The following is a 144179-nucleotide window of genomic DNA, read 5'->3' as shown; positions in this document are numbered from 1 at the left end:
TAACCCAGCGGAAGACTCTCGTTCTTTGAGGAAAACATGGACAGAAAAACAAAAACCTGCTTTTATCCCTGTATGCTTCCTCCTCTAATCCTGTAATTCTCCTCTCATCCCTTCTAAACATCCCCTAATAATGACCTCATTAAGGAGAGAAGAGGAGCGAGAAAAAAGTTGTTGCTCCAGATGTGACTGGGACCCTGAGAGAAATGTGTTTAGTGAGAGACCCTGAGGACCAGAGCATATGTGGAGGTCTTTATCTCTGTGTGTGTGTGTGTGTGTGTGTGTGTGTGTGTGTGTGTGTGTGTGTGTGTGTGTGTGTGTGTGTGTGTGTGTGTGTGTGTGTGTGTGTGTGTGTGTGTGTGTGTGTGTGTGTGTGTGTGTGTGTGTGTGTGTGTGCGCGTGGGCTTATGTGCATGTTTTTCTCCGTCTGTGACAACTACCCCACTTCTACAGCCCAACAACACATCATCAGAACCCACCACTGACTCTGCCCCAGTTCCTGAACTAATACATCATCAAAACGTGACTGAATAATTAACGCTCCATCTGCGGAGTGCGACGTCATCAAAGTGAATGGAACAGTTTAATGCCTGTCTCATATCTGACAGCTACAGGGAATAGGGCTGGCCCAGGAAATCAGTAATCCCCATAATGTCCTAACTACCGCCTTGGCAGGACAGAGCAAATGTCAAGCGCACAATGTGTGATACTGTGTATGTGAAATAGAGATGGAGGGAGAGAGAGAGAAATAAAGGGACAGAGACATCGAGCTTTGCCACATAACCTGTATAGCTCTTTTAGTCAATCATAAAGAAACAGCCTATGCTGCTCCTGCATCTCATAACAGTGTGACCCTGTTTTCTAAAACTGGGGCAAATCAACACACACTGATATCAATAATAAAATGATATCAAGATCCATTCATTTATACATGGCATACATATCACAGAGATGATAAAACAGCAGTGTTAGGTAAATTTCACTCTTTACACTGAGTACTTCTGTAATGAGATGAGCAGGGGGCTTGAGTCCCTCAGGATATACTGATATCTTCACCCGTGAGTGCACGTGTGTGTGTGTGCATTTGTGTGTGTGTGTGTGTGTGTGTGTGTGTGTGTGTGTGTAGGAGGGGCAGCTGCTCCTCCAGTGTGAATGTCAGGCTTTATCATGGAACTCACTTGAGAAACAAGTGGACTCAGCGAACACAGCCATCTCTGTCTTATCTCTCTATAGTCCTCTCATTATTCTGCTGCTCCTCTACACTGAGGGTTTGAACCAGACCAGACCAGACCAGGCCAGGCAGCACCTGTATGTGCTCTGCAGGTTCACCTCTCTTCTCCTAAAAAATAACCATCATCAGCAGCACTTGTGTGTTGTTTACAGTTCCCCCCCGTTGTCCTCGTCCTCGTCCTCGTCCTCTCCTTCACTGTCCTCCCCTCCCAGCTCTTCTCCTCTCCTGTCTACCTCACTCACCACTGTAAAAGCCTCTCAAGCACAGCTGTCAATGCTCTACAGAAATGGACACAATCCACACACCATCTCCAGAGTTGGGCCTGAAATCACAGGCCAGGACCATATAATACCTTCATTCGTGTCTACATCTGTGACAGAAGGACCGGCCATGTGAGAAACACAAGGTTAGGTATACTCAGGACCAGAGAGGAGTGGTGTGACCCACATAGATCCTATTGCAAAGCTCTATATGTAATTATATGGTGAGACACTGTCTGTGATCTGTAAACTATGTGCTGTCACCAGCAGGTGGCAGCAGATCACTCATTGACATCTTCCACTGACAGTTCCTCACGAAGGATCAAATACAGGGGCCCACTTCCAAACCAAACCCTGGCCCCTTCACACAGGTTCTTATTATAAGTAATATATCTAAAAGGAGTAGGTGTGTAGAAAAGTAATATATTTCTGATTCCTATTCAAAATATTTTGATATGGAATCGGGCATAGAGCAGGCTAGTCAGGTGAATGCAGTTACTGTGATACAGTTTGTTGGTTGCACTGGTTTAAGTATGAATATAACTATATAAGTAGACAATAATGTGGACATCAGTTGAGTTTTTGGGGAGCTTGTTGAACGACCCAGTAGTCTCTGTGTTAATGATAATAATGTGGACAACAGTTGTGTTTTTGGGGAGAAGCTGAAAGGCCCAGTAATCTCTGTGTTAGTGAGTCTAATAATGGTGAGGAGTCTCCCAGCACAGCAACTACAGCAGCCCCAGCAGAGGAAGAGCAAACAGAGACCGGGAAAGCTGTGTGTGTGTGGGGGGGGGGGGGGGGGGGCGTGTGTGTGTGTGTGATCATTCTATGTCAAGGCCCAATGAAGCTGTTCTGGCTGCTTGTGGTGGTCCAACACCCTATTAAGACACTTTATGTTGGTGTTTCCTTTATTTTGGCAGTTACCTGTGTCTGCCACATTCTCCCCTTTTTTGGTAATGTCAGAGCCTGCCGAGGGTACTGGAAAACTGGGCCACATGTTCGACAATAGTATGGAATTCCCCAAATAGACAGGCCACACCCAATGGGTTCAAATTGTAACATAAAATTAAACACAGTCCATGACACAATACTGGATATTTACATTCACTTATCTGTCGATGCTCACAATTTCAATTCACTGAAAGCCTCCCAATTCTACCTTCAAGAGGATGCCACACTCATACCTCACCTCTCTTCCTCCGAGCCGTGGGTATGGGCTCAGTGGGCGTGTACGCGCAGAGTCCCATCCCTCCTCTCCTCTCCTCTCCTCTCCATAGCACTGTTAAAACATTCCTCCAATCAGAGTCGCTTCTAAGAACTTTGCAAAGTGGAGTATGTCGGGTACCATATGTTCGCTTTCACTCGGGTTTGGTTCGGCTCAGTAGGAGGTGTTGGTCCTATTGGCTCGGCATTGTCTTTATGCAAACAGCTCCTTTCACCGACGCCATGTCTATTGTCACCGCCAAGGTTTATATGGAGGCAGCGGTGGACCTAAGGATTACACCCGTCTGAGGAGCGCTGATTCAGGCAGTTTCTCTTTGAGCCCCTGACAGCTTCGTCACAGTCATGAGTTGTCTGGATGTGATGTTTCACCAGAGTTATGGAGGCCACTACCTCCCCGCGTCTTCAGCAGCAGCAGCCTACAAAGCAGCATACTATCACCATCAGCACCAGCAACAGGTGGGTGTCCAGACTAGACGAAATAGTAATGGCGTAGTATTTGTTTGTTCTTTAATACTAGGCTATTTTTTGTGTTCTAATAATTGGCGCTTTTACGCACGAATACACTCCGTGAGCAATGTTTTGGGGCGTCGCAGATGTCAGTTCGCAGCGAAGAGTCCTGGGTGTCACAGAACTCGAAAAGTTGAAGTTGCTCGTGATGTGTTTAGTTAGAGCAGGTCATGCAGAATGACTCGGACTCCTCGTTCCATCAGAAGGGTGATGTAATGAGAGCTCGTCACTGTCACTCAGGAATGTTGATGATGATGGTTCATGTGATACGGCCACGAGCATCTGTATTGTCGTCATACTTTCACTAGAACACGCGCGCGGAAACGTCCTACAACTTCTTGGATAAACTTCGGTCTGTAAAGATGATTCGTTTTTCTTTATATAGAGGTCATAGAGAATTGAAGTAATTATACTGGCTAGTATGACTTTCAACGAGGGATGTATTTTGTTCAGTTGATGTATACACGTTGAATCATCTGGTTTGATCGATGTGGTGGTGACTAGACAGACAGGCTGGTGCTCTCATGGCTGAATCTGTGGCATACATTTTTCTCTTTCTCACTCTCCCTCTCTCTCCGTCTATTTCCCTCTCTGTAGAAGAAGCTGGGTGTTTACAGTAGGATGCAGCAGGACAGCACCGAGCAGCAGTTTCCAGGGGGGAGACAGCAACAGCAGCCTGGGGGTGGAGGGGGGAGGCTGGCTGGGGAGAAGGGGGTCCGACAGGGCCTGGAGGTTTCTGGGCTGGGGGGCTCTTGGAGGTCTGGGAAGGACAGCCAGCCGGCTGAGGCAGAGTACCTGAGCTCCAGGTGTGTCCTGTTCACCTATTTCCACGGCAACATCGAGGATGTGGTGGATGAGCATTTCTCCAGGGCTCTGAGCCAACCCAGCACCTTCCCTGGAGAGACCAGGAGCTCCAGGTGCACACCCATTCACACCTCTGCCTCGGCTGGACTGTGGAAAGGTAGGAACACACAGGGACACACCCATTCACACCTCTGCCTCGGCTGGACTGTGGAAAGGTAGGAACACACAGGGACACACCCATTCACACCTCTGCCTCGGCTGGACTGTGGAAAGGTAGGAACACACAGGGACACACCCATTCACACCTCTGCCTCGGCTGGACTGTGTAAAGGTAGGAACACACAGGGACACACCCATTCACACCTCTGCCTCGGCTGGACTGTGGAAAGGTAGGAACACACAGGGACACACCCATTCACACCTCTGCCTCGGCTGGACTGTGGAAAGGTAGGAACACAGGGACACACCCATTCACACCTCTGCCTCGGCTGGACTGTGGAAAGGTAGGAACACACAGGGACACACCCATTCACACCTCTGCCTCGGCTGGACTGTGGAAAGGTAGGAACACACAGGGACACACCCATTCACACCTCTGCCTCGGCTGGACTGTGGAAAGGTAGGAACACACAGGGACACACCCATTCACACCTCTGCCTCGGCTGGACTGTGGAAAGGTAGGAACACACAGGGACACACCCATTCACACCTCTGCCTCGGCTGGACTGTGGAAAGGTAGGAACACACAGGGACACTCGTACCATTACTCATCTAAAAACAGTGTTATTCAAATGGATTCATTATCTTTTACTGTTACTTTTTATTTAGAATGATAAACATGTTACTGTGGAAAAACCTAGTGTTCCCAAAAACCTTTTCCGATATAGATTCTTCACTTGTAATTAGTGTTGAGCGATTAACTGACTTTTTTGTTTGTTTGTTTTGTTAAACCAACATCGGTTCAATTATTAGAATTGCATTTCGTTCGGTCTTTTCTGAGCTCCATGCTCAGTTTCTTTAGAGATAAATCAGATCAAGCCCAAACGGTGAGATGTAAAGTTAGTTGGGGGTTGTAGTTTCCAACAGTCCAATATTCTACACAGCTAGTGCAGAACTGTTCATGACACAATCTGTTCACATGCCTCTTGTTGGCGGAGAAAACTTTTAACAGGTTTAAAGCTTATTTCCTGTTCTACACATTTTGTCATGGGGTGAAAAGAAAACTTTTCTCTTTTAAAGCTAATTTTCTTACAATTCTATACATTTTGCCATGTCTAATGTGCATTAATATGATATTTGAGTGACTCGAACATTACTTCCAAATCTATGGGCTAAAAACCTAGCTAAAAACCCTTTGCTGACATGGGCTAGTTGATCTGGGCATTTCTGACTAGTTATAAATAACTACGGTATGCAATGACTAACATGACAATAGGAAAACTGGTGATGCACTACCCAATTTTGAAATGGCACCTTGTGCATTCTACTATTATAACTTTCAACTTAGTAAGTTGAAAGCCAGACTGAGCCCCACAGTTTGGGAACCACTGATCTAAGTGATTGATAGTTTGGTATTCAGTAGTCATAAAATGTGCCTTCTTTAGTTTTAAGTACTAATAAAATAGTGATTTTGTCAGTCAGCATAGGCAGCAGCTCTATAGAGATGAGATGATGACATGGAAGGAAATAAAGTCATCAAATAAAACAAATGTAATATGCACAAAAACTGAACGCTTTTATTAAAGTACTATGAATAAATGATGTAACCTTTAGGCTGTTTGCATGAATGTCTGTCTATCTTTTACTGACTATATCCATTTCTCTCTTTCAGACAGTGTATCTATCTCAGAAGGCCAGTGTAGTTCTCTGTGGGGTGGAGGTTACCAGTCCCAGACCAGCCCCTGTCTGCCCATCCACCCAGACTTCTCCCCCATCCCTGTAGGCTTCCATGCCCCAGACAGAGCTCTGTGGACAGGTCATGCTCTGCCCCAGCCCAGCCTTCCTCCTCCAACCTCTATCCCTGACCCCTGGGCCTACAGCCTCAGCCCCCAGACCTCTGCCAGCTGCACACACGTCCACGACGTCTACCAACCCACACACCCTCACACACACATGCACCCCCGGCACACACACACAGTATTACATCCCCACCCGTCCCATGACCCAGGCCTAAACCCCAGGTTCAGCCCTCTGCTCCTGACTGGTGTGAAGACTCAAAGCCCCCTAGCCCACAGCCCTGCTGGACACAGCACACACAGTAACACACACAGTAACACACACAGCAGCCAGAGCCCAGGGATACACAGTGGTGTGAAGACAGAGGTGGAGCAGGCCAGCCCCCCAACCCTGACCCCCTCAGCCTGGCCCACAGCTCTACACACACCCATGGATATCTACGACTCAGGTAAGCCTCTGACCTGGATCACACACACACACACACACACTCACTCACTCACTCACTCACTCACTCACTCACTCACTCACTCACTCACTCACTCACTCACTCACTCACTCACTCACTCACTCACTCACTCACTCACTCACTCACTCACTCACTCTCCCATGTCTATGTTTCTGCTACGTTGTTGTTTTATCTAAAAGTTGATGATGTGCTGTTTCTCTCTCTCCAGGTCTGGATCAGGACAAAGTGAAGGCTGTTTGGTTCTGAGAGAGAGGATATGACATCACTGTGACGTCACCCTGCCACTGAGCTGTGATCAGCTCTAACAGAACCTCCTGGAACCACATTGTTTTGTGGACTCGTTCTCTAGATGACTCTCCACTCACTAGAAGAACTCAGAACTCCAGGGTGGTTTTAGGTTTCTCAGAAATCCTTCTGGAGAAATATAGACTACTCTCCATGCCTCACAATCCACCAGGGATACTTCAGATCACTCTTTGGCAAAATATTTGTTCCTAATTTGTACCAAAAGTATTAGCTGGTTGATTGGGAACTAGTATCCCACATGAGGGTTCTGTTTCAAGAACGTAGTTTGTGGGAACACCACTCAGCCAAGCCTCTTTCTGATATTTTAATATTGTGTTATGTGTGTAACTAGCTATATGTGTGTAATTGACTGAAATATATGTTGTATATACAGTAGTACTGTGATCTGAAGTGATTATCATTTCCGTAAAGTGTTTGATTGTTGCTAATTGTTTTTCACCAACACTGTGTTTTCATGTTGCCTAGTGTTCTGTATGTCTGGAGAAATGTCATTATTGATGTGTAATAAATTGCTAAGTTCTATTGGCAATCATGCCCTACATCTTTAAGAGCTGACTCAAAGTACACAGCTAAATGTATTTTTTTCTATCAAATCTGATCATTGAATATCAACCAGCATTGTTAAGGATTGATATGTAGGTCAGCCTTGAACTTTTACTCAGAAATCCATCTATATTGAACAAAAATATAAACGCAACATGCAACAATTTCAAAGATTTTACTGAGTTACAGTTCATATAAGGAAATCAGTCAATTGAAATAAATGCATTAGGCCCTAATCTATGCATTTCACATAACTGAAAATACAGATATGCATCTGTTGGTCACAGGCATGTGGATCTGAAAACCAGTCAATATCTTGTGTGACCACCATTTGTCTCATGCAACATGACAATCTTTGCAAAAGTTGATCAGGCTGTTGATTGTGGCCTATAGAATGTTTTCCCACTCCTCTTCAATGGTTGTGCGAAGTTGCTGGAAATTGGCGGGTACTGGAACACGCTGTTATACACATTGATCCAGAGCATCCCAAACATGCTCAATGGGCAACATGTCTGGTGAGTATGCAGGCCATGCAAGAACTGGGACAATTTCAGCTTCCAGGAATTGTGTACAGATTCTTGCGACATGGGGCCGTGCATTATCATGCTGAAACATTTTTCTTTGTATTTATTTCACCTTTATTTAACCAGGTAGGCCAGTTGAGAACAAGTTCTCATTTACAACTGTGACCTGGCCAAGATAAAGCAAAGCAATGCGACAAAAACAACAACACAGAGTTACACATAAACAAACATATAGTCAATAACACAAACATGAGGTGACGGCAGCGGATAAATGCCACGACAATGGGCCCCAGGATCTCATCATGATATCTGTGCATTCAAATTGCCATCGATAAAATGCAATTGTTTTCATCATATGTAGCATATGCCTGCCCATACCATAACCCCACCATCACCATGGGGCACTCTGTTCACAATGTTGACATCAGCAAACCACTCGCCAACACAACGCCATACATGTGGTCTGCGGTTGTGATGCCGGTACTGCCAAATTCTATAAAACGACGTTGGAGGTGGCTTATGGTAGAGAAATGAACATTCAATTTTCTGGCAACAGCTCTGCTGGACATCCTTCAATCAGCATGCCAATTTCAAATCCAGTTTTATTTGTCACATACTGTAACGGCTGTTGGTGAGGACCAAAGCGCAGCGTGGTACGTGTTCATGTTTGTTTATCGACACTGAACACTAAATACAAAAATAACAAAAGGGAATAACCAAAACAGTCCTGAAAGGTGAAAAACACTAAACAGAAATCAACTACCCACAAAACCCATGTGGGAAAAAGCTACCTAAGTATGGTTCTCAATCAGAGTCAACGATAGACAGCTATTCCTCTGATTGAGAACCACACCCGGCCAAACAACAAGGAAATACAAAACATAGAAAATGAACATAGAATGCCCACCCTAGTCACACCCTGGCCTAACCAAAATAGAGAATAAAAGCATCTCTATTGCCAGGGCGTGACACATACACATGGTTCGCAGATGTTAATGCAACTGTAGAGAATTGCTTGTGCTTCTAATCCCGACCATGCAGTAATATCTAACTAGTAAAATAACCTAACAATTTCACAACAACTACCTTATACACACAAGTGTAGAAAAATGAATAAAAATATGTACATACAATTATATGAATGAGCGATGGCCGAACGGCATAGGCAAGATGCACTAGATGGTATAGAGTACAGTATATATATATATGAGATGAGTAATGTAGGGTATGTAAACATTATATAAAGTGGCATTGTTTAAAGTGGCTCGTGATACATTTATTACATACATTTTTCATTATTAAAGTGGCTAGAGATGAATCAGTATGTTGGCAGCAGCCACTCAATGTTAGTGATTACTGTTTAACAGTCTGATAGCTGTTTTTCAGTCTCTCAGTCCCCTCTTTGATGCACATGTACTGACCTCACCTTCTGGATGATAGCGGAGTGAACAGGCAGTGGCTCGGGTGGTTGTTGTCCTTGATGATCTTTTTGGCCTTCCTGTGACATCGGGTGGAGTAGGTGTCCTGGAGGGCAGGTAGTTTGCCCCTGGTGATGCATTGTGCAGACCTCACTACCCTCTGGAGAGCCTTATGTCTATGGGCGGAACAGTTGCCGTACCAGGCGGTGATGCAGCCAGACAGGATGCTCTCGATTGTGCATCTGTAGTTTGTGAGTGTTTTTGGTGACGAGACGATTTTCTTCAGCCTGGTGAGGTTGAAGAGGCGCTGCTGCACCTTCTTCACCACGCTGTCTGTGTGGGTGGACTATTTCAGTTTGTCCGTGATGTGTACGCCGAGGAACTTAAAACTTTCTACCTTCTCCACTACTGTCCCGTCGATGTGATAGGGGGGTGCTCCCTCTGCTGTTTCCTGAAGACCACAATCATCTCCTTTGTTTTGTTGACATTGATTGTGAGGTTATTTTCCTGACACCACACTCCGAGGGCCCTCACCTCCTCCCTGTAGGCCTTCTCGTCGTTGTTGGTAATCAAGCCTACCACTGAAGTGTCATCTGCAAACTTGATGATTAAGTTGGAGGCGTGCATGGCCACGCAGTCATGGGTGAACGAGGGGTACAGGAGAGGGCTGAGAACGCACCCTTGTGGGGCCCCAGTGTTGAGGATTAGCGGGGTGGAGATGTTGTTACCTACCCTAACCACCTGGGGGTGGCCCGTCAGGAAGTCCAGGACCCAGTTGCACAGAGCGGGGTCGAGACCCAGGGTCTCGAGCTTAATGACGAGTTTGGAGAGTACTATGGTGATAAATGCTGAGCTGTAGTCGATGAACAGCATTCTTACACAGGTATTCCCATTGTCCAGATGGGTTAGTGCAGTGTGCAGTGTGATTGCGATTGCGTCTTCGGTGGACCTATTGGGGCGGTAAGCAAATTGGAGTGGGTCTAGGGTGTCAGGTAGGGTGGAGGTGATGTGGCCCTTGACTAGTCTCTCAAAGCACTTCATGATGACGGAAGTGAGTGCTACAGGGCGGTCGTCATTTAGCTCAGTTACCTTCGCATTCTTGGGAGGACTTTGAGGAATTTAGCATAACAATGATCCAGGGTTTTGCCAGCCCGGGTTGCACATTCGATATGCTGATAAAATTTAGGGAGCCTTGTTTTCAGATTAGCGTTGTTAAAATCCCCAGCTACAATAAATGCAGCCTCAGGATATGTCGTTTCCAGTTTACATAGAGTCAAATTAAGTTCTTTCAGGGCCGTCGATGTGTCTGATTTGGCGGGATATACACGGCTGTGATTATGATCGTAGAGAATTCTCCTGGAAGATAATGCGGTCGGCATTTGATTGTAAGGAATTCTAGGTCAGGTGAACAAAAGGACTTGAGTTCCTGTATGTTGTTATGATCACACCACGTCTCGTTAATCATAAGGCATACACCTCCGGCCTTCTTCGAGTGAACCATGTATCCATCTCTGATGTCTCTCTGGAAGGCAACCCTTGCTCGGATTTTGTCTACCTTGTTGTCAAGAGACTGGACATTGGCGAGTAGTATGCTCGGGAGTGGTGCTCGATGCGCCCGTCTACGGAGCCTGACCAGAAGACCGCTCAGTCTGCCCCTTCTGCGGCGCCGTTGTTTTGGGTCGCCGGCTGGGATCCGATCCATTGTCCTGGGTGGTGGACCAAACAGAGGATCCGCTTCGAGAAAGTCGTATTCCTGGTCGTAATGTTGGTGAGTTGACGTTGCTCTTATATCCAATAGTTCCTCCCGAATGTGTGTAATAAAACCTTAATATTTCCTGGGGTAAAGAAATAACACATAAAAAAACTAAATACTGCATAGTTTCCTAGGATAGCGATGCGAGGCGGCCATCTCTGTCGGCGCCTCTGCTGTTATCCCTCCCTCAAAACTTGAGACATCTGTGGCATTGTGTTGTGTCAAAACTGCACATTTTAGAGTGGCCTTTAATTGTCCCCAGCACAAGATGCACTTGTTTTATGATCATCCTGTTGAATCAGCTTCTTGATATGCCACACCTGTCAGGTGGATGGATTATCTTGGCAAAGAAGAAATGCTACCTAACAGGGATGTAAACACACAAAATTTGAGAGAAATAAGCTTTTTTTGTGCTTATGGAACATTTCTGGGATCTTTTATTTCAGCTCATGAAACATGGGACCTACACTTTACATGTTGTGTTTATATTTTTGTTTAGTGTACATTGAAAAGTCTACAAAATCCTAAGAGGTGATGGAAATGAACCTACATTATCCAAGGTTTCAGTGTCATAGTCCTGTATGTCTGTAACGTGGTACTAACATGAGACTGATGGGGGGTAAATTCCTCAGACAGTTGGTGTGGATACCATGCCATGTCTGTTGCCTGTCTGGTACTCTACGCCAGGAATGTATTTCCTGTTTCCTGTCTGGACAGGAAGTCCACCAGTGACAGGGGCAGAAAGTACACACACACGTTGCAGTGCAGAAATGTCTTCATGCAGACAGAGATAAACAGAATGTGGAGTATTGCCTCTTGGAGGTTGACCCTAATCTACTCCTTCTCTAGGAATGTGTGAAGCGCAAGCTATGTGCTCTGGTGTGAAATCAGCATTATTTTGGAGAAGAGCAGCTTTAAATATTTCAGGGTAACCCTGGTGCCAAGACTGGTATTATTGTTATCCATGACGGACAGCTGTGCAGTGTTTGTGTATGTGTGTGTTTGCACGTGTGTATGTTTGCATGTGTGTGTGTCTCAGGGGGTGTGTTAGTGTCTGTGAGTAAGCGATCTAACCAGGTGGTGTGTGTTCTCCTAACATTCCTGTCCCACCCTGAACTTAAAGATCCAGCTACCCCCTCAGCTACACCCTCATCGACCCCCTCACCTACACCCTCATCTAGGGCCCTGTGATGAGGCTTGAACATGTTGTTGTCTTTGATGCTTAATGTGCTGGCAAACAGAACTAAAACTGATGATCACGACAGTGAGGCTCTGAGTCCCTCTAGTCCCACTCTGCTTTAGAGGAGGAGGCCTCTCCTGGTGTAGTCAGGGGCTGCAGAGAGAGCACCAGTATTAATGCATATTGGACATGATTAGAGAGAGTCCTAGTGCACGTGCCCAAGGCCCATCCTGCGACCTAAAAGGTATGTATCAGATGCTCAACATGCTATGCTCACACCTACTGTGATGGTCCGGGCCTAAACCACACAAAAACAACACAAGACACTATGGTACACAAAGTTTTACTGTCTCATCCTGGAATATACAAGGTCTGAGATCATCTGCCTTTGGCCTAAAGGCAGATAAAGGAGACTTCATCAAAGATATTGGAAATACAGGCAATGTCATCCTAAGTGAAACATGGTGTAGAGGAGAGCTGGTAGTCCCATCCACCAAACTACCAGGTGTGAAATAGGGAAGAGACTCAGTGGGTATGCTAATTTCATATAGAGCAGACCTAACCCACTCTATTAAATTAGTCAAAACAGTAACATTTTACATTTGGCTAGAAATGAATAAGGAAATGATCTCAACAAAGAAACATTTCTGTGTGCTACCTATATCCCCCCAATAGAATCCTTTAACAATGACAGCTTCTCCATCCTAGAGGGGGAAATCAACCATTTTCAGGCCCAGGGACATGTACTAGTCTGTGGTGACGTAAATGCCAGAACTGGACAAGAACCTGACACTCTCAGCACACAGGGGGACAAACACCTATTTGGATGTGACAGTAATCCCTCCCAAATATGCCCCCCAAGACACAACTATGAGAAAAAAACGGGTCACAACTCCTGCAGCTCTGTCGCACGCTGGGTCTGTACATAGTCAATGGTAGGCTTCGAGGGGACTCCTATGGTAGGTACACACTGACCTCAACCCAGAGTCTCTCAGAGCGTTCACAGTCAGCCCACTGACACCCCTATCAGACCACAGCAAAATCACAGTCTACTTGAACAGAGCAATACTCAATCATTGTCACACCCTGACCATAGTTTATTTGTATGTTTCTATGTTTTGGTTGGTCAGGGTGTGATCTGAGTGGGCATTCTATGTTGGATGTCTTGTTTGTCTATTTCTATGTCTGGCCTGATATGGTTCTCAATCAGAGGCAGGTGTTAGTCATTGTCTCTGATTGGGAACCATATTTAGGTAGCCTGGGTTTCACTGTGTGTTTGTGGGTGATTGTTCCTGTCTTTGTGTTTGTGGCACTAGATAGGACTGTTTTGGTTTTTGCACATTTCTTGTTTTGTAGATTGTCGTACTTTCATCTTTATTAAAGATGCACAAAACTAACCACGCTGCATTTTGGTCCGCCTCTCTTTCCCCACAAGAAAATCATTACAGAATCACCCACCTTGACAGGACCAAGCGGCGTGGTAACAGGCAACAGCGGCAGCAGGAGCAACAAAGAGAGGAAAGGACATGGGAACAGAATCTGGACTACACTACGTGGGAAGAAATAGACAGGTGGGCGGCCGACCCAGGAGGAGTGCCCGAGCCCGCCTGGGATTCGCTGGAGCAGTGCAAAGAGGGGTATAGAAAAATGGAGTTGTTGAAGCAAGCACGGCGGCGCGATAGGAAGCCCGGGAGTCAGCCCCAAACATTTCTTGGGGGGGGGGCTCACAGGGAGTATGGCGATGCTAGGTAGGAGACCTACGCCAACTTCCTGTGGTTACCGGAGGGCTAGAGAGACCGGGCAGGCACCGTGTTATGTTGTGGTGCGCACGGTGTCTCCAGTGCGGGTGCATAGCCTGGTGCGTTCTATTCCAGCTCCGCGTATCGGCCGGGCTAGATTGAGCGTCGAGCCAAATGCCATGAAGCCGGCTCTACGCATCTGGTCCCCAGTGCGTCTCCTTGGGCCGGCTTACATGGCACCAGCCTTACGCTCGGTGTCCCCGGTTCGTCTGCATAGCACAGTGAGGGCTATTCCACCTTGCCGCACTGGCAGAGCGACTGGGAGTATTCAACCAGGTAAGGTTGGGCAGGCTCGGTGCTCAAGAGCTCCAGTGCGCCTGCACGGTCCAGTCTACCCAGGTCCACCTCCACACCCCAGCCCTCCGGTGGCAGCTCCCCGCACCACGCTTCCTGTGCGTGTCCTCGGCCCAGTACCACCAGTGCCAGCACCACGCATCAGGCCTACAGTGCGCCTCGCCTCTCCAGCGCTGCCGGAGCCTTCCTTCTCTCCTGCGCTGCCGGAGTCTCCCGCCTGTTTAGCGCTGCCAGAGCCTTCCGCCTCTACAGCGTTGCCGGAGTCTCCTGCCCGTTTAGCTCAGCCAGAGCTGCCAGTCTGCATGGAGCAGCCAGAGCTGTCAGTCTGCATAGAGCAGCCAGAGCTGTCAGTCTGCATGGAGCAGCCAGAGCTGCCAGTCTGCATGGAGCTGCCAGTCTGCATGGAGCTGCCAGTCTGCAAGGAGCTGCCAGTCTGCAAGGAGCTGCCAGTCTGCAATGAGATGCCAGTCTGCAAGGAGATGCCAGTCTGCAAGGAGTAGCCAGAGCTGCCAGTCTGCTTGGAGCAGCCAGAGCTGCCAGTCTGCAAGAAGCCGCCAGAGCTGCCAGTCTGCAAGAAGCAGCCAGAGCTGCCAGCCTGCATGGAGCAGCCAGAGCTGCCAGTCAGCATGGAGCAGCCAGAGCCGCCAGTCAGCATGAAGCAGCCAGAGCTGCCAGTCAGCGTGGAGCAGCCAGAGCCGTCAGTCTGCCAGGATCCGCCAGTCAGCCAGACTCTTCCAGATCTGCCAGTCAGCCAGACTCTTCCAGATCTGCCAGTCAGCCAGACTCTTCCAGATCTGCCAGTCAGCCAGACTCTTCCAGATCTGCCAGTCAGCCAGACTCTTCCAGATCTGCCAGTCAACCAGACTCTTCCAGATCTGCCAGTCAACCAGACTCTTCCAGATCTGCCAGTCAACCAGACTCTTCCAGATCTGCCAGTCAACCAGACTCTTCCAGATCTGCTAGTCAACCAGACTCTTCCAGATCTGCTAGTCAACCAGACTCTTCCAGATCTGTTGGTCAACCAGACTCTTCCAGATCTGTTGGTCAACCAGACTTGAAAATAAAAATAAAAGAGAGCCGCACACTCTTGGAGCTCAGATGCAAAAATTTAATACCAACGTTTCGACAGCCAAGCTGTCTTCATCAGGGTATAATCACAAACACTGCGGGATGACTCGTTTATATAGTGTCAAAGGACACAGGTGTCTGTAATCATGGCCAGGAGTGGCCTAATATCATTGGTTAATAATCAAATATTAAAATGTCATACAAAGAACAGCATACAAACAAATGGATAGCATACGATCATAGATTAATTTGACTATACAAGTTTACACACAATTACAATGGCAAAATCACAATAATCACAAGAATGGCTTCAGATCAAAGTCTACGTTGAGACCGAAGGGCGCAAGTGTCTTTAAATTAAAGATCCAGGCAGCCTCTCGTTTTAACAATAAATTATCAAGGTCACCCCCTCTCCTAGGGAGGGTGACATGTTCGATGCCAATATAACGCAGTGACGAAATCAAGTGGCCTGCCTCCAAGAAGTGGGCCGCAACTGGATAAGTCAAGTTTTTACACCTAATGGTGCTACGGTGCTCTGAGATACGTACTTTTAATTCGCGCTTTGTTTTACCTACATAATTCTTACCACAAGGACAAGTTATAAGATAAATAACTGCCTTAGTGGAGCACGTAATAACACCTTTTATTGGGATCGATTTCCCTGTTTGTGGGTGTTTGAAGGATCTACATTTATAAGTGCCATTGCATTGAGCACAGCCATTACATTTGTAATTTCCATCCAGTAGGGGCGCAAATAGACGTTGCTCAGGAATATCTTGGGGTGGTAAATCAGAGTTTACCAATTGGTCTCTGAGATTTCTGCCCCGCGAGAATACAACCAAGGGAAGGTCCGAAAACACATTACCAAGACTATCATCGGATTTTAGGATGTGCCAATGTTTGTGAACAATTCCCTTAATTTGTTCAGAGCACTTTGAATAACGGGTAGTTAGAATGCAAGAATGCGTCTTTTTGCGAGATTTACCTTGAAAAAGGTCATGTCTCGTTTTGTTTTGAATTTTCTCAATGGCAAAATTAATCTGATCATTCTTGTAGCCCCTCTCCTTGAACTTTCTTTGCGTCTCAGCCATATTTCTGTCGAAATCGGACTGTTTTTTGCAAATTCTTTTGATTCGACAGAATTGGCTGTAGGGCAAACTGTTTTTCAAGGGAAGTGGGTGACAACTATCAGCCCTCAGCAAACTATTACGATCAGTAGGTTTCCTGTAAAGATCTTCCAGATCTGCCAGTCAACCAGACTCTTCCAGATCTGCCAGTCAACCAGACTCTTCCAGATCTGCCAGTCAACCAGACACTTCCAGATCTGCTAGTCAACCAGACTCTTCCAGATCTGCTAGTCAACCAGACTCTTCCAGATCTGCTGGTCAACCAGACTCTTCCAGATCTGCTGGTCAACCAGACTCTTCCAGATCCGCCAGTCAGCCAGGATCTGCCAGAACTGCCAGCCAGACGGGATCTGCTGGATTCAACTGCCTGGTTGATCTTCCTCTCAGCCCCGAGCTTCCCCTCAGTGCTGAGCTGCCCCTCTGTCCCGAGCTGCCCCTCTGTCCCGAGCTGCCCCTCTGTCCCGAGCTGCCCCTCTGTCCCGAGCTGCCCCTCTGTCCTGAGCTGCCCCTCTGTCCCGTGTTATTTAGTTGGGTTGCCGTGGCTAGGAGGTCACAGAAGCGGACAAGGTGGGTGAGGACTACGGTGAAGTGGGGGCCACGTCCAGCACTGGAGCCGCCACCGCGGACAGATGCCCACCCAGACCCTCCCCGATAGGTTCAGGTTTTGCGGAGTCTGCACCTTGTGGGGGGGGGGGGGGTACTGTCACACCCTGACCATAGTTTATTTGTATGTCTCTATGTTTTGGTTGGTCAGGGTGTGATCTGAGTGGGCATTCTATGTTGGATGTCTTGTTTGTCTATTTCTATGTCTGGCCTGATATGGTTCTCAATCAGAGGCAGGTGTTAGTCATTGTCTCTGATTGGGAACCATATTTAGGTAGCCTGGGTTTCACTGTGTGTTTGTGGGTGATTGTTCCTGTCTTTGTGTTTGTGGCACCAGATAGGACTGTTTTGGTTTTTGCACGTTTCTTGTTTTGTAGATTGTCGTACTTTCATCTTTATTAAAGATGCACAAAACTAACAACGCTGCATTTTGGTCCGCCTCTCTTTCCCCACAAGAAAATCATTACAATCATGAGGCATCAAAGCCAAAGGAACTGAATAATATTAAGAAATGCTATAGAGGGAAGGAAAGCAGTGAGGAAACCTACCAAAAAACAATTGGCAACAACAAATTCAATCACTTTTAGACAACTTCCTGGATAAAACCTTTCACTGTAACAGTGGAGGTGTAAACTTGGCAGTAGAATGCCTAAATAGTAAATTTGATCTTTCAGCTTCCCTATCAAATCAAAAAATGTCAAGCAGACAACCTAAGAAAATTAAAAACAATGATAAATGGTTTGATGAAGAATGCAAAAACCTAAGAAAGAAATTGAGAAACCTGTCCAACTAAAAACATAGAGACCCAAAAAACCTGAGTCTACGCCTTCGCTATGGTGAATCACTAAAGCAATACAGAAATACACTACGTAAAAAGAAGGAACAGCACGTCAGAAATTAACTCAATGTAATTGAAGAATCCATAGAATCTAACCACTTCTGGGAAAATTGGAACACACTAAACAAACTTAAGCCCCCGTTCCCTTTAAAAGGCCTGTCCGCCTTTTCCCTCCTCCCCAGCCTGCAGTAGCAGAATCAAAGCATTGGGCATTTATCTACTCATTAGCATTAGCATGTAGCCTCTACAATGCTAACGGCCTGGCCCCTGCTGTTAGCCTCTGGAATCACCACAGGCACTTCCAACCCACACTGCCACAGTCTGCCAGGGGTGAAAAACAACTATGAGGAAATGTAAAACAGAGAGAAGAATAAGAGTGGAGGAGAAAGCACACATTTAGGAAATGTACAAAAATGGTACAACATGATATTGATCATTTTCAATAATTACTATTATGGTCCACACACACACGCACACACACACACACACACACACACACACACACACACACACACACACACACACACACACACACACACACACACACACACACACACACACACACACACACACACAGCTGTACAGACTCCAAAGCAACGTAATGGGAACAGGCTGAGCTGAACCCAAAGCCAATCTCCCTCACGCTACACACACTCAGAATGAAATGGTTACTGAACGGTCTTTGAACCTACTGACACAACCGGCCTTTAAAACTGGGATTTATTTTCCTTGGTGAAGCACAAATACATTAATTTTGACAATGAGTGGAAATGCGGTCTTTCATTGCTTATTTTCTTTTCATTCACGTACACTCCTCATGGAGAACGACATGTTCTCCAAGAATCTCTCAGGAGCAGAGCAAGCAGTATGTACTCCGAACAGACAGTTAGCCTGCCAATACCTGACCGAACCTTGGCCCTTTATAGGTTTTCCAGTAGTAACTGTTTTAAAAAATAAATGTTTAGAAAAGGAGAGGACAGGAGGTGACTAGCGGAGAGGAGACGAGAGGAGACGAGAGGAGAGGAGACGAGTGGAGAGGAGACTAGAGGAGAGGAGACGAGAGGAGAGGAGACGAGTGGAGAGGAGACGAGAGGAGAGGAGACGAGAGGAGAGGAGAGGAGAGGAGACGAGACGAGAGACTGCAGCTCTCTGTCACACGCATCCAACGGTGAAGTCGTGATTAAATTGAGTAGTTATGACTGCATGTGAAATACCATGAATATACTTGTTGTATTTCCTGCACATTTTGATCAAACACCCACTCACACAATCAGACACATTAATCCAATTACAATACGTGTCATTAATTAATAAATTATGAATGAATGAACGTTTGGTCTTCCTGTTCCTGTTCTGTAGTTGGAAAACTTGTCAGATGCAGAGGTTGACAGCATTGAAACTGTGATCTCAACGCTACAGGGATGAATTCACATCTAGATAAAGATCTAATCATACTGATTATCATGTGTGATTGTACCACCTGTAAAGTATTATCATTGTGATGTTCTATGGGCTATGTTCAATCAGAATCTGCAACCAGCGGTAGAGTTTGACTGAATTTGAGTCCTGCTCGAGGAGAGTAAGCTTCTACCTCTGGTTCCACTGGCGTGCTACTATGGCTACCTGGTCCCTGAGACATACACCAATAGGATAAACAATAGTTTCTCCTCTGTTGTCATCCAGAGTTAATCAGATTGTATTCCTCCAGTACAGAACAGCTGTGTGGTCTGATTGGGTTAATGACAGTGTGATGTGGGAATGTCTGTTAAATATACAACACTTTGCATTCACACAGCCAACAATAACCCCACTACTAAACACTGTGACATTTATTGATGGGATTTTAACAGCCTGTTAAATGGTTGTGGTAGATGGACAGCCGGAAATGGAGGCACACAGAATGAAGCTCTCTCTCTCCTCTGAGGGTCACTCTGGTAGCTCCTCACTGATCATAGGTGTGACTTCTCCTCCCTCTAGCCAACCAGAAAGACAGAGAGAGAAAGAAAGAAAGAAAGACAATAGGGGAGAGAGCGAGTAGGGGGTAGAGAGAGTGTAGGGAGAGAGAGAGGAGGGGAGAGAGAGAGAGAGCAGGGAGAGAGAGAGAGTAGGGGGAGAGAGAGTAGGGGAAAGAGAGAGTAGGTGGAGAGAGAGTGTAGGGAGAGAGGAGGGGAAGAGAGAAAGACTAGGGAGAGAGAGAGTAGGGGAAGAGAGAGTAGGGGGAGAGAGTGTAGGGAGAGAGAGAGGAGGGGAAGAGAGAAAGACTAGGGAGAGAGAGTAGGGGAAAGAGAGAGAGTAGGTGGAGAGAGAGTGTAGGGAGAGAGAGAGGAGGGGAAGAGAGAAAGACTAGGGAGAGAGAGAGTAGGGGAAGAGAGAGAGAGTAGGGGGAGAGAGTGTAGGGAGAGAGAGAGGAGGGGAAGAGAGAAAGACTAGGGAGAGAGAGAGTAGGGGGAGAGAGAGTAGGGGGAGAGAGTGTAGGGAGAGAGAGAGGAGGGGAAGAGAGAAAGACTAGGGAGAGAGAGTAGGGGAAGAGAGAGTAGGGGGAGAGAGTGCAGAGAGAGAGAGGAGGGGAAGAGAGAAAGACTAGGGAGAGAGAGAGTAGGGGAAAGAGAGTGTAGGGAAAGAGAGAGGAGGGGAAGAGACAAGGACTAGGGAGAGAGAGATTAGGGGGGAGAGAGTAGGGGAGAGAGAGAGTAGGGGAAAGAGAGAGTAGGGGAAAGAGAGAGAGTAAGGGGAGAGAGAGTGTAGGGAGAGAGAGAGTAGGGGAGAGAGAGAGTATGGGGGAGAGAAAGTAGGGGGTAGAGATAGTAGGGGGGAGAGAGTAGGACAAAGAGAGAGAGTAACTGAAGAAAGAAACTGAGAAACCTAGCCAACCAAAAACATAGAGACCCAGAAAACCTGAGTCTACGCCTTCACTATGGTGAATCACTAAAACAATACAGAAAAACACTACCGAAAAAGAAGGAACATCATGTCAAAAATCAGCTCAATGTAATTGAAGAATCCATAGAATTCAATAACTTCGGGAAAAAATTGGAAAACACCAAACAAACAACAATACGAAGAGTTATCTATCCAAAACGGAGTTGTATGGGCAAACAACTTCTTCACTCTTTTTGGCCATATAACAATGAACAAACAGCAAAAACATATACTGTGCATTATCAAATACAAATCTTAGAATCAACTATTAAAAACTATCAGAACCCACTGGATTCGCCAATTACAATGAATGAAATACACGACAACCCAAAAAGGCCTGTGGTGTTGATGGTATCGCCACGGCTCCTCCTCTGCAGTGCAGGGGTGGTTCCTCCTGCAGGCAGAGGAGGGTCGTTAGTGATTGGAGTCACCTGGGCTCAGGGCATTTAAGCGGCTTCACTCTCTCTCTCTCTCTCTCTCTCTCTCTCTCTCTCTCTCTCTCTCTCGTACATTTCCTCAGTGAAAACAATGTTCTGAGCAAATGTCAAATAGTCTTTTTACCAAATTACCGTACGACAGACCACATATTCACCCTGCATACCCTAATTGACAAACAAACAAACCAAAGTCTTCTCGTGCTTTGTTGATTTAAAAAAAAGCCTTTGACTCAATTTGGCATGAGGGTCTGCATACAAATTGATGGAAAGTGGTGTTGGAAGAAAAACATACGACATTATAAAGTCCATGTACGCAAACAACAAGCGTGATGATAAAATTGGCAAAAACACACACATTTCTTCCCACAGGGCCGTGGGGTGAGACAGGGATGCAGCTTAAGCCCTACCCTCTTCAACATATATATCAACAAATTGACGAGGGCACTAGAACATTCTGCAGCCCCCAGCAACACCCTACTAGAATCTGAAGTCAAAAGTCTACTGTTTGCTGATGATCTGGTGCTTCTGTCCCCAACCAAGGAGGGCCTACAGCAGCACCTAGATCTACTGTACATATTCTGTCAGACCTGGGCCCTGACAGTAAATCTCAAAAATACAAAAATAACGGTGTTCCAAAAAATATCCAGTTGCCAGGACCATAAATCCAAATTCCATCTAGACACCGTTGCCCTCTGGCACACAAAAAACTATACATACCTCGGCCTAAACATCAGCTCCACAGGTAACTTCCACAAAGCTGTGAACGAGCATCAAAAGGAACATAAAATTAGAAACATACCAATTAGGATCTGGCTAAAAATACTTGAATCAGATAGAATAGAATACATTGCCCTTTATGGTTGTGAGGTCTGGGGTCTGTTCACAATCCAAGAAATCACAAAATGGAAAAAACACCAAATTGAGACTGCATGTAGAATTCTACAAAAATATAATCTGTGTACAAAGTAAAACACAAAATAATGAATGCAGAGCAGAATTAGGTCGATACCCGCTAATCATCCAAATCCAGAAAAGAGCCGTTCAATTCTACAACCACCTAGAAGGAAGCAATTCCTAAACCTTCCATAACAAAGCCATCACCTACAGAGAGATGAACCTGGAGAAGAGTCCCCTAAACAAGCTGGTCCTGGGGCTCTGTTCACAAACACAAACAGACCCCACAGAGCCCCAGGACAGCAACACAATTAGACCCAACCAAATCATGAGAAAACAAAAATATAATTTCTTGACACATTGGAAAGAATTATCAAAAAAAGACAGCCAACTAGAATGCTATTTGGCCCTAAACAGAGAGTACCCAGTGGCAGAATGCCTGACCACTGTGACTGACCCAAACTTAAGGAAAGCTTTGACTATGTACAGACTCAGTGAGCATAGCCTTGCTATTGAGAAAGGCCACCGTAGGCAGACCTGGCTTTCAAGAGAAGACAGGCTATGTGCACGCTGCCCACATAATGAGGTGGAAACTGAGCTGCACTTCCTAACCTCCTACCAAATGTATGACCGTATTAGAGACACATATTTCCTTCAGATTAGACAGATCCACAAAGAACTCTAAAACAAACCCAATTTTGAAAAACTCCCATATCTACTGGGTGAAATACCACAGTGTGCCATCGCAGCAGCAATATTTGTGACCTGTTGCCACAAGAAAAGGACAAATAGTGAAGAACAACCATCATTGTAAATACAACCCATATTTATGTTTATGTATTTTCCCTTTAGTACATTAACTATTTGCACATCATTACAACACTGTATACAGACATAATTTGAAATGTCTTTATTTTTTTGATACTTCTGTGAGTGTAATGTTTACTGTTCATTTGATTGTTTATTTCACTTTTGTTTATTACCTATTTCACTTGCTTTCGCAATGTTAATATTTGTTTCCCATGCCAATAAAGTCCTTAAATTGAAATTGAATTGAATTGAGTAGGGGGAGGGAGAGAATAAGGGGGAGAGAGACACAGAGAGAGAGAAAGTAGGGGGTAGAGAGAGAGTAGGGGTAGAGAGAGAATAGGGGTAGAGAGAGAGAGTAGGGGTAGAGAGAGAGAGTAGGGGTAGAGAGAGAATAGGGGTAGAGAGAGAATAGGGGTAGAGAGAGAATAGGGGTAGAGAGAGAATAGGGGTAGAGAGAGAATAGGGGTAGAGAGAGAGAGTAGGGGTAGAGAGAGAATAGGGGTAGAGAGAGAATAGGGGTAGAGAGAGAATAGGGGTAGAGAGAGAGAGTAGGGGGAGAGAGAGAATAGGGGGAGAGACACAGAGAGAGAGAGTAGGGGTAGAGAGAGAATAGGGGTAGAGAGAGAGAGTAGGGGTAGAGAGAGAGAGTAGGGGTAGAGAGAGAATAGGGGTAGAGAGAGAATAGGGGTAGAGAGAGAATAGGGGTAGAGAGAGAGAGTAGGGGTAGAGAGAGAATAGGGGTAGAGAGAGAATAGGGGTAGAGAGAGAATAGGGGTAGAGAGAGAGAGTAGGGGGAGAGAGAGAATAGGGGGAGAGACACAGAGAGAGAGAGTAGGGGTAGAGAGAGAATAGGGGGAGACACACAGAGAGAGAGAGTAGGGGTAGAGAGAGAATAGGTGTAGAGAGAGAATAGGGGTAGAGAGAGAATAGGGGTAGAGAGAGAATAGGGGTAGAGAGAGAGAGTAGGGGAGAGAGAGAATAGGGGGGAGACACACAGAGAGAGAGAGTAGGGGGTAGAGAGAGAGAGTAGGGGTAGAGAGAGAATAGGGGTAGAGAGAGAATAGGGGTAGAGAGAGAATAGGGGTAGAGAGAGAATAGGGGTAGAGAGAGAGAGTAGGGGGAGAGAGAGAATAGGGGGAGACACAGAGAGAGAGAGAGAGTAGGGGGTAGAGAGAGAGAGTAGGGGTAGAGAGAGAATAGGGGTAGAGAGAGAGAATAGGGGTAGAGAGAGAATAGGGGTAGAGAGAGAGAGTAGGGGGAGAGAGAGAATAGGGGGGAGACACACAGAGAGAGAGAGTAGGGGGTAGAGAGAGAGAGTAGGGGTAGAGAGAGAATAGGGGTAGAGAGAGAGAGTAGGGGTAGAGAGAGAATAGGGGTAGAGAGAGAGAGTAGGGGGAGAGAGAGAATAGGGGTAGAGAGAGAGAGTAGGGGTAGAGAGAGAATAGGGGTAGAGAGAGAGAGTAGGGGGAGAGAGAGAATAGGGGGAGAGACACAGAGAGAGAGAGAGAGAGTAGGGGGTAGAGAGAGAGAAGAGGGAGAGGGGTCCGCTCACCAACAAAGACTTCACAAAATGGGACAAACACCAAATTGAGACTGCACGCAGAATTCTGCAAAAAATATCCTCCGTGTACAACGTAGAACACCAAATAATACATGCAGAGCAGAATTAGGCCGATACCCACTAATTAACAAATCCAGAAAAGAGCTGTTAAATTCTATAACCACTTAAAAGGAAGCGATTCCCAAACCTTCCACAACAAAGCCATCACCTACAGAGAGATGAACCTGGAGAAGAGTCCCCTAAGCAAGCTGGTCCTGGGGCTCTGTTCACAAACACAAACACACCCTACAGAGCCCCAGGACAGCAGCACAATTAGACCCAACCAAATCATGAGAAAACAAAAAGATAATTACTTGACACATTGGAAAGAATTAACAAAAAAAACAGAGCAAACTAGAATGCTATTTGGCCCTACACAGAGAGTACACAGCGGCAGAATACCTGACCACTGTGACTGACCCAAAATTAAGGAAAGCTTTGACTATGTACAGACTCAGTGAGCATAGCCTTGCTATTGAGAAAGGCCACCGTAGGCAGACATGGCTCTCAAGAGAAGACAGGCTATGTGCTCACTGCCCACAAAATGAGGTGGAAACTGAGCTGCACTTCCTAACCTCCTGCCCAATGTATGACCATATTAGAGAGACATATCCCTCAGATTACACAGATCCACAAAGAATTCAAAAACAAATCCAATTTTGAAAAACTCCCATATCTACTGGGTGAAATTCCACAGTGTGCCATCACAGCAGCAAGATTTGTGACCTGTTGCCATGAGAAAAGGGCAACCAGTGAAGAACACACACCATTGTAAATACAACCCATATTTATGCTTATTTATTTTATCTTGTGTCTTTTACCATTTGTACATTGTTAAAACACTGTATATATATATAATATGACATTTGTAATGTCTTTATTGTTTTGAAACTTCTGTATGTGTAATGTTTACTGTTAATTTTTATTGTTTATTTCACTTTATATATTATCTACCTCACTTGCTTTGGCAATGTTAACACATGTTTCCCATGCCAATAAAGCCCTTGAATTGAATTGAATTGAATTGAATAGGGGGAGAGAGACAGAGAGAGAGAGTAGGGGGTAGAGAGAGTAGGGGGAGAGAGCGAAAGGGGTAGTGAGAGAGGAGAGTGCTGATCTGTCAGAACACAACCCTTGTCCCTCCTTCACCCCTCCTTCATCCATCGCTCCACATTCCAGAGTAATAGAGCAGATGATTAGTCTAATAATCAGCAACACAATGCCAGCTGTCTGAACCTCAACCTGCATAAATACAGACAGCGAGCCAGGCTCAGGCTCATAGGGCTCTGCCTGCACTGGTATCACACTACCCTGGTTGGGTCCTGCAGGGGGAGGCTCTAGTCTAGGAGTACCCTATTACAACCATGATTTAGGTCCATATGGCAGTCATAACCTAAGCTCTATACCCCAAATCACCCCACTCTCTCCCTCTCATCCATACAGATCCTCTCTCCTCTAGTCATTGGAGCTAATTGTCTGTCCTCATGCCAGGCAGCAGAGATGAAATAGTGGTTGTGAGGGGGTGTTATGCTGGTATTAAGTGTGTGTTTGGGTATTGGGGGTGGTGTAAGGGGTGTGGTTGGTACTTGGTAAGGGCAGTACTTTCTCTGTCAACAGTCTCTAGTGAAGCATGCTGGAACCGGTAGAGATCACATGTCCCCTGATTAGTGTAATTGGTCGTTTTTCATGTTTAAAGTGTCACCTTATCCCTCATTAATGAGCGTTAGGAACACACAGGAACACACACAGTTTGGAATACACAGGCAGCTGTTATTAAAAGTAATCAACAAGCTCAGGTAAAAGAGAGTATTTAACTGATGTTGACTTTCTCTCAAATTTCTCTGAGCATATTATCACCTCAACCAGCCTGCTTGACAAATGAATTCATGTGGTCAGACTAATCACACAGTTGAGTGACATCTGACATATGGCTTTACAAATCTCAACCACTGACACTGTTCACTGTTCAAGTGTTTTAACGAGTGTTTAACTCTGCATTTCCTCACCGCAGTGGAATCTGCCCTCAGATAGATGTAGCACTTCAATATGTTTGATTATGTCCAATAAGAAGTGGTGGTATCTCTCTTTCCACCACAGGCTTGGTGTTTACAGTACACTAGCCATGGCGTGTGGCACAGACTGAGGAATAGTTGCAGAGAGCTGTGAAATGACTGTAGCATGCATGTGGTCTGTTGGAACTAGCAGCTGACAGACACTGATGTTAAATCAAAGTGAAATACACAGTGAGACTTCAGGCTCAGATCTACAGTGATGAGTGTTTATGGTCTGTAGTAAGACTATCTTCTAACACATGGCTAGGCTAGACCTACTCTACTCCACCTGACCACCCACTGTAGTTGGAGAACAAATACACTGTAAGAGAAAATCCTGTACATTTACAGCTGTAATATGTTTTTACAGTATTGTGTGTAGGGCTGTAATGTAAAAAAAGGGGGAAAAGTCAAGGGGTCTGAATACTTTCTGAATGCACAGTATTTACTAACACAGTGTCTCACTTGACAGCATGAGATTGGTGCCTGAAACTGATCAGTAGGCATAAGCTATTACTGAAAAGAAATACCTTCTGATTACAACCTTCTAATTACAATTAATAACATCCTTTTTCAGCATTTTATCAATAATGCAGTGCAATCTACAGAAAAGTCTTACAATGTACCTCTAACATGTACCTCTCTCCCGCTCTCTCTCTCTCTCTCTCTCTCTCTCTCTCTCTCTCTCTCTCTCTCTCTCTCTCTCTCTCTCTCTCTCTCTCTCTCTCTCTCTCTCTCTCTCTCTCTCTCTCTCTCTCTCTCTCTCGGGATATTGGGACTAATAGGAGCAGGGGATAGAGCATAAGAGAGATAAATGATAGAGGGATGAGGTAAATGATAGAGGGATGAGGTAAAGGGTGATGTCAAGCCAAACAGATGAGTTATCTACCCGTTTCTTCTCCTCATTTATCGATCTCCTTCAAATGGAGAAATTAGAAATACAGAATTATACATATTAAATTACAACTACTAACGCTGGCGTGCGTCACAATGTTGTTTCCCAATTTGTATGTCTTATAAAATTGAGAGGGACAAAATGGATGGGCTCATGTCAATGGTTCATATGGAGAGACTGACCAGGAACGCACCTGCTTCTTGAACACACACACCTGCTGCTTAGGGGTAGTATGTTAGGGGTAGAAGGTTTGTGACCGGCTTAGACATTTATTCATCATTATTTAAAATCATCAACAATAAGCACAACATCCTCTGACAAATGGGGATGCGCCAGGTAATTGCTTTGAGTGAAGTGTAACTTGACCAGTTCAGGGAGGGGTGAACGAGACTAAACCATGAGGAGGACCATCATTACTACCAGGCCTGGCCAGCTGAGACCCTGTTACCCTACTCTGAAGGACAGTAACAATCTGTTATTAGCCCCAAAACCTACAGAGTGAGCATACTGAAATGATGAATATATCACGAGACCTGTAGACAGACACTTGTTGTCAATGGACCAAAATATTGAAAACATGTTGAATACTTTATACATAAAATTAAAGAGCTACAGGTACCAGCAAAAATAAAGTAAGCACCAACATAAAGTGTCTTAATAGGGAGTTGGGCTGCATGGGTCACTTCCTCATTCCCTGGGGAAGTTGCTCCCAGCAGCCGAGAGGTGCTATTCATCCAAATCCAAAAAGTCTGGTGGTATTCACAACATATTTTCCATTCAGTGCATATGGCAGGGAATCTTTGAGTATATCCCTGTGAAAATGTATTGTTGTATAGAACTGTTTATGATTTCCATTCCAGAAGAAAGAGAGAGTTGTCTGTATTATGTTGAGAGTACTTCATTCACAAAACCCTAGAAAAACAGTTCTGTCTTTAAACTCTTTCCTAGAGCCAAAGCCAACAGCCCAGTAACAGTAACATAGCTGGATAACCACCCAGCAGTAACATAGCTAGCATACCTCTGCTCTGTAATAGCAGACTAGTGGGCAGACAACACCTGTTTCTCTGACTCAATCTCTGGCAGAGGACTGCTCTGTCCCACTACTCTACTGTTCCACAATTCAGCCCCATCCTGGACAGGTTATCAAAGGCTATTCTGTATGTGGAATCACAGTTGTATGTAATACTGTTTGTGTGTAAAATGTGTGTGTATGTGTTCCTCTTCCCATCCCACTGCCCTGCTGGTCTCTGACAGCCCCCTACTGTGGAGAATCCCCCTAAATACACACACCCCTCCCTTCACACACAAAGCCATTGTTAGTTAACTGAGTTAGAACAGTGCTGGGGGTTCATATAGGAAGTGATCTGTCACAATCCTGTCACGTTTCCAATCAGACTGTACTCCTAACTACAGCCTGGCGTATTATGTATTCATAATCTATTTAATCATGTATTATTCCTCATTAATTATTATACTGCCGGTTTGAACATTTAGCAGGTCCTACATGGACCAAACTAGTACTGAAAGCCAGACAGTTTCTCCACATCTGTACTGCACAGGGCAGATGGTGGGATATGTTTGCTGGAGTACATAACTGTTGCTTATGAAGGTGTGTCTGTGAGAGAGTGTTCGTAGCTTCTGTAGCTGTTTGAATTGCTTCAGGAAGAACCCTGCAAACAGTAATAAGTCACTAAGTCTTCAGGACATTGTGTCATGGTCCCCTGTAGGTTTAGTCTAGTTCCTGGTTGGTGCCCATGATGTCCCCGAGGTCGTTTTTAGGACATTCTTGGGACGTGTCATGGTTCCCTGGTTGTTTTGTGCAGTTGCCGGTTTGTCTTGAGGATGTCCCTGAGGAAGTTTTTAGGACTTTCTTGGGACGTCCACGGGACAAACTGGCAACTAGACAAAACTTCCAGGGGACCATGACACAACGTCCAAATAAAGTCACAAGTACATCCTTGGGGACGTCCTCGGGACAAAGCAGGAACTATGAAAATGTCCTCCAGAGTACTTCCCTTGGGACTGTCATGCTGCGTCCTAAAGACTAATAAAATAACAGTCCTGAGAATGTCCTAAAAAGGTCCTGACATGGTCTGACGTGGTCCTTAGTGACATCCGGGTATCTTACAGGGAACTAACTACACAAAGGACCACCAGTGATTGTTCCCCTTAGGACCATCTGCAATGTAAAACATAAAGACCTATTAAAAAAAGTCTTGGTAACATCTTAAAATAAGTTATGACATGGTCCACCAGAGAAAGTTCCCTTTGGACGATCATGCAATGTTCTTAGAACATCAGAGGGATAACATTGTGCCGAAACCCTCAAGGGACCTAATGGGAATGTCGCTGAATGTCCTCAGGACTTCCCCTGTTGCTGGGCTGGTCCTCCTAACACACTGACTTTACAGTGAGGAATCTCCCTCTGCCACCAACCATTCATTCTTGCTCTGCTCTCCGACCCTACACATGAAATGAAATGTGATTTAAAAGTACTTGCTGCTACTGTTCCTAACTGACCATACCATATATACCACAGGCCTATAATGACCTACCACAGGCAGCGAACCCTGTCCGCAACCTGTGTGTGTTTGTGTGTTTGTGTGTGTGTCGGCTAGCCGTGGTATCATACACTTCCCACACTGTGATCAGGCCAGCGGAGAGTGTAATCTCTCCGAGGAGAGAGAGGGATGAGAAAGGAAAGATAAAGGGATAACATCCTTTATCCCTCTCATCCCTCTCTCTCCTCTGAGTTCTTCTCAGGCCTGACAGAATGACAAGTGTATAACTGTAGCCTTAAAGAGGAAATCACACTAATTGGCAGCTAATTCCTTACTCCCCTGAGCTAGTCTTTGTCCTGCTGTCCAGTCCTGCTCCCTACAGCCCAGGGAAGTCCCTCTGAGAGCCCCAGCAGGGCAGCTTGTCTAGGCCGGGTTCTCTGAGGCCTTCCCACTGGGGCCTGTCACTGAAGCCTGGACCTGGAGTTTGGAGCCCCCCCTCACAGCAGGCACCCTGCTGGTCACATCTCTGCCAGATCGACAGGAGAGCCGGCCCCGAATCAGCCAGCCCGGCCCCCCTTGTCACATAACCTTTCACTCTATTCACACACACTCTACAAACATATAAATTCACACACTCATATTATCGCTGAACACACATGCACACTCTGTAAAAATGACCCTACACACATACTACAAATACACAAGGTCTCTATAAAAAGCAAATACAGCAACAAACTCTACAGACATACACACACTCTCTCCAGCTACTGTACTTCCACTCTGCAGGTGATTGACGGGTGTTTGCAGGGCTGCTGTCAGGAAGACATGTGACATATGTGAGTCCCGCCCCCCTGTCATGTCCGACTACCCATGAGGCCTTTGTGCTGCTGGCGCAGGTGGCAGGAGACGCCAGGACCCCGCCACAGAGAGACAGGAAGGGCTAGAATAACACACACACACACATCAGTTGTCAACCTCCCCCCTCAGGTGTCCATGGCTGGGGCTATACTCCGGGAACGCCTGCCTCCTCTAGATGTCTCTATCCTGCCTCTCAGCACCCACAGGGAGAAAGACAGAGAAAGAGGGAGAGACCTCCAGTAGATGACAGAAAGTGGGGGAAAGAGAGGAATCTGGAGAGACAGAATGGGGCAAGAAGAGTGGTTGAATGGGAGGAAGTGGTGTGTATTCTTTGTGAGGGGGCAGTGTGTGAGTGGAATGTGTGTGTGATAAAGGGCCTTGGCAGCTCTCCTCTGCTTGCCTACTGCTACAATGGTATCATTGACAGGCAGGAGAACGGGCTATTGAGGGATGCGGGTAGTGACACCACACAGTGTTGTGAATGTTTGGCATAGCTGGCATTGCATTCCCTCTCGTGCCCTCCACAGGGCTCCAGGCTTATCATACATTCTTCTCCACTTTCTCTGCCCCCTCAGCCTTTGTCTCGCTCTCTCTCTCTCTGTGTGTGTGTGTGTGTGTGTGTGTGTGTGTGTGTGTGTGTGTGTGTGTGTGTGTGTGTGTGTGTGTGTGTGTGTGTGTGTGTGTGTGTGTGTGTGTGTGTGTGTGTGTGTGTGTGTGTGTGTGTGTGTGTTGACATGACAAAATAACATAACATAACCAGTGGAAGACAAAACATAGTGGGAATTCAAGCAAGCAAAACACAAGTATAATGTCTCTCTGAGCTCTGAGGGTCATTTCTGAGATGATAGTATTAAATGCCTGCATGATAGATGATAGTACAACATGCCTGTATGAGAAACTAATAAGTGGAACCTGAGTCCATCTGAGCAGAACATCAATAGAAGACCTGATTGAAAATCCAGAATCATTTAAAATCCTGGTCTTTCCTAAATGATGCATCGTCATGCTGTGTCCTACTGAAGGACACTTGACCCTGCTTGAACAGAGACAGGTTCTGTTACCGAAGCGTTCTGAAGAAAGTTATAGTGTATTGTGTAGAGAGAGAAGATGAGGCTAGCAGAGCTGTTATGGTGGGCAACTGATCCAATCCAGGGGACAGGAAGAGATTTGGACTGGATCTGTGTCCTGCTCCTCCTACTTTCCCTCACCCTTTACACCCACTCAGCCTTCCTCACCATCTTACAAAAAACTACAGATTTTATAAAGAGAAGACAAACATTCCTGCCCCCAACCCCCAGATCCCCCTTCTCCCCCCATCTTCTCTTCTCTCATGCAAAGTTTCAAATTGTATGAGTCGTATGTACAGGATAGGATACACATGGTATACACCGTCAAATAAGAAGCTTACATGCAGGATCCTTCTCGACAACGCAACAACAATAAGAAATAATAAAGGATAAGAACACAAGCATGAAGTAAATAGCTCAGTAGAATAGAATAATCAATTTAGCATCAGTATAATACAGGAAGGCACAGTTTATAGTCCAACATACAGCATACATGTGTTGGGGGGGGAATGGGGGAACGTTTTTTAAGAGTCTGGTAGCTGCATATGTGATGTGTGTGTAACGTGAATGTGTGTGTGTGTGTGGATGAGTGTATATCTGTGTGGGTGTATGCGTGAGTGTATGTGTGCTAAGGTGCGGCGAGTGAGTGCAGGCGGTCAGTCCAGTTCAAGTGTTCAGCAGTCTTATGGCTTGTCGATAAAAATAGTCTCTAAGCCTTCTGGTATCAGACCTCATGCTCCAATACTGTCTGCCCCACGGTAAGAGCAGCCTGATGATGCTGTGGGCCTTCCTCAGGCACCGTTTCGAGTAGATGTCCTGGATGGGGGGGGGGGGGGGCACGTGAAAGGTTGTTAACGTTGAGGGAAAGGTTGTTGTCCTGGCACCACAATGCTAGTTCCCTTACCTCCTCCTTATAGGCTGACTCGTCAATGGTGGTTATCTGGCCAACAACCATAGTGTCGTCAGCAAACTTGATGATGGAGGTGATGTCGTGCAAAGCCACACAATAGTGGGTAAACAAGGAGTACAGCCGAGGGCTGAGGACACACCCCTGTGGGGGCCCTTTGTTAAGTCATTGTGGAGGAGGTGTTGTTTCCAATCCTCACAGCCTGTGGTCTGCCCGTCAGGAAGTCCAGGATCCAGTTGCAGAGGGTGGTGTCCAGACCCAGGGTTCTGAGCTTGGTGTCGAGCTTGGAGAGAACAATAGTTTTGAGCGGTAGGCAAATTGGAGTGGGCCCAGTGTGCCTGGCATGCTGGCCTTGATGTGGGCCATGACCAGCCTCTCCAAGCACTTCATGATGATCACCTTGAGTGCGACGGGGCACTCGTCATTTGGCCATGTCACCTTTTTTTGCTTGGGCACTAGTACGATGGTGGTCTTCTTAAAGCAGGTCGGAACCGGTGATTTTAATGCAGGAAAACTGGATTCTGTCTTACCTAATTTCGACCAGCATGTCACCTGTGCATCTAGATCATCTTTACTCCACACACGGAGAAACATACAAAGCTCTCCCTCTCCCTCCTGCTTACAAGCAAAAACTCAATCAATCAGTGATGCACTCAATACGGAAGAGGTCAAATTAAATGGATGGTAAGCTACAGGACTGTTTTGCTAGAATGGAATATGTTTGAATATTTATTTGAAGTCAATTGAGGAGTTTACCACATCAGTCACCAACTGGCATCAGAAGCCATGGATTACAGGCATCGTCAACAATGAGCTGAAAGCTACAGCTGTCGCTTTCAAGGAGCAGGACACTAATCTGGATTCTTAGAAGAAATCACACTACACCCTCCGACGAACCATCAAACAGGCAAAGCGTCAATACAGGGCTAAGATCGAATCTTACAACACCGGCTCTGATGCTTGTCGGATGCGGCAGGGCTTGCAAACCATCACGGATTACAAAGGGAAACCTAGCCGCGAGCTGCACAGTGATGCGAGCCTACCAGATAAGCTTAATGCCTTCTATGCTCGCTTCGAGGCAAGCAACACTGAACCATGCATGAGAGCATCAGCTGTAGCGGACGACTGTGTGATCACGCTCTCCATAACCGATGTGAGTAAGACCTTTAAACAGGTTAACATTCACAAGGCACCAGGGCCAGACAGATTACCAGGACATGTACTCTGAACATGCACTGACCAGCTGGCAAGTGTCTTCACTGACATTTTCAACCTTTCCCTGACCCAGTCTGTAATAGCTACATGCTTCAAGCAGACCACCATAGTCCCTGTGCACAAGTATGCAACGGTAACTTCTCTAAATGACTATCACCTTGTATCACTCTCATCTGTAGCCATTAAATTCTTTGAAAGGGTGGTCATGGCTCACATCAACACCATCCTCCCAGACACATTACATTTACATTTAAGTCATTTAGCAGACGCTCTTATCCAGAGCGACTTACAAATTGGGCACCCCGGACCCACTCCAATTTGCATAACCCCCCAAACAGATCCACAAATGACTCAATCTCTATTGCACTCCACACTGCCCTTTCCCACCTGGAAAAAAGGAACACCTACTTGAGAATTCTGTTTATTAACTACAACACAGAGTTCAACACCATAGTGCTCTCCAAGCTCATCACTAAGCTAAGGACCCTCGGATTAAATACCTCCCTCTGTAACTGGATCCTGGATTTACTGATGGGCTGCACCCAGGTGGTGAGCGTAGGCAATAACACATCCGCCACCCTCAACATGGGGGCCCCTCAGGGGTGCGTGCTTAGCCCCCTCCTGAACTCTCTTTCCACCCACGACTGTTTGGCAGCACACGACTCCAACACCATCATTAAGTTTTCCGATGACGAGACAGTGGTAGGCCTGATCACCAACAATGATGAGACAGCCTACAGGTAGTAGGTCAGAGACCTGGCAGTATGGTACCATTACAACAACCACTCCCTCAAGGTCAGCAAGATAAAGAAGCTGATTGTAGATTACAGGCAACTAAGAGTTGAGCACGGCCCCAACGGGACTGTAGTGGAGCGGGTCAAGAGCTTCAAGTTGCTCGGTGTCCAAATCACTAAGGTTCAAACACGCCTTGGCCCTCAGATCCTCAAAAAATTATACAGCTGCACCCAAGGGCATCGTTAGGGTGGGGAAAACATGAATGATTTATGCCCCTAAATATTTTGAGAATTATTTGTTTGTCATTTAAAAAATGCTAGATAAAAAAAATCTGGTGAAAATTAAAATAATCATAATCAGATCAGGCATCTCTACCTGACCATCCCGTTTGTACACCCCCCATAATGCGCATGGTTTGGTCCATTCTCCAGAAGGAGACAGTTGCTCCGGCATGTAGCCTAAGCATTCACGAGAGATAATCACTATGCCCCCCCAAAAAAACGAAATTGGGTTTACAGAAAAGGAAAGAAAGGAAACAGACAGATACAGCAAAATTCAGGAAAACAATGACTCAATACGTTTTTTCCCAGAAAAAAATGAGGAGAAGGATTTGAGTGGTAAGTCAGTGCAGACAGCCTGCCAAACTGAGTAGCCTAGCTAGCCAATATAGCTAGCTTGATAGCTTGCTAGCTACAGGTACAGCTACTGCCTAAATATTTCCGTGATATTTTTTAGCTAGCTAGACTAAAGTAAAAACCTAACATGTAGCCTATTGTAGATACTACTACTGCTGCTGTAGACTACTGATGTAGACAAACAGCAGACCTTGGAGGTGAGACAGTTGTTTTGTAGAAGCAGCATAACTAGACCATTTTTAAATTGTAAGGTTAGGCACATAATGACTTAGACACACTTAAATACATATTCAATTTGATATGTATACTGTTAAAATGTTTGCTTTCAGTGGTAGATTTTTAGTATGGTAACCTTTGTAGGAGCGAACATTAAACCTAAAATGCCCTTTGTTTACACACTTCCTAATGACGAGAGAGGCCCAGGTAGGCAGAATCTCAGCAGAAAGCTGTTTGACAGGCTCTGATGCAGAGGAGATAAAGAGTAGCAGCACCAGATTGTTAACTTGGCAAGTCAGTTTAGAACAAATTCTTATTTTCAATGACAGCCTAGTGGGTTAACTGCGTTGTTCAAGGGAAGAACTACAGATTTTTACCTTGTCAGCTCGAGGATTTGATCTTGCAACCTTTCGGTTACTAGTCCAACGCTCTTACCACTAGGCTACCTGCCACCCCAGTGAAGGAGTGACAGAAGAGATTTAACAAGCAAGTAATAAGGGAAAGGAGTTGCATCACATATAATCGAGTACTGTAAATAGTTGGGGAATGGCTTGCCTTCTGAGTCTGGGGGCATGATTTTATACAGTTCTGTCTCCTCACCACACCTGTTGGCTAGTCTGCGAACAATAACTTCTCTTTAATGGTCTTGTACTTTCTCTGGCCACAGTGCTGGATCTTCTAAAACCTCATCTTCCTCACTTTGAATCTGTCCATACTCTTCCAGACATTTCCCATACTGAGCAAAATGTATTATTGGTGAGATATGTACACAAAGATAAAGTTCAGGGAACAGGTGAAGACTTTGCTGGAAAGACAGACAGTGAATTTTCTGAAATGATTTTGAGTGCATTTGAAGGGTATTGACATAGCAGATTGCCCTGGTCAATGCTATGATAATGGTGCAAATATGTCAGGGAAAGTGAGGGAGTTCAAGCAGACATACTGTAAAAGAATCCACTGGCCACATACTCACCTTGTGCCTCCCATACTCTTAATCTTGTGGGTGTACATGTAGCTCAGTCGTGCCCAGAAGAATCAACTTTTTTTGGCTGTGTAAATCGTTTTTACAATCTGTTGAGTGCCAGCCCAGAGTGATGGGCCATTCTCAAGGAAAAGACTGGCTGCTGTCTCAACTGCCTTTTACCCCCTTTTTCTCCCCAATTTCATGGTAACCAACTGTTGGTAATTACAATCTTGTCTCATCGCTACAACTCCCGTACGGGCTCAGGAGAGACGAAGGTCGAAAGCCATGCATCCTCCAAAACACAACCAAGCCGCACTGCGCCTCCAACCCAGAAGCACCAATGTGTCGGAGGAAACACCGTGTACCTGGCTACCTTGGTTAGCGCGCACTGTGCCCGGCCCGCCACAGGAGTCGCTGGTGCGTGATGAGACAAGGATATCCCTACCGGCCTACCCCCCCTAACCCAGACGACGCTAGGCCAATTGTGCATCGCCCCACAGACCTCCCAGTCGCTGCCGGCTGCGACAGAGCCTGGGCACAAACCCAGAGTCTCTGGTGGCACAGCTAGCGCTGCGATGCAGTGCCCTAGACCACTGCGCCACCCGGGAGGCCTCAGACAGGAAATATTTATCTAGCTCACATTGAAAAGCTACAGGAAGAAATACAGGCTCTGCGTCATCAATGGGACGCTCTTCTGGCAGAATCCTCCATGGTGGCAAATGAAATGGGTGGAACTACTCAGTTTCACAGTGAACAGAGGAGCTGCCAGAAAAAGAAAATGTTTCCCTGATGAGACTGAAGATGACATAGCAAATGAACAGAAGTCAGACACTGGATTTCACAACACAGTGTTTTACGTTGCTCTGGATAGTATAATCAGTCATTTGGACATGCAGTTCCACACGATTCCACACGATTGCAGCTATATGCAAAGAGTTTTCACCAATACTTACATTTAGGAAAATGACTGAAAACCAAATTCATGAATCTTGCCACAAATTGAGAAACAAGTACTCCAAAGATCTCACAGATGGATTTGAAAATTAAGTGCGACATCTAAAAACGATATATGGTGCCCCTTTTTCAGATGGTCTTTCTCTTGTAGAGATCCTAAATGCCATCCACAAGGTGCAGCTGCAGAGCATTTTTGGAGAGGTGTGCACTGCACAGCAAATCTTCTGTACAATACCTGTAACAGTTACTGGAGGTGAACGTGCCTTCAGTAAGCTGAAACTTAAAAAGAACTATCTAAGATCTACAATGTGCCAAGACAGGTTGAACAGCCTTGCCATCCTTTCAATTGAAAACCAGTTAGCTAGAAAATGTTAATTTAGAGACATTATTTTTTTTTTTAAATCTAACTAGGCAAGTCAGTTAAGAACAAATTCTTATTTACAATGACGACATTCCAGGGAACAGTGGGTTAACTGCCTTGTTGAGGGGCAGAACAACAGATTTTGACCTTGTTAGCTCTGAGATTTGATCCAGCAACCTTTTGGTTACTGGCTCTCGGTGCAGTGGAACCTCTGAGTTTTGTTTACAGGGAACAAACACAAGGACAAATGCCTTAACCTGTCCTACCCAAGCCTGCCCAGGGATGGGCAAAATACTGTTTCAGAGTATTATCTGCCATGGTTTATCTCCTGTTGAACTCAGGAATGCCCACATAATGCCTTGACACTACAGTTGCAGTTTCACAGATGCTTGTTCTCTGTAGGTACCACATTTATGCCTGCAGTCCACATAGTTCAGGATTTTATTTTATTTTGGCTATGTTATTTAGGCATATCTTTAGGAATTATGATAGGGCAGAAGATTGTTAGCCTTGTTTATAAGAATTGGTAATACATTATTTCATCTGAAACCTGGATCATTGGTAATTTCTTCATTAAAACGGACTACAATACCATACATTTAAAAAGAAGTCACCAATTGTGTAGTTATTTATAAAAAAGTATCATAGAAATCTTATGACACAGACAGCTTTTGTTAACATTAGGATCCACAAATGTTTGCAATACTGTTAATATAGGCAAAGGATGAAGGTGGAAACTAGAATCTGCAAAATTATAGTATAGAGCAGAAGAAGCTTCTCGTTAGTATATTTAGTAACCCATATTGTTAGGCACGATATTTTAATCCCCTGGCTGCACCACAGAAAGCATCTTGATTAGCTGAATCACCACATGAGTGACCGCAAGGTGCTACAGATGGGAGTGTGTACAGCCCAGTACAGTGCCTTCAGAAAGTATTAATGACTTGTTCCACATCTTGTTGTGTTACAACCTGAATTCAAAGTGGATTAAATAGGATTTGTTTCTACACACAACAACACCCCATAATAACAAAGTGAAAATGTTTTGAAAAATTCAATACAGAAATATCGAATTCACATAAGTATTCACACCCCTGAGTCAATGCATGTTGAGTTGTCAAACATCAATTCAAGTTTGAGTCTGTATTGTCTTTTTGCGTCCCTAATGGGTTTGCAAAGCTCTTACCTGCTTGCCTTGTATGCCTCACGCATCACCGACAAAGTCATTGGGGTTCCTTCTGCTGATATTGAATGTTGCAGCGTAGGCTCTCAGCATGGTACAGATTTTTCCGTTCATTCAGGGTTTTTGGTTGGGGTATGTCCGGCTAGTTATAGTGGGTACAACATCATCAACACATTTCCTAATGAAGCCTGTGACTGATATGGTGCCCACATGTGAGCCATCACACACACAGAGCGCATGCACGCACGCACATACACACACACATACACACACACACAGCTTTTGCTGTACCAGTTCAGTGCCAGGGTGTTGTAAGTCAGTGTTTGATCTCCTGGCGTTGCAGCTGTAACATGACTCTGCTGTTGTTTAGCGTGTGTGTGCACACGTGCGTGTCTGCGTGTGTGTGAGAGAGAAAGAGAGTGTGTGCTTGGTGCAGCTGTAAAGTAAGTCTGCTCATGTTCAGTATGTGTATATCTGCTAAAGCTCTCTTTCTTTCACATGACACCTCACTACAAATATCTCAGACTGTGCTGTACATAGTACGACTTGGTGATTAGTTTCAGACTGCTGCATTAAAGATCTGCCCTACAGCAAGTCATCAGTATCTCTGCATCTATTACATAGCCTTCATTGGCATACAAATAAAACAGTGGTATTCACAGCAGACGCCTTAAACACACCAGATACTTCTAAATTGCTGTATTATGTCCTGAGCTCATAGTCTTCATGTCTTTCTGTAGTATGTTGCGTCTGATGTAGGCTATTGGCTAGTGCAATCAAACAACACACACACACACACACACACACACACACACACACACACACACACACACACACACACACACACACACACACACACACACACACACACGCACACACACACGCACACACACACACAAACACAGCCCATTAAATCCTACTGTCTCCTGGGATGTTCCTGGAGCAGAATCAGAGCCTCTTCAACACCGCCCTGGGAAAAACATTAACCCAAGGAATTATCCATCAACCATTCCTGACACACCTGGGAATACTGTATAATGGGTGCTGTGTGTGTGTGTTGTCTGTTTCTGCACTGCTGAGTTTGCATTTGCAGTAACACATGAGACTGTGTATTATCTGCTTGGAGTGATAGAGCAGAGAGATGGAGGCGATGAGAGGAAAGTCCTGACACATTCTGCTCTAACTCCTGATAAGTGCACGTGGGATAATGAATGTCAACTCTGTAAAGGTGCACTGCAGGTCAACAGCACTAATTCAAATACACTCCCTTCATGCTCTGTGCCAAGCTACTGTAGAACAGGAGTGGACCATGCACTCTCTGAATGTACTGTAGTCTGTGGAATTTGGGCTCCAGGGAAGTTGCCTTCAGATTTAGGATCATCTTAGGCCTACCTCACACATTTCCCATCCTTAACCATTAGGAGGGAAAACTAAAGAACTGGCTTCAGATAAGTGTCTAGGGGTATTCTGGGGTTTGGCCCTGAGAACCCAGAGATTTAGTCTGGTTATTCCCAACCAGCCCCTGGCTTTCAGCCGATTTACATTCCACAACTTTTAGACTTCCAGACAACTCCAGATTTCCAGGGGAGACAGCATTGGAGCGCTCACATGACATTCCCAAAAAAGGCTGTTTGGCCCAAAACTACCCAGCATGCTCCACATGACTCAACCAGCCAGGAATTACAGTGAGAGACGCAGAGTGACCAGACCCCCCCCCCCCCCCCCCACACACACACACACACACAGTCCTGCTCTCACACTCAGGGTCCTATGTTTGTGTCAGTGACAGTATTGGTCAGAGTATTCCAGTAGTGTCTGAGTCTAATCTGCAGGCTTCTGACTAACGCCTGTTTATAACAACACTCTGTCTTCCCGGACACTTCCCTGGCAGCTGCCATACACACTGGACTACTCATTAGCAGTGTCACATAGTTTCACATACACATGAACACACACACACACGCCACATACTCGCACACACACACATATTACAGCTTTACACAGGCACACACAAAATCCGAGGAATGTTCTAGAAAACTAGAGCGGTTCTGTGTGTGTATGCCCTGTAGTGGGAGTAGAGGTCGGGAGCAAGACGGGGCTTTGAACACACAGAGTGTGTAGTACTGTATGTAACCTAGTGAGTGTGTTAATGTATTTTCCTCCTATAGAGTTTAAGCAGTCTATTTAACAGTACAGACAGGCCGATCCCATTTCAGCAGTAGGACCAGCTGGGAAAAGGGAGTTTGATGCTAACTGAAAGTACTTTTTCAAGGATGGTTGAATACCTGTAATTTCTAGCCCTGACCGAGGTCTCATAGGAGATTAGCAATGACTCAGCTGGGGTCAGAGATGAAACAAGAAGTACACAGCAGAGTACAATACAGTACGGCTCTCCGTGAGCTGCATGTGTCTATCATCCAGTCTCTGAGTTTAAGAGGACATTGGACAGTTCCTCTACGTACGACACTACCCATATCCTAACCTTAACCATCAGGAGGGGAAATGCTAACTGACTTCAGAACAGCATCTAAGGGTTAGGTGGGTGAAAGAAAGGGTGAAAGAGAAAGGGTGAGAGTGAGAGGGAGAGAGACCTCAAACAATGGACAATTCTCCTGAAGCCTCTCGCTCTTGCCGGCGGAAGAGAAAAACACTCCTCATTAATTCTCACTGACAACTTTGTGAAAACAATGAAATTCAATCATGGCCAATTACTGAGAACATGAGAGGAGTGAAGGGGAGAGCCAGACACAACAGACTTATTGGGGTAGGCCTGATAACCGTTGACGATGAGACAGCCTAAAGGGAGGAGGTCAGTGACCTGGCAATGTGCTGCCAGGACAACAACCTCTCCCTCAACAAGTAAAAGGAGCTGATTGAGGACTACAGGAAACGGAGGGCCGAGCACACCCCCATGCACATCGACGGGTCTGTAGTGGAGCGGGTAGAGAGTTTCAAGTTCCTTGGTGTCCACATCCCTAAGGAATTAACATGGTTCACACACACCAACAAAGTCTTGAAGAGGGCACAACAACGAATCTTCCCCCTCAAGAAGCTGTAAAGATTTGGCATGGGCCCTCAGATCCTCAAAACGTTCTACAGCTGCACCATTGACAGCATGTTCACTGCAATGGAGGCCGCTTAGGGAGGACGGCTCATAATAATGGCTGGAACGGAGTAAATGGATTGGCATAAAACGCATGGAATTTGATACCATTCCACCTATTCCGCTTCAGCCATTACCACAAGCCTGTCCTCCCCAATTAAGGTGCCACCAACCTCCTGTGGTTGACTGGCTGTATCACTGCTTGCTATGGCATCTGCTTGGTATCCGACCACAAGACGTAACAGAGGGTAGTGGGTGCGGCCCAGTACATCACTGGGGCTGTGCTCCTTGCCATCATGGACCTCTATACCAGGTGGTGTCAGAGGAAGGCCCTAAAAATGGTCAATGCCACCCAAGTCACACACTGTTCTCTCTGCCACAGCACGGCAAGCGGTACCAATGCACCAAGTTTGGAACCAACAGGACGCTGAACAGCTTCTACACCCATGCCATAAGACTGCTAAATACAGTAGTTAACCAAGTGTACCCGGATTATCTGCATTGACTCTTTTTGCACAAACTCTTTTCACTCATCATATGTTGCTTCATTCACCTGACAGGTGTGGCATATCAAGAATTTGATTAAACAGCAGGATCATTGCACACCTTGTGCTCTGGACAATAAAAGGCCACTCTAAAATGTGAAGTTTTGTCACACAACACAATGTCACAGATGTCTCATGTTTTGAGGGATCGTGCAATTGGCATGCTGACCGCAAGAATGTCCACCAGAACTGTTTCCAGAGAATTTCTCTTCCAGAAGCCGCCTCCAATGTAATTTTAGAGAAATTGGCAGTACGTCCAAACTGCCTCAAAAACCGCTACCCACGTGAAACCACGCCAGCCCAGGACCTCCACACCCGGCTTCTTCATTTGCGGGATCGTCTGAGCCCAGACACCCGGACAGCTGATGAAACTGTGGGTTTACACAACCAAATAATTGCACAAACTGTCAGAAACAGTCTCAGCAGGGTCTTGACCTCACTGCAGTTCGGCTTCTTTCCCAACTTCAGTGGGCAAATGCTCACCTTGGGTGGCCATTGGCACGCTAGAGAAGTGTTCTCTTCACGGATTAATCACAGTTTCAACTGTACCGGGCAAATGGCACATAGCGTGTATTGCGTTGTGAGGGCGAGCGGTTTGCTGATGTAAACGTTGTTGAATGGAGTGCCCCATGGTGGCAGTGGGGTTATGGTATGGGCAGGCATAAGCTACGGGCAACGAACACAATTCTATTTTATCAATGTTAATTTGAATGTACAGAAATACAGTGACAAAACCCTGAGGCCCATTGTCATGCCTTTCATCGACCACCATCACCTCATGTTTCAGCATGAAAATGCATGGCCCCATGTAGCAAGGATATGTACAGCTGAAAAGGACCCAGTTCTTCCATGGCCTGCATACTCACCAGACATGTCACCCATTGACTATGTTTGGACAGCGTGTTCCAGTTCCTGCCAATATCCAGCAATTTTGCACTGCCATTTAAGAGGAGTGGGGCAACATTCCACAGGCCACAATCAACAGCCTGATAAACTCTTTGAGAAGGAGATGTGTCGTACTGCATTAAGCAAATGGTGTTCACACCAGATACTGGCTGGTTTTTTGATCCACGCCCAAACTTTTCTTTGAAGGTATCAGTGACCAACATATGCATAACGTGCATTCGGTAAGCATTCAGACCCCTTCCCTTTTTCCACATTTTTTTAGGATACAGCCTTATTCTAAAACTGATTGAGTGAAATGTTTCATTATCAGTGTACACACAGTACCTCATAATGACAAAGGAAAAAAAGGGTTTTAGATAAAACATTAAAAAAGCTTATTTAGATCTCTTAGACCCTTTCTTGTTGAGCTCAGGCACATCCTGTTTCTATTGATCCTCCTTGAGATGTTTCTACAACTTGATTGGAGTCCACCTGTGATAAATTTAATTGATTTGACATGATTTGGAAAGGCACACAACTGTCTATTAAAGGTTTCACAGTTGACAGTGCATGTCAGTGCAAAAACCAAGCCAAGGGGTCGAAGGAATTGTCTGTAGAGCTCCGAATCAGGATTGTGTCGAGACACAGATCTGGGGAAGGGCACCAAAACAATTCAGCATTATTGAAGGTCCCCAAGAACACAGTGGCCTCCATCATTCTTAAATGGAAGAAGTTCGGAACCACCAACCCTCCTCCTAGAGCTGGCCGCCCTGCCAAACTGAGCAATTGGGGGAGAAGGGCATTGGTTAGGGAGGTGACCAAGAACCTGATGGTCACTCTGACAGAGCTCCAGAGTTCCTCTGTGGAGATGGGAAAAACTTCCCTAAACCCAGCCATCTCTGCAGCACTCTACCTATCAGGCCTCTATGCTAGAGTGGCCAGACGGAAGCCACTCCTCAGTAAAAGGCACATGACAGCCTGCTTGGAGTTTGCCAAAAGGCACCTAAAGGACTCTCGGACCATGAGAAACAAGATTATCTGGTCCAACTCTTTTTCCTGAATGCCAACCGTCACGTTTGGAGGAAACCTGGCACCATCCCTACGGTGAAGCATGGTGGTGTCAGCGTCGTGCTGTGGGGATGGTTTCAGCAGCAGGGACTGGTAGACTAGTCAGGATCAAGGGAATGATGAACCAAGCAAAGTACAGAGAGATCCTTGATGAAAATGCTAAGGACCTCAGACTGGGGCCAAGACAACGCTGGACAGGCTTTGGGACAAGTCTATGAATGTCCTTGAGTGGCCCAGCCAGAGCCTGGACTTAAAACCGATCGAACATCTCTGGAGAGACCTGAAAATAGCTGTGCAGCGACGCTCCCCATCCAACCAGACAGAGCTTGAGAGGATCTGCAGAGAAGAATGGGAGAAACTCCCATACAGTTGTGCCAAGTTTGTAGTGTTATACCCAAGAAGGCTGTAATTGCTGCAAAAAGTGCTTCAACAAAGTACTGAGTAAAAGGTCTGAATTCTTAAGTAAATGTCAAATAAAAAATAAAAAATGTTTTATATAAATTTGCAAAAATGTCTAAAAACCTGTGTTTGCTTTGTCATTATGGGGTATTGTGTGTATATTGATGAGGGGGGACTTCAGACTTCAGTTTAAGAATAAGTCTGTAACGTAACAAAATGTTGAAAAAGTCAAGGGGTCTGAATACTTTCTGAATGCACTGTATCTCTATTCCCATTCATGTAAAATCCATATATTAGGGCCTAATGAAATTATTTAAGTTAACTGATTTCCTTATATGAACTGTAACTCAGTAAAATCATTGAAATTGATGCATGTTGCCTTTATTATTTTGTTCAGTGTACATACAGTATTTACTACCTCATTTACCTCGTACCCCTGCACATCGACTCGGTAGTGGTACAATGTGTAGAGTATATAGCCAAGTTATTGTTACTCATTGTGCTATAATTTGTTTCTATTATTCTGCTTTTTTTCTCTCTGCATTGTTGGGAAGGACCCGTAAGTAAGCATTTCACTGTTAGTCTACACCTGTTGTTTACGAACCATGTGAGTACGCGCTTTCATTTGCATGCCTGCGATTCCTAAGGCTGACGGATGGCAGGGAAATCTCCAGCAGAAGTTCGGTTTCATAAGAATGAAATAAGTTTCAGATCTGTTAGTCTGATTAATGCCGACTACATAATGGATCCTAAATATAAGATGGCACCGAAGAGTATGGCTGTCGTTTCACGGGCTCCTAACCAAATGTTCTATTTTGTTCGTTTTTCCGTTATTTGTTTCTCATTTAGTTAGTTATTTTGTACATAATGTTGCTGCTACCGTCTCTTATGACCAAAAATAACTTCTGGACCTCAGAACAGCGATTACTCACCACGAACTGGAAGAAGCTTTTTCCTTTAACGAGTCCGATGAGAAGGATATACTGCTTTCCCGAGAACAGGCCCAAATCCCTGTCATTTGCTTGAAGAAAAGACTCTGAATGAGGGCGCAGATCGGCTGCCTTCTGAGAATGGCTTCTGAGAATCTGTCACGTCCTGACCTTAGTTCCTTTTTTATGTCTCTATTTTAGTTTGCTCAGGGCGTGAGTTGGCGTGGGCATTCTATGTTTTTGTTCTATGTTTTGTATTTCTGCTTTTGGCCTGGTATGGTTCCCAATCAGAGGCAGCTGTCATTCGTTGTCTCTGATTAAGAACCATACTTCGGTAGCCTGTGTTCCACTATGATTTGTAGGTAGTTGATTTCTGTGTCTATGTTTTCCATACAGAACTGTTTCGGTTTTCATTTATTTCTCTTGTTTTTTTTGGTATTCTGTGTTTAGTTTAATAAATACATTATGGACACTTATCACGCTGCGCATTGGTCCGATATTTCATACTCTGTGTCAGAGGAAGAAGAAAATTGTTACAGAATCCTTAGGTGAGAGAGTAAACTGCCACTGCCATTCGTTCTACTTGCTAACATGGAATCATTGGAAAATAAAATTGATAGCCTACAATTATGATTATCCTACCAATGGGACATTAAAAACTGTAATATCTTATGTTTCACGAGTCGTGGCTGAACGACAACAAGGATAATATAGAGCTGGCGGGATTCTCCATGCACTGGTAAAACGAGGGGTTGAGGTGTGTCTTTTTGTCAATAACAGCTGGTGTGCGATGTCTAATATTAAAGAAGTCTCGAGGTATTGCTCACCTGAGGTAGTGTGGTCTACAGCTTATCATAAGGTACTCTATCTACCAAGAGAGTTCTCATCTATATTATTCGTAGCTGTATATTTACCACCACAGACTGATGCTGGCACTAAGACCGCTCTCAACCAACTCTATAAGGCCACAAGCAAATAAGAAAATGCTAATCCAGAAGTGGCAGGTACTTTAATGCAGGCAAACTTAAATCAGTTTTAACACATTTTTTACCAGCATGTCACATGTGCAACCAGAGGAAACTCTAGACCACCTTTACACCACACACAGAGATGCGTACAAAGTTAGCCCCCATCCTCTATTTGGCAAATCTGACCATAATTCGATCCACGCAAAAGCTCGATCAAAGCAAAATCTTTAAAATAGATTTAAACTCAGTTTTTCACAATTCTTGACATTTAATTCGAGTAAAAATCCCCTGTCTTAGGCCAGTTAGTATCACCACTTTATATTAAGAATGTGAAATGTCAGTATAATAGTAGAGAGATGTCACGTTCGTCCTCTTCTTCTGACGAGGAGTAGCAAGGATCAGACCAAAGCGCAGCGTGGTACGTGTTCATGACGGTATTCATTCAACTCAGAACACTAAAACAAAAATAACAACGAGAATGATAGGAAACGAAACAGTCCTGTCTGGTGACATACACAAAGATAGAAAATAATCACCCATGAAACACAATAGAAAACAGGCTCCCTAAATCTGGTTCTCAATCAGGGACAGCGATTGACAGCTGCCTCTGATTGAGAACCATACCAGGCCAAACACAGAAATAGAAAATCATAGCAAAACTAACATAGCCAACCCACCCAACTCACGCCCTGACCATACTAAAACAAAGACATAACAAAAGAACTGAGGTCAGAACGTGACAAGAGAATGATTTATTTCAGCTTTAGCACCCCCACAACAAGATGCTTCATGGTTGGGATGGTGTTCTTTGGCCTCCCCCTTTTTCCTCCAAACATAACGATGGTCATTATGGCCAAACAGTTCTCTAAAAAGTACGATCTTTGTCTGCATGTGGAGTTGCAAACCGTAGTCTGGCTTTTTTTATGGGGGTTTTGGAGCAGTGGCTTCTTCCTTGCTGAGCGGCCTTTCAGGTTATGTCGATATAGGACTTGTTTTACTGTGGATAAAGATACTTTTGTACCTGTTTCCTCCAGCATCTTCACAAGGTCCTTTGCTGTTGTTCTGGGATTGATTTCCACTTTTCACAACAAAGTACGTTCATCTCTAGGAGACAGAACGCATCTCCTTCCTGAGCGGCATGACAGCTGCGTGGTCCAATGTTGTTTACACTTGCATACAATTGTTTATACAGATAAACATGGTACCTTCATGTGTTTGGAAATTGCTCCCAAGGATGAACCAGACTTGTGGAGGTCTACAATTGTTTTTCTGAGGTTTTGGCTGATTTCTTTTGATTTTCCCATGATGTCAAGCAAAGAGGCACTGAGTTTGAAGGTAGGCCTTGAAATACATCCACAGGTACACCTCCAATTGACTCAAATGATGTCAGTTAGACTATCAGAAGCTTCTAAAGCCATGACATAATTTTCTGGAATTTACCAAGCTATTTAAAGACACAGTCAACTTAATGTATGTAAACTTCTGACCCACTGGAATTGTGATACAGTGAATTATAAGTGAAATAATGTGTCTGTAAACAATTGTTGGAAAACTTACTTGTGTCATGCACAAAGTAGATGTCCTAACCAACTTGCCAAAACTATCGTTTGTTAACAAGAAATTTGTTGAGTGGTTGAAAAACGAGTTTTAATGACTCCAACCTAAGTGTATGTAAACTTCCGACTTCAACTGTACATATCCTACCACACTGGCTCTGACGCTTGTCGGATGTGGCAGGGCTTGAAAACTATTACGGACTACAAATGGAAACCCAGACGAAAGCTGCCCAGTGACGCGAGCGAGCCTTCCAAACGAGCTAAATGCCTTTTATGCTCGCTTTAAGGCAAGCAACACTGAAGTGTGCACGAGAGCACCAGCTGTTCTGATGACAGTGTGATAACCCTCTCGGTAGCCGATGTGAGCAAGACCTTTAAACAGGTCAGCATTCACAAAGCTTCGGGGCCATACTGATTACCAGGACGTGTACTCAGAGCATGTGCGGACCAACTAGCAATTGTCTTCACTGACAGTCTGTAATACCTACATGTTTCAAGCAGACCACCATAGTTCCTGTGTCCAAGGAAGCGAAGGTAACCTGTCTCAATGATTACCGCCCCATAGCACTCACGTCAGTAGCCAAGAAGTGTTTTGAAAGGCTGGTCATGGTTCACATCAACAGCATCCTCCTGGGTGCCCTAGACCAACTCTAATTCGCATACTGCCCCAACAGATCCAAAGATGACACAATCCCAATCGCATTCCACACTGCCCATTCCCACCCGGACAAAAGGAACACCTATGTGAGAATGCTGTTCATTGACTACAACTCAGCGTTCAACACCATAGTGCCTACGAAGCTCATCACTAAGCTAAGGACCCTGGGACTAACCACCTCCCTTTGCTACTGGATACTGGACTTCCTGATTGGCTGCTCCCAAGTGGTAAGGGTAGGCAACAACACGTCTACCACGCTGATCATCAACACCAGGGCACCTCAAGGGTGTGTGCTTAGTCCCCTCCTGTTCTCCTTGTTCATACACAACTGCGTCGTGGCCAAACATGACTCCAACACCATCATCAACTTTGTGATGACACAACAGTGGTAGGCCTGATCACCGACAACGATGAGACAGCCTATAGGGAGGAGGTCAGAGAACTGGCAGTGTGGTGCCAGGACAACAATATCTCCCTCAATGTGAGCAAGTCAAAGGAGCTGATCGTGGACTACAGGAAAAGGCAGGCCTAACAGGCCCCCATTAACATCGACGGGGCTGTAGTGGAGCGGGTTGAGAGTTTTAAGTTCCTTGGTGTCCACATCACCAACGAACTATCATGGCCCAAACACACCAAGACAGTCGTGAAGAGGGCTCGACAAAACCTTTTCCCCCTCAGGAGACTGAAAAGATTTGGCATGGGTCCCCAGATCCTCATAAAGTTCTACAGCTGCACCATCGAGAGCATCCTGACCGGTTGCATCACCGCCCTGTATGGCAACTGCTCAGCAGCTGACCGTAAGGCGCTACAGAGGCTAGTACGTACGGCCGCATGTGGCAAATAAAGTTTGATTTGATATACAAAGGGAATACCATATGGTGATTAGCCTTAGATGTAACTGTACAGAACCAAACCATATGGATACACTCAAGTACTGCCTGAAAACCCCTATCGGTATCATGTGGATAATTATGTGAATATTAAACAGCTAATCTAAAAGTCTGATTAGATATTACGGTCATTAAATAATTCAGATATTTCCAGACATTTTTGCCAAAACATTGTTTTTAGAGTTTAAAACATTGATCAGGTTGACTCTACTACTGATCCCTCTATCCCTGGAGGCTGCTACACCACAGCGGGTTGGAGGTAAACAGTTAAATATTCATGCATCAATTAAACCTGATTAAATGAATCTCAGAAATAACACCTGACAAAGCTTTCCTAACTGCTATTACAACTGTTTTAACTCCAACTTTATTATGAAGATAAATCCTGTCCTGTGCTGCCTATGGTCTATACTGTTTGTACCCAGTGATACTCATCAACATTTTTCACTGCCAGGTGGTTGTAAAGCAAGACCCTTCTAGTAGCACCCACTAAGATAGAGGCAAGCTAGGCCCTAGGGGGACCGCTGCGCTCTCGGGTGTCTAGTCAGGGAGCAGGACTGAGTTACAAACCCTGTAAGTCTCTGGATGTGAGGGGCTGGGGGTGAGCGGCTGGGGGTGAGCGGCTTGATGTACTGTATATGTATTTGGGGAAGGGGTGAGGGGTTATGGGGTTTCTGGGGGTATCCCTCTTCTTGGCCCTGGTCTGAAAAGTGAAATTGCTCGGTCTCTCTGAGCCTCTGCTCTTCCTTACAGCTGTATTAACATATTTAACACATCTCCCAGGACCCACTTAACCTAAAAGCAATCATTCTCACAGCAGAACACTGGCATCACAGATTAAGCAGTGTGTGTGTGTGTGTGTGTGTGTGTGTGTGTGTGTGTGTGTGTGTGTGTGTGTGTGTGTGTGTGTGTGTGTGTGTGTGTGTGTGTGTGTGTGTGTGTGTGTGTGTGTGTGTGTGTGTGAATGTCTGCATTGCTTTGTATCAGGAGACAGGAGATAATTGCCTGAGCAGTAGAACATGTTAAGATGCTGGTAATTCAGTGATTGCTTCTGTATGGTTAACTCCCCAGACTGGCTGTGTGTCAGAAAACAGACGGTAGAGACAGTAACTGCTGGACACACACACACACACACACACACACACACACACACACACACACACACACACACACACACACACACACACACACACACACACACACACACACACACACACACACACACACACACACACACAGCTCCAGAATCAATTGAGCAGTAGGTCAGCTGAGAGCACACTCAGGGGATTCTGCATGGCCATGCTATATTAAAAAGTGAATATGACATTACAGTCTGCCAACAGTGCTGCTGTTTAGACATAATCCCATCCCACCTCCCCTATTCATTTACAGTATGTCTTTCTCACAGCAAACCTATATGAGGCTTTTACCACACAAACCAGGGAGACAATAGGAGAATGTTTATATGTTAGTTAATGGCTAGGGTTCTGTCTGTCTCATCTTATGCACCATAAGTATCTCTCACTTTCTTTCACAAGAATGACAGTAACAAATGTTCCCTCCACCTGAATATGGTTTGATACTGTTCCATAATGCTCAATGAGACTTGAAAGAACATTATACTCCTGCATAAGGACAACAGGAGGTTGGTGGAGCCTTAAAATCTTTGAAGGCTCCTGAGTGGCGCAGCGGTCTAAGGCACTGCATCTCAGTGCTAGAGGCGTCACTACAGACCCTGGGCTGTATTACAACCGGCCATGATCGGGAGTCCCATAGGGACAAATGGCCCAGCGTTGTCTCCCACAAATGGCCCCAGCGTTGTCCAGGTTTGGCCAGGGTAGACCGTCATTGTAAAATAAGAATTTGTTTTTAACTGACTTGCCTAGTTAAATAAAGGTTGAATAAAAAAAATATGGGCTTGTGGTAATGACGGGACCGGAATCAGTGGAATTGTAATCAAATACATCAGACACATGGTTTGTAGACGTTTGATGCCGTTCCGACCATTATTATGAGCTATTCTTCACTCAGCAGCCTCCTGTGATAAGAACATATAGATAAAGGACATATACATAAATACAAGGGGTAGATAAGACATGACTTGTCCTGGGTGTGCAACTACTGCCCCCTTCTGGCCAAAATCTGACAACACAGTCAGATCTGTTAGGTCAGTAAGACAAGAATGGTATGCATTTACTCTCCTTTGTCTGATGATAGAAAACCCACTCAATTTCACAGTTTAAATTAATTGACAAAGTCAATAGATGTCATCTAGATAAGTCTGAACTGTGCAATTAGAGTGAGTGGCTAGATGTGTAACCTCGGGGACAATGGGATTGGCTGAAATTTGTTCTAATGATGACTGCCTACTAATTACCCAGAGAAAGGCATCCATCTTCCAAAAAAAGAGTGAAAACTACCAGCTATGGCCACCAACTCACTGCTCACAGTAACAACAGTATAGAAATGGTCATAGAAAAAAACTATGAACACAGAAAGCTGAACTATAAACAGCCGAAACTGAGCAAAACAGCTGTCGTTGGAAGGCTATGTGATGCCTACAATGCTAAAAAGAGGGGAGACATGGTTTTATGGGGAAGAGTCCAACACAGTCAGGACCAGCAGATTAACGTCACTAAAATGGTATACCTAACTTAATAACACTATCATTTTTGCAGTCCCCACTATAAGGTTACGGTGTCCAGTATAGTTGCTTTGCATGCACTAATGCCCATTGGAATTAGATTGTCGCGGTACAGTGGTTGTTAGGCATGGCCATAGAATTAGAATGCGTAAATTCTAAGAATGGAAGATTGAAGAACTACAGCAGGCAGAAGGTGACCCAGGTCATGGTCTGGGTCACCTTCTGCCTGCCGTCGTTCTTCAATTCCAACAGTCTATTCAAACATTCCAAACATCAGATGTCACCTATCACTTTTGGTGTGAGGCTTCTTTTTCAATTTGATCTGATTTTACTCTTCATTATTGAGAAATGTGTTACTATTGTTATCTGGGTGGGTGTTTTGGCGTTACACATTGGAGTCCCAGATAGTGAGGCTCTTTGTAAGGCTTGGATGCCAAAGCAGTGGGCCAGCACCCCACCTATCAACATCGACACACACACACAGTTCTAAGAAACATGGAATCAGGCCACTAATCAGAAGTCACTTCTAACCAGACCACCAGAGATACTACGCCCAGCTTGTCAGCCATGTTTGTAAAACCTCTTACCCGGTTAACTGAGCTCAGGAGTGAGGAAAGAGATGGAGTGGCAGAGCCTGTCTGGAAGAGGAAGGTTGGAGAGGTCCATGGGAGAGCTGAGAGGATGAAGGCTGCAAGATGTGTGTTCTGTGGCCCTTTGCTCACATCTACCGTCTGTTGGGCGGCATGGGACTGATCCGTTTCTGGTGGCTTCTACAGGTACAGTGATGTGAAGGGGCACAGGGGGCATGAGCCTATAGGAGAACACCACAATGTTACACATTGGCAACAAGGCAATAAGATGAATAAAAAATTGCACTTTATATATAACTTTTCTTCTATTCCATCGATGGGGGATGTGTCAGAGGTGTGAGACGCACAAGAGAAGAAGGGTGTTGAGTGGAGAACTGACAACTGTAAAGCAAGCAAAGCTCATCCAGTATCAACCTCCCAATGTTTCATCAAGAGAGGCCGTCGCTCTCATCAATATGGGACATCATTCATGCTGACATTCAGAATTAAATGAGCTAATAAAATATACTTTTTCTTTGCACTGAATTGTCTCCAAAAAAGAATCAGTAGTTTGAGGAGGATTGAAACGATATAAATTCTAAAAGTAGTCAAAGTATTCATATGTGACAAAGGAAGGGTACATGCAGGGGGGACTGGGCTGGTGCATATTAGCCTGTCTTTTGCCCAAAATGATGGGGGCCTTAAGGAAAGAAATGGGCCGGTGTGTTAGAAATGCCAGAGACGGCCCCTGCGTACATCAAGAACAGTGGAGGCTGCTGAGGGGAGGACGGCTCATAATATTGGCTGGAACGGAGAGAATAACTATGTGTTTGATGTATTTGATACTATTCGACTCATTCCGCTCCAGCCATTACCTCGAGCCCGTCCTCCCCAATTAAGGTCCCAACAACCTGCTGTGATCAAGAACCATTAAAGCTGAGGTTCTCTGATGATGATGCCCCACATTAGGACATGCCTGCGCCTGTGAAACCCTACCACCTGCTGGTCTGTCAGTGAAGTGCACCTGGCTGCAGGGGAGAGGTATAGTGCATTAATCACCAGGACTAACTACTACTCTAACCCAGGCCATTTCAACCAGAATGAAAACACTGGAATTAGCTGAAGTTGGTTCTCATTAGCACCTCTCCCTAAAGCTAGGAGTTTAATAATGAAAATGCTCACTCATAGTCAAACCATATGAAACCCTATGATTAACTGGCTAATTGGGAGGAATCAGACACAAGACCTAGCCTACTGATGGAGAGTTTTAGACACACATACAGTCCAATACTAGCATTCCCCTCACAGTCTACTCTACACCATCACAGCCTGTATATGTCTTTATGTAGAATTGCAGAGTATTGAAGGTGCTGAAAGTCATTTAAAAAATAGGAATAATTGTAGAATGAAAAAGAAAAAGGTGTAGTGGGTAGTTTTTCATCTGAGTGAAGAGATCAATGTGTCTGTGTGGAGTAGCACTGTAGAGAGGATTTATCCACTAACTCTAATGCACATTTAACGGTTTACATTCTGTCAATGCTCCTGGCAATTGTTTATAAAACCAGCCTCATTGTTTGAAAAAACAAGCCTTTATTCAGGGACATTTCTAGTATTTTGAGGGCCCTAAACGAGATTTGGTTGGGGGGGTGGCACCTCGCAGCAAAACATTTTAGTGGCCCCCCCTCTTGATGGCGGAGATAGAAATGTGCAGCTTTAAAGTTAATTTCTTGCAATTCCACACATTTTGCCATGGTGGCGTAGAGAAAATGTTGCAGTTTTAAGGCACATCTTCTGCAATTCTACCAATTTGTCTATGGGGCACAGAGAAGATTTGGCATCTTAAAACAAATTTCATGCGATTCTACACTGTGCCATCCTCTTCATGTGATGGAGGGAACATTTTTCCAGTTTTAAAGCTAATTTCCTGCAATCCTAAACATTCTGCCATGACTTAGGCCATGTTCATATGATATCTGAATGAGAATCACTAACAAAATCAATAGGGGCCCGCTGGAGGTCAGAGTCCCTGGGCTCATGCCTTGTGTGCCCAGTCAGTAATTGGGCCATGATTACTGTAAGGTTTAGATATCTGGCTAGACTAACTTACCTAGCAATCGATAAAATGTCAGCTGACATGGGCTTAGTAATTGAGTGACAGTCAGTGACTGACATAAAACTAGCAGCAGTGAAACTATGAAATGACCTTACTTTATGACTTTTTGCAAATCCAATCAGTTTTCCACGTTGATTCAATGTCATCACATTGAATGTGTTTTGTTGAAACGGTTTTTGCCCAGTGGGTTGTTTGTCAAACACAGAGGCGGAGATAGAAATACACTTTTGAGGTATTTAAAGCATAAACCTATTCATTTACAATGTTTGAAATACGTTTTTTCTTTTAACTTGTATTTTGTTAGACTAATAGGCTTGGTTTGTTTCTAGCTATTTCTTTTCAGGGCATAGTCTCGATTAGCAAAGTGAAAGTAACTGATGACCCCACTGCCACCACTCTGTTCACAATGTTGACATCAGCAAACCGCTTGCCAACACGACACCATACACATGGTCCGCGGATGTGAGGCCGGTACTGCCAAATTCTCTAAAATGACATTGGGGCAGCTTATGATAGAGAAATGAACATTACATTATCTGGCAACAGCTCTGGTGGACATTCCTTCAGTCAAAACTTGAGACATCTATTGCATTGTGTTGTGTGACAAAACTGCACATTTTAGTGGCCTTTTATTGTCCCGAGCACAAGGCGCACCTGCGTAATGATCATGCTGTTTAATCAGCTTCTTGACATGCCACACTTGTCAGGTGGATGGATTATCTTGGCAAAGAAGAAATGCTACCTAACATGGATGTAAACACACAAAATTTGAGAGAAATAAGCTTTTTGTGAATATGGAACCTTTCTGGGATCTTTTGTTTCAGCTCATGAAACATGGGCCCAACACTTTACATGTTGCATGTTTGTTGAGTGTACTTTAAAATGACTAAAGCCAAATCGAAACTGTGTAGAAATTATAATGGACCTACATTCCTAAAGTTCCTTGACTGTGTCCAGCTTGCTAATAAACACCGAAATGAAAGCCAGACAATCAGGGAGTATAGACAATTCCAAAAACGATGGATAGAGAACAAAAGTCATCTATCCATCTATACATCGGCCGACTTTATTTTATTCTTGATTTTTTATGCTGACATGGCATCTCATCTCAGATATAACCATGGATATGACCATATAAATATCATTAATTAGAATTAAATAGTGTTAGCTCTATTTCTATGGATATCAATGCAATCGATTAGTCTGGCTGCGCTTTCTTCCTCCCGGAGAAAGCGAGCGGTGTGTGGACCTGTGTGAAGCTAGCCACATTAAGGATTATCAACAATAGTGGAACAAGCTGTTCGACTTCAAAATAAAAGTTCCCCTTTGAAAGTGATTCGAACCACATTAATTTCACATTTCCTTTCAAATGGTATCAAGAATATGAATATCCTTGCTTTAGATCCTGAGCAACAGACAGTTAAATTAAATGTCATTTTAGGCGAAAATGGAAAAAAAAGGGTCGGATCCTTAAGAGATTTTTAATCAAGTTTAGAACAAAGCTGTAACGTATCTAAATGTGGAAAAAGTCAAGGGTCGGAATACTTTCCGAAGGATCTGTATATGCACTGTACAGGCTTACATATGGAACGTGGGTCCCATAGCAACGATTAAAACATTCCCAAACCAGAAACCGTGGATTGATGGCAGCATTCGTGTGAAACTGAAAGCCCGAACCACTGCTTTTAATCAGGGCAAGGTGACCGGAAACATGACCGAATACAAACAGTGTAGCTATTCCCTCCGCAAGGCAATCAAACAAGCTAAGCGTCAGTATAGAGACAAAGTAGAAACTCAATTCAACGGCTCAGACACAAGAGGTATGTGGCAGGGTCTACAGTCAATCACAGATTACAAAAAGAAAACCAGCCCCGTCACGGACCAGGATGTCTTGCTCCCAGGCAGACTAAATAACTTTTTTGCCTGCTTTGAGGACAGTACAGTGCCACTGACACGGCCTGCAACCAAAACATGCGGCCTCTCCTTCACTGCAGCCGAGGTGAGTAAAACATTTAAACGTGTTAACCCTCGCAAGGCTGCAGGACCAGACGGCATCCCCAGCCGCGCCCTCAGAGCATGCGCAGACAAGCTGGCTGGTGTGTTTACGGACATATTCAATCAATCCCTATCCCAGTCTGCTGTTCCAACATGCTTCAAGAGGGCCACCATTGTTCCTGTTCCCAAGAAAGCTAAGGTAACTGAGCTAAACGACTACCGCCCCGTAGCACTCACTTCCGTCATCATGAAGTGCTTTGAGAGACTAGTCAAGGACCATATTACCTCCCCCCTACCTGACACCCTAGACCCACTCCAATTTGCTTACCGCCCAAATAGGTCCACAGACGATGCAATCTCAACCACACTGCACACTGCCCTAACCCATCTGGACAAGAGGAATACCTATGTGAGAATGCTGTTCATCGACTACAGCTCGGCATTTAACACCATAGTACCCTCCAAGCTCGTCATCAAGCTCGAGACACTGGGTCTCGATCCCGCCCTGTGCAACTGGGTACTGGACTTCCTGACCGGTCGCCCCCAGGTGGTGAGGGTAGGCAACAACATCTCCACCCTGCTGATCCTCAACACTGGGGCCCCACAAGGGTGCGTTCTGAGCCCTCTCCTGTACTCCCTGTTCACCCACAACTGCATGGCCATGCACGCCTCCAACTCAATCATCAAGTTTGCGGACGACACAACAGTGGTAGGCTTGATTACCAACAACGACGAGACGGCCTACAGGGAGGAGGTGAGGGCCCTCGGAGTGTGGTGTCAGGAAAATAACCTCACACTCAACGTCAACAAAACTAAGGAGATGATTGTGGACTTCAGGAAATAGCAGAGGGAACACCCCCCTATCCACATCGATGGAACAGTAGTGGAGAGGGTAGCAAGTTTTAAGTTCCTCGGCATACACATCACAGACAAACTGAATTGGTCCACCTACACAGACAGCATCGTGAAGAAGGCGCAGCAGCGCCTCTTCAATCTCAGGAGGCTGAAGAAATTCGGCTTGTCACCAAAAGCACTCACAAACTTCTACAGATGCACAATCGAGAGCATCCTGGCGGGCTGTATCACCGCCTGGTACGGCAACTGCTCCACCCACAACCGTAAGGCTCTCCAGAGGGTAGTGAGGTCTGCACAATGCATCACAGGGGGCAAACTACCTGCCCTCCAGGACACCTACACCACCCGATGTTACAGGAAGGCTATAAAGATCATCAAGGACAACAACCACCCTAGCCACTGCCTGTTCACCCCGTTATCATCCAGAAGGCGAGGTCAGTACAAGTGCATCAAAGCTGGGACCGAGAGACTGAAAAACAGCTTCTATCTCAAGGCCATCAGACTGTTAAACAGCCACCACTAACATTGAGTGGCTGCTGCCAACACACTGACTCAACTCCAGCCACTTTAATAATGGGAATTGATGGGAAATGATGTAAAATATATCACTAGCCACTTTAAACAATGCTACTTAATATAATGTTTCCATACCCTACATTATTCATCTCATATGTATACGTATATACTGTACTCTACATCATCTACTGCATCTTTATGTAATACATGTCTCACTAGCCACTTTAACTATGCCACTTTGTTTACATACTCATCTCATATGTATATACTGTACTCGATACCATCTACTGTATCTTGCCTATGCCGCTCTGTACCATCACTCATTCATATATCTTTATGTACATATTCTTTATCCCCCTACACTTGTGTGTATAAGACAGTAGTTTTGGAATTGTTAGTTAGATTACTTGTTGGTTATTACTGCATTGTCGGAACTAGAAGCACAAGCATTTCACTACACTCGCATTAACATCTGCTAACCATGTGTATGTGACAAATACAAATTTGATTTGATTTGATTTGAAATGGGGTATCAGCCTACTCAGTGACACCAACCCATTACCATTCTAAAAAAGTTTACATAAATTTTAGTGTCAACGTCATCATATTAGGGAACTTTAACTGTGGGAAATCACCTAACTATTCATCATATTGTGGGTGTTGAACGTTCACATTGCAATGTACAGCCTTACCCCATTTCATGGACTCAAGATCCATGGGTATCAGCCTATTCGGTGACGGCATTTAAGATTCCCAATAATGGCAAAATGCAACAGAAATAATGTTTAATCAGTATTTATTTAAAGAAACAATTTGTGCGTCTACAACTTTCTATCTCATCACTATTCACAAATAATTCAGTACTATCCGTAATCATGGTAGCATCCACATTAATGTAGAAGTGTTTATAAACATATTCTGTTATTCTTATTTACAATAAAAGTGACTCCAAAAAAGGCACTACACATTATTTACTATTAATTTCTATTGGGCACAAAATAATATGAAACACAACCAAAACAAGCAGCAAATGCTTCCAACATGTTTGTAGAGTCACAAGGCGTTATCTTGTCCAAATACAGCATGATGGCACTATTTGTATCCGTTTGTATCACTGTCAATGGGGGACCTTTATTTTGAAGGCAAACCGCAAATTCCACTGTTGTGGCTAAGTCTTATTGTGGCTAGCGCTGAGGGTGATTACTACTGCCTGAATCAGTCTTGTTTTCATGGAATTAACTTTTGTTGGAACATCATCTCGCTTCAACACGGTGGGAATAACATGACTGGAGTGGGAGGTTGAATGACGATGTTGTGGTGAATTGACGATACATTATTGTATATTCAGGATGTATTATGCAATGATTTGTAGCTATATGTTAACGCCAGCTAGCCAGCTGTTTTAACGTTAGTGTAATGTGACATGACGATGGGACCGAGGCCCATTGCTCGCTAGCTAGCGTTAGTAGTTAAAGTGTTTGACAGTTAGTCAAGCGATCTTGTTGACACTAACTAAGCAGCTCGCTAAAATAAGTGATTGATTTGCGCAGCGTCGACGCTGATTCAAAATGTGACAGCTACAGCTGTATATTGGGCTGTCACGTCAAATAAATAATTTCCATCCTGTGTGAAAATGCGACACTGCTCGTGTGATGGCCTGCCACAACGTTAAGCTTGATTGCCAGTAAGCGATGTGTGGCTACAGTTATTAATTAATAAAATACTGATTAAAGACACGTTAGATAAAACTAAAAGTTGTTTACTAATCAAACCTATTTGGAGTCAATTCTAATGGTACATTAAGCTAGCTAGCTCGTTGCTTGATCGGCTGGCTTGCTTGTTGTGGTCAGCTATGGCAGTTAGTTATGTGATTGTGGTTTCATAGCACGTAGGCCTGTCACCACCTCCCCAGACAATGTGGATCTGTAGTTAGGAAATTGCTATACAATATTCCTTATTTTCCAGCCTGATCTTGAATCGAGCTTCCATGTAAATAACCCCCGCTCATCACACAATAGCAAGAATTAAGATTGCTAGCTACCACTCCCCCTATTGTCAGTAGACTTTATTGAATGCAGTTCCTAGTATCAGCCCAGCAGATGATGTTGTAGCTACACCAACAACAGCTGTACGATAGGAGCTTGGAATTCTGTGCTTCCAACTTTGTGGCAACAGTTTGGGGAAGGCCCTTTCAGCATGACAATGCCCCCATGCACAAAGCTAGGTCCATACAGAAATGGTTTGTACAGATTGGTGTGGAACTTGACTGGTCTGCCCGGACCTCAAACCCATCGAACACCTTTGGGATGAATTGGGGACACTGACTGGGAGACAGGCCTAATTGCCCAACATCACTGCCTGACCTCACTAATGCTCTTGTGGCTTAATGGAAGGAAGTTCCCGCAGCAATTTTCCAACATCTAGTGGAAAGCCTTCGCAGAAGAGTGGAGGCTGTTATAGCATCGAAGGGGGGACCAACTCCATATTTATGCCCTTGATTTTGGAATGAGATGTGTGATGAGCAGGTGTCCACATACTTTTGGTCATGTAGCATATACGATCCACTGAAAACGGTTCTCTGAATACTGTCAGCTGTAGTTTCAGTCCTGTGTGCTGCTGCATTCCTCTTCCCCTTTCACCCCTCCGCCCACATAGCCACACATTCATGCTGAAACGCCTCAGACTGACCTATTTTAGCTCTTACACAATTCCTGCCATGGCAGATTGTGCTGCTTCATCTCCAAAGCTGCTTAGAAAGACCCTAAACCAGTAGTAGGTTCCTATTCTGCCATATCCCCACAGTTTGATATGGTCTCTGCATTGGCTTCTTGTGCACTGTTAGCCCATTAGATTGTAATGCAAAACATATACCGTCTATTCACAAACCTGTCTGCTGCCCAGTGGCAATGCTTGGATATTAAAGGAGTAGACTCTCCTACACTCCTTAACAGGTCATTCGTGGGTACAGTCTGTGATTTGAATATGAATATAAGCTTAAACGTCTTTATTTATTTTACTAAAATGCTATAGGTTACATGAACTGAGCATCATCAAAACGTCATCATGAGGAAATACAACTTGCAACATAGAAAATGAGAGATAAGACACCTGTTAGACTTCCTAGTTCATTGGGGTCAGTGGATAGCAGAACAGCCTGGGGGGGTTGAGCAAGTGGGCTGTCCCATTATTTCTGCTGCTTGGTTCCCATACATAGAGGACAGTCATCCTGTCAGAGACTAATTGTCTAGACTCATACTCAACCAGCTGCTTTGGACAGCACCTCAAAGAACAGCTCACATTTCTTGGGAAACTTTCTTCCTCATTCACTATAAATATTTGTTCTTCCCTGGGTTAGTGTTCAGACTCTAGGTCCACACCCCAGTTGTCTCTACGGCTGTTTGATCATCCATGCAGGCCTTGGGTCTGAAGGAGGGTGTCAGGCATACATAGTTACTATGCCAACATCTAAGGCTGCTGGAAACCTGATAGAAACCTGATCTCTAAATGTATTTCACTTCATCTGAGTGTTGTTTCAGTGCCTCAGTTCAGTTAATCTCCACCAGTCTTTATTTTACTGAGGTGACTGAGGGCTGTGCTGTTGTTGTACATCTAACCTCTTGACCTCTGCAGCTGACTTCCTGTTATGACTGTGTTTCTCAGGGTTTGTGTTAAGACTGTATAAAACGGAGTCTTGTCATCCATCAGTAGGCCTATCTCACTATTTTGTGTTGATTGCATGAACAGTCTTATCGTCTAACAGTATCTTACTATTCCCACTACGCCGGCAGTGGAAACTACCGGAGATAGACATGCTGCAGGTCCTTTCTAACCTATGTACAGCAGAGGAGGCTGGTGGGAGGAGTCCCTGGAGGGCAGGTTCATTATAATGGCTGGAATGGAAACAATCATCAAATAACTTATTTTATTTTATTTGGATCTCTTTTAGTCCCCATTTGGACCAATCTTCCAAGAGTACTTAAACATTAAAATACTAGTTATAATACGAACACACTTTCACATATAACACACTATTACAAACATACATAATATACTAGCATAATGACCCAATAAATACTCTATCTAAAAAAAATATTGATTCCTCATCTACTATAGTCCCACAACATTTCTATGTATTATATTTAAATCGTTTTAAAATAATGTTTACATTTATATATTGAAAGGTTTCTGGTTTGCTCAGTTAATTTATTCCATTTCTTTATTGCTCTAAATCGAAATATATATATTAGCTTGAGTTTCAGCTAAGGCATAGGGAAGGTCATTGGTATATATTAAATAGAGAAGTGGCCTAAGGCATAGGGAAGGTCATTGGTATATATTAAATAGAGAAGTGGCCCAAGGTCACTACCTCCTTAACCATAATGCATTAATTTTGTCAAAATTATTTCATGATCCACTAAATCAAATGCTGCACTGAAATCTAAAAATAGTACACCTACAAATTTGCCATTATCCATAGCATTGAGCCACTGGTCAGTCATGTCAACCAATGTAGTGGAATGGTTTTTGTGATAAGCATGCTGATTGGCTGTAATCAGATTATTCTTTTCCATGTACTCCCACATTTGTCTACTCACAATACCCTCCAATATCTTACTGAGTGTAGGGGGTAGACTAATTGGTCAACTATTGGCAGGAGTAACGGGTTCTTGCTGTCTTTCGGAATAGGACACAGTTTCGCATGCTTCTATACATTTGCAAACATCCCCTTTTCGAGTGACCAATTAAACATTTATCTCAGTGAAACTGCAATCTGGGGAGCAGCTCAGCAAAGCAAAAAATTGTCCATGAGACCATAACCTGTAGATTTACCATCAGGTAATGACTTCAATATGTTTAACACCTCCAGTGACACCGTTTGCAGACTAAAAGAGCAGAGCTTGTTGCTCATAATATGATCCTCAATCCATTGGACAATAGCTTGTTTGGAAGAATGTATGTCTACATTGTTGCTCAGTAAATTCATTTTCTTTGTAAAAAAAAAATCTGCAGAATGATTGGCAATATCAACTGGTTTTGTTATTATTCTCCCGTCAACCTCCACACTAGATGGGCAAGATGAGATAGATGTACCAAGTAAGCCCTTAACTGTGTTCCATACCTCTTTACAATCAATAAAAGCATTGTTGTAAAATAAATTGAATCGAAAGAAAAAAAAGTTAACTGCATAATTACGTAATGTTCTATAATTCTGTTCATCAATTTCTAATTTTGACTTGGCTGCTAAGACTTTTGCCATATTTCTTTGAGACAAAGCCTCACCCAGTTCATCATCAATCCATGGAGATGGACGAGCACCAACTGTACTCTTTCTTATAGGGACATGATGGTCCATTACCTCAGTGAGCAAATCAATAAAACATTTTGTAGCGTGATTTAAATCATCCTCTAGATAAATCAGCTCCCAGGGTACCGCAGCCAAATCATTTAGAAATAGCTCATGATTAAATGTTTTAATATTTCTCTTAACCACAATCCTAGGGGGTTTCTTTGGAACCTTGGTGTTCATGGTTATGGTCACAATATTATGGTCTGTCCAGCCCACTGGCATTGATCTGGCTTTTAAGCATTGCAATGGTATATTACAGAAAATCAGATCAATGCATGTGTCTGAGCGATGACCCAACTTAATTGATGATCTAGTAGTATCATTAACCATATGCCAAGAACTGTGGTTTGAAACAAATCTCATCAATTTTGTTCTATTCAAATTATTGTGATCCTTCCAATTTATATTAAAATCACCCAAGATAAAAACATCTCTGTTGGTATCTGTGGCCTGGTCAAACCCAGTATATAAGTCATCCAGATAGGACACCTTAGAGCTAGGAGGTCTATATACACACATCCTACCAATATGGGTGCCTGGTGAGGCAGATGTACTTGAGCCCATAGTGCCTCTATTTGACATACAGTGGGGAGACTGCCGATTTTGCAGCTTTTCCTACTTACAAAGCATGTAGAGGTCTGTAATTTTTCATCATAGGTACACTGTGAGAGACAGAATCTAAAACAAAAATCCAGAATATCACATTGTATGATTTAAAAACAAAAAAAAGTAATTAATTTGCATTGTATTGCATGACATAAGTATTTGATACATCAGAACTTAATATTTAGTACATAAACCTTTGTTTGCAATTACAGAGATCATATGTTTCCTGTAGTTCTTGACACTGTACATCAAGCAATGTTTCTTTAAGTAGTTTGTTCTCCCTTTGCACCACCTCCACCTTGCTATGAACAGTCTGCATTACCTTTCAGCACTGTGTTCTCTTTCCTTGGATCATCAATCTGACGTTGGCTGAATTCTAGACTGGCACATAATGTATTGATGTCCTCTCGCAATATATCCAAGAATTGATATATGAAGCCCTTTTTACGTCAGCGGAGTGCTTATACAGAAACCCAGCCTAAAACCCCAAACAGCGAGCAATGCAGATGTAGAAGCATGGAGCAGATGTAGAAGCATGGAGCAGATGTAGAAGCATGGAGCAGATGTAGAAGCATGGAGCAGATGTAGAAGCATGGAGCAGATGTAGAAGCATGGAGCAGATGTAGAAGCATGGAGCAGATGTAGAAGCATGGAGCAGATGTAGAAGCATGGAGCAGATGTAGAAGCATGGAGCAGATGTAGAAGCATGGAGCAGATGTAGAAGCATGGAGCACATGTAGAGGCATGGAGCAGATGTAGAAGCATGGAGCAGATGTAGAGGCATGGAGCAGATGTAGAGGCATGGAGCAGATGTAGAAGCATGGAGCAGATGTAGAAGCATGGAGCAGATGTAGAAGCATGGAGCAGATGTAGAAGCATGGAGCAGATGTAGAAGCATGGAGCACATGTAGAAGCATGGAGCACATGTAGAAGCATGGAGCACATGTAGAAGCATGGAGCACATGTAGAAGCATGGAGCACATGTAGAAGCATGGAGCACATGTAGAAGCATGGAGCACATGTAGAAGCATGGAGCACATGTAGAAGCATGGAGCACATGTAGAAGCATGGAGCACATGTAGAAGCATGGAGCACATGTAGAAGCATGGAGCACATGTAGAAGCATGGAGCACATGTAGAAGCATGGAGCACATGTAGAAGCATGGAGCACATGTAGAAGCATGGAGCACATGTAGAAGCATGGACCAGATGTAGAAGCATGGACCAGATGTAGAAGCATGGACCAGATGTAGAAGCATGGAGCAGATGTAGAAGCATGGAGCAGATGTAGAAGCATGGAGCAGATGTAGAAGCATGGAGCACATGTAGAAGCATGGAGCACATGTAGAAGCATGGAGCACATGTAGAAGCATGGAGCACATGTAGAAGCATGGAGCACATGTAGAAGCATGGAGCACATGTAGAAGCATGGAGCACATGTAGAAGCATGGAGCACATGTAGAAGCATGGAGCACATGTAGAAGCATGGAGCACATGTAGAAGCATGGAGCAGATGTAGAAGCATGGAGCAGATGTAGAAGCATGGAGCACATGTAGAAGCATGGAGCACATGTAGAAGCATGGAGCACATGTAGAAGCATGGAGCAGATGTCAATGGAACGGAGTCAAACGTGATTTCCGTATGTTTGACTCCGTTCCATTAATTCCAGTCCAGCCTTTACAATGAGCCCGTCCTCCTGTTTTTCATTCTTATCTTAGAGACTTGTTAGCAAGTCAGAATTGAATGATATCAAAATGTATTTGGCGTGATCTCAGCTCTCTCCTTCTCCTCTTTCTCTCCTACAGGTGAGTGGCTAGTCCGTCACACTGAGCCTGCGTTGCCATGGACGCCTGTACCCGTATCCGAGGAGTTCCTCTCAGGACCAGAGCCTCCAGGAAAGAGGTTTGAGTCAGAATGCCATCTTCGGATTGACTGATCGATTGGTTGATATAATATAATTCTTGAAGGCTTGGTGCTGTGTGTGAGGTCGTTCATGTGTGTAACCTGAGTTAACCTCTAATTGTGTGTAGGCGGTGCGTGATGGCGGGACTCCGTGTATGAAGAGCCTTCTGAGCAGCAGAAAGGAGCTGTGCAGCGTGGGATTGGAGCTGCAGACCAGAGACACTCCAGGCCTGACTGAGGTATGTGTCACAGCTCTCACCCACACTTTGATTATGACTTCATGATATGCAGAATTTCCCTGACGTCCCTTTCTTCCCTCAGATCCATTTTGTGTGTTTGCCTGGCCACTCTGAAGAGGAGGATCTAACTCTACAGGTGACAGTTACTGCACCAGCTCTGACTTCTATAGTTCAATGAATGTCTTATTAATTGATGTTTATTAATGTGTTATTTGTGTGATGTTCTGTTCCCAGGCCCTTTCTTCTCTCCCGGGGGACCTGGCGGAGCTGCTGAGGTCTCTCCACGTCACCAGCCTGAGAAACGAAGAGGTGCTGCTACTGAAGGACAGCAGGAGATCAGCCGACAGGAGGGACTCTTCTACTCAGGTTAACATGACAGGAGAGGAAGTTTCTAATAGGTAAAGGGTCTGTAGACTGCTTCAGAGGAAATACGGTATTTCACAGGTAAATAAGAGTTCAATATACAGTACCCTTAAAGTTTGGACAAATCTACTCATTCAAGGGTTTTTCTTTATTTTTACTATTTTCTACATTGTAGAATAATAGTGAAGACATCAACACTATGAAATAACACATGGAATCATGTTGTAACCAAAAAAGTGTTAAACAAATTCAAATATATTTGAGATTCTTCAAAGTAGCTACCCTTTGCCTTGAAGACAGCTTTGCACACTCTTGGCGTTCTCTCTACCAGCTTCTTGAGGAATAGTTTTCCAACAGTCTTGAAGGAGTTCCCACATATGCTGAACACTTCTTGGCTGCTTTTCCTTCACTCTGCGGTCTAACTCATCCCAAAACATCTCAATTGGGTTGAGGTCTGGTGATTGTAGAGGCCAGGTAATCTGATGCAGTACTCCATCACTCTCCTTCTTGGTCAAATTGCACTTAGACAGCCTGTAGGTGTGTGTTGGGTCATTGTCCTGTTAAAAAACAAATGATCGTCCCACTAAGCGCAAATCAGATGGGATGGTGTATCTCTGCAGAATGCTGTGGTCTCAGCTCTCTCCATGCTGGTTAAGTGTACCTTGAATTCTAAATAAATCAGTGTCACCAGCAAAGCACCATCACACCACCTCCATGCTTCATGGTGGGAACCACACATGTAGAGATCATCCCTTCACCTACTCTGAATCTCACAAAGACACGGTGGTTGGAACCAAAAATCTCAAATTTGGACTCATCAGACCAAAGGACAGATTTCCACCAGTCTAATGTCCATTTTTCATGTTTCTTGGCCCAAGCAAGTCTCTTCTTATTGGTGTCCTTTTAGTAGTGATTTCTTTGCAATTTGGTCATGAAGACCTGATTCATGGAGTCTCCTCTGAACAGTTGTTGAGATGTGTCTGTTACTTGAACTCTGTGAAGCATTTATTTGGGCTGCAATCTGAGGTTCAGTTAACTCTACTGAACTTATCCTCTGCAGCAGAGGTAACTCTGGGTTTTCCTTTGCTGTGGTGGTTTCATCATAGCTCTTGATGGTTTTTGCAACTGCACTTGAAGAAACTTTAAAAGTTCTTGACATTTTCCGTGTTGACTGACCTTCATGTCTTAACCTTTCTAGCGCAGGCGTTCCGCTAGCGGAACCCCTTGACAACGTTCCGCTGAAAATATAGTTTTTAGAAATATGTAACTTTCACACATTAACAAGTCCAATACAGCAAATGAAGGATAAACTTCTTGTTAATCTACCCATCGTGTTCGATTTAAAAAATGCTTTACAGCGAAAGCAAAACATTTTATTTTTTAAACACAGCCATTTTTCCAGCCAAAGATAGGAGTATAGCAGAAATATAGATAAAATGAATCACTAACCTTTGATCTTCATCAGATGACACTCATAGGACATCATGTTACACAATACATGTATGTTTTGTTCAATAATATGCATATTTATATCCAAAAATATCAGTTTACATTGGAGCTTTTCGTGCAGTAATGTTTTGATTCTGGTGATTTTGCAGAAATACTCATAATAAACATTGATAAAAGATACAAGTGTTATTCACAGAATTAAAGATAGACTTCTCCTTAATGCAACTGCGGTATCAGATTTTAATTTTTTTTAACGGAAAAAGCATAATCTGAGAACGGCGCTCAGAACGCAATCCCGCCAGAGAAATATCTGCCATTTTGGAGTCAACAGAAGTTAGAAATAACACTATAAATATTCACTTACCTTTGATCTTTATCAGAAGGCTCTGCCAGGAATCCCAGTTCGACAATAAATGAATGATTTGTTCCATAAAGTCCATCATTTATGTCCAAATAGCCACTTGTTGTTAGCGTGTTCAGCCCAGTAATCCATCTTCGTCCACACAAAAACTCGAAAAGTTCCATTACAGGTCTTAGAAACAAGTCAAATGATGTATGGAATCAATCTTTAGGATGTTTTTAACATAAAACATCAATAATGTTCCAACCGGAGAATTCCTATGTCGGAAGAAAAGCACTGGAACAAGAGCTAACCCTGTCGGGAGCGCGAGTCACGAGCCTGAGACACTCTGCCAGACCACTGACTCAAACAGGTCTCATGAGCCCCTCCTTTATAGTAGAATCCTCATTCAAGTTTCTAAAGACGGTTGACATCTAGTGGAAGCCGTAGGAAGTGCAACTTGACTCCATAGACACTGTATTCGGTCGGCCAAGCTTTGAAAAACTACAAACCTCAGATTTCCCACTTCCTGGTTGGATTTTTCTCAGGTTTTCACCTGCTATATGAGTTCTGTTATACTCACAGACATCATTCAAACAGTTTTAGAAACTTCAGAGTGTTTTCTATCGAAAACTAATAACAATATGCATATATTAGCAGTTGGGACAGAGTAGGAGGCAGTTCACTCTGGGCATGCTATTCATCCAAAAGTGAAAATGCTGCCCACTATCCAAAAAAGTAATGATGGGCTGTCGTTTTTCTTTGCTTATTTGAGCTGTTCTTGCCATAATATGGACTTGGTCTTTTACCAAATAGTGCTATGTTCTGTATGCCACCCCTACCTTGTCACAACACAACTGATTGGCTCAAATGCATTAAGAAGGAAAGAAATTCCTCAAGTGAACTTTTAACAAAGCACACCTGTTAATTGAAATGCATTCCAGGTGACTACCTCATGAAGCTGGTTGAGAGAATGCCAAGAATATGCAAAGCTGTCATCAAGCCAAAGGGTGGCTACTTTGAAGAATCTAAAAAAATTAAATTGATTTTGATTTGTTTAACACTTTTTTTGGGTACTACATGATTCCATGTATTATTTCATAGTGTTGATGTCTTCACTATTATTCTACAATGTAGAAAATAGTAAAAATAAAGACAAACCCTTGAGTAGGTGTCAACATTTTTGACTGGTACTGTAGTTTCCAAGCTGATTCATTGGACCTTTCTTAGGCTGTGTGCAAAGGTCTGAGAGATTCTGTGTTTTCACCCTGTTGACCTGAACCAGGTGTACAGATGGGATAGTGTGGCTGCTTGTTTTCTCACCAGTGATTGCCATGTTGTCTTGCCTTGTGTCTGCTAGTGTTCAGTCTGTCTCTGCAGCTTTGTGGTTACATTGTTTGTGACTGACAGACATGCAGACATATATGTGGTTACAGTGTGTGTGACAGGCAGATAAACAGAAAGGCATATAACTAAAACTCAGCCCCTCTGCCCACGGTGGCCAAGATAGAAGTGGTGCAGAGTGTTATATTCTGCATATACAACACATCAGACCACAATCAGACATGCAGACATAACAGGGCTGTCCCAGTAGAGCCCCTCTCTCTGTAAGACACATACAGAAGAATAGAAAACACCTGTGAGAATTCCTGTGAGTTTACATATCCAGAAACACTCATATGATTAGAACGCTTTGGTCTGATGCACTCACGGACATGGCAGGCACTGACAGTCTGCAGACTCTGTTTACCAGTGGCAAGTGTTCAAAGAGCTGATTGTCCCTTTGCAGTAAGAATCAACAAGGCAGCCAGCAAACTGCGTCTTTTCTCTCTCCTTCCACAGCAGCAGTGCTGGCTGAAGGCGGTGTGTGTTCTGAGACCCAGCCCCAGCCAGGCCATTGTTGGTGTGTTGGTGGGCCTTCTGGGGCGTTACGCTGCGGGGGTCCGCTATGCCTTGGAGCTCCAGGCCCTCCACAAGGGCACGGCTGAGTCCTGCCAGCCCGAGGACGATAACACCAACCAGTCTGTGTCGTCCATCGAAGACGACTTTGTCACCGCTCTGGAACACCTGGAGGAGGAAGACGACAACTGTAGGTTCATCACAACTATGTAGCGGGATGTTCAATAGAGCTTGATGTGTTCATTTACTGTTGCATAATCTGAAGTGTTTTTTAAATTAAGACATCCTCGTTTACCACTGCTCTCTATCCCTCTTGTCTCTTTCCCTAGCCAATGGCTCTTATCTCCATGGAAACCAGCGTGATGTGGCCTCCCAGACTGTCCCCGCCCACAAGAGAAGCAAGGATCTATCAGGTTCCAGGATCATAATCAGCTCTGCCCCCAGGAAGTCCTTAACTAATCGCAGGTCTCCCCCAGAGGTGTCCATTACCGTACAGCACTCCAGAGGAGCAGAGTCCCAGTGGACCCTCTACAGCCCAAGAGCCCAGCTTCCCTCCCCCACACGACCTGTCAGCGAATCAGAGGAATCGGATGGCTCAAGCCCTAGTCCAATCATCTTTCTAGATGAGGTTGGTTACCAGAAGAGTCTCAAAGCGACGCTGGACATCCCTCAGATCCCCGGGGGACCAACAGACAGGGTGGAGGACTCTGACTCTGAGGTCAGCGAGTTCTTCGACAGCTTTGACCAGTTTGATGATCTAGACGAACTGAGCTCAGAGAGCTGTACACTCACTCTGCCTCTAGACCCGACATCTTCCATTTCTCCCACTGGCCTAGACCAGAAGAGGAAGTACTCTGAGGCTAGTACTGGCAAGTCGGGGTCCAAGAAAGTGTCCCGAAGCTGTTCCACTATGAACCCCCATCGGTTCGACCAGCGCACCCTACCGGCCAATGTGAAGAAACCCACCCCGCTCAGAAGCCCCCTTCCCCCTGGCTCTCCCTTCGGATCCCCTGACTCCCCCCGGCCGGCCCGGACCTCCTGTGAGGAGAGTGGAGGTCTTCTCTTCAGCCCTGTCAGCTCCTCAGCCTTCAGCCCTTTGGGAGACGGAGGAGCTCTGGATTTCTTCTGGAAGACCGAGGGAGAGGTAGGAGACGTGTCAGAGCTACGGAAACCCAAGGACCTTTGTACCCTCTACAAAACCTACTCAGACTTTGCCAGCAGTTTGTCCAAGGAGATCCTGGGCTCTGTGTGTGGATATCAGTCTCCCGTGGACCTCAACGACAACAAGAACCTGAGCTGTGTCTGTCACAAGGAGTTCCAGAACCAGTCTGGACACATCATGAAGCTGTCTGAGATCCAGGAGACGGTGACTGTCTCCAAGCTGCAGCAGAAGCCCCAGTCTCTGAAGGACGGCATCCAGAGGTTCGCTACAGACTTGGTAGAGATGAGTCTGGGCAGCGCTCTGAGAGACCTGCAGAAGGGAATGTCCTCCTGCACCACCACACTCTGCCACCTGGCCGCCAGACTCACCTCGTCTGTCTTCCAGATGGCCTTCCAGGAAATCGGCATGCGCCACGCCTACGTCCTGAAGGAACGGGCCATCAACGGACTGGCTGGGTTCCTGGTGGGAGAGGCGGTGTCAGGGGCTCTGAAAGACTTCCTGATGGTGAAGAAGCAGATGTTCAACAGCACGGTGACGCAGTTTGCCGCTGACCTGGCAGAGGAGCTGGTGTTTGAGGGGATGATGGAAGTGTGTCAGTTCTCCCATCCCTCCACCCCCCTCACCCCCAGCGATTGGTCCTTCGGGGTGGGGGAGGACGACGATGAGGAAGTGGTGTCTTCCTATGCCTCGGACCTCTCAGAGTCTGTCCTCCAGGAGGCCTTCATAGAACTGTCCCAGGCTGATGTTGCCTTCAGTACTCAGGCAGCCATCAGTGTCTCTGTGAACAACATCTGCTACGTCAGTGCTGTCGACACACACACCCCCTGCAGTACCGCCGCAGGCCACCAGGCTTTCCACGTTAACCCAGCCAAGGAAGGCCAAGGTCATACAGACGAAGATGGCTGTACGGTGAAGAAGGCGCTGTTCTGTGTGTCTGGAATGGCCAGCTGTGTACCGGTTCCCCAGGCAGGCCAGGCCATCTCCCACCTCCACGACTCAGAGGAGATCTGCCAGTGTAAGACCAGCCTGGCTCAGACCAGCCCCAAGAGGAGCTGCAGCTCAGAGAACAGAGTGGTAACCACAACCTCCTCTGATGCTACTGCTGCCACACAAACTGACCTGCTGTCAAAGACCCGCTTCTCTGGCAACATGGTGGATATGATAGTGAGTGAAGCATGTGAACTGATGACTGCCACGAAGATGAAGAAGAAGGTGGAGGACTGTGCTGACTTCCTTTCTAAGACCATAGTGGGTCGTGGACCTCCATCCGGACAGGAGGGTAGTGTCACTGACCAGACCTCCCTCTACTCTCTCCACCCTCACTTTCAGACCCCAGGAGGAGTGAACTCTGAGTCAGGCTCCAAGACCAGCAGAGCAGTTGCTGAGACCCTGCCTGTAATGAACACTCTAGAGGTGCCAGGTTTGGAGATTGGAGGCTGGGGAGGCAGGAAGATGACCACCTGCGAAGAGATGGTTCCCAGTCCTGGTCACAAGTCCAACAGGACCCCTGGGACACCCCCCTCGACCCCCCAGCAGCCCAGCGAGGTGTCCCAGGAGAAACAGATCAAGCAGTTCTCCAAGAAGCTAAAAGAGAAGCTGGCCAAGGAGTTCTCCACCGCCACCCCTCCTCCCACGCCACACTACCAGCCAGGGCCCGAACCCAAAGAATCCACCTCTGAGACAGACAAGGCTGACTTCATGCTCAAACTGATGAGGTCTCTGTCTGAGGAGGCAGACGGGAACGAGGAGGAGGAGGAGGAGGAGGAGGAAGAAGAGGGTGGAGTAGAAGGGGTTAACTCTGTAACTGAGACAGGAAGCCGCATGCAGCCAGAGCTCAACTTCTTGGATGGAGGACACAAGATGGCCGACAAGGGAGCCCTCCATTACGCAGAGCGCCTGGCGTGCCACATCGTCTCCATGGCGACAGAGATAGACACCCTGGGAGGAGTGGAGGATGGAGGTAGAAGGACGGTGGAGGGCAGGGAGGAGAGGAGAGACAGCATGGCCCAGTTCTCAGCGCAGACCCTGAACACACTGTGGATATACGCTGGCGAGGTGGCGGGAGAGGTGATCAGCGACGTGAAGAGGATAATGTGGTCAGGACAGTGTCGCCACAGTGCGCTCACACAAGGCAGCCAGGAGCAGTCGGGGGAATGCCCTCACCACCACCAACCCCAGCCCAGTGAACACAGCAGGGACTGCAGGGTGGGTCGTCTTGCTGAACTGTGGTCCAGTGACCTCCTCTCGTCTGTCCTCCACCCATCCACCTCTACGCCCAGCTCTGGCCTATCCTCTGACTACCCCAGCTGTGAGAGTGTGACAGATGAGTACGCTGGCTACCTCATCAGGGTGCTAAAGAAAGAGGGAGGCAGCAGGGAGCTGGTCCTGGATCAGTATGCCAGCCGTCTGGCCTACCGCTCCATCAAACTGGGCCTGGCCCATGCTGCCCGCAACATGAAGAAGAGACGCTCCAGGCACCACTCCTCCAGGAGGCTCCAGCAGAATGGCTGCAGGGGACCCAATGCCGAGCCATTCGTACCCAGGGATGAAGCAGGGAGAGTGGGATCTCCTTCCAGAGACGTTGATGATGGGAGCCAGAGGGAGTACATGGAGCTGGTGAACTTCGCAGAGTCGTTGGCGTGCAACATCACCTGTGACGTCACACGCAAGCTCTGTGTGCCGTCAGTCCGACTACCCAAGTCCCGGACTGACTCTTGTCTGTATAAGAAGTCCAAGCTGGAGGACATGGCAGAGCACCTGATCAGGAACTCCTTCTCATGCCCTCTGCTGTACAAGGAGGGGAATAGCAGGCAGTACCATAGCACAGGCAGCCTGTACGACGGTGGCTACAGCAGTGGAGTCATGGAGGTTAGTTTGGTTTATTTAATATTTATATTTTAGTAGGGAAAGATACTGTTAACATGGAGACATTGAATGAAGAAGTCTGATTCATTGTAGCATCACATCAGCTTGCTCTAATTCCCAGTGTTTGTCTCTGCAGGTCCTGGAACACTATGCCAGGAACATAGTGGACGACACGTTGGAGATGGGCCTGGCCTCGGCAGGAAACCCAGCCATGCAGGGTTCATACAGACACCTCCACTCTGAGAGGCGAGCAGTGGGCTCTGCACTAGGGGAAACAACCTGCCCATACTGCCAGGTCAGGAAGTCTCTTTTTTCTATGGATTACTTATGAGGATCTAGCACCCACCATTTTTTTTAGTTTTTGGTACAGTCTTTGAGTATGCATGTTGTTTGTTATTCCAGGTCAGGGAGTGTCTGTTCTGCTCACGGCCCAACAGGCAGCACCTCCTCGGGGGAGGAGCAGGCCAGAGGAGGAGGCTGGAAGGGGATGTGGGGGTGTGCGGCCTGGAGATCCCTGAGATCCACATCAATCTGGACCGCAGGGCCGTGTTCGCAGAGGAGATGGTCACTACGGCGATGGAGGGGGCCAGGCGCGAGCTGAGCAACACCAGCCTGAACGCCGACAGTGGGATCGGACACGACGGGTACAGCTTCGCCGAGAGCCTGACCGCCGAGATCATGACATCAGCACTATCCAACACACGCCAGACCACCAACCTCAGGTACACTGTGACAACACCAGTATTGAAACCATGGAACATAACTACCTTCCGGTGCATGCATTATAACATTGGCTGAAATAGTACTCACACACAACTACTTCATGTTTCTAAATGATTTGTTTATTCAGACGAAGGGTACTGCTATGGGATCCCCTGTGGCTCCTAACTATGCTAATGTGTATGTGGGCTACGTGGAGAAACAGTCAATTCTCAATCTTCTCAAAAATGTTTTCTTGCCTAACATTATTATGTGGAAACGGTACACTGATGATATTTTTGTTCTATGGAGGGGTGATGCTAAACAGCTCCAGGTGTTCCATGCTTTTACTAACTCTTGTTCTGAGCACCTGAGATTTATTATCCAATCTGAGACACGTCAAATCAGTTTCTTGATCTTCTGATCTTGTGTGAGGATAATATTCTATACACTGATCTTTACAGTAAACCTACTGATCCTAACAGGGTTGATAGCTGTCACCCGCTTCCCTTGAAAAACAGTTTGCCCTACAGCCAATTCTGTCCAATCAAAAGAATTTGCGAAAAACGATCAGATTTCGACAGAAATATGACTGAGATGCAAAGAAAATTCAAGGAGAAGGAGTACAAAAATTGTCTGATTATTACTGTCATTGAGAAAAATCCAAAACAAATCGAGGCGATCTCTCAAGGACAGTCTCGCAAAAAGAAGCATTATTGTGTTCTTACTATCTGCTATTCAAAGTGTTCTGAACAAATGAAGGGAATCATTCAAACGTTGGCACATTCTAAGATCCGATGACCGTATCGGTAATGTATTTTCAGACCCTCCCTTGATCGTATTATCGCGGGACAGAAATCTCAGAGACCAATTGGTACACTCTGATTTTCCACAATACCCCTGCACAAGGTATATTTACGCCTCTCCTGGATGGAAACTACAAGTGTAATGGCTGTGCTCAATGCAAAGGCACTTACAAATGTAGATCCTTCAAACACCCTCAAACAGGGAAACCGATCCATACCAAAGGCGTTATCACATGCTCCACTAAGGCAGTTATTTATCTTATACAGTGGCAAGAAAAAGTATGTGAACCCTTTGGAATTACCTGGATTTCTGCATAAATTAGTCATACAATTTGATCTGATCTTCAGCTTAGTCACAACAATAGACAAACACGGTGTTTAAACTAATAACAAACATTATTGTATTCTTCTTTTATTCTTCTATTGAATATACAATTTAAACATTCACAGTGTAGGTTGTAAAACGTATGTGAACCCCTAGGCTAATGACTTCTCCAAATGCTAATTGAAGTCAGGAGTCAGCTAACATCAAATCAAAGTTTATTTGTCATGTGCGCTGAATACAACAGGTGTATTACAGTGAAATGCTTACTTACAGGCTCTAACCAATAGTGCAAAAAAAGGTGTTAGGTGAACAATAGGTAAGTAAAGAAATAAAAACAACAGTAAAAAGACAGGCTATATACAGTAGCAAGGCTATAACAGTAGCGAGGCTACATACAGACACCGGTTAGTCAGGCTGATTGAGGTAGGTATGTACATGAATGTATAGTTAAAGTGACTATGCATATATGATGAGCAGAGAGTAGCAGTAGCTTAAAGAGGGATTGGTGGGTGGGACACAATGCAGATAGCCCGGTTAGCCACTGCGGGAGCACTGGTTGGTCGGCCCAATTGAGGTAGTATGTACATTAAAGTATAGTTAAAGTGACTATGCATATATAATAAACGGAGAGTAGCAGCAGCGTAAAAGAGGGGTTGGTGGGGGGGAACACAATACAAATAGTCCGGGTAACCATTTGGTTACATGTTCAGGAGTCTTATGGCTTGGGGGTAAAAAAAAGACCTGGAGTCCAATCAATGAGACGGATTGGAGATGTTGGTTGGAGTTGCCCTGCCCTATAAAAACACTCACAATTTGAGTTTGAGTTTGAGTTTGTTTGTTTATTTCACCTTAATTTAACCAGGTAGGCCAGTTGAGAACAAGTTCTCATTTACAACTGCGACCTGGCCAAGATAAAGCAAAGCAGTGCGATAAGAACAACAGAGTTACACATAAACAAACGTACAGTCAATAACACAATATAGAAAACTATATACAGTGTGTAAATGTAGTAAGATTAGGGAGGTAAAGGCAATAAATAGGCCATAGTGGTGAAATAATTACAATTTAGCATTAACACTGGAGTGATAGATGTGCAGAAGATGATGATGTGAACCTTGCCTCGAACAGAAGAGATCTCAGAAGACCTGAGATTAAGAATGGTTGACTTACATAAAGCTGGAAAGGGTTACAAAAGTATATCTAAAAGCCTTAATGTTCATCAGTCCACGGTAGGTCAACTTGTCTATAAATGGAGAAAGTTCAGCACTGTTGCTACTCTCCCTAGGAGTGGCCGTACTGCAAAGATGACTGCAAGACCACAGCGCAAAATGCTCATTGAGGTTATGAAGAATCCTAGAGTGTCAGCTAAAGACTTACAGAAATCCCTGGTACATGCTGGTACATGCTAACATCTCTGTTGACGAGTCTATGATACGTAAAACACTAAACAAGAATGGTGTTCATGGGAGGACACCACAGAAGAAGCCACTGCTGTCCAAAGAAAACACTGTTGCACGTCTGAAGTTTGCAAAAGTGCACCTGGATGTTCCACAGCACTTCTGGCAAAATATTCTGTGGACAGATGAAACTACAGTTGAGTTGTTTGGAAGGAACACACACACTATGTGTGGAGAGAAAAAAATGGCACAGCACACCAACATCAGAACCTCAACCGCCTTCTGCCTTCTGTGGCCCAGTCAGTGTCCTGACCTCAACCCGATTTTAAAATGCTGTGGCATGACCTCGAGCGGTTCACACCAGACATCCTAAGAATATTTCTGAACTGAAACCGTTTTGTAAAGAGGAATGGTCCAAAATTCCTCCTGACCGTTGTGCAGATCTGATCCACAATTACAGAAAACATTTGGTTATTGCTGCCAAAGGAGGGTGAGCCAGTTATTAAATCCAATCACATACTTTTCCCACCCTGCACTGTGAATGTTTATACCGTGTGTTCAATAAAGACATGAAAACGTATAATTGTTTGTGTGTTATTAGTTTAAGCAGTCTGTTTTTGTCTTTTGTTGTGACTTAGATGAAGATCAGAACAAATTTTATGACTAATTCATGCAGAAATCCAGGTCATTCTAAAGGGTCACATACTTTTTGTTGCCACTGTACGTGTCCTTGTGGTAAACATGATTTGGGTAAAACGAAGCACGAATTAAATGTATGAACCTCTGTGCATCGTAGCTCCATTAGGTGCAAAAACTCGACGTACCCTGTTGCGGCCCACTTTTTGGAAGCAAACCTTCGTTATTTCAGCATCGAACACATCACCCGGGTAATGAGGGGGTGACCTTGACAATGTATTGTTAAACGAGAGGCTGTCTGGATCTTTAATTTACAGACCCTTGCTCCCTTCAGTCTCAATGTAGACTTTGATCTGAAGCCATTCTTGTGATTCCTGTGATTCTACTCTCCATTGTAAATATTTATAGGCCTATGTAGCCCAATTGTATCTATGATCGTATGTTATTCATTCATGCATTTTATATGTTCTATTTATCTACAAATCAACCAATGGAATCAAGCCAAATCTATCCATGATTACAGACACCTGTGTGTTTCCTTTGACACTATATAAACTAGTGACACGCAGTGTTTGTCATTATGCCCTGATGAAGACAGATTGTCTGTCAACGTTGGTTATTAGGTTAAATGATTGCATCTGAGCTCCTAGAGTGTGTGGCTCTCCTTTTTCACAGTTTAAGACCCAACACCACCACTCTGTGACCAGCGCTAATGTTGCAGAGTACAACCACATGCGGAGACAATTCCTGTAACTTTACATGACTGTTCACATGGGTTTCCATATGGGTTAACTGCAATGGTTAGTAATGGGTAAGGCAAGTTCTTGTGACGCACCATATTGGGCAATTCATTGTAGACTGAGTCCAAACATTTTTTATTTCCGTATTTGACCAGATTACACAAACATAGTAAAGGAGCCAAGAAGGGGTTCACCATCTTGATAACTAACTATTCTCTGAGTCCCTATGTTGATACTGTTACGAATTTGTATTTCTGTGTATAAAACTGATTTATTAATGTGTCTGGTTCCCTCCCCTGTCCCTGTGGTAGTTTCCCAGGCAGGGAGGCCACAGAGTCCTCTGTGTCCCAGCAGCTCAGTCTGAGTGTGGGAGATGACAGCCTGGGCAGCTGGTCCCGCCTCAGCTTCGAGGACGAACACCCTGACGAGACCAGCAGCTTCCTGCACCTCAGCGACAGGTAGAAAACACACCAAACATCATGTAGTCTCAAACTATTCTGCTCTATTCTTTTAGTTTCTCTGAAGGCTAAATTAAATGTCTCTAGTCTAGATGAGCTGACTAATGATTCACCTCTTGAAACACTTCTCTATTGTCTTTGAGCACCGTTGTCTCTCTCTCACCAGCGAATGACTCTAACCCATGTTCAATGTCCACAGATGGATTGATATGAGTAGTAGAGCTTTCGACTATGGTTGTGGCATTCAGCCTAGACTTAAATGAATGCTGAAACTAATGAATGCAAGTCAGTCATCACCGTTTTGGCTCCACTGCCAATGAGAAATAGATGTATTTTTTCAGTTGAGAAGTCAAATGGTGTTTCCCATGTTTTTTTTAAGGTGGCTGTGGTGATTTAGTGATTAGCTGTTTTGATCCTGTGAGACTGAGTTGAGATCGGTACAAGACAGATTCCTCCATGTTGCCTGTCAGGCTGACGTTAGCAGGCCTCTGGAGGATATGAAGTCACTAGGTCACTGACAGCAGAATGTATCATTTGGGAACCTCTAGAATAGTGCTATTACACTCTAACCAGGTCTAAATCAGTGCCTGGTTAGAGGAGAATGATTAAGATAACTCAATGGAACTGGCTTTGAGGTCCAGAGTTGAGTTTGAGGGATCTAGTACCTTCCCCTGCCATGAAACGATTAACTTTGATTTGAGCAAATATAGTCTCTTCTTGTGTCAATGTTACAGATTTTAAATGGCTGTTAAATTCCGAATTCTGCTGAGATTGTTTGAGTAACTGCATAAGGATAATGTCTAGCTTTAAGAGAACTGGCTTTCCCTTTCTGATAGACACACACACACACTGGTCTGTTGGTGTGAATCTGGTGTAATGCTCTGAGAGTGACATGGTCTCACCAGTCTATAGTCTCAGGGTATGAGTACAGTTCTTGACATTCCAAGTCTCAGCCTGCTATCTCTATTTTACAGACCCAGTACACATGTACACTTCTCTCCCCAGATAGTGAAAAGGAGACTGTGTGAGGAGATCAGCTAGTTACTTTGGCCAACAGCCTAGTGAAAGTATCATAATATTTTCTAAAGGTTGTGTCTGTAGCAGCCTGTCTCTTTCTCTGCCCCAGGCCCTTTCCACAGGAACAAAGTCCATCCATGTGTAATTCATTAGCCTCTCTCCCTTCAAAAGACGTATCCAACCATCTCCCATTTGTCAACAAAATAACCCAGGAAAGGAACGGCTCCATTTGAAAAGTATTCAAACTTTTAACGACCTTTCAGCATACCACTCTCACAAACCACAGCTCAAGAGACACTTCTATTTTAGCTGGGTCATTAATGAGCTAATTGACATAGATGGAGTTATTTTTAGATTTCCACATCATTCTCTACATACCAGAGCAGGTACCAGCCAGCCTGGTAATGGGGACTAATTACAGTGATAGATGTTGTGTTGTGATGGATGTCCTGGTGGAGAATGCAGTGATCTCACATAATTAGCAGTCATCAGTTGTTGCTTTGATTGAAAGTTCTTTCAGGACCAAGCCTCACATTTTATGTGGACAACATTAATAATGGATAACTTGTTTTTGCCAGGTAAGAGAGACTTGCTTAGGGAGACCTTTGTGTTTCCAACACCTCAGACTGTGTGTTTGTGTGTGCCCAGTGTTAGCTGCCAGGGTTGAGCAATGGTCTTGTCTCTTGCAGCAATGGGAACAGCAGTAGTTGGAGCAGCCTGGGGTTAGAGGGAGAGGTGTATGAAGACCGCCTGTCCTTCTCTCCCTCTGACAGGTCGGTCCGTACATACAGCTAACCGTGCTAATTCTAACCGCTAGTCTCTTTATAGCTCCAGATCTAGGGTCAGATCCTATCCCCATATCCTAACCTTTACCATTACATCATCTGACCCGGTCTCAGTAGTTAGGGCCAACTTCTGCTTATGCCCCCTTATCACTGCATGATGTCAAAGCTGTGATCAGCAAAGCTGTAGAATGTGACTGTGTCTGTGTATGAGACAACAGCTTCTACCCTCTACAGATCCCTCTAGATAATCATAGAGGACAGAGCATGTCTTTGTCACAGTGTGTCGCCACTTTGTCGGCACACTAGTGGAGTTAGCCTAGGCAATGTAATCTGTGTGTGTACAGTGGCAAGAAAGTATGTGAACCCTTTGGAATTACCTGGATTTCTGAATAAAATGGTCATCAAATTTGATCTGATCTTCATCTAAGTTACAACAATAGTCAAACATTATGTGCTTAAACTAATAACAAACAAATTATTATATTTTCTCGTCTAAATTGAATACATAATTTAAACATTCACAGTGTAGGTTGTAAAATGTACGTGAACCCCCTAGGCTAATGACTTCTCCAAATGCTAATTGGAGTCAGGAGTCAGCTAACCTGGAGTCCAATCAATGAGACGAGATTGGATATGTTGGTTAGAGCAGCCTTGCCCTATAAAAAACACTCACAAAATTTGAGTTTGCTATTCACAAGAAACATTGCCTGATGTGAAGCATGCCTCGAACAGAAGAGATCTCAGAAGACCTGAGATTAAGAATTGTTGACTTACATAAAGCTGGAAAGGGTTACAAAAGTATATCTAAAAGCCTTAATGTTCATCAGTCCACGGTAGGTCAACTTGTCTATAAATGGAGAAAGTTCAGCACTGTTGCTACTCTCCCTAGGAGTGGCCGTACTGCAAAGATGACTGCAAGACCACAGCGCAAAATGCTCATTGAGGTTATGAAGAATCCTAGAGTGTCAGCTAAAGACTTACAGAAATCCCTGGTACATGCTGGTACATGCTAACATCTCTGTTGACGAGTCTATGATACGTAAAACACTAAACAAGAATGGTGTTCATGGGAGGACACCACAGAAGAAGCCACTGCTGTCCAAAGAAAACACTGTTGCACGTCTGAAGTTTGCAAAAGTGCACCTGGATGTTCCACAGCACTTCTGGCAAAATATTCTGTGGACAGATGAAACTACAGTTGAGTTGTTTGGAAGGAACACACACACTATGTGTGGAGAGAAAAAAATGGCACATCAGAACCTCATCCCAACTGTAAAGTATGGTGCAGAGGGCATCATGGTTTGGCGCTGCTTTGCTGCCTCTGGTCCTGGACAGCTTGCTATCATCGACAGAAAAATGAATTCCCAAGTTTATCAAGACATTTTGGAGGAGAATGTAAGGCTGTCCACCAATTGAAGCTCGACAGAAGTTGGGTGATGCAACAGGACAACGACCCAAAACACAGAAGTAAATCAACAGAATGGCTTCAACAGACGAAAATACACCTTCTGGGTGGCCCAGTCAGAGTCCTGACCTCAACCCGATTTTAAAATGCTGTGGCATGACCTCGAGAGCAGTTCACAACAGACATCAAGAATATTGCTGAACTGAAACCGTTTTGTAAATCTGAATGATCCAAAATTCCTCCTGACCGTTGTGCAGATCTGATCCACATCTACAGAAAACGTTTGGTTGAGGTTGTTGCTGCCAAAGGAGGGTGAACCAGTTATTAAATCCAAGGGTTCACATACTTTTTCCACCCTGCACTGTGAATGTTTATGCTGTGTGTTCAATAAAGACATGAAAATGTATAATTGTTTGTGTGTTATCAGTTTAAGCAGACCATGTCTGTCTTATTGTTGTGACCTAGATGATCAGATCCAATCGTATGACCAATTTATGCAGAAATCCAGGTATTTCCAAAGGGTTCACCTACTTTTTGCCACTGTACGTGTGTGTTTACGTGTGTATGCGTAAGCCTACTGCATGTGTCCTGAAGTAGCTGTGGGAAGGGCTGAAGCTGGTTTCTCTGTTTGTCTGCATGCTGCATGTCTGATTGAGAAGCAGGCACCCTGACCAGAGCTCTCCTCAGACTCTCCTCAACTAGTGGAAACTGATGACAAGACTCATTTAGACCTCCCACCCTAGTCCTGCGGTAAGGGATATCTAGACAGTACAATGAGAAAGCCCACCCTACTCCAGGAGGAAAGTCATATCTATATACAGTATAGGCTAGACAATGGGAGAGGTTAATGATCCAAGTGTAATGGAATCTGTTGTCTGTTGCCCTGGGATCTGTAAATAAATGTACAACTGTAGATTTATTTTTACAAGATTGCCGCTTGGCAAATCACACGGTAAATATTTTCATTATGTATACACTACCAGTCAAACGTTTTAGAACACTTACTACTCATTCAAGGGTTTTTCTTTATTTTTTAAAACTATTTTCTAATTTGAAGAATAATAGTGAAGACATCAACACTGAAATAACACATATGGAATCATGTAGTAACCAAAAAAGTGATGAACATATCAAAATATATTTTATGTCAGATTCTTCAAATAGCCACCTTTTGCCATGACAGCTTTGCACACTCTTGGCATTCTCACAACCAGCTTCATGAGGTAGTCACCTGGAATGCATTTCAATTAACCGGTATGCCTTGTTTAAAAGTTAATTTGTGGAATTTCTTTCTTTCATAATGCGTTTGAGCCAATCAGTTGTTGTGACAAGGTAGGGGTGATATACAGATGATTGCCCTATTTGGTAAAAGAGTCCATATTATAGCAACAACAACTCAAATAAGCAAAGAGAAACGACACATCATCACTACTTTAAGACATGAAGGTCAGTCAATACGGAAAATTTCAAGAACTTTGGAAATTTCTTCAAGTGCAGTCGCAAAATCCATCAAGAGCTATGAAACTAGCTCTCATGAGGACCTCCACAGGAAGGGAAGACCCAGAGTTACCTCTGCTGAAGAAGATAAGTTCATTAGAGTTACCAGCCTCAGAAATTGCAGCCCAAATAAATGCTTCAGAGTTCAAGTAACAGACATCTCAACATCAACTGTTCAGAGGAGACTGTGTGAATCAGGCCTTATTGGTTTAATTGCAGCAAATAAACCACTATTAAAGACTACCAATATAAAGAAGATACTTGCTTGGGCCATGAAACACGAGTGGAAATTTGTCCTTTGGTCTGGAGTCCAAATTGGAGATTTTTGGTTCTAACCCCATGTCCTTATGTGGGTGAACGGATGATCTCTGAATGTGTATTTTCCACCGTAAAGCATGGAAGAGGTGGTGTTATGGTGTGGGGTGCTTGGCTGGCGGCACTGGGATTAATTTAGAATTCAAGGCACACATAACCAGCATTGCTACCGCAGCGATACGCCATCCCATCTGGTTTGCGCTTAGTCCCACTATCATTTGTTTTTCAACAGGACAATGACCCAATACACCTCCAGGTTGTGTAAGGGCTATTTGACCAAGAAGGAGAGTGATGGAGAGAGCTGCATCAGATGACCCGGTCTCCACAAGCCCTGTACCTCAACCCAATTGAGATGGTTTGAGATGAGTCGGACCGCAGAGTGAAGGAAAAGCAGCCAACAAGTGCTCAGCATATGTGGGAACTTCAATACTGTTGGAAAAGCATTCCAGGTGAAGCTGGTTGAGAGAATGCCAAGCGTGTGCAAAGCTGACAAGGCAAAGGTTGGCTATTTGAAAAATCTTAAATATATTTTGATTTGTGTAACACTTTTTTGGTTACAACATGATTCCATATGTGTTATTTCATAGTTTTGATGTCTTCACTATTATTCTACACTGTGAAAATAAAGAAAATCCCATGAATGAGTAGGTGTTCTAAAACTTTTGACCGGTAGTGAATATACAGTAGAGATATGGAAAGTATGATTTTATAAGTCCTTAGGCATTACATTTAATCTCCTGCTAATGATTAAGCATAGTGAAGAGTGAATACTCACTATGGTAGGAATGTAGGACTATGAGAGAAGCTCTGACTGTTTCCACTGTAAGGGTCAGTTGGGGAGAGCTAAAGTCAGGGGACTGGGAGAGATGAGCATGCTGGGAGTTGCTGATGATAAATCAAATTATCGACACCAACCATACCAATCATTTATTGCATGGATTATGCTGATATTGTTAATTACGAGAAGTAACCTGTACTATAGAAATGTGAAGTTTGGAAATGAAATAAATGGGTGATTGTTAACGGGACAATTGATGGCTACAACCATCAAACTCATTACTGTTATTAACTTATTGTTCTATTTATCGTTATTGCATTAATTCAGGCAATTTATCGCGATATGGATTTTTGTCAATGTCGCCGAGGTCTAGTTCACTAATGTATTGTCCCAGGTCAAGTTCACTAATGTAATGTCCCAGGTCAAGTTCACTAATGTAATGTCCCAGGTCGAGTTCACTAATGTAATGTCCCAGGTCAAGTTCACTAATGTAATGTCCCAGGTCGAGTTCACTAATGTAATGTCCCAGGTCGAGTTCACTAATGTAATGTCCCAGGTCTAGTTCACTAATGTAATGTCCCAGGTCTAGTTCACTAATGTAATGTCCCAGGTCTAGTTCACTAATGTAATGTCCCAGGTCGAGTTCACTAATGTAATGTCCCAGGTCGAGTTCACTAATGTAATGTCCCAGGTCTAGTTCACTAATGTAATGTCGCAGGTCTAGTTCACTAATGTAATGTCCTAAGAAATAGATATGACTGCAGACAGAAGTAGTGCACTATAACCTATTTGAAATTCAGATTTGCTATATGCCAATTTGCATGTTGGGAGCTGTGGTCTGTCTTGCAGTATCCTCTTGCATGCTGTGTGGCTCCAGAGTCTGCCTTCTGCCTGCTCCCTCTCAACTATCTGCTCCCTCTCTTCTTCCTCTATTTGCTCTCTCTCTTCTTCCTATATTCTCTCTCTCTCTCTCTCTCTCTCTCTCTCTCTCTCTCTCTCTCGTGATATTTCTTTCTTTCTTTTGTTTACAATGGTCCTGTGCTGGTCAGTTCTCTTACCAGTGTAATATTTCTCACTCCACAGTGAAGGCACTGAGGACAAGGAGCTCGAGACCAAGGATGAATCATGCGGTATGACATAGTTACTTCTATCATTAACTGCACCGGATATCGATGGCAAATAGGTTGCTTTATATTATCCGAGTCATTTCTACATGACGTATTTGATAGTAACTTGGTTCCTATCAGCTACAAACAGTACATACCTTACCATGTTGCACAGCCACACTACAAACAGTACCACCTGAGCATCATGAAGACATATCCCTGTCCTTCTAAGTCCTGTGTGGTAATACGTAGTTCCCTGCTATAGATTAAGAGTGGTTAGACTAGGAGTCTTGGCCCTGTGTGTGTGTGTCTGTGCTGCTAGGAGGGGAATTCACCCACCGCCCACACATTCAGCCAAACTGCCACTCATTCATCTATTCTGCCTGAGGTCTCTGCCTGAGGTCTCTGCCTGAGGTCTCTGCCTGAGGTCTCTGCCTGAGGTCTCTGCCTGAGGTCTCTGCCTGTCAGACCAGATTCCCCAGTGGACTGAGGGGTTAAGGCTCCAGGCTGTGTCAGACCTGGGCCCAGCCAGCCAAGTGGGGGAGGGAGTGTGTGAAACAGGCTTGGCCCACCACCAGAGGAGAGGAAACACGACTGTCAGAGACAGGACGACTGTCAGAGACAGGACAACTGTCAGAGACAGGACGACTGTCAGACAGAGACAGGAGTGGGAGGAAGCTGATATCTCTTCTCTCCCCCTTCAGGTTCAGTGCGTGTGGGCCAGGCTCAGGCTTACAGGCACTTCCTGGTGGTAAATTCTGAGCTCAGGGAGATGACTCCTGGCCCACAGCACATGACCTTTGACCCCCAGCTCAGGAGCATGCTGCAGTGGGCGGCGGCCTCCATGGCTGACCTGCCCATGGTTCAGCTGAGTCCTAGTGGCAGCAGTGAGCTGCAGCAGGTGAGTAACCTTAACCCACGACCAAAGGATTACACACACAGTGGTACCTCAGTCTTTACTGTGGTGTATTAGTTACTGCTTGCTGAGCTGTGTTCTGTCTGCCCTTCCAGCTGCCTGCGGTGGTCCAGAGGCTGAAGGAGTGGAAGGTCGGAGAGCTGCTCCAAGCCCTGCTGCGTTACTGTGAGGAGACCCAAACACACACCCCACCACAGTCTGAACCCAGAGAGGCGGGGAGAGCATCCCACCACACTCCCCTCTTCCAGTGGCTCCTGGAGCACGCTTAGGCTCACTGCACCTCTCCTACCTCCCCTCCCTCCTTACCTCTCCCCAACACTACTTACTGTACAGTATATCTGTCAAGCCTGCTACATAGTCAGCACTACCTGTTAAACTAAACCCTATGAAGATTAACATCACTTCTCAGTGATGTGCAGCGTACCTGCCAAACCCCGAACCCCCAATCTAGCCTCCTCGTACCGTGGATCCTGTCCCTTATAGGGCTGTACCCCCATCATTACCCAGAGGGCGCTATTAAAAACAGCAATTCTTATTATTGTGTGTGGGCATATTGCATACCGTAACTGAAAGCAATTGTGTATTTTCTTCTCTCTTCTCTGGTTTTGTTGTGGTTGTTTTTAAAGGGATTCTTCTGGATTTTCTATTCCCTCAGTCAGATGAACATCCGGATAGCGTTGGCGCAATGACTGGGAGTCTATGGTATCTACTAGCATGCCAGCAGTTACCCATAGACATCCACTCATTGCACTAGTTAGCATCTTTCAAACTGCACGCAGAGGCATATCTGGTATCCATTGGTTTATATGACTCTTCATTGCCAAAATCCCAAAGTATCCCTTTAATATTGGTCTGTATATCACAGGTTGATTAGTGTGCTGTCGTTGACTACTGGCTTTGTTAAAGCGTTCCTACCCTGGTGCTACAGAGTAACTTCAACCTCTGTTACAGACAGTAACCTTCTGTTACAGGGGAGGGCGAGAGAGTAGCTTTAACCTCTGTTACAGGGGAGGGCGAGAGAGTAACATTAACCTCTGTTACAGGGGGAGAGCGAGAGAGTAACCTTAACCTCTGTTACAGGGGGAGAGCGAGAGAGTAACCTTTGTTACAGGGGGAGAGCGAGAGAGTAACCTTTGTTACAGGGGGAGAGCGAGAGAGTAACCTTTGTTACAGGGGGAGAGCGAGAGAGTAACCTTTGTTACAGGGGGAGAGCGAGAGAGTAACCTTTGTTACAGGGGGAGAGCGAGAGAGTAACCTTTGTTACAGGGGGAGAGCGAGAGAGTAACCTTTGTTACAGGGGGAGAGCGAGAGAGTAACCTTTGTTACAGGGGGAGAGCGAGAGAGTAACCTTAACCTCTGTTACACAGAAAAAGGGGAATATGACAGACGTACGGAGACAGGGGGGGGACCTGAACCGTGTTAGATCGAGGGGTAGAGAAATGTCAGTGAAAGGGAGAGGAGGGAAAAAGAGATGAATGTGTTTTCTGTTAGGGAATCCCCATAGCTGCAGGCCAGATGATGTCATCACCTTAGCTCTCCTCTGTGGTGGTGTTTCCACATGATTAGGGACCAACGACACACACATGAATACACTCACATGAATACACTCGCACGAATACAAGTGCATGTTGATTTTAACCCCCTTCACGATGAGTATAACTGAGTTTAAGAGCACATGTCCTTTGAGAAGATAATTGTTTACAACATATGAGTGGTTTCAATATAATGGGTCACATTACATGATATAATATCTATGTGTCTACTATGCTATAAGTGTAAAACACACAATGAACCTAGCAGCAGATTTGTTTTTATCAAACATTTTATTTCTAAAGGATGTTACTAAGATTTATGATTTGAAGTGAAATATGAGAAACTGCTCTATTATATGAAGGAAGTCTTGATTATCAGTCAGCTGTATGTTGCCATTAGCTACAGTAGAGACTTCCTACTATAGCGTGCTTTATCCATGTGATGCACTGGTTATCTAGAAGGGCCTTGTCCACTGCTGGGAACATCCTATGACACACACAGTACATGTCCTAATTAAAGACATGTTCTCAGTCTGCATCTCTCAACCACAACTGATCGGTTTATAGCTCAGTGCACACACACAGCTTAGGGAATCTGACCCCCGCAGCTTCCCTCTCTTACCCCCAACACAAACACACACACATCCTGCACTACTCCTGCTATGAATGCACTTTTAGGGAGGTGAGGATGGGCATTTCCACTCTGGTTGCCCCAGGCTTCTGCCTCCTTATAGATGATACCACAATGTGATGACACTTCTGAGTGAGTGGCCCCATATCCTGTTAAGGTTAACCTTAGTCACACACAGTCAGTCAACCACAGTAGCCAACACACACACAGACCCTAAAGGAATCTCTGGCGTTGTGACACGCTGTTATGATGATTTGTATTAAGGGAATTTCAGACAATGTGAAATTATGGGGATATTGACCATGCTGTGGCATCTCTACGCTGTATTATAAACTGGGTGGTTCAAGCCCTGAATGCTGATTGGCTGACAGTCCGTATACCCGGGTATGACAAAGCATTTGTTTTTACTGTTCTAATTACGTTGTCAACCAGTTTATAATAGTAATAAGGCACCTTCGGGGGTTTGTTGTTTATGGCCAATATACCACAGCTAAGGGCTGTATCCAAGCACTCTGCGTTGTGTTGTGCCTAAGAACAGCCCTTAGCCGTGGTATATTGGCCATATACCACACCTCTTACCCTTATTGCTTAAATATACCATGGCCTGCATGCCCACATTGAACAGTTCATGGCTGTTCTGCTGCTGCCGTCACTGTAACAACCGAACAGATTCTAGTTCATTAACCCTTTGAGGAGGGAGATCTTAGAACACTCTCGGTATTATATTATGACATTTCAATGACTGCATTAGCAGGCCTTTGTGCTGTGATCAATTACAACCAGCATGCCTGTACCCCTGAAATGGTTCATTTCTATATTTCTGCACTGTACTATAGCTACATCATCAGCAGTCGTTCTGTGTTTAGTAGCAGGCATGGCCTGATCCTCATGCTCTTCATCACTTGAATATTATTATATTGACATGCCTGTCCTTGAACGAGCCCCAATGACACTTCAGCTGTACATATCCCCAGTTAAAACTCCCTGACAGCATACAGTATAGACTCCCCGTTGTCAAACTCCCTGACTGCATACACTATAGACTCCCCGTTGTCAAACTCCCTGACAGCATACACTATAGACTCCCCGTTGTCAAACTCCCTGACAGCATACAGTATAGAATCCACGTTGTCAAACTCCCTGACAGTATACAGTATAGACTCCCCGTTGTCAAACTCCCTGACAGCATACAGTATAGAATCCACGTTGTCAAACTCCCTGACAGTATACAGTATAGACTCCCGTTGTCAAACTCCCTGACAGCATACAGTATAGACTCCCGTTGTCAAACTCCCTGACAGCATACACTATAGACTCCCGTTGTCAAACTCCCTGACAGCATACACTATAGACTCCCCGTTGTCAAACTCCCTGACAGCATACAGTATAGACTCCCCGTTGTCAAACTCCCTGACAGCATACACTATAGACTCCCCGTTGTCAAACTCCCTGACAGCATACAGTATAGACTCCCCGTTGTCAAACTCCCTGACAGCATACACTATAGACTCCCCGTTGTCAAACTCCCTGACAGCATACACTATAGACTCCCCGTTGTCACACTCCCTGACAGCATACACTATAGACTCCCCGTTGTCAAACTCCCTGACAGTATACACTAGAATCCACGTTGTCAAACTCCCTGACAGTATACACTATAGACTCCCCGTTGTCAAACTCCCTGACAGTATACAGTATAGACTCCACGCTGTCAAACTCCCTGACAGTATACAGTATAGACTCCCCGTTGTCACACTCCCTGACAGCATACAGTATAGACTCCCCGTTGTCACACTCCCTGACAGCATACAGTATAGACTCCCCGTTGTCAAACTCCCTGACAGCATACAGTATAGACTCCCCGTTGTAAAACTCCCTGACAGCATACACTATAGACTCCCCGTTGTCAAACTCCCTGACAGCATACACTATAGACTCCCCGTTGTCAAACTCCCTGACAGCATACAGTATAGACTCCCCGTTGTAAAACTCCCTGACAGCATACACTATAGACTCCCCGTTGTCAAACTCCCTGACAGCATACACTATAGACTCCCCGTTGTCAAACTCCCTGACAGCATACAGTATAGACTCCCCGTTGTCAAACTCCCTGACAGTATACACTATAGACTCCCCGTTGTCAAACTCCCTGACAGCATACAGTATAGATTCCCCGTTGTCAAAATCCCTGACAGTATACACTAGAATCCACGTTGTCAAACTCCCTGACAGCATACAGTATAGACTCCACATTGTCAAACTCCCTGACAGCATACACTATAGAATCCACGTTGTCAAACTCCCTGACAGCATACACTATAGAATCCACGTTGTCAAACTCCCTGACAGTATACAGTATAGACTCCCCGTTGTCACACTCCCTGACAGCATACAGTATAGACTCCCCGTTGTCAAACTCCCTGACAGCATACAGTATAGACTCCCCGTTGTCAAACTCCCTGACAGCATACAGTATAGACTCCCCGTTGTCAAACTCCCTGACAGCATACAGTATAGACTCCACGTTGTCAAACTCCCTGACAGCATACAGTATAGAATCCACGTTGTCAAACTCCCTGACAGCATACACTATAGAATCCACATTGTCACACTCCCTGACAGCATACAGTATAGACTCCCCGTTGTCAAACTCCCTGACAGCATACAGTATAGACTCCCCGTTGTCAAACTCCCTGACAGCATACAGTATAGACTCCCCGTTGTCAAACTCCCTGACAGCATACAGTATAGACTCCCCGTTGTCAAACTCCCTGACAGCATACAGTATAGACTCCCCGTTGTCAAACTCCATGACAGCATACAGTATAGACTCCCCGTTGTCAAACTCCCTGACAGCATACACTATAGACTCCCCGTTGTCAAACTCCATGACAGCATACAGTACAATAGGAGGCCACTGCTGATGCCTTATGTATTAACACTGATTCTCTGAGCTGCCAAATGTTGCTGATCCATGTGAAATATGAAGGATATGTTTCATTGTTTATAACCTTAACGTATCTGAACGCTTAATCAAAAGTACTTTAAAAGTTGTAATAAAAAACACATTCCCAAAATGTATAGGGGAAAAGTAGGTATTAATAGGAGAAAATCTATGTAATCAAAGAGGACTGTATGGAGGAGAGAGTATATAGAACCTGTAAGAGTTAGCCAACTATGCCACATTATAATACAGTCTCCAGAGTCTCTGATGGGGATTGTAAACTTATAGACAGCTCATCTGTCGGGCCTTCCTGTATCAATCACTGTATTTATTGTACCTGTACATTCTTATGTTTTCCTTCACAGGCCACCTGTCTGGCCGCCTGCCTGGCCGCCTGTCTGGCCACCTGTCTGTCGGGCCTTCCTGTATCAATCACTGTATTTATTTTACCTGTACATTCTTATGTTTTCCTTCACAGGCCACCTGTCTGGCCGCCTGCCTGCCGCTAGGTGTTATATAAAGCTGAATGTGCGTCTGCAGAGAAATGACTCCACAGTATCAGATGTACTATCAGGTGTATAGGTCTGTTTTGTTGCTGTCAGTGCTGCAGTGTTACTATCATCCTGTCTTGCACAGCAGAAGGCAACCTGTGTTTACTCGATCCTGTATTTTTCCTGCTTCTTTGTAAAATCTTGTCAAATAAGGTATTTAATGCTAATTTATGTAAGTTATAACAGTGAGTCCACTACTAAACCCCTTCTAGTGACATTGCTAAAAAGCTGACACATTCTAAGCTTGACGTCGAAGCACTATTTGTCATTGTTTAAGCTGTGTGTAACAATAAAGCTTTTTCATGTGCTCTGATATCCTGATTCTGCCTAATTACCTACCTAGTATACAGATTTGTGTGATGTAGAGAATGTTGTCACTTATAGGCTATGCTAGAAACCATTAAAATTGACTTTCTGTAAGACTTGCTTTTGCATACACCTCATCCAGGTGTTTTGGGATTATTTTGGAGTGGGGGGAACTGCCATTCAAACAAGCAGTCACTTTGCTTGCGTCATGTCAACGGTTGTACCACGAAAACGGATAATTTGTCATTCTAAGAAGAAATAGAGATTACTTAACCAATCCAAACTCTTCTGTTCCTGACAAGTGTTTTTTGTACGTGTTTATTCATCCATGCTGCCACACAGACAGACATTGTTGGTACTGTATGTAATTACACATGGTTTCCCTCCCATCCATATGTCTGTAATTAGGCATTAGTGTTACAGCACAATGCTGAGGGCCTGTCAGTGTGCTGTTCTGCCCCAGAGGCCTGAGATGAATGGTAGCTAGTGTCTGTCTATCTTTCTGACAGGAGGGGGAGAAAGATAATTGCAGGCTTATCGCTGTGATACACAAGCTTTGGAATGTGACAGAGAGGCACATCTCTGCCAGTCAGAGAAGCCTGGATTTTCAAGTGGGACCAAGTGAATGAAACTTGCGCTGCAATGAGGACTTCCATATCTTTATTATAGTCTGTCAGCACCTCATGTTATAGGGTGTGCGCTCTTATTTGATCATGGACAACGGACTCCTCCTCGGGGGCCTGAGCAGCGCATGTGCAACCAACTGATTTATTGAAACCACAAAGTTCTGTTAGTCAGCGCCTCACCCTCTCGGGTGCGTATTCTGTTATTTACATTATTGACATCTGACTCTCTGGCTGTGACTGGTGTGGTCTGCCTCTGACGTCAGACAGGCTGGGCCCAGGTCTGGAATTCACCCCTGGGTCGGCTGTGATTCAACTGGCCAGTGACATCACTTCCCTCCCTACACCAACAAACGGCAAGGTTGTGGGGAGAGACCACTGGAGAGGAGGGGGGTTTAAGTCAGGCCTATGGAATCCATTACATACAGGCTCAAGGCTTTGTGTCTGTGAGGGGAACTCCAGCTACATCATCTATCCATCTATTTTTAAATCTATTTTCCTGTATTCTTTTCCAGTAACCCTACTACCCCTCCCCAAATTGGAATAAACTAATGAACAATAACAGTTAGGCTTTTACTTTCAACTTATACATACTATATACATTTTACGGACACAATGTATTTTACAATAGTTTTGTTTTTACTCCTATCCCTCAACCCCTCCCATCTACAGTGGGGCAAAAAAAAGTATTTAGTCAGCCACCAATTGTGCAAGTTCTCCCACTTAAAAAGATGAGAGGCCTGTAAATTTCATCATATGTACACTTCAACTATGACAGACAAAATGAGAGGAAAAAATCCAGAAAATCACATTGTAGATTTTTTTAAATTAATTTATTTGCAAATTATGGTGGAAAATAAGTATTTGGTCAATAACAAAAGTTTATCTCAGTACTTTGTTTATATACCATTTGTTGGCAGTGACAGAGGTCAAACGTTTTCTGTAAGTCTTCACAAGGTTTTCACACACTGCTGGTATTTTGGCCCATTCCTCCATGCAAATCTCCTCTAGAGCAGTGATGTTTTGGGGCTGTTGCTGGGCAACATGGACTTTCAACTCCCTCCAAAGATTTTCTATGGGGTTGAGATCTGGAGACTGGCTTGGCCACTCCAGGACCTTGAAATGCTTCTTACGAAGCCACTCCTTCGTTGCCCGGGCGGTGTGTTTGGGATCATTGTCATGCTGAAAGACCCAGCCACGTTTCATCTTCAATGCCCTTGCTGATGGAGGTTTTCACTCAAAATCTCATGATATATGGCCCCATTTATTCTTTCCTAGACACGGATCAGTCGTCCAGGTCCCTTTGCAGAAAAACAGCCCCAAAGCATGATGTTTCCACCCCCATGCTTCACAGTAGGTATGGTGTTCTTTGGATGCAACTCCGCATTCTTTGTCCTCCAAACACGACAAGTTGAGTTTTTACCAAAAAGTTCAATTTTGGTTTCATCTGACCATGTGACATTCTCCCAATCTTCTTCTGGATCATCCAAATGCTCTCTAGCAAACTTCAGACGGGCCTGGACATGTACTGACTTAAGCAGGGGGACACGTCTGGCACTGCAGGATTTGAGTCCCTGGCGGCGTAGTGTGTTACTGATGGTAGGCTTTGTTACTTTGGTCCCAGCTCTCTGCAGGTCATTCACTAGGTCCCCCCGTGTGGTTCTGGGATTTTTGCTCACCGTTCTTGTGATCACTTTGACCCCACGGGGTGAGATCTTGCTTGGAAACCCAGATCGAGGGAGATTATCAGTGGTCTTGTATGTCTTCCATTTCCTAATAATTGCTCCCACAGTTGATTTCTTCAAACCAAGCTGCTTACCTATTGCAGATTCAGTCTTCCCAGCCTGGTGCAGGTCTACAATTTTGTTTCTGGTGTCCTTTGACAGCTCTTTGGTCTTGGCCATAGTGGAGTTTGGAGTGTGACTGTTTGAGGTTGTGGACAGGTGTCTTTTATACTGATAACAAGTTCAAACAGGTGCCATTAATACAGGTAACGTGTGGAGGACAGAGGAGCCTCTTAAAGAAGAAGTTACAGGTCTGTGAGAGCCAGAAATCTTGCTTGTTTTTAGGTGACCAAATACTTATTTTCCACCATAATTTGCAAATAAATTCATTAAAAATCCTACAATGTGATTTTTTTTCTTTTTTTTTCTTCTCATTTTGTCTGTCATAGTTGAAGTGTACCTATGATGAAAATTACAGGCCTCATCTTTTTAAGTGGGAGAACTTGCACAATTGGTGGCTGACTAAATACTTTTTTGCCCCACTGTATTTCTGAAGACCATCCAGTTCTATTTGCCATATTTTTAACTGCTGTTTCACAAAAGTTCTGAACCTATATACATTTTATGGACACAATATATTTTACATGAGTTATCTTATTAGCCTAGTGGTTAGAGTGTTGGGCCAGTATCCGAAAGGTTGCTAGATCGAATCCCCAAGCTGATAAGGTGAAAATCTGTTCTGCCCCTGAACAAGGCAATTAGCCCACTGTTCCTAGGCCGTCATTGTAAATAAGAATTTGTTCTTAACTGACTTGCCTAGTTAAATATAGGTTAAAAAATGTTTTCATTAGCCCCACCCTTCAGCTCCACTCAAACCCTCCCATCTCTCTCTTAACACCATCCATGTTGGATTTCTATTTGTCATATTTTAACTGAGCTGTGATGTTTCACAAAAGTTCTGAACCTTTCTATTCTCATAGTTTCTACAGATTGTAAATAAATAGCACTTTTAGCAAAAATGTTTGTTATTGATTGATTGACTATGACTTTTCAAATCACCCAGTATTGCTATCTGCAGCATTAACTCCAGGTAAATGTTGCAATTCTTAAGCCATTCCTGGACCTATAACCAAAAACAAACTACATATGGACAGTACCAAAACAAGTTCTCTAATGATTGTGTCTTTGCAGCTACATTTGCAGGGCTGGGATGGTTGTATCCCCAATATAACATATTAGTTACAAAAAATTCTATGTTTTGTATCAGGAGTCGTTTTTATCAGTTCATAAACCATGGAATCGCTACATCGAAAATCTCTTCAACTATTTTGCAAATTGTAGCTGTCAATTTTTTTGTTCCTTAAATTAAACTGGTATACTTTTTTATTTGTCATTATTTTCTTTAAACCAAGTTTGTTCATTAATGCAGGGCCAACAGACAAGTTCTTTACATTTCCCCCCTTCTGCTTGCCTCCATTTTTGCGGTAATGCTGCAATTAGTTGGTTGTAATTTTGGGTAGAGCAGTAATTTCCATATTTTTGTTAGCAACGTGTGACAACTCCACCAATCCTATTTATGATATCATTTACAAAGATTATACTTATTTTATTTATTTGAAAAACATATTTTTTCATCAGTTAGTACATTTGAGTTTAAACACATTATTTGTTGTATTATTTGTTCTGTCTTTTCTGGTGGATTAAACTGAAATTGCAACCAACTTTATATGGCTATTTTTAAAAATAGCGATATTTTGGAGATTATTTCATATTCAAATAACTGAGTGAGAGGTTGTAATCTGAATAAAGGGGAAAAGGCCATTCTTGAACATGTGGTGAGACGTTCTTACTAATCTGCTAGAGAACCAGTTTGGATTTAAGTACAACTTTTGTATGACTGAAGCTTCTAGTGATAGGTCTAATGCTTTAATATTTCATAATTTCTGCCCTCTGAATTCATATTCATTATATAAATAGGCTCATTTAATTTTGTCTGGATTGCCGTTCCAAGAAAAAAATATTTTAAAATGTTTATGTAAAAAACAGATCACTAGGTGTAGACAAGACCATAAGCAAATAGGTCAACTGGGATATGACTAAAGAGTTAATCAGGATGATTTTTCCACAAATAGACAGATAAAGTGCATTCGGAAAGTATTCAGACCCTTTGACATTTTCCACATTTTGTTACTTTACAGCCTTATTCTAAAATGGATTAAAAATAAATCTAATCTACACACAATACCCCTGATAACAAAGCAAAAACTGTGTTTATATATATATATATATATATATATATATAAATAAACTGAAACATAGATATTCAGATCCTTTTCAAATTACAGCTTTGGCAGCGATTACAGCCTTGAGTCTTCTTGGGTATGACGCTTCAAGCTTGGCACAACTGTATTTGGGGACTTTCTCACATTCTTCTCTGCAGATCCTGTCAAGCTCTGTCAGGTTGGGTGGGGAGCGTCGCTGTACAGTTTTTTTCAGGTCTCTCCAGAGATGTTCGGTTGGGTTCAAGTCCGGGCTCTGGTTGGGCCACTTAAGGACATTCAGAGACTTGTCCCGAAGTCACTCCTGCTTTGTCTTGGCTGTGTGCTTAGGTTTATTGTCCTGTTGGAAGGTGAACCTTCGCCCCAGTCTGAGGTCCTGAGTGCTCTGGAGCAAGTTGTATGCTGTAATAGACTATGTGCCGGTGGGCTAGGGTCAGTTTATTATATCTGGTGTAATTCTCCTTTCTTATCCGGTGTCCTGTGTGAATTTAAGTATCCTCCCTCAAATTCTCTCCCTCCCCTCCCGGAGGACCTGAGCCCTAGGACCATGCCTCAGGACTACCTGTCCTGATGACTCCTTGCTGTCCCCCGTCCACCTGGTCGTACTGTTTCTCCAGTTTCAACTGTTCTGCACGTCCAGTGAACAGGTCAGGGTTCCATAGCCGCACTATGGAACCCTGACCTGTTCACTGGACGTGCTACCTGTTCACTGGACGTGCTACCTGTCCCAGACCTGCTGTTTTCAACTTTCTCTCTGTACTGCACCTGCTGTTTTGACCTCTGAATGCTCGGCTATGAAAAGCCAAGTGACATTTACTCCTGAGTTGCTGACCAGTTGCACCCTCTACAACCACTGTGATTAATTATTTGACCCTGCTGGTCATCTATGAACGTTTGAACTTTTTGGAGAACAATCTGGCCTTAATTGCCATGTACTGTTATCTCCACCCGGCATGGCCAGAAGAGGGCTAGCCCCCCCTCAGAGCCTGGTTCCTCTCTAGGTTTCTTCCTAGCCACCCTGCTTCTATATCTGCATTGCTTGCTGTTTGGGGTTTTAGGCTGGGTTTCTGTATAGCACTTTGACATCTGTTAATATAAAAAGGGCTTTATAAATACATTTGATTGATTTATTGTTTTCATCGAGGATCTCCGTACTTTCCTCCAATCATCTTTCCCTCGATCCGGACTAGTCTCCCAGTCCCTGCCTCTGAAAAACATCCCCGAAGCATGATTCTGCCAACACCGTGCTTCACCGTAGGGATGGTGCCAGGTTTCCTCCAGACATTACTTTTTGATATTCAGGCCAAAGAGTTCAATCTTGGTTTCATCAGACCAGAGAATCTTGTTTCTCTTGGTCAGAGTCCTTTTGGCAAACTCCAAGTGGCCTGTCATGTGCCTTTTACTGAGGAGTGGCTTCCGGCTGGTACTCGACCATAAATGCCTGATTGGTGGAGTGCTGAAGAAATGGTTGTCCTTCTGGACAGTTCTCCCATCTCCACAGATGAACTCTGGAGCTCTGTCATAGTGACCATCGGGTTCTCGGTCACCTCCCTGACCAAGGCCCTTCTCCCCAATTGCTCAGTTTGGCCATGTGGCCAGCTCCAGGAAGAGTCTTGGTGGTTCCAAACTTGTTCCATTTAAGAATGATGGAGGCCACTGTGTTCGTGAAGACCTTCAGTGTTGCAGAATGCTTTTGGTACCCTTCCCCAGATCTGTGCCTCGACACAATCCTGTTTCGGAGCTCTACGGGCAATTCCTTCAACCTCATGGCTTGATTCTTTCTCTGACATGCACTGTCAACTGTGGGACCTTAATATAGACAGATGTGTGCCTTTCCAAATCATGTCCAATCAACTGAATTTACCACTGGTGACTGCAATCAGGTTGTAGAAACATCTCAAAGATGTTCAATAGGATGCACCTGAGCTCAATTTCGATTCTCATAGCAAAGGGTCTGAATACTTATGTAAATAAGGTAAGTTTTTTTTAAATTAACGAGCAAACATTTATTAAAACCTGTTTTCGCTTTGTCATTATGGGGTATTGTGTGTAGATGACGAAATTGTTTTTTAAAATCCATTTTAGAATAAGGCTGTAACGTAACAAAGTGGAAAAGGTCAAGGAGTCTGAATACTTTCCCAAGGCACTGTATATTCCTTTCGATGGAAGCATAATCTATTCTACACCAGGCCTCTGTTCACCCTCACTCTGGTCAAGAAAATGCCTTCTGTTTTTCTTGTGTGGGTGGAGTTTTTGTCTTGATAATTCAGTGTAGGTGTTTCGTTAATAATTAGGGAACTCAGAAAGGCTGGGGAGTTTGTGGGTGACCTGTGTTCTCTACTGAGGCAAAAACGTGGCAGATCACATTGGATGCATTTTCTGCAAATCAAATAGATTCATATCCTTTCTGGGTTGAATAAATCTATTAAGGTTTTATGGTTAACAGACCACTTCACTTATGTAACAGCATCATAGCCCAGTTTTGCTGGGGCCACATTTTAAGAACTTCTCTTCTTCTTTCAGGGTCATCTAAAAGTTTATATGAAAATGATTATTGATGGTGTGATAAATAATGTCGTACATATTTACATGAGTCTCCTTTAATCATGTTGACTTAATGACTGTTGGAGCTGAGATGAAACATCGTACTGAGCGACCCCTGAGTCACCACTCTTCTTTAAACACATGAAGTGACCCTCAGTGTTAGTAATTGTTTATCAGTGAGAACACTTACAAATTCAAATGTTTTATCTGATTTCAGGAGTGACCACAGAACATTGTTTTAGAGTTGCCTACAGAGTGGATAGTAGTCGTGGTAACCAGGAAGTCTTCAGAGTTCAGAGAGTGCGATGGTGAGTGTGTGTTGTCGCTTTCAAAACAACCGGTAAGCCACAAATCCCCGACTTCAGTGCTTTCAAGACAACTAGGAAGTCGGGAACAAATGAGCTCTGACTGGGAATAATGGCTTTGAACGGTTATCCAACTCGGAATTCCAAGTTGGGAACTCGGGCATCTTTCTAGAGCTCCGACCTTCCGCCCGAAGATCACTGACTTCATGATTTGACCTTGTTTTTTTTACAGAGTTCCCAGTTGTCTTGAAAGCACCATACATGTGTGTTGTTTGTGTTCAGGGCAGTTCAGTATGGAAACAAGCAGTGGCTCTCACAGCCCCAAAGACGACCACGACCTGACCCTGGTTACTATGGAAACCACCAACACCTGGGGAGAGAGATGAAAGAAAACAGAGGGAAATAAGAGGTCTGGTTAGAGGAGCAGCTGACCATGTTAAGAGGGAATGACAAGTAAGTGTTTATCACCGTATGAACGGATGAGTAAGAAGACCTTTGGCAGAAGGGGAAATATCTCTGTCAAGTGGGCCTGTTAGTGTTTTCCCTTGACCAGTGACTGAAGCCCATGTTTTGACTAGGGTGACTGAAAACAGCAGATGGGGAGGGATAATAATTCAGTTTCACTTAGATCCGCTGAAAAACGAACTGCCTTTTCCTTTCCTCTGATCAACCTACACAGTATTCGCCAATGATGCCAAGCCTGACTCAGCGCGTGTGTGTTTGCGTGTGTGCATCCATGCGTGCTTGGTAAATGTGTGTTTTTGTTTTAAAAAAGGATACCCCTCAACAACTCACCTTTTTCCATGACATCAGGCCACTATCACATTCCCTGCACACACACACACACACAGCCATATCACATCTCCAGGGTTGTGGTGTTTGAAGTGACCACAGAGAGGAAGGAGAGGTTAGGTGAGGGAGATTGATGTCATTGTTGATCCTGCCCCAGTGTTGTACCTCCCAGATTCTACTGTAGTGGAGCTGGAACTGGCCTGCCAGCAGACATGTCTGAATTAATGTTTCACCAGAGACATGTGGTTTGAAGATGAACGCCACTAAGGAGGTCAACTACAAACATCCAAAACACACAGAACATGCCTCCAGTTAGTAACAGCCGCTCACATATCTTTCTGTCTCTCTCCGTTTTCTCTCTCTTTGTTTCTCTCTCACAGTTCACACAGAGCAGCAGGTGTTCTGTCACTTGCCATAAGCAGTCGTAATATACTATGGCAGATTATGACAATTGGCCAAACATAGTGACACAGGCAGTAGTTTAGATCAATGTTTGCTGTAGTTACTGTAGCTTATGGGTTCACTATTGTTAGTGTTTCAGTCGAAGCACAGTGTGATCAATCCACACAGGCAGGGGAGAGAGGGATGAGGGAGTCGGAAAATGGAGAGATGAAGAGGCAGATGAAAGAAGTGATGTAATGCAGTGGTCCTGGTGAAGCAGAGACCGGCTGTGTTTATGTCATGTTGACAGGCGAATCACAGAAGAGATAATGTTTACCATACACACACAACTACATCAGTAGAATAATTAGAGGCTGGGCAGCCCTCAGACCCACAGCATTCTTCAGCTGAGATGCATTTCTCTTGGTGTGTTCGTGTTGGTTTTTTTTGCAGGCAAATGTGTGTGTGTGTGTGTGTGTGTTGTAGACATTCAGATTTCTCAACCAGAGGTCATTCAGAGGGCAGTAGACTGCTGCCTCCCCTACACAAACACACACACACATTCACTTTCTCCACACACATACACACCCTGATTGTCATGGTGTGATACTGCTCTCTTGAAAGGTTTTGTCCCAAGGTAGGAAACCCTACCAGCAGCATTAATAGTGAAACATTAGTAAACATAAACAATGTGATTCTGATGCCATGTTTGTATCTCTACCAGGACTGTGTTTCAATCCACAACCCACTGTCTGCTCTAATAATGTTCTGCATTCACCACCCCAACTCACCCACTCATAAACCCGCCAAAAATCTAAATCTATACTGAACAAAAACGTAAAACACAACATTTAAATTGTTGGTCCTATGTTTCATGAGCTGAAATAAAAGATCCCAGAAATGTTCCATATGCATAAAAAGCTTATTTCTCTCAAATTGTGTGCACAAATTTGTCTACATCCCTGTTAGTTAGCATTTATCATTTTGCCAAATAATCCATCCACCTGACAGATGTGGCATATCAAGAAGCTGATTAAACAGCATGCTCATTACAGGCGCACCTTGTGCTGGGGACAATAAAAGGACACTAAAACTTGCAGTTTTGTTACACTACACAATGTCACAGATGTCTCAAGTTGAGGGAGTATTCAATTGGCATGCTGACTGCAGGAATGTCCACCAGAGCTGTTGCCAGAGCATTTCATATTCATTTCTCTACCAAAAGCCACCTTCAATGTCGTTTGAAGAATTTGGCAGTAAGTCCAAGGGGTCTCACAACCGCAGATCATGTGTAACCACGCCAGCCCGGGACCTCCACATCCGACTTCTTCACTTGTGGGATCGTCTGACATCAGCCACCCAGACAGCTGCTGTTAACTGTGGGTTTGCACAACCGAAGAATTTACTGCACAAACAGTCACAAACCGTCTCAGGGAAGCTCATCTACATGCTCATCGTCCTCACCATGGTCTTGACCTGACTGCAGTTCGGTGTCGTAACTGACTTCAGTAGCCAAATGCTCAACTTTAATGGCCACTGGCACGCTGGGAAAGTGTGCTCTTCACGGTTAAATCCCGGGTTTCAACTGTACCGGGCAGATGACAGACAGTGTAGCGTGTATGGCGTCGTGTGGGTGAGTGGTTTGCTGATGTCAACATTGTGAACAGAGTGCCCGGTACATGACATCAATCTCCCTCCCAAAACCTCTGAACCTCTTCTTCCTCTGTGGTCACTTCAAAACACCACAGCCCTGGAGATATGATACAGTGTTAAGGTTAAATAAAATACATTTAAATAAATTGTGGCGGTGGGGTTATAGTATGGGCAGGCATAAGCTATGGACAACGAACACAATTGCATTTTAAATCGGTTGCAATTTGAATGCACAGAGATATCGTAATGAGATCCTGAGGTCCATTGTCGTAAGGATCTGTACACAATTCCTGGAAGCAGAACATGTCCCAGTTCTTCCATGGTCTGCATACTCACTAGACATGTCACCCATTGAGCATGTTTGGAATGCTCTGGATCAACATGTACGACAGAGTATTCCAGTTCCCGCCAACATCCAGCAACTTCGCACAGCCATTGAAGAGGAGTGGTACAACATTCCACAGCCCACAATAAACAGCCTGATCAACTAGCTCTATACAAAGAAGATGTGTCGCGCTGCATTTAGCAAGTGGTGATCACACTAAATACTGACTGGTTCTCTGATCCACGCCCCTACTTTTTTAAAAGGTCTCTTTGGCAAACAGATGCATATCTGTTTTCCCAGTTGTGAAATCCATAGATTAGGGCCTAATTTTTTTTTTTAATTTTCATATTTCCTTATTTGAACTGTAACTCAGTAAAATCTTTGAAATTGTTGCATGTTGTGTTTATTTTTGATCAGTTTACAAATCGGTCTAATAAGCAGGAATATCCCTACTTAGACTACAATTTCTCAAATGTTCTTTTTAAAATGTATAGTTTTGATAAAACCACTGACCAATGTGATGTGAGATGTGGACGGAGAGTGTGTGTGTTGGAGTGGTGGTTGAACTTCACTGTATATATCCTAGTTGCTAAGCAGGTTACTATGTAATAATCCAGGAGACAGAAGACAGACCTTTGGTGGAGTATGTCTACCTCTTTATGCTCTTTGAAAAGTTGTGTTATTGCACAAGTGTGTGTGTGTGTGTGTGATGGCAGATTGGGGATGAAGTTGTTACCACAGAGGATGTGGGAGGGAGGGGAGAGACCGACAATACAACAAGGCAATTGTAATTCATTCTCTAATTCAGACTATGAAAAATTAACTGAGGACACATCTATTACACAACTGTTTACCTACAAATAACCCTGTTAGCAAAAACCCTCAAATGACACATTTTCTAGACTGCTCAATCAACTCAAGGACAAACTACTAAAATTAGCAATTGAGGGAAATGTTGCACACAAAAACACATGTCACCAATATTATCAAGTCCACCCAGCTGGCTCTCTATGTGTGGTAGCAATTGAGCCTGGGGACGGGGTTACAAATATCACAGACCAAAACTCCCAAACAGTGCATACACATCCACTTTCTTATTATACAGTATTTGGCCATTCTAATTTAAAATCTCTGCCCACTTGTGGGCTTCAAAATAACCTGAATCCAGTGAAATCACGCTGGTTGTTTTGAAACTGAAATAGCCATGAGAAGTCTAGACTACCGGAACCTTCTCTTCTCACTGTGACTTAACAGTCTGACATACTAGGGACGAGGTTCTGACCTTTAACCCCACACCTCTTGCTTCAGACTGTGCTCTGTGGGGAGGGCTAAGTAGTCAGATGGTCACTATATGGCCACGGTAGAAAGGTCAGTGGTGATATTGTCAGAATTGATGAGCAAGTAGAACATCTTTATATATATTCTTTGGGGTTAAGGTTAGGACGAGGCTTACTGGTTGCAGGTGAGTTGTTAAACTCACAAGAATGGTTATTGAGGTCTGTATGCATGTCCAATCCTGCCAATCTCCCTAATAGAACACTAGGGGTCTATTTAACACAGAATTCTCTCTCTCCATCTTCAGGGCTCGGTCCGCCCCACTCCTCTCTGGCAGAGACCAGAACAGCTCACATGGCAAAACACAGAGGAATACCACACACACAAACACAACACCACCCAAACCTTTGCTGTACCGCAGGCCGCTAGTCCAGGTTCCTGGGCTGGGGGGAAATAGCTGAGGGTAGAGCAGGAAAGCCACAGCTAAACACAGGTTCTCACGGTGTATTAAGCACCCCTGACCGGGAGAGGAGCTAACAGGATCACAGTTAGAGGCAGGGGTAGAGCCACAGGCAGAGCCAGAAGCACAGGGCCAGGGCACAGGCAGCCAAGTTCAAAAGTTCATGGAGGAAGGGAAGGGGGTTTGTATTTATTATGGATCCCCATTAGCTGCTTCCAAAGCAGCATCTACTCTTCCTAGGGTCCAGCAACATTATGGCAGTTTATACAATTTTAAAAATATTACAATACATTCGCAGATTTCACAACACACTGTGTTCCCTCAGGCCCATACTCCCTCCTACCACCTATCTACAGTACTAAATCCATATGTATGTATAGTGCATATGTTATCGTGTGTGTGTGCATGTGTCTGTGCCAACGTTTGTGTTGCTTCACAATCCCCGCTGTTGCATAAGGTGTTTTACCTGTTTTTTAAATCTGATTTTACTGATTACTTCAATTACTTGATGTGGAACAGAGTTACATGTAGTACTGTGTGCCTCCCATAGTCTGTTCTAGACTTGGGGACTGTGAAGAGACCTCTTGTGGCATGGCTTGTGGGGTATGAATGGGTGTCTGAGCTGTGTGCCAGTAGTTTAGACAGACAGCTTGGTGCATTCAACATGTTAATACCTCTCACAAATAAAAGCCAGGAGAGATTGACATGCATATTATTAATATTAGCTCTCTGTGTACATCCAATGGTCAGCCGTGCTGCCCTGTTGTGAGCCAATTGCAATTTTCCTACACGACTGAACAGTAGTCAAGGTGCGACAAAACTAGGGCCTGTAGGACCTGCCTTGTTGGTTGTGTTGTTAAGAAGGCAGAGCATTGCTTTATTATAGACAGACTTCTCCCCATCTTTATTACTGCATCGATATGTTTTGACCATGACAGTTTACAATCTAGGGTTACTCCAAGCAGTTGTCATCTCAACTTGCTCAATTTCCACATTATTTATTACAAGATTTAGTTGAGGTTTAGGGTTTAGTGAGTGTTTTGTTCCAATACAACACTTTTAGTTTTAGAAATATTTAGGGCTACAGAAATATTTATTCCTTGCCACTCACTCAAACTAACTGCAGCTCTTTGTTGAGTGTTGCAGTCATTTCAGTCGCTGTAGTAGCTGACGTGTATACAGTAGTGTTGAGTCATCCGGATACATAGACACTCTGGCTTTACTCAGTCAGTGTTTGCCTCTCCTATCAGATGAGTGCAGATGAATGTCTACCAATGGGAGACAGGTTTGCAAACCATGTCAGGGAGGTCAAACCTAAGGTCAGAAGGTTATTGAAGTAGGATGTATTTTGCTGACCTACAATGGTAGTGACCTTGGCATCTGACAGTAGATAGAGGTAGGTTTGTAAAGCATGTAGCCTATAAAGAACAGGGAGACATCCATTGCAAACAAATTAAATATAGTTCTACTACACAACTGAAATCATGTGTGTGTGGTTTTATGAAAATCAAAAAGCCCATAATGACGGAGTATTACTTGTTTCTAGCGCCAGGAGGTTTGCTGGTTTAGGGCTAAAGACGTAAAATAGCCACATTTCTCCCATGAACTCCACTGGCACCCAGAGATTCACTTGGATTTTGCAAATTCACCAACCTACCCCCTCCCCATCCCCCCTTTCTATTGTCACAGTGTCTGCCTAAAATAACCTGTGTTTCAAAACAGAGTTTTTCTTTCTGCTGGGTTTTCAAATACTATGTTGTTGTTTCATTTGCTGTCATCAGAAAACAGAGTAGAGCAGGGAGGTTATTCCAGTAGAGCAGGGAGGTTATTCCAGTATAATTCTAATGGCCAGAGGAGGATCACTGAGATATTGATATTATATACAGTTTAGACCCTGTAATACTCACAGTGAAGAAGCTGAGGCAGGAACCAATTGCTGTAAGGGGACAGAACATTTTATTGAATTGTATTGGACTAGATTGTAAAGGTTTTGGGGTTTGGTACTGACTTCAATAGCCCCATAGCATGCATTCTGCTATACACATTTATACTCATTGAATTCAAATCACTAAAATTAACCCAGGTTAATTGCGTGTTAAGGTTGCGTGTTCGAATTAGCATTTTAGCTAATTAACAACTGCTTACTACTTTGTAGCTACTTTGCAACTACCAGCATGTTAGCTAGCCCTAACCCTAATCCTTTAATAACCTAACTCCTAACCTTAACCCAATTGTTGTGTGTATGTACTGACATGAAGCCTATGCATAACTGATAGATACACGCACACTACATGTTGTTTTTAAATGTACTTTACCAGTCAAAAGTTGACACACCTAATCATTCCAGAGTTTCTTTATTTTTACTATTTTCTATATTGTAGAATAATAGTGGAGACATCAAAATTGTGAAATAACACATGGAATCATGTTGTAACCAAAAAAGTGCTAAATCTAAATCTATTTTAGATTCTTCAAAGTAGCCACCCTTTGCCTTGACAGCTTTACACATTCTTGGCATTCTCTCAACCAGCAGTCTTGAAGGAGTTCCCACATATGCTGAGCACTTGTTGGCTGCTTTTCATTCACTCTGCGGTCCAACTCATCCCAAACCATCTCAATTGGGTTGAGGTCCAGTGATTGTGGAGGCCAGGTCATCTGATGCAGCACTCTGTCACTCTCCTTCTTGGTCAAATAGTCCTTACACAGCTTGGGTGTGTGTTGGGTCATTGTCCTGTTGAAAAACAAAATGACAGTCCCACTAAGCGCAAAGCAGATGGGATGGCGTATCAAAGATAGTGTCACCAGCAAAGCACCCTCACACCTCTTCCTCCATGCTTCATGGTGGGAACCACACATACGGTTCACCTACTCATCTTATTGGTGTCCTTCAGTAGTGGTTTTCTTGCAGAAATTCAATCATGAAGGCCTGATTCACAGTCTCCTCTGAACAGTTGATGTTGAGACGTGTCTGAAGCATTTATTTGGGTTGCAATTTCAGAGGCTGGTAACTCTAATGAACTCATCCTCTTCATCAGAGGGAGGTAACTCTGGGTCTTCCTTTCCTGTGGCTGTCCTCATGAGAGCCTGTTTCATCATAGAGCTTGATGTTTTCTGCGACTGCACTTGAATAAACTTTCAAAGTTCTTGACATTTTCCGTATTGACTGACCTTCATGTGTCAAAGTAATGATGACCTGTCGTTTCTCTTTGCTTATTGGAGCTGTTCTTGCCATAATATGGACTAGGTATTTTACCAAATAGGGCTATCTTCTGTATACCACCGCTACAACTGATTGGCTCAAATGCATTAAGGAAAAAAACTTCACAAATTAACTTTTAACAAGGCGCACCTGTCAATTAAAATGCATTCCAGGTGACTACCTCATCAAGCTGGTTGAGAGAATGCCAAGAGTGTGCAAAGCTGTCATCAAACCAAAGGGGGGCTACTTTGAAGAATCTCAAATATAATATGTATTTGTTAAACACTTATTTGGTTACTACATGATTCAAAGCAAATCAAATGTATTTATATAGCCCTTCGTACATCAGCTGATACCAGCCTCTCATGATTCCATGTGTTATTTCATAGTTTTGATATCTTCGCTATTCTACAATGTAGAAAATAGTACAAATAAAAACCATGGATAAGTAGGTGTGTCCAAACTTTTGACTGGTACTGTATGTAAAATTCAAAGTCTTTGGGCGTAATGTCTTTTTCGTTATGTGTCGAACACCAGTAAGACTATCTGTTGCCATTAACGCTAACGGGGATCCTGATAAATCAAACCCGTTAACTACTTAGCTAGCATGTTACCTAACCCCTAAACCTAACCTTAACCACTAAACTTCACCCCTAGCCTAGCTGACGTTAGCCACCTAATTAGCCTAGCTAACATTAGCCACAATAAATTGGAATGTGTCATGTACAATGGGTTATGAAGATTTTTTGTTGTTGTGAAAAGCAAAATGTGTTACGATGAATATCGTGTAATACAAATATGTCTGTCACGAATTTCGAATCAGTAACTTGTCTATTTCAAAATAAGCTGTGATAGGTTGTTGATCTGTCTGATCAGACTGGTAATAATGTCTATCGTTGTGTACAGGCTATGATTGGCTATGACACAGTGACAGCTCCAATTTGTGGTTATTATTGGGTAAGTGTTCACATTCGATGCGTGGAAGACAGTATGTGGTTGAGGTGTTGCATGCACAGAGGTACACACACATCCGGTGTCATATCCGGTGTCAGACAGAATCTCTCAGGGATATTTGGGTTGGGAATGACTTCTCTCATGAGACAATTCATCAATTCATTCATCCTATGATCATAAATCAAATCAACTGTTATTTGTCTCATACACATGGTTAGCAGATGTTAATGCAGTGTAGCGAAATGCTTGTGCTTCTAGGTCCGACACACAAAAAGCGCTTGTAATTGCCATCTCTTTTTATCCAGCAAATGTCCCCATACCAATCATTCCATCAGCGCGGCAGGTGTGGTCTTGGGCAACAGCCACAGCCGTGTGTTATAAAGAGCCGGGTCTAGTTTAACCTGTCCTGTCCTACGGTTATATGTGTGTGCGCGGGTCTTGACAGGCAGCACACACACACACACGATACTAGAGATCACTTTCGTCTGATTGGCTGTCTCTCTACAAAGGGAGCCGCTAGTCTTCTGCCCACCCACTGTTTATAGCTCTACTCGGTCAGAATTTCCTTCCTTCCACTGAAAGTAGGCTATTCATCCAGAGCACCAGGTCTCACCATGGCAGCTAATGATTACCGAGGCTACCTGAGGAACCACTCCGACACGGAGAGCGCTCAGCCCCGCTACCACCCGTCCCATGGCTCGGAACCCACCTATAGACCGCTTATATTCGGAACTCTTGCTATTATGGGATTTCTGCAGATTGCATCGAGTGTGGCGATCTTGTTACACTTGACAGGTTATCTCCAAGAGGTAAGACACTTTAAGGTGCACAACGGTTGATAATAGAACTAGGCCTATGCGACACACATGCGAGTTGCGACACGAGTGCCTGTCATTTTAACGTGGAGCTGCGGGTTGCCTGCTTGCAGTTCGATTTTAAACAAGCAACCTAACAATAGCCTAAACAATATGAATATGCAACATTGTCGTTTTATTAAATAGTTCTCAGTTCCGCATTGCTTTCCTGGAATAGGCTACAAAGACATTTTGCAGTTTGAAGAGCACAGGTTTGAACCTAGCAGGTTTGCGCATATACAGTTCCGGCTCGCCACTTATTGAGAAACTTGCGGCTGATGAGCGTGAGCACTTTCTTAGAACAATCTGTGCGCCGGGCTGCAAGTGACCGTAGTTCTGTGAACTTGTCCCCAACAGTAAAACAAGCTGTCAGCGCTCTGTGTTTTACATAGCCTATCTATCATCTCTCTACTGATGAGATTTCCCGCCCAGATTATAGGGAGTTAAAAGTTATTTCGGCAATACAGTATTTTCCATTTGTTATAGACCTTATCAAAGCAATCTCCCGTTTTCACAACACTACACCTCAACAGCGAATGTCAGGCAGATGGGGATAAACATACTGTAAAACTGTCATTCAAGCAATCTTGTTTGTAAATTACAGCTGTTGTTACTTATTGCAGGCAGTTTTGGGGGTGTTTACTCTGGTATTTAGAGATTTTCAGAGGTATCCGTTGATGACTGAGAATAAACAGATGTTTCTTAAAGTTTATTATGTAGTTTGGGGAGGTGGGCTGCAACAGTTCATAGCCAGGTGGTTTCAGAAACCCACCAATAATCTCTCCTAAAGATTTTTAGCTGTTCTGAAATTCAAAACAAAATAAAATAGTAAATTCGTATTGCCAAAGCAACAATATACAAAATAAACATGTATCAGTTCTCTTATCTCTCTATTAGCCCTCAGCATACAGACAGAATAACTTTTCAGTGATATTGATGGGCTTCAGTGCCAGTCAGGTAGCTAATCTGTCAGTTACCCGTATCACCCTGCACAATCAGTCTTGTATAAGACAGCATTAACATTCTTTCTGGGTTGTTATTATTTCTGTATGGTGGTTTGTGGAGTTGAATAGATTCATGTTTCAACAAGCCAAACAAGAAAACATTTCAGTTCCATCACGATACTCCATCAGTCTTCACACACAGACCTAACTAAGTCCATCCAGCATCTGGTGTGTGTTTGGAGAGAGAAAGAGAGAGCGAGCGTGCTGCAGAATAATGTCAATGTTTGTTTGACCCATCTTTTGCCATAAACAAAAGTGTTGTGGTGTGTGCTGGTAGCTTGTTAACTCCTGGAGACAAGTCAGAGTAGGAAGAGAGTATCTTAGAGCTGTATTTGGCACGAGGACCAGGTTGTGTTAGGAAATGGATGCAGAGAGAATCTCTGCTGTGAGCCATCAAATTCCTATTTAAAGTCTCCCATTCAGACTGTCCTGGTCCTGCAGTGAGAAAGCGTCTGATTGGGCTGAATTAGCTTTCCACTCAGCGAAGAGAAAGAAAAAAGAGACACTGAGCCGTTCTCTAAATAAACGGTCCTCCTGATGACAGGGTAGCACTTTAAGGTGACTCATGACGTAGGAGAGCCGAGATATTGGTACTACACCAGTCTCCCTGTCTGAACACCTGTAGGAGTTACTGTATCTGATGATGGAGCAGGAGGCAGCACAGCACCGTGCCTCAGGAGGAATGTGCTGATGTAGGCTGTTTCTAAACACTCACTCTGAGGGTCTGAGAGACCCGGATGTACAGGACAGCTGGTTCTAGATAGGGTTATATGGATGGGAATCAGTATTATAGGTAATGGTTGAAATGGCACCTGGAACCCAGGGATACAATGCCTCACCAGACTATATGTCCATGCTAGAAAGCTCAATAAATTGCAGGGATGGAAGTTGTGGTTATAAAGTTCAGTTCTTACAATATGTCCTCTAACTATTTGATCAATTAATGTCGTTAATGGTTGGCCAGAGAGTCAATTCACATGGTGTTCCAGGTTTCAGTCAATTAATTGTGACACCCTTGGGGCTACCTGTCAACAATGTGTGTCTGTTTTACTCTGATAGATTAGGGGGATTGTTAAGTAATATTCGTCGTCTTAACGCCAGTGTTTGTTTCTGTTTCCAGGTAGACATCTCCTCTGCCCCACAGCAGCCAATAGAGGTGAGTTTACCCCTGTCTGATCATAATAACCAGCCCTCTCATTGGTCCAAAGAGGGTTTTTACTGTATGTTCTGTACTTCCTGGTAAGGTAAAATGAATATGCATATGTTTGTCATTAAAGCTCAGGAGGTTGTCAGATGACACTTTATATTATAATCTTATCAGATGGTATTTATCTGGTAATGTAATTAAAAAGGTAATCCCAGATAAATAGGCTAATTACTGTGGAAGAGGAGATGTGTGTGTGTGTGTGTGTGTGTGTGTGTGTGTGTGTGTGTGTATATATATATACACACACACAACTTTTTTTTGGGGGGTGGGGCAAGTTATATATACACTATATATTTAAAAAAAGTATGTGGACACCTTCAAATTAGTGGATTCGGCTGTTTCAGCCACACCCGTTGTTGACAGGTGCACATAGAGTGCACATCCATGCAATCTCCATAGACAAACATTGGCAGTAAAATAGCCTTAATGAAGAGCTAAGTGACCTTCAACGTGGCCCCGTCATAGGATGCCACCTTTCCAACAAGTCTGTTCGTCAGATTTCTGCCCCTCTTGAGCTGACCCGGTCAACTGTAAGTGCTGTTACTGTGAAGTGGAAACATATATGAGCCACAACAACCACACAAGCTCACAGAACGGGAACCACTGATCGTCTGTCCACGAGCCTAAAATCACCAGGCGCAAAGCCAAGCGTCTGCTGGAGTGGTGTAAAGCTCGCCGCCATTCGACTCTGGAGCAGTTCTCTGGAGTGATGAATCATGCTTCACCATCTGGCAGTCCGACGGATGAATATGGGTTTATGGCCCCAATGCATAGTGCCAACTGTAAAGTTTGGTGGAGGAGGAATAATGGTCTGGGGCTGTTTTTCGTGGTTTGTGCTAGGCCCCTTCGTTCCAGTGAAGGGAAATCTTAATGCTACAGCATACAATGACATTCTATACGATTCTGTGCTTTCAACTTTTTGGCAACACTTTGGGGAAGGCCCTTTCTTGTTTCAGCATGACAATGCCCCCATGCACAAAGTGAGGTCCATACAGAAATGGTTTGTCGAGATCGGTGTGGAAGAACTTGACTGGCCTGCAAAGAGCCCTGACCTCAACTCCATCGAACACCTTTGGGATGAATTGGAACGCAGACTGCGAGCCAGGCCAACATCAGTGCCTGACCTCACTAAAGCTCTTGTCCCTCAGCAATGTTCCGACATCTAGTGGAAAGCCTTCCCAGAAGAGTGGAGGCTGTTATAGTAGTGAAGGGGGGGGGGGGGGTGTTCAACGAGATGTTCAACGAGCAGATGTCCACATACTTCTGGTTATGGAGTGTTTGGGTGGACATAAAACTGTCAAAGCACCAGCAAAATCAGCTCCAAGGGATTTTAATTTTGGAAATTTGCTACAAAGTATTCTCACACATAATAAAATAGATATATGGTATGTGATTGTATACACATGTAAGCAAGGTTTGAAATGATTATGTTTTAATCATGAATGAAGTTTGGGGTTCTTGTGGTCAATTTGCAGTCTACAAATTATTTGTATATTATGTTCCGGGCCCCTGACCATTCACCCAAGAAAAGAAAAACAAATATGTCTTGCTGTTGAATCTAGTTGATGATCCCTGATCTACAGGATATAAATTCCAAAGCTCTGTTTCCTTTTTGGCTTCATTCATTGATTCTCTGACACGAAACAGCCTGGTCCTGTGTGTGAGTTAGCCTATGGCAGTCCTGTTTGGTCAAACCAGAATATCAGTAGAAGCGAGGGGAAACTGGGTAACCACCTTGGTGTGTGTGGTGTGTTCAGCCATTGGATTTCACCAAGGGGGGGGGGGGGAAGTGTTACAACACATTACACCTTGTAGGTTGAGTAAAGGCATTCCAACAATGTTTTGATGCAAGGCATTTCTTCCTCCTATAAATTGCAACCAGGAAGTAGCAGTATTATCAGCATGGGGTGGTGTACAATTCAGTATTTAAAACTTTAAAAACAAACTTTTATATTAAAACAAAGACAAGGTAACCCGTTCTCAAATTTGTGCTTAGTCGTGCTGTTCCCATGCTTTTGTTTTTAAAGTGAGGAGCAGAAAGCTTGTTGTGCATACCCAGCAGCTTTACACCCTAAGCCAAATCCAGCTTCAAACCCTAACCCCAGTGTGGTCTGGAGCCTGTAGAGAGGTCAAGCCAGTCATCACCCTAATAAGATGAGGATTGGGTGGGGGGGGGTCTAGAGTCAGGTTGGCCTGTAATTTACTGTACTGTAGTGGGGCACCAATCAGATGATATCATGGTTTGGCAGAGGCAGTTGCCTAGTCTCTTTGTCTTGAGTGAACCTTTGCTCATCAGTAACAGTGGTGTGTATATAGCGGTGGAATGCACCATTGTTGAGGTCAGACAGGAGTTTCTGTAATTCCTTCTTGGAATGTTCTGCCATCTCTGGCACAGGTTTCCACCAGGAACAGCCAAATCTTTCCAAGAAGTAAAACGAAGTTAGCAGCTCTACTATGTTTTGCTTTGCTCTTATTGCCCCAAAAGAGTGCTTAGACAAACCACCCACTCTGCTCTGTCCTGCCTTAGACTAAGGAGGCCTTTGTGTCGTCAGAGTGACATCTCGGACAGGGATGGTTCCCGTGCTGTAGCCTCAACCCTGGTCCAGCCTCCAGGGTGAACCCTGCTCTAGGCTTTATGGGGTGTGAGGCTGACAGGTCCATTTGGCTCCTACTGCGTTATCATACAGTCGTGTGTGTGTGTGCGGTGAGTCTTCCCTGGGACCAGTGTTAATTTGCTGATAAATTAGTGGGGGTTTTAAAGAACAGGCCTTACTAAGAGCTGTCAAGTCTCGTGTTTGCTTTTGTTAAGTGCCCTTTGATTTGAGCCAGGATCGAGCCAGGCTGGGTCTACAGTGGGACCTGTGGTCAGCCTGATGGCCGGAGGGTCAGAGAGCACAGGATACTCAGAGCTCAATGGGTTGGAATGGATGACTCATGGCTGTTGTCTATTGTACAGTGTTGCACACTATTGTGCAGTGCTGGGCTGTAGTCTTCTATTGCACTGTGGACTGAACTGTGTGAAAGGTGATACAATAGAGGAAAACAATCTAGTACAACACAGGAGTAGATAACTATAGTCCTGGACGGCCACACAGTGTACTGGGTTTGACCCGTCACCTCTAAATCAGGGACTGATTCAGACCTGGGACACCAGGTGAAGGGAATCTTTGTTTCATGAATGTCATTTATTGGCCAGAAACATCCGTAGGCCTGGGTCTGAATACACTACAGTAGTAAGTTTTATATAGTAGACCAGTAACCATCCCAGCTCTGTGTCTATCCAGCTAATGTAATCTTCTATTCCTGGGAAGGAGGTATTGTGGTTGAGTGTCTCACCACAAATCAAGGCCAAATGCCACCGTGTTGGGCCAGGGGCAGTTAGACCGTTATTTCTCCGGAGCCTTGGCCAGACTTGTTTACCCTGTCTAATTCTAAACCACCTTTCTGTAAACATGTTTAAACGCAAGATGGTTTTTAGAAGAGCGACAGTACTAATCTTGGACTCAATGTCTACAGGGCTGTCTGCTCCTGTTGTTTTCTGAGTAAATATACAAGATTTAATATTAGTGTCGTGCAGGTGCAATAATGGTGCTGCAAATCACAGTGATGATAATTTCAGGGCAAGTGTCTGTTTTATATGTAATGTTCTGTGCCATCTCTATTCAGAGGTGTTGTGTGTGGTTTTCAGGTAACTTAAGAACAATCTTCCATTTCAACATTGGCAGGGGGTGGAGGGGAGATGACATACCAGGGCTGATCAAAATGTAGGAAATGACTAAACAAGTTGAAACATCTACAGGATTGTCTCTGTTCTGGAAGTAAGTGTCTCTAGCAGACAGTAGGTCTTCACACGGAACCCAGCCTGGGGAACTGTCGGATTGTTTACCTGCATAGAGACTGTTTTGTTTGTCTATGTGCTGCGTCTTGTCTCCAGTCTGTGTACTATAGCTCAGACTGGTGATACGCATGTCATCGCACCACTCCAGGGTTGAATCTAATCAAGTTAGAAGTGGTGCCAGAACTGTGACAGGAACATCCATCTGAAAGGTGACATTAACCAGCTGCCCTAGGGTTATAGAACCACACCACAATTACTGGTGCTGCTCACAGCTCAGCGCTCCAAGCTTAGAGGTTCACTTGGCAAAACTACTGGGAGAAGTGTGTGGGAAACACAGGCAAGCACACACAAATTAAAATAGACAATGAAATAAGCATTGGTTGAAACATGTGGCAACTGTTTAGAAAGCATTATGATTGGGCTAATGATAAATCACTTCTAGATACTGAGTTGCAGCTGGATGGTCACTCACACTGTCTGATTTAAAGGGAAGAATTTGTCAAACTACTGTACAAGCTACACTACAAAATTACCCTGTGGTATCCATCCCTCCTCTCAGTAACTACTTTTTTTAAACTGTTGATGCCGGAGTTCCCAGGCATTTACAGTTCCACCCTGCTTGGACATGTAATGTTCCGTTGAGGACCATTTCCTTTCCATTTCCACAGGAAGTGCAGACAGAACCAATCATTGCTGATGCCCTGAGGGACCCGAGAAAAGGCAGACAACGCTGCAAAAACCAGGGGAGGGAGGGGCTTCCATCAGCTCATCTACCAATCAAAGTGACCATTGACTACGTGAAGAGTAAGCTCATAGAAGTAGCCAACAGTAAGCCACAGTTTATAGCTAGATTAGAACTAGTCTACTGCAACCAATATTCATATACAGTACAATGGTAAAACTATGTGACAGATTGATTTATTTGCTGATTAGTTGATCAACTGATTGACTTGCTGATGTATTATTGTCCCAGAGGGGGAGCTGAGAGCAGCTATGATCCATTGGGACGAGGCGCAGGGCCACCTGAAGAAGATGCGTTACCATGACGGCCATCTCCTGGTGGACGAGTCAGGCCTGTACTATGTCTACGCCAAGACCTGTTTCCGCTACTACGACCTGGAACCTGAGATGGAGCCCAGCGACGCCCCTGGACATGCCCTCGCCACACCCCAGACCGTGGACGTAAACAACGCCCAGCTCATCCAGTACATCTCCCAGGAGAAACACACGTCCTCGCCCAGCAAGTCTGTGGTGCTGATGAAGACAGGCAGCACCATGCGCTGGAATAACTCCCAGTATAACATGTACTGTGCCCAGCAGGGCAGGGGGGTGATGCTACAGCAAGGGGACGGACTGTTTGTTAACGTGTCCAACGCCTGGATGCTGGACCCTGAACCGGAGGGGACGTACTTTGGGGCGATCAAGATGGGGGACTGAACCCACATACTGAGAAGGAGGATGTGCTACTGGACGTTCTGCAGGCGTAACTGCCAAACAACCACCGAGAGACTGAGCACTTACTGCATGTGAGATTACTGAATTTGTAATTGATTTGTTTTTGTATTGAAAAGATATGGGCTATGTTGCTCTTCACCAGATAGCCTTCTAACCCGATAGAGAATGATGATAGGCAGTTATTTAGATGAGGTGTTATGGATACCTCTGGTCACTCACTAGGCCTCCACAAACCACATAATACGCCGTGCACACATACTTTAGACAAGACAACCATGTTCCTTGTGGTCCAAAACGACACTGGATGCTTTTTAGTAGACCTGTAACATTTTATACAGCTGATAGTTATCAACCACTTAAGATTGTTGATATTTGTAATTCCAGGGAGCGCTTTTGAAAATGTTTGTACAAAGTTTTTTTTTCAAGCATAGTAGTATGAATCCTATTGAAAATGTTTGTTTATCAGCTAACGACACAGTCATTCCTCATCCCTAGCCTGGCCCCTCATAGTTTACTAAACAGTGTCATCGTCTTGAACAGAAGCACAGCTGGGGTACTTTGTTTCTAACGGAGTAGAGTTTTCACCAATCATGCTCCTCTGTCTCTCTTGGGAAAGGATGAAGTAGAAGTTAGAGGGTGAATAGGATGTGATTCAGTAGTGAACACAGTACCACTGTCCCTTCAGGCAACATTTAACATTACATAATGTGCTGTGTAAGAACAGTGATATAAAACTGTTAATTTTTGTTTTCCAAGAAAATCGTGAAAATGGAGTACAGAAGTGGTAGCTAATGGCTCCATCACTGCATTGACTTTGTTTATCCAGGAGAGACTTGGTGTCATCCCTCATCCCAGTAACTGAGGGGAACATAGTTGTGGTTTGGATCAAATGTTTGTTTTCTTATTTTGATTTGTTTTCCCCCAAACTATAGTATTGAACTCTCCTTGCCCTGTCTTTGGTAGTTTATACGAGTAATGATAATCACAAACAACTGATGTAATGACGCAAACTGAAGATAGCTGGCCTGTCTTACCGTAGGGGACGAGAGCAAAGATTCTTGTCTTTATGAAACTAGCGGATCCAGATTGACTTTGGTCCACCTTTAATTTATAGTTTTTTTTTCATTTTACTCTTCGAGAAGGTAAATGGGAATATGCACTAAATGTATTTATTTGACATAAAAATGCAGATATGTACCATTGGTTAAATGATCTGTCTGCTGTAAAAGCATGTATATTTGATGTCTGTATTACAGTAGGCCGTACTTAGTTTATCAGTAGATGCGCTTTTTTTGTTCAAACACAGGGGCTCAATGTTGAAATCTGTATTTCTTTTTTATTTAGACAATTCTGTGTGCACTTGCCAAGCCGAAGCAGAATATACTGTCCATCATAAGATTGTAGCAAACTTTTAAATCTTCATCTTGTTAAAAAAAAAAAAAAAATGTTTATTTATGTCAGTTTAACTAATAAAATCATTACTTTTCTATATAGGTTTGATGTTTGTTACATTATTTTATCATCAAATCGAAATCTATTCGTCACATGCGCCAAACGCAAAAGGCGTAGACCTTACCGTGAAATGCTTAATTACAACAATGCAGAGTTTAAAAAAGAAAAATGTGCTAAATAAACTAAAAGGAAAAACAGTAACACAAAATGACAATTACTAGACTATATACAAGGGGTACCAGTACCGAGTCAACGTGCTGGGGCACAGGGTAGTCAAGGTAATATGTACATGTAGGTAGGGGTAAAGTGACTGTGCATAGATAAGAGTAGCAGCAGCATATGGGAAGAGTGAAGGAATGTGAATGTGTGGCATCAATATTTTATTTATTTAACGAGGCAAGTCATTTAAGAACAAATTCTTATTTACAATGACTGCTTCCCCCGCCAAATCCGGATTACGCTGGACCAATTGTGCGCCACCCTATGGGACTCTCAATCATGGCCGGTTGTGATACAGCCTGAAATCAAACCAGGGTCTGTAGTGACACTCCTAGCACTGAGATGCAGTGCATTAAACCGCTGCGCCACTCAGGGGCCCACGTGTGCGTGACCGTGTGTGTGTTTTGCAATATCAGTGTAGTATGTGTGTGGTTAGAGTCCGGTCAGTGTACATTGAGCCTGTGCAAAAGAGTCTATGCAGAAAAATATATTAAATAAGAATAAAATAAGGGGGTCAATGTAAATAGTTTGGGTAGCCATTTGATTAACTGATCAGCAGTCTAATGGCTTGGGGGCGTAGAAGCTGTTAAGGATCCTTTTTGTCCTGGACTTGGCTTTCAGTTCCGCTTGCTGTGCGGTAGCAGAGAAAACAATTGACAATTTTTAGGTCCTTCCTCTGACACCACCTGATAGAGGTCCTGGATGTCAGGAAGCTTGGCCCCAGTGATGTACTGGGCCGTCCACACTACCCTCTGACACCACCTGATAGAGGTCCTGGATGTCAGGAAGCTTGGCCCCAGTGATGTACTGGGCCGTCCACACTACCCTCTGACACCACCTGATAGAGTACCTGGATGGCAGGAAGCTTGGCCCCAGTGATGTACTGGGCCGTCCACACTACCCTCTGACACCACCTGATAGAGGTCCTGGATGTCAGGAAGCTTGGCCCCAGTGATGTACTGGGCCGTCCACACTACCCTCTGACACCACCTGATAGAGTACCTGGATGGCAGGAAGCTTGGCCCCAGTGATGTACTGGGCCGTCCACACTACCCTCTGACACCACCTGATAGAGGTCCTGGATGTCAGGAAGCTTGGCCCCAGTGATGTACTGGGCCGTCCACACTACCCTCTGACACCACCTGATAGAGGTCCTGGATGTCAGGAAGCTTGGCCCCAGTGATGTACTGGGCCGTCCACACTACCCTCTGACACCACCTGATAGAGGTCCTGGATGTCAGGAAGCTTGGCCCCAGTTATGTACTGGGCCATCCACACTACCCTCTGACACCACCTGATAGAGGTCCTGGATGTCAGGAAGTTTGGCCCCAGTGATGTACTGGGCCTTCCACACTACCCTCTGTAGCGCCCTGCGGTCAGATTCCGAGCAGTTGCCATACCAGACAGTGATGCAGCCAGTCAAGATGCTCTCAATTGTGCAGCTGTATAACTTTGAGGATCTGAGGACCCATGCCAAATCTTTTCAGCCTCCTGAGGGGGAACAGGCATTGTCGTGCCCTCTTCACAGCTGTTTTGCTGTATTTGAACCATGATACACTAAGTCCTTAGTGATATGGACACCAAGGAACTTGAAGCTCTAGACCCACTCCACTACAGCCCTGTTGTTGTAAATTAGAGGCGTTGTCTGCCCTCCTTTTCCTGTAGTCCACAATCAGCTCCTTTGTCTTGCTCACGTTGTGGTCCTTGCACTACACTTCTAGGTCTCTAACCTCCCTATAAGCTGTCTCATCATCGTCAGCGATCAGGCCTACCACCGTCGTGTTGTCGGCAAACTTCATGAGGGTGTTGGAGTCGTGCTTGGCCAGACAGTCGTGGATGAACAGCCCCCGTGTTGAGGGTCAGTGAGGCGGATGTGTTGTTGTCTACCCTCAACACCTGGGGGCGTCCCATCAGGAAGTCCAGGATCCAGTTGCATTGGGAGGTGTTCAGTCCCATTGACCTTAGCTTAGTGATGAGCTTGGAGGGCACTAAGGTGTTGAACGTTTAGCTGTAGTCAATGAATAGCATTCTCACATAGGTCCTCCTTTTTGTCCAAGTGGGAAAGAACAGTGTGGAGTGCAATATAGACTGTGTCATCTGTGGATCTGTTGGGGCTATATACATATTGGAGTGGGTTCAGGTTGTCTGGGATGATGGTGTTGATGTGATCCATGAGTAGCCTGTCAAAGCATTTCATGGCTACAGATATGAGTGCTACAGGGCAGTAGTCATTTCAGCAGGTTACCTTGGCGTTCTTGGGCACATGGACTATGGTGGTCTGCTTGAAACATGTAGGTATTACGGTTAATGTCCCGTTGGTAGGATCTGGCTTCTCGACCTCTGTAGCGGCGTCTCCCTTTCTTACAAATGACGGGGATTTGGGCCTGGTCTAGGAAGAGCAGTATATCCTTCACATCGGATTCATTAAAGAAAAACTCCTCATCCAAGGTGAGTAATCACTGTTCTGATGTCCAGAAGGAAACAATGGCAGAAACATTATCTACAAAAAAAGTTAAAACACAGCACAAAAAAAAAACACAAAATAGGTCGTGACCATGAAATGGCGGCCATCCCCAAACGCCATTTTAACATAAATGCATAACGCTATGAATAGTGGATGTGTCACATCATCCTTTACAGACTTAAACAGAAAGTTTAAAATGACGTGACCAAACCAAAGGTCTACCCTGGTCATACCCAGCTCCAGTCATTATACCATATGGTGTAACCCTCGTCTTTACCCTACAGCTACTGTCATATGATGTAACCCTTGTCTCTTGTCATATGGTGCAACCCTTGTCTATTGTCATATGGTGAAACCCACTCTCCCAATAACTCAGTGTAGATATCTGAACCACAGGGGACCTGGGGAGTAAACAGAACCAGATTGGAGACAATGAAAATGACTCACATTCATTATGTGTATTACATGGGTGTGTTTGGGATATGTGTATGGAATATACTGTACGTGTAGTGTGTGTATGGGAAATGTGGGTGGTTGTAGTGTGTTCCTGGGGTATGTGAGCAGAACAGTGGTTCTCTGGGTCCGCTCTGAGAGATGTTTAACAAGCATATCGTCTGGAGATGACCCTCTTTTCTTTACACTTCCATACAGAGGGACCTCAAAGGCTTGCAGAACATTGCTAAACAATGCCCTCCCTGTGTTGAAGATGGAGTGATTTGTAATGGAAAATGTGGGTACGGTGTAAATGGAGTTGTTTAGGTTGAATTACAACATTGCTCTCAGAGAGATCTGATTTCTAGGATTATATATTCTGCTCCAAAACAGTCCCACTCTTCTCATATTTAATCTGTCGGATAACAATTGCACATTTTTAGGGATGTTGGTTCCTGTATATGAGAGGTCGTGCAGTCAGAAAAGGGGAGACTGTTGTTCAGAAATTGTCAATCCCTTTTAGACAAACCATGCACTTCATGAACAATGCTTACAAAGTTTCACAATGTTTGGCAGCTATAGTACCTTCAGCTCTCTGCACACTTTAAATGTGCGTTTCACAAGGGTATTGCATTTGAATTTTAAATAGACTGAGTATACAGGACACACTTCCGCAATGATTCATTATATTTTGAAGTCACTTGATTTCCCAATGTCTGGAACTGACAAGAAACCATTCAAATGTGTTGTCAGTAAAAATGTGTGCGTGGCTTGCCCAAAATGTGTGCGTGGCTTGCCCAAAATGTGTGTGCGGGCACACACAAAAACATAGATAAATATTCACATTTGGCAAATCTGAAGAATTTAGCGTCTCACTTTATTGGGCTCCCGAGTGGCGCAGCGGTCTAAGCACTGCATCTTAGTGTAAGAGGCGTCACTACAGTCCCTGGTTCGAATCCAGGCTGTATCACACCTGGCTGTGATTGGGAGAACCATAGGGCGGCGCACAATTGACCCAGCGTCATCCGGGTTTGGCAGTCATTGTAAATAAGAATTTGTTCTTAACTGAGTTGCCTAGTTAAATAAAATTGTTCACATACTGTATGTAAAAGCACAAAGCTCTACAGCAATGAAGGGCCATTTGCCAAGGCATGTCAATATGGAATTTAACCTACAGTCCTTTGAGAGACACATTACTGCTGACTGGCAGTTTCTCTACATCTCCAGTGTGAGGGAGTTGACTGTTCCGTGACTATAGGCTAAATACAGACCAAAGACATATTCAACTTGACTCATGACTATTCCAAATCACTGTTAGTTCTTTCAGGTCACAGACATGATTTTAATGTCTCCTCTATTGAAGAGAATAATGTCTCAGCTGGGAGGTGGAGTAGGTTTGAAACACAGTGGTGTTTTGTAACTACAGGGGTGTTTTCAGCTTGATATCAGCTTCTCCTCATGCCATAAGCGAACTATGGGTGCTTGACTTAATGAGGTTCTGTGGTATGGGGGAAATAGCTGATTTACGAAGCAGCTGGATGCTTTGTTATGTACTGTCAGGTTCTTTAGCAGTTTGCATGGTTACACACACACTCCTCTGGCGCTGAGTCAGTGTGGCCAGATATTTTCAAACTAAGCTCTCTGGTTTGTCTTTGCCCCAGTAGAGCCCAGACATAGTTGGCTGTTTGAAGCTGACGTTTTAACAACTGTGATAATACTAACATTAGTACAATTTAAACAATAACAGTGGGAGATTTACAGGACGTTGTGTAGACGTTTGGGCGTGTGAATATAAGAGGACTGTTAAGGGCCCTTGTCAGAGCCTGGGTGAGTTGATGAAGTCAACTTGTGATATATATATATATATATCTCAGAACAATGGAGCTCCAGTTGGACAACTACTTACTGGCCGACACCTTAGATGCCCCTCTGGGATTAATAAAGTTGTATTGAATTAAAATTACTCATTAAATGGCCGGACTGCAACAGATAAACCCCTCTTTCATATAATGTACAGATTTACGATATGTGTCCTCTCCTCACCACCTGTTGGGCTTAGCAGGAGCCTATGTGGTGGTCAGTCAGCATGGTGAGATCATTTCTACATCTGTCCTCATCTCCGTTCCTGTAAATCTTACAGACATGTCAGTAGCATTAGTTATGGCACCACACTGCAGAGCATTACGCCAATATGACATGTCTCCATCACAATCTGTTTGGCTTGGATTGAGGTTTACATTTATCACACAAAAATGGTTTGGGTTTGATACACCCTCAACATTTGTTTCAATTACATTTTAATTGAACAAATTCCACAAACAAGTCCCTGAAAACCCCTTGTGCTTCTTTGTGATCAATTGCTAGCCCACAGACAGACATACATCTGGAAATTATACCCAGAGGTCTTTTTGGGTTGTAATAATGTCAAAACAGGAAAGCGTGGGGTTCACACAGAGAAAGAGAGCGGGAATCCCCAGTTGAGTCACACACAAACATGTAGCATTAATTTCACTGTAATCCCTGGATCAGGTGAGTTCCGCTCAGATTAAATAACCGGTGACTAAAAGTCAATTAGTCAGTCAGACATTTCATGTGCTCATCTGCATTTCAACCTACAGGTAATTGACAAAATAATGGAAATACTTAAGTAAATGAGGGCTACAAAGTATATTGAAAGCAGGTGCTGTTCCTGAGTTAATTGGTTAATTAACATCTCATCATACTCAAGGTCATTGTTTTGACTACCATAGGATGACAATGCCCCCATCCACAGGGCACGAGCGATCACTGAATGGTTTGATGAGCATGAAAACAATGTAAACCAAATGCCATGGCTGCCTCAGTCACTAGATCTCAGCCCAACTGATTCTGACAGCATTTTCCACCACCATCAACAAAACATCAAATGGAATTCCTAATGGAAGAATGGTGTCACATTCCTCAAATAGAATTGCACACTTGTAGAATCTGTCCATTGAAGAGCTTCTGGCTCCTGGTGGACCAACACCTTTAAGACACTGTTGGTGATTCCTTTATTTTGGCTGTTATTTGTAGGTCTGTGATTTTAGCCTTGTGTGAATGAGAGGCCGGGGTTGTAAAAGGTTGAGTGTGTGTGATGGTGGGTCCGGATTGAATGGTGATGTACTTCCTTTTACTAGCAAACAGCTAAATGATCGTACAAATGATGAGGAACTCTTATAGTAGATAGTGTGTTGGTGTAAACACCTGAGGGCGTGATGCTGATATGCTCTCCAGGAAGCAGTTAGGGGAGAGTGGGGTAAGTTGAGCCAAAGTCCTAGTGGAGCCACCCCTTGTTTCAACACGAAATGAATCATGTGACCAAACATTTTGGAACATCTCATAATTTCAAGGAGTCTGACAGAAGAAACCAAATGGAAAAAGCGGTAAGCAAGTGATAATCCCACAAGTTGACGCTTTCACTCAATGCAGGCGGTGGAGGGAAGGGACAGTGGGGGAACGAAAGATGGCGGAAGCGGATGAAATGGATTCTGAATACAATGGGGGTAGAATCAAGGAGAATTGGAGTATTGTCCAAAAGAATGGAAAAGTAGTGTACAGTGATGAGAATGACCCTTCGTATCTACTAGGAGTACAGTTTGTTAATGAGGAGCAGCTAAGCAGAGTACCAATCTTGAAGAAACCATTTGAGTTATCCAAACTGGTGGAGAGAGTGCTGGGTAAATTGAAGGCTGTGAGGATCACGAGAGGCGGGCTTGTTTAGTTTGTTTGTGCTTCTGTGGATCAGAAGGAACATGCGTTGTGTCTTAACCGATTTGATAAGTTTGAAGTGTCGTGTGTGTCTCTTCTGAACAGGGCACCCCTCAAGGGGGTTATATCTGGCGTCTCGTGGGAATTCAATTTTGAAGATATGAGAAATATTCCTGGGTTGATTGAAGAGTTTTGTTTTTTGACATGCAGTTATTTAACTACAGAATCCGAGCATTTATCACAATACCAATGCAGTGGGATCATTGTAAAGATTTTGGTCATGTATCAAGTGTTGGCAGAAGGAGAAGCCGAGATGTCCAAGTTGTGGAAAAGATCGTATTATGTGTTGTAATAGTGATGAATGTGACATGCTGCAATTGTGGTGGGAACCACAAAGCCACGTCTTTCGAATGCCACACAAGGGTGAAAGAGAATGAGGTGGCCAAAGTCAGGGTTGTACAGAGCATTTCATACGCAGCAGTTGTGAAAAAGGTTGAGGATTTGAATGGTGCACCAGAAGAGTCCATGGTAGTGGATAGGCCTTCACTGCAGACTACAGGGTCCTGACATTTTAAAGGTTAAGAAGGTGGACTTTGTGGCCTTTATACAGTGCCTTGCGAAAGTATTCGGCCCCCTTGAACTTTGCGACCTTTTGCCACATTTCAGGCTTCAAACATAAAGATATAAAACTGTATTTTTTTGTGAAGAATCAACAACAAGTGGGACACAATCATGAAGTGGAACGACATTTATTGGATATTTCAAACTTTTTTAACAAATCAAAAACTGAAAAATTGGGCGTGCAAAATTATTCAGCCCCTTTACATTCAGTGCAGCAAACTCTCTCCAGAAGTTCAGTGAGGATCTCTGAATGATGCAATGTTGACCTAAATGACTAATGATGATAAATACAATCCACCTGTGTGTAATCAAGTCTCCGTATAAATGCACCTGCACTGTGATAGTCTCAGAGGTCCGTTAAAAGCGCAGAGAGCATCATGAAGAACAAGGAACACACCAGGCAGGTCCGAGATACTGTTGTGAAGAAGTTTAAAGCCGGATTTGGATACAAAAAGATTTCCCAAGCTTTAAACATCCCAAGGAGCACTGTGCAAGCGATAATATTGAAATGGAAGACCACTGCAAATCTACCAAGACCTGCAAATCAACCAAGACCTACAATCATACAAGGAGAAGACTGATCAGAGATGCAGCCAAGAGGCCCATGATCACTCTGGGTGAACTGCAGAGATCTACAGCTGAGGTGGGAGACTCTGTCCATAGGACAACAATCAGTCGTATATTGCACAAATCTGGCCTTTATGGAAGTGGCAAGAAGAAAGCCATTTCTTAAAGATATCCATAAAAAGTGTTGTTTAAAGTTTGCCACAAGCCACCTGGGAGACACACCAAACATGTGGAAGAAGGTGCTCTGGTCAGATGAAACCAAAATTGAACTTTTTGGCAACAATGCAAAACGTTATGTTTGGCGTAAAAGCAACACAGCTCATCACAATGAACACACCATCCCCACTGTCAAACATGGTGGTGGCAGCATCATGGTTTGGGCCTGCTTTTCTTCAGCAGGGACAGGGAAGATGGTTAAAATTCATGGGAAGATGGATGGAGCCAAATACAGGACCATTCTGGAAGAAAACATGATGGAGTCTGCAAAAGACCTGAGACTGGGACGGAGATTTGTCTTCCAACAAGACAATGATCCAAAACATAAGGCAAAATCTACAATGGAATGGTTCAAAAATAAACATATCCAGGTGTTAGAATGGCCAAGTCAAAGTCCAGACCTGAATCCAATCGAGAACTGAAAACTGCTGTTCAACAATGCTCTCCATCCAACCTCACTGTGCTCGAGCTGTTTTGCAAGGAGGAATGGGAAAAAATTTCAGTCTCTCGATGTGCAAAACTGATAGAGACATACCCCAAGCGACTTACAGCTGTAATCGCAGCAAAAATTGGCGCTACAAAGTATTAACTTAAGGGGGCTGAATAATTTTGCACGCCCAATTTTTCAGTTTTTGATTTGTTAAAAAAGTTTGAAATATCCAATAAATGTCGTTCCACTTCATGATTGTGTCCCACTTGTTGTTGATTCTTCACAAAAAAATACAGTTTTATATCTTTATGTTTGAAGCCTGAAATGTGGCAAAAGGTCGCAAAGTTCAAGGGGGCCGAATACTTTCGCAAGGCACTGTATAAGGTCCTAAACCTAGCATGAAAGTGTATCCTTGTAGCTGTGTGGGCTAATAGTCCAAATGTTCAGCCAATGGCCACTGTACCCCAGACAAATGATTACATTTGGTCATTTTTATGCATAATATGTTTGCGATATGTCATGCATATGAACTCGATGCATTACTGTTAGAGAGCAGATATCATGCCCCATGTATACAAATGTAAAACAAGTAGGGGTCTAGCACCATGAAGAGAGATATAAATTCGAGCAGCAGTAAGAGATGAAAATATAGACTTAATGACACTGAGGTACATTGACACTAAAAATAAATGTACCTGCAGAGGCACACAAGGTCTAAAATCCCACTGCAAACAACCAGAGACAGGCCAGAGTACAATGAAAGGTTCTTTATAAACTCAGCTTTTCCAAAAATGACAATACACAGTATCACAACAGACAGATTAGAAAGGTAGAAAAAGGGTGTAATTTATATAGGCTAACTATGAGCACCAAGTCAAACTAACACAGCAGTTGATTTACTCACAGAGCGGTGGCCAATGCTCATTTGGTTCTACCCAAGCAGGGTTCGACTTTTGCTCCAGATCGACTTTTGCTCCAGAGCTTGGGTCGTTAGTCTATGGTTGGTCCGGAAGTCGATGGGTGGGTCTGTTGTCAGCAAGTTGCCGGCTGTTCCTCGCTACGCACTGGCCCAGCTGAGTGGTAACGTTTGGTTTAGCCTCTCAGAGCTGTGTCGGGCGTCATGGGGGACACAAAACATACAATTACATTATGTACTGGCCAGCAATTGGAGTCACACTGACACCTTGGAAATAAGCACTTTCCTTTAGCAGTTCTATTGAGAGCGTTGTAGGAGTTGAACTCTTGGTAGCCTGACTCGGTTGTTGGTGGCTGTTCGCTGGGCTGTTTCTCACACGTTTGAAACAAGCACTTTCCTTTAGTAGTGCTATAGAGAGCGTTGTGATTTGTGTATTTTTCCCACAGCAGGTGGAGAGGAGCAGCAACGATGTTGACATCCGTTATTCGAGAGGTCCCTGGTCCAAAGGGCGCTCTGAAAGTAAGTTCCAGTTCCTTTAAACTCTAGTTCTGGTGCTTGTTTAGCAATTCGTTTGTGGAGGGAGGAGGTTATAGGGAATTGGCAACAGCTGTCTCAATGTCACTTTAGTCCATTCTCCATGCAATGCATTTCGATTTCGCATGTAAGAATATAAGGAATTAAGGGAAAAGGCAATCGTTGTAAACACAGCACACATGATTAAAAAACACTCAGAAATAGGCATGACATCAAATAAAGAGAATGAGAGTCTCTAGTTTTGTAAGAATCAGTGTCACTTGTGATATTTACATGGATTCTAATTATTTCCAGGGATACACAACATCCGGCAATATATGTATCTTTGTTAGAAAGAATACTATATTTCCCTTTCCATAGTGATACTGCTGGATGTTAACCATGGTTCAGCTTACCCCTCTCTCCCCTATTGTAGTAACCCATAAATCCCTGCCGTGTGTCTAAAACTCTAACTTATCTCAGGGGAGGCCTGGCACTTCAAACAACAACATGCTTACATTTCAGGAAACACACCAGCACTTGGCTCTGGGAAGTAACAAATATACTTTATACTCAGCTTCTTCATTCACTCACTGAGGTAAACCATGCAGAGGTCACCAAAAGTTCAGCCATAAACACCTGTTTGATTTACTACAACTACACAAACTGTTGGAAATTGATATCTCCACGCACAGTGCAGTGATCATTTTAAATAGTGACGACCGTGATGTGTAGGTGATGATGATGATGATGGTAGTATTAATGATGGTGTGATGGTGATGATGATGATGGTTATATTAATGACGGTGGTGATGATGATGATGGTGGTGGTATTAATGATGGTGGTGGTGGTGATGATGATGGTGGTGGTATTAATGAGGATGGTGGTGATGATGATGGTGGTGGTATTAATGAGGATGGTGGTGGTGATGATGATGATGGTGGTATTAATGATGGTGGTGGGGATGATGATGATGATGATGGTGGTATTAATGATGGTGGTGATGATGATGATGAGGATGTTGGTATTAATGAGGATGGTGGTGGTGATGGTGATGATGGTGGATTAATGATGGTGGTGGGGATGATGATGATGATGATGGTGGTGGTATTAATGATGGTGGTGATGATGATGATGATGATGGTGGTATTAATGATGGTGGTGATGATGATGATGATGGTGGTGGTATTAATTATGGTGGTGATGATGATGATAATGATGATATTAATGATGGTGGTGATGATGATGATGGTGGTGGTATTAATTATGGTGGTGATGATGATGATGATGATGATGATGATGATGATGATGGTGGTATTAATGATGGTGGTGATGATGATGGTGGTATTAATGATGGTGGTGGTGGTGGTGAGTACATATGCTGAGGAACATTGGTGAATGTACATGCAGGATGGAGTCAGTGTTCAACAGACATCTCTCTACTGATGGATACTCTGGTGGGGTTATTTAGGCTTGGCACTGTGTGCAGTCCTTCTGCAAGCATAATGTCACCATAAGAACAATACTAAATAGAGCCAAGAAGAAGACTATCAGATAAGTATGTCAAAAAAGTCACTACAGTATTTACTAGCTGTCAGTGTGTGTTAGTTTGTATGTGTGTGTCCCTGTGTCAGTAAGCACACTCAGACTGCATCAGTTTGTGAGTGCGCACATATGGGCGTGTGCATGTGTGTGGGTGTATACAGTGTGACCTGTGTGACGTACTGCAGAAATGGTAGTGACTCAGTGAAGGGTTCTGCCAGGACAATGTCAACGTCTGAGACCCAAACCAGCGGCTCCCAGACTTCCCAAACCACCAACAACAAGCTACATGCCCAGCCAGAGGACCAGGAATGTCATTCATATGGTCCTGATTTCCCCCCTCCCTCCACCCTTCCATCCCTCCATCCCCTCTTTCCATCCCATGTGGAGGGAGGAGAGAGACTGTTGGATCCAGAGTAGGGATGGCTCATCTCCAGCTTGGTATCTGCTTGCACAGACAGCCTCCCTCCGCCGCATGCAAACACTGGCTTTATAAATCCCCTAATCTCTGTTTCCCCTTAATAACGATGGAGACTTTAAGACTGCCAGATACAATTTGTAGCCCTTAGTAGCTACGTGTTATATATACAGATGTTTTTAATTGCTCCAAGCCTAATACACAAAATGAGAGCAATGTTGTTGCCAAGCATGTTTCTCTGTAGCCAAAGCACAACACAGCATTTCTTCTCAACATAAGGAAGATGAACGTGAAAAGCCCAGTGGAGCTGGAAAGGCAACAGGCAGGTTTCCATTGTGTTCTACCATAACTCATAATGAGACCTTTTTGCTGTAACTCTGAAGGGGAATTCAAATCACCCCTGTGGATCTCTCTGTACAGTATGTCTGTGTCAAACCAGGCCGATGTCAGCCAACTGCACTGTTTATTGCTTGAGGTTTGATGCATATTTCCTGCTAGTCATCTGGAACACAGTCTAGCAGTTCAAAAGTAGATTCCTCTCAACTCAGACCATGCAGCACGGCCTTGATATTCACCACAGCCACTGGGAAGCGATCAATCTCCTGATCACTTCTCTCAGTTCAACTGCGTTTCTGATCTTCGTGGACTTATCTGTGGAATCTCCCGTCTCTGAGCGGCCTAGCCAGTGTTCTCTGATCATGCCACTGAGCTCTCAGCACACTCATTTTATAACTAGTTTAAGAGCTGTCACCTTTGGCATAGAATGTCACTTTTCAACAGCGCATAAAACAGGTTCATCAGGTTCAGAAGAAAGTTGTGGTTTTGTAAATGGATTTGGACCTTGATCAGGAATGATGAACACTTAAAAACAGAAGCCTTCAGTAGTCTTGAACAAGCTGAAGTGAAACAAGTCAAGATCTTCTGCAATTAGACCTACCTAGTTAAACTATGTTTACATTGGAAAACTCTGCAAACTTACAGTTAAAACAAGTCTAAATTACTGAACAGGCAGGATCTTCTCTGAACATCACATACATTTCCACACATTTCCCCTCCATGCTCACAACCTGAACACTGAACCATAGAGAAATAACATGCTGCCTTTTGGGGTCATATGGAGCAGGGGTTCCTAGTCTTTTTGAGCTCCAAAAACCCTTAAAGGCCTCTAATTCTCCTGAGCTGAGACCCATTGGATAAACCAAACCAATGGTTCTTGTTAGAGCCCATTCTGTGGCTACTGCCTTGAGGGAGTCTGAGGAGATCCAGCAGTAGGCCCCGGCCCATCTGGGAGATAGTGAGGTAATGGTGGAGTGTTGCTAAACGTCCCCGGTGAGGTAGCCATTTAACGATGTGGTGCTACAGATGACCTCTCTCACGTCCTGTGAGGTAAGGTCAACAGAGACCAGACTTCCAATCACCTACTGGCTGTCATCCTTTTGCCAAAAAAACAGCTCCTCTAAACCACATACGTCTCTCTCTCTCTCCACATGGCAGATTATTCCAGTATGTCATAAAAAATAGAATTGTTCTCTGTTTTCGCTGGTGAAATCTGTTATTTTACTTTTCAACAAAAATAGTCAGTCATTTTATTACTGTACATTTATTTTTTCCTCAAACTGTTGACCTTTCCTATCCTTAAATAACATTTCAACTTTTATGTACAGGTGGTTAGGTGCAGACAGTAGGAGTCTTTAGTTTGTGTGTCTCTGTGTCAGTAAGTACAGTCAGGCTACATCAGTTTGTGCATCTGTACGTATGCACATTGCAGTCATTTGTGGTTTTCCACATTGATCTAAGCGGGGTATTACTACATTACAATAGCTCTGAGTTGATTGAAGTTCTATTGAAACAGAATGAATAATCAATCTTAAAATCAAACCTCCTACTCCTTCTCATGCGCTGCACCTAACATAGTAAATGTAAATCCGAGGTATGGTTACATAAGACAGATACGAAAGCAGGGTGGTTGATCGGGGTGGATGGGTGGTCGTATAATGCGAACTTCTAGCAAAATAAAGGTTTGTAAGTTTGAATCTCATCACAGATAACTTTAGCATTTTAGCTAATTAGGTACTTTTCAACAACTTACTACTGTTTAGCTACTTTGCAACTACTAGCATGTTAGCTAACCCTAATGCGAACGTCTAGCAACACAAAGGTTGTGAGTTTGAATCTCATCGTGGACAACTTTTCAACTACTTACATATTTGTTGCTTCTTTGCAACTACTTAACACATTAGCTAATCCTTCCCCTAACCCTAACTTTAACCCTTTTAGCTAACCCTTCCCTAACCCTAACTTTAACCCTTTTAGCTAACCCTTCCCCTAACCCTAACTTTAACCCTTTTAGCTAACCCTTCCCCTAACCCTAACTTTAACCCTTTAACCTAACTCATAAACTTAACCCTAACTTTAACCCTTTCAGCTAACCCTTCCCCTAACCCTAACTTTAACCCTTTAACCTAACTCCTAAACTTAACCCTAACTTTAACCCTTTTAGCTAACCCTTCCCCTAACCCTAACTTTAACCCTTTTAGCTAACCCTTCCCCTAACCCTAACTTTAACCCTTTTAGCTAACCCTTCCCCTAACCCTAACTTTAACCCTTTTAGCTAACCCTTCCCCTAACCCTAACTTTAACCCTTTTAGCTAACCCTTCCCCTAACCTGAACTATTTTACCTAACCCTTCCCCTAACCCTATCCTTAACCCTTTAACCTAACTCCTAAACTTAACCCTAACCTTAACCTAACCCCTAGACTAGCTAATGTTAGCCAGCTAACTAATGTTAGCCACCTAGCTAGAATTCTTAACATATCATACGTTTTGCAAATTCGTAACATACTGTACGTTTTGCAAATCTGTAACATATAATACGAATTGAAATTCATAACATAACATACTAAATGGTGATGGACATCCACAAATTAATACATACCATGCGAAACATAACATATCATACTAAATGGAGTGTCACAGATTTATATACATAATAATACGAAATGCTCTGAGACCAGGTTGGCTCCCACTGCCATGCAGCATTTCTGTTTTCACCAAAACCATGGTTCCCAACCTTTCTGTTATGACATGCTCCACCTAAAGTTTTTCAGATGTTCCATTGACCCAATATTTCCAGCCACAGCACTGTCCAAAGCCCTGACCCAGTAGGATTTGGCACTGATAGATAAGTAGGTCCTGACCCACGGTTTGGGAAACTAAATCTCCAAATCGTGACACACAGATGAAATAACATGCAAGCCTAACGAAACCTCTGGCCACACACACACACACACACACACACACACACACACACACACACACACACACACACACACACACACACCACACACCACACACACACACACACACACACACACAAACAAACATCCTTTTACCAGTCTCTAAACCCTGGGCTGGGCTCAACTCTGACTCCAGTACTAATAGTTGGATTAGAGAAGAGTCAGATGATATTTATGAGGGAGATTATGTGTATGTCAGGGGAGACAGATCACCTGGCAGAGATTAGACTCTATACAGGACAAACGGCTAATCTCAGTTAATCCACCCATTGATTAAAATTAACATGTCATCTACAGATGTTTCTGTAGTTAATCCATGTCTGTCTAGAATTAAAAATTGAATCTAGAGATGTTTCCTCACTCTATCCATCCGCTTGTCTGTCTGGGATACAGGCAACACTAGCAGAAGCACTGCAGAACTGGCAGAGAAGTCAAACATTAGATGCATGCACGCAAAAATACACACACAGTATCTCATCGTCACACCACTAAAGTGGGAGAATTTGAGGGACCTGTTCTCCATTCTCTCCTCTTTCTGTTGGACGGACTGACATCCTTCTGTCTGTCTAAGGGGAGACTGATGGAGAAACCTCACACACACAGCCGGGTCCACAGTTACAGGTCTTGCACTGAGAGTTCCATTAGCTGCCGGTCCAAGGCAGTACTGTATGTGTGAAGGGTTCCAACACTAGAGCCATCCAGAAAGTGTGTTTACATTAGGAGGATTAGCTAGCAGGGTTGGATGAGACCAGCAGGGACGGGTGACTCACACAGACAGAACATAACACTGGGAAATATTGGGAGACAGAAGCTACACTACCGTTCAAAAGTTTGGGGCCACTTAGAAATGGCCTTGTTTTTGAAAGAAAAGCTTTTTTTTGTCCATAAAAATAACATCAAATTGATCAGATATACAGTGTAGAATTTGTTAATGTTGTAAATGACTATTGTAGCTGGAAATGGCAGATTTTTTATGGAATCTGCCATTTCCAGCTAATATCTAGGCGTACAGAGGTCCATTATCAGCAACCATCACTCCTGTGTTACAATGGCATGTTGTGTTAGCTAATCCAAGTTTATCATTTTAATTATCATTCTAATTGATCATTAGAAAACCCTTTTGCAGTTATGTTAGCACAGCTGAAAACCGTTGTTCTGATTAAAGAAGCAATAATAATGGCCTCTTTAGACTAGTTGAATATATGGAGCATCAGCATTTGTGGGTTTGATTACAGGCTCAAAATGGCCAGAAACAAATACAGTGACTTGCGAAAGTATTCGGCCCTCTTGAACTTTGCGACCTTTTGCCACATTTCAGGCTTTAAACATAAAGATATAAAACTGTATTTTTTTTGTGAAGAATCAACAACAAGTGGGACACAATCATGAAGTGGAACGACATTTATTGGATATTTCAAACTTTTTTAACAAATCAAAATCTGAAAAATTGGGTGTGCAAAATTATTCAGCCCCTTTACTTTCAGTGCAGCAAACTCTCTCCAGAAGTTCAGTGAGGATCTCTGAATGATCCAATGTTGACCTAAATGACTAATGATGATAAATACAATCCACCTGTGTGTAATCAAGTCTCCGTATAAATGCACCTGCACTGTGATAGTCTCAGAGGTCCGTTAAAAGCGCAGAGAGCATCATGAAGAACAAGGAACACACCAGGCAGGTCCGAGATACTGTTGTGAAGACGTTTAAAGCCGGATTTGGATACAAAAAGATTTCCCAAGCTTTAAACATCCCAAGGAGCACTGTGCAAGCGATAATATTGAAATGGAAGGAGTATCAGACCACTGCAAATCTACCAAGACCTGGCCGTCCCTCTAAACTTTCAGCTCATACAAGGAGAAGACTGATCAGAGATGCAGCCAAGAGGCCCATGATCACTCTGGATGAACTGCAGAGATCTACAGCTGAGGTGGGAGACTCTGTCCATAGGACAATAATCAGTCGTATATTGCACAAATCTGGCCTTTTCTTAAAGATATCCATAAACAGTGTTGTTTAAAGTTTGCCACAAGCCACCTGGGAGACACACCAAACATGTGGAAGAAGGTGCTCTGGTCAGATGAAACCAAAATTGAACTTTTTGGCAACAATGCAAAACGTTATGTTTGGCGTAAAAGCAACACAGCTCATCACAATGAACACACCATCCCCACTGTCAAACATGGTGGTGGCAGCATCATGGTTTGGGCCTGCTTTTCTTCAGCAGGGACAGGGAAGATGGTTAAAATTGATGGGAATATGGATGGTGCCAAATACAGGACCATTCTTGAAGAAAACATGATGGAGTCTGCAAAAGACCTGAGACTGGGACGGAGATTTGTCTTCCAACAAGACAATGATCCAAAACATAAAGCAAAATCTACAATGGAATGGTTCAAAAATAAACATATCCAGGTGTTAGAATGGCCAAGTCAAAGTCCAGACCTGAATCCAATCGAGAATCTGTGGAAAGAACTGAAAACTGCTGTTCAACAATGCTCTCCATCCAACCTCACTGAGCTCGAGCTGTTTTGCAAGGAGCAATGGGAAAAAAATTCAGTCTCTCGATGTGCAAAACTGATAGAGACATACCCCAAGCGACTTACAGCTGTAATCGCAGCAAAAGGTGGCGCTACAAAGTATTAACTTAAGGGGGCTGAATAATTTTGCACACCCAATTTTTCAGTTTTTGATTTGTTAAAAAAGTTTGAAATATCCAATAAATGTCGTTCCACTTCATGATTGTGTCTCACTTGTTGTTGATTCTTCACAAAAAAATACAGTTTTATATCTTTATGTTTCAAGCCTGAAATGTGGCAAAAGGTCGCAAAGTTCAAGGGGGCCGAATACTTTCGCAAGGCACTGTAACTGTCTTCTGAAACTTGTCGGTCTATTCTTGTTCTGAGAAATGAAGGATATTCCATATGAGAAATTGCCCAGAAACGGAGGATCTCGTACAACGCTGTGTACTACTCCCTTCACAGGACAGCACAAATGGGCTCTAACCAGAATAGAAAAAGGAATGGGAGGCCCCGGTGCACAACTGAGAAAGAGGACAAGTACATTAGAGTGTCTAGTTTGAGAAACAGACACCTCACAAGTCCTCAACTGGCATCTTCATTAAATAGTACCCGTAAAACACCAGTCTCAACGTCAACAGTGAAGAGGCGACTCCCAGATGCTGGCCTTCTAGGCAGAGTTGCAAAGAAAAAAAACATATCTCAAACAGGCCAATAAAAATAAAAGATTAAGGTGGGCAAAAGAACACAGACACTGGACAGAGGAACTCTGCCTAGAAGGCCAGCATCCTGGGGTCGCCTCTTCACTGTTGGTGTTGAGACTGATGTTTTACGGGTACTATTTAATGAAGCTGCCAGTTGAGGACTTTTGAGGCGTTAGTTTAAAAAAATAACAGGCTGTCGTGATCATGCACTGAAAAGCACTGACTGATTCTCGTACGCATAAATGCACCTCATGTGTTTGGTAATTCTTTGTTCTAAAGAGAGACAGATGTAGGCAGTAAATTTACTGTAAAACCAATTACGTTAACCACTCCAAGACTCAGAGACCACATGCGCACACACACACACACACACACACACACACACACACACACACACACACACACACACACACACACACACACACACACACACACACACACACACACACACACACACACACACACACACACACACACACACACACAAACAAATAAACAATTTACTTTGAGGTACAGCTGATTATAGAGAGTAGCCAGTAGAGTTGAAAGGCATTCCTAGCCCCCTCACTGTACCTACATGACACATACAGTTTCCTAGCCCTTCTGCAGGACACACATAGTTATAACCACAACACAAGAGCTGGCTAAACTGAGCCCTCAGCAGGAGACCTAGTGACTGGGCCATTATAAACCCTACCTGTCATTATAAAACATACCTGTCAGAGCCCTCAGCACCCACTCACACATCTACTGTATGCACATGAAGCAGATGTGAGGCTCTGATATGAACTAGCAACTGAGCACTACCATTGTCCAGCGTATAAAGGTCCAATGCAGCTGGTTTTATCTCAATATCAAATCCTTTCTGGTTAACTATTAAGTACCTTACTGTGAATGTTTTCAATTAAAATGGTCAAAAATAAATAATAATTGTTTCTTAGCTAAGAGCAATTTCTCAAGCAAGAATTTGCTACAACTGTCTGGGAGTGGTCTGATTGGGTGGGGGAAGCTGTTATTGTCAGAAAGGTTGGGAACTAATTTACTGCCTGGTGATGTCACCAGGCAAGACAAATCTCCATCCCACCAAAACATATAAAAATATCTGCAGTTTTTTTCAAACAGATCACACAGTAAAAGGACATTATCATAATTTTCACAATTTCACAGTATTATTCCAACTTCATAGTGTGGAAATATACAGTCAGTATATTTAGGACCGTTTATTAGGTACACACATCTATTACTGGGTTGGACGCCACTTTGCCTCCAGAACAGCCTGAATTCTTTGGGGCCTTCCTTCTACAATTCGGAAACATTCCACAGAGATGTTGGTCCATGCTGTCTAGATGGCATCAAGCGGTTGCTATGTACAGATTGGACGGTGGTACACCACCACCACCAACCTGTACTGTTGACACCAGGCAGGAGGGGTCCATGTACTCTTACACCAAATCCTGACTCTGCCATCAGCATGACGTAACAGGAACCAGGATTCGTCGGACCAGGTGATGTTTTTCCACTCCTCAATTGTCCAGTGTTGAGTGACAGCATATACATCCAGAAGACTTGTTCTCTCATTCCTAATCTCGACATGATTTATATTAAACTAAAATAAATCTGTCACATCGGCCATGTATATGCAGGGTTGTGGAGCTGATTACGTGTAATGTGATGATACATTTTTTTTAACTGTATTCAGTTGCTTTACCAGCAAAAATATTGTAATCCGATTACAGATACTTTTGAAAAAATTGATGGTTACTTCTTGGATTACTTTTAAATTCAACTACTTACTACTGTTTGTTTTCTCAATGACATTCAACTCAGTATTGAAAAAAGGTGCAAGTTTAACTTTGATTGACGACACACCAAATGATGGGTCGTTTTTGTCTTCTTCTAATACCTCTTCAGGGGAAAGTAATCCAAAACTAATCAGATTACGTTACTGAGTTTGGGTATTCCAAAAGTTACATTACTGATAACAATTTTGTGTGTGTGTGCGTGTGTGCGTGTGTGCGTGCGTGCGTGCGTGCGTGCGTGCGTGCGTGTGTGTGTGTGTGTGTGTGTGTGTGTGTTCTGTTGATGCTGACCAGCCGTTACTCCAGTTTGACGGATGTTTGTTGAACATTGGTTGTGAGTTAGCTGGAGCTTGACATTTTCCCACCGAGTTGTGCGCATTATTTATTTTATTCACCACAAAGTCAAGTAAAAGGCTGTGCCAAACCGCCACATGGATTACCCTTAACTCTGGTCCTATATACAGTACCATACACGACTGCAGATACAGAACAAATCTAGCTCTACATAAATGGTCACCAACTCTGGTCCAGGGTATTATTCAATGTTCAACAGCAGACTGTGAATGTATAGTGTATAGATAGTATACAGCTGTGAGTGTATTGTGTAACAGCAATAGCACAACTTTTGTGACCTTCACTGGTGTAACAAGTCGTCTGGGGGGGGGGCCCCGGATGTCGGGCTCTATGCCTGAAAATGCCCTTGTCCCCCCAAATTCCAACTCTCCCAAAAAAAGTTCTAAAAACTGCCAATAATGGATATTACCTGAAAAAGTATCTTATGCCGTTTCTTGCAATAGCCCTCCGTGACATTAAAATCCTAAATGAATCTAAAATGAGCAGGGTCATCTATACTATACAGGGTCATCTATACTATACAGGGTCATCTATTCTATACAGGGTCATCTATACTATAGAGGGTCATCTATACTATACAGGGTCATCTATACTATAGAGGGTAATCTATACTATACAGGGTCATCTATACTATAGAGGGTAATCTATACTATACAGGGTCATCTATACTATAGAGGGTCATCTATACTATGCATGGTCATCTATACTATAGAGGGTCATCTATACTATACAGGGTCATCTATACTATAGAGGGTCATCTATACTATACAGGGTCATCTATACTATAGAGGGTCATCTATACTATACAGGGTCATCTATACTATAGAGGGTAATCTATACTACACAGGGTCATCTATACTATAGAGGGTCATCTATACTATACAGGGTCATCTATACTATAGAGGGTAATCTATACTATACAGGGTCATCTATACTATAGAGGGTCATCTATACTATACAGGGTCATCTATACTATAGAGGGTAATCTATACTATACAGGGTCATCTATACTATACAGGGTCATCTATACTATAGAGGGGCATCTATACTATAGAGGGTCATCTATACTATAGAGGGGCATCTATACTATACAGGGGCATCTATACTATAGAGGGTCATCTATACTATAGAGGGTCATCTATACTATACAGGGTCATCTATACTATAGAGGGTAATCTATACTACACAGGGTCATCTATACTATAGAGGGTCATCTATACTATACAGGGGCATCTATACTATAGAGGGTCATCTATACTATAGAGGGGCATCTATACTATACAGGGGCATCTATACTATAGAGGGTCATCTATACTATAGGGTCGTCTATACTATGCAGGGTCAGTTATACTATCTCTACTTTTGATAGGTTGAAACAATATTGGAATCACTGTGGTCACATCCTTAAACTATCAACTCCATCTGCCTGATATTTTACAATAGAATATTACTTTTGGTTAAATATGTTATATTTATTTAGGTTTTATAGTCATAAAGGAACTAAGGAAAAACTAAATTGCTACTGTGTATTCCTGTCACGCCCTGACCTTAGAGAACCTTTTTATTTCTCTATTTGGTTAGGTCGGGGTGTGATTTGGGTGGGCATTCTAGTTTGTATATTTCTTTGTTGGCCGGGTATGGTTCCCAATCAGAGGCAGCTGTCTATCGTTGTCTCTGATTGGGGATCATACTTAGGCAGCCCTTTTTCCCACCTTCAGTTTGTTTGTTGCATGTTTTGCACTACGAAGCTTTACGTTCGTTGTGTTGTTTATTGTTTTTTGATGGAACATTAAAGATAATGTACGCCTACCACGCTGCGCCTTGGTCCGGTCATTCTACAAATGAGGAGCGTAACAATACCACATGAATAAAAAAACGTTAACTTCGTCAAAGTGTTGAAAGATCTAATAGAATTGTCATGTTTTTATTGGGGATTTTCAAATGAATAATTTTCCATATTTTACAAATGTTTGTATTGAACTTTTATTTTTAGAGGCAAAAATATTTATGTTTTGAGTACCTGTTGTCAACTCAGTCACTGATGGCTAATCCCCCCCCCCCCCCCCCCAAAAAAAGCCCTTGCTCAAACCTTGCTGGGGGCCCCACAAAACTACACTACGCTACTGATGGGGACTTCCCATTGTCATATTCTGTCCCATTTCCTGTGTGAAAAAAATAAGAGAAGGAGAGTTGATGGTGTGAGATTTAGAAGAGGCAGGTGAGGAGAGAGCTACTGCTATGGTAGCATGGTCCACCCTTTTCCAGTCAATGATCATCTCTGATGGCGCCATACTAGATCACTACATTACTGTACCTCCAACCTCACAAATACTTGGTAGATGGCTGGTATCCTCTGGACAGACTTCTGGTAAACCTAACCCTCAGATGAGCAACAGGCCCTGGAAATGTATGTCTGTGGGTGAGGGGGGCATCCCTGTTCCCACAACATCATTAGCTATTAATCTCCACTGCGGGTTTTGCATTAACATCTGCGTCTGTAGACTGTACACACATGACTGAATTCCCTGTCTCGGTCTGCGTTCAGAGACGCTTCTTTTCCTAGGTGTGTCTGAGTGGTTGTTCTCAGACCGAGTGTGTCAGATTGAGACATCCAATCAGCTGCTGCAGTCATAACAACAACTCCCATCACTAGGATTAAGAAAGATTGATCTTGCCTTAGAAACATGTGTTATCCTACTACAGTAGATGTGTTTAGAAAGTAAATACAGGGGTGATGAACGTGTTCAACTCCGTTACTGGAGGGCTGCAGTGCCTGCTGTTTTTTTATTATTTCTTTCTCCTGTTCTTTAATGTCTGATTGAGTCACACTGTTTACGATCTCATAGATCTCTTGGTGTTGGAAGATCTGTCTACACCCCCCAGCCACAGCCAGTATACAGTAAGCCTGCTGGGTTAGATCACACACAGAATACAGATACAGTACGCCTGCTGGGTTATATCACACACAGAATACAGATACAGTAAGCCTGCTGGGTTAGATCACACACAGAATACAGATACAGTAAGCCTGCTGGGTTAGATCACACACAGAATACAGATACAGTAAGCCTGCTGGGTTAGATCACACACAGAATACAGATACAGTAAGCCTGCTGGGTTAGATCACACACAGAATACAGACACAGTAAGCCTGCTGGGTTAGATCACATACAGAATACAGATACAGTAAGCCTGCTGGGTTAGATCACACACAGAATACAGATACAGTAAGCCTGCTGGATTAGATCACACACAGAATACAGATACAGTAAGCCTGGTTACTGTTTAGGCAGATCAGAGAGGCTCA

General features: G+C 44.0%; 3 protein-coding genes across 7 annotated transcripts; all 3 read left to right on the top strand.

Moving 5' to 3' along the window:
• The first annotated feature begins 2798 nt into the window (after nt 1–2798).
• On the top strand, nt 2799–7273 carry LOC135519219 (transcription cofactor vestigial-like protein 3). The gene is made up of 4 exons (XM_064944330.1): nt 2799–3168; nt 3817–4180; nt 5855–6427; nt 6654–7273. Exons 1-4 carry the CDS (start codon nt 3055–3057, stop codon nt 6689–6691), a joined length of 1089 nt encoding a protein of 362 aa, XP_064800402.1. The 5' UTR covers nt 2799–3054; the 3' UTR covers nt 6692–7273.
• Nucleotides 7274–59981: 52708 nt separating this feature from the next.
• On the top strand, nt 59982–91246 carry akap11 (A kinase (PRKA) anchor protein 11). Of its 4 annotated transcripts, none has more exons than XM_064944328.1 (14): nt 59982–60064; nt 66553–66649; nt 66778–66888; nt 66971–67024; nt 67123–67254; nt 70886–71129; nt 71269–74969; nt 75103–75261; nt 75369–75688; nt 79881–80027; nt 81734–81817; nt 86908–86954; nt 87635–87831; nt 87942–91246. In XM_064944328.1, the coding sequence occupies exons 2-14, from the start codon at nt 66590–66592 to the stop codon at nt 88113–88115; spliced, it is 5430 nt and encodes a 1809-aa protein (XP_064800400.1). In that variant the 5' UTR covers nt 59982–60064; nt 66553–66589; the 3' UTR covers nt 88116–91246. The 4 variants fall into 4 exon arrangements, with proteins under 4 accessions (XP_064800400.1, XP_064800398.1, XP_064800401.1 ...); XM_064944326.1 differs by having other exon boundaries at nt 70883–71129; XM_064944327.1 differs by having other exon boundaries at nt 60001–60110; nt 70883–71129.
• Nucleotides 91247–110783: 19537 nt separating this feature from the next.
• On the top strand, nt 110784–120173 carry tnfsf11 (TNF superfamily member 11). 2 transcript variants are annotated; one of them, XM_064944324.1, is made up of 4 exons: nt 110784–111133; nt 113303–113338; nt 117896–118055; nt 118201–120173. In XM_064944324.1, the coding sequence occupies exons 1-4, from the start codon at nt 110939–110941 to the stop codon at nt 118662–118664; spliced, it is 855 nt and encodes a 284-aa protein (XP_064800396.1). In that variant the 5' UTR covers nt 110784–110938; the 3' UTR covers nt 118665–120173. The 2 variants fall into 2 exon arrangements, with proteins under 2 accessions (XP_064800396.1, XP_064800397.1); XM_064944325.1 differs by having other exon boundaries at nt 110786–111133; nt 117896–118031.
• The last annotated feature ends 24006 nt before the right edge of the window (nt 120174–144179 follow it).

The sequence above is a fragment of the Oncorhynchus masou genome, chromosome 29 (genome assembly GCF_036934945.1).
Source record: "Oncorhynchus masou masou isolate Uvic2021 chromosome 29, UVic_Omas_1.1, whole genome shotgun sequence".
Classification (NCBI taxonomy): domain Eukaryota; kingdom Metazoa; phylum Chordata; class Actinopteri; order Salmoniformes; family Salmonidae; genus Oncorhynchus; species Oncorhynchus masou.
This window is presented reverse-complemented; position numbering and strand designations above follow the sequence as displayed.

Coding starts and splice junctions, on each gene's coding strand:
- LOC135519219 (XM_064944330.1), top strand. CDS start 3,055: ATGAGTTGTCTGGATGTGATGTTTCACCAGAGTTATGGAGGCCACTAC. Junction 3,169..3,816: donor ACCATCAGCACCAGCAACAG/GTGGGTGTCCAG, acceptor CCCTCTCTGTAG/AAGAAGCTGGGTGTTTACAG. Junction 6,428..6,653: donor CATGGATATCTACGACTCAG/GTAAGCCTCTGA, acceptor CTCTCTCTCCAG/GTCTGGATCAGGACAAAGTG.
- akap11 (XM_064944326.1), top strand. CDS start 66,590: ATGGACGCCTGTACCCGTATCCGAGGAGTTCCTCTCAGGACCAGAGCC. Junction 67,025..67,122: donor AGGAGGATCTAACTCTACAG/GTGACAGTTACT, acceptor TTCTGTTCCCAG/GCCCTTTCTTCTCTCCCGGG. Junction 67,255..70,882: donor GGAGGGACTCTTCTACTCAG/GTTAACATGACA, acceptor CTCCTTCCACAG/CAGCAGTGCTGGCTGAAGGC.
- tnfsf11 (XM_064944324.1), top strand. CDS start 110,939: ATGGCAGCTAATGATTACCGAGGCTACCTGAGGAACCACTCCGACACG. Junction 111,134..113,302: donor TGACAGGTTATCTCCAAGAG/GTAAGACACTTT, acceptor TTCTGTTTCCAG/GTAGACATCTCCTCTGCCCC. Junction 113,339..117,895: donor CCCCACAGCAGCCAATAGAG/GTGAGTTTACCC, acceptor CCATTTCCACAG/GAAGTGCAGACAGAACCAAT.